This window comes from Micropterus salmoides, unplaced genomic scaffold, assembly GCF_014851395.1.
Source record: "Micropterus salmoides isolate LMB-PRFRI ecotype aquatic unplaced genomic scaffold, ASM1485139v1 Ms_hic_scaffold_8, whole genome shotgun sequence".
NCBI lineage: Eukaryota > Metazoa > Chordata > Actinopteri > Centrarchiformes > Centrarchidae > Micropterus > Micropterus salmoides.
In genome coordinates, this window is record NW_024044570.1 from 32,546,766 (window position 1) to 32,666,955 (window position 120,190).

Sequence of the window (120,190 nt, forward strand, 5' to 3'; positions counted from 1 at the left end):
GCACCTGCACAGATACTGTAAACTTAGCAACATGAGCTCAACCCCAATTAGTGGCGATAATCCTAGCCCTGGTTGCTGTCCTGGCACGCCTCCAGTGGTTGTCTGGTTAATATCAGGCCCCACCCCCAGTGTCACCCCATCCCGCCTCAAGTGGTATTTCAAGCCTGGCCCCAATGTCGATCCCCAACCCCATCCAACATTGGGTCAACCCCATGTACTGGCCACTGACCATAGCTACAGAGGCCACGCTTCTCGTGGTGTTGGCAGCAGACCCCGCCACAACTATCAGCCCCACCCGCCATTATGAAACAAAGATAATTAATTTCTCCCTTTCGGTTTTTAAGTTTTTCTCACAGGACAAGTTATTCACAGAGCAGACATGTATACTGTAGCAGATAAATGCAATTTAAGGTGGACTTGGAAGTGAGTGTGATATGATGAGCTGTCATCCACACAGTTTAGCCTCTACAGAGACAGCTGTCTCCAGGTGGAACCTGTCTTGAGTGGCATTAAAATCTCATCATCTGCCAAACACACTGGTAGGAAAGGTCAATGATGATGTTAGCTTCCCAAGGGTGGTGAGAAACTGACATCACTCGTTCAATCACTCAAACACACACACACACACATTCAGTACATATAATACATAGACCAACATAAGACAATGTAAACATTTGGGGCTAAGTCCAAACCTAGGGGGATCCACGTCATATGCACTGTTTTCAAGCCGTTTGAGATGATCGAATGTGTAAAAGTCTGTACATCATTTGAGAAAAACATGATAGTTGCCCAGGAAACAAAATCATCCTGTAGAGCCCACATCCTATTATGTATTTAATTGTTCTCCAACTGTGTTGATCATTGTGAAATCATAACACAACAAATGTTGGGGATCACCAATTTTCACCACTTAAAAAGAGGCAGAAATTGTCTGACTTTAGTATTTTTACATAACATAAACACCCGAAACAGAATGAATAATCTTGAAACCTTTTTTGGTTACACTATGCTGGAATTCACAGAATGAATGTTTAGCTGTCAAATCTGCTAAATTTGGATCCCTCCCATAATCTGGGCCGCTCAAATAGCACATGCACTGGGAAAAACGCATCGAGGAGGCATACAAGTGGAAGAGTGCAAAGTACCAGGGACTGCTAGACGCAAGCCAGGGCCTGATAAATTCCGGCAGGGTCACTTGGGCAAGAGTGGATGACCGGGAACACTCAATGAACCCAGGAAACATCACTGATGATGCGTCCCAGTGTAGTCATCACACACACAGGTATATGTCACCTTACTTTATACACTTGATGCTCTTTATACACTTTATATTTCTACTTCATGACAATTCAGAGAGAAATTCTATAAATTTTACTCACTACATATTTGATAGCTATTAGTAGTTTTCAGATTTTAAATGTAAAAGTTTATAAAATATGATGCATTGTTACCAAGTAGCATGTAAAGCAGTTAGAATTAGCTCTACTCAATTTTCAACCACGTGTCTCTTACATGTTAATGCACCCATAATAATGATCCTATAAAGTAAAAACACTGAGCTGTAATTCAAAAATATGGAATGCTGTCACCTGTAAAAGTGTGGTATTGCTAATTTTACTTAAAGGAGAGGTTCACATTGTCTTAAAACAATAGTCTGGTGCCCATATGAACACTAATAAAGGTTTTTCTTGCTGTAATTAACTCTCCTGTTTATACTGGCCATTAAAACATCCTTTCCTAATGTGCTTCCAATGTTAAGTGGGAGACAAAATCCACAGTTTCTTGTTTCTGTACAAGTTCTTAAACTTTGACCGAGCTTCGGCAGTCTGTGTTAGTCCAGTCAAGTTGCTATCTTCCAAAGTTCCAGTCACACTTTTACAAGTGCATGGGACATGGGAGACAATCATAAATATATTCCCTCTACATATTTTCTTCGAGAAGGGAAAATCTCATCGGTTAAACATCTCTCTCAGTCATAGAGATACACTATTAAACCTGTGATTTGGAGTCACACACATTCTTGACATAGTTTTATTTTAAATGGATGCAAGCCAAAAAGGTGAGAAACCACAGCAGCAGAGCTCAGTTTTGATCATGAACGTGGTTGCTCACTGTTCTTCTGTCTTACTTTTCTGCTGCCTTATTATTGCTCCCCACAAAGGATTTAGCAACAGGCTATAATTATAGACCACAGGTAAAGTGGCGGGGGGAAGTGGTGAGGCCTGATACTTACAGTTCAGTATGTTCAGTATGTTGTGGTATTATTGGTGTGATGTGGCACCATCTCATGGTAGAAACCTGGTATAACTGCAGAGGCCTGACAAAATATAAAATGTCTCAGATCTCAACAGAAGATATTAAGAAGACGGGATATATGTTGCTTTGCTAATGCATTAGTGTTAATCTTCTATCCTCCACTATTCTTTTCTTGTTCGCATAAAGTTGCTATGCTCCAAGTGAAGCTTTGTGTTTAATATGCGCCAGATCTAGTACAGTGTTGAAAGCTGACAACCAGATGTTTGTCTGTCATGGCAAAAAAGCCCAGGAAACAGGTGGCTCTAAAAAGCCCCAGATGGAGATAAAAGTCGTCAACCAGCAGCAGCGAACCAGGAATTATGCATAATGGCAGTAACAGCTTTTGGACCCAAATCAATCAGAATATCATCTGGATCACCAGGCATAGTAGTGAGGCCGGAGACCACTCTGCCAAAAATGCGCAATATCTGTTTATTTTGTATCTATATTTGAACTTGTTAAGCCCTCACTCTACTCAGTCAGACTAACCATTACTTTGGTGAGGGTATGGCGATATTAAATAATAGCATGTCTTTTACATAGTCTAGAATTAGGAGCAAATAAATTACAAGGCAACTATGTAATATTTGCTTTGTGACTATATAATGTCTATTATATTATGTCTGTCTGTCTGTCTGTCTGTCTGTCTGTCTGTAATCCTGCCAGTGGAAACACCCTTTTGTCTTACAAGATAACCCATACTTGTCTTGTAAAGATTGAGTCTGGTTATTTGTTTGTGAATGAAGTGATTTGAATATTACTGTATTAACTGACTGTCTGCATTTGTCACACAGGATAATGTGGTGCTGATCCTTTTACTGTATACAGCCTAGTAAACAACTTTTATTGAGAAGCTTCTGCTCTATGTGAGAGCTGAGGACGTGTCAGCGGGCCATCTGGAGTGTATTACGATTAAAAAAAAACTGCAGGAGAGGGTATGAACTGTCTTGGTTGTTTCTAGTTCTCACTCTCTTTCTTTTCCCATTCTCTTTTGATTTTCTCTCTCATACCTCAAATGCACAAACTCAAACAGGGAGGGAAAGGGTGGGCAGACAGAAAGATTGGGAGAGAGAGGGGCTGGGAGGGACTGTGGGTGAGGTTCACTTGGATCCAAATCCACTGGAGCAACAACTGAACAGAAACAAGACAGAACATTCTGGAGCTACAACTCTAACCAGACTAAAAAGCTTAATGATCACAGCTGGAGGAAAAAAGAATATTCAGCCATTTAAGGACCATCAACGATTCTTTTTATCACAGCAAGACTATCGTAAACTGTGACTGAAGCCATATGGATTGAAGTTTTTTTCCTTTGGCTCATTTTCAGTGTGGAAGTGGGTTGCCGGACAGCTTCAGAAATAAAGGTGTCATTGTCTCTGACAAGGCAATATAGACACAGAAATAGTGAAGTTGTTACTGTAGCAGTAATTTCAGTGCTGAGTTGTTGACAGACATGTTAGTAATGTCAGACAGAGTGCTTCCTGTCCTTCTCCTATCTCTGTCTCTGACTGTGGGTTCCGTCCAGAGTCAGGGTTCTTCCCAGGATGCCTTCATAATCCAGTACCTGGAGAGGAGACTGGCTCAGATTGAGGTAGGTGCCTGCTGCAGTTGTATTTGACATCAGGTACCTGTATCCCTTAGGAGACATCAGAACACTTCACATTCAATACTTGCAGCCCTTACTATTTACTACTACTTGCAATATTATGTTTACACCTTAAATACACAGAACATACAGTATATTTCAGTATCTTGTACTGCTCTATGTAGATTTTTCATGTGTGTGTGTGTGTGTGTGTGTGTGTGTGTGTGTGTGTGTGTGTGTGTGTGTGTGTGTGTGTTTATATTGTGTTTCCAACATTTAGCTATGTAGCGCATATATATATATAACATGCTAAGGCAGAGAAGAATTCTGAAGTTGGCCAATTCACTAATTTTCTCTGTTATGTTGCGGGACCAGACCAAGTAAGGCTGTAGCAGCGGAGTATATGAATTGAGTACCTGATGCATATACAAGTATGCATATACAAGTAAAGGAAGAGGAAAACAGTGTTACATGTTTGTTTCTGTTCCTGCATTCATAACACTTTTTCTCTGTGTTAATGACATCAGGAGCGTCTGAATCAGTGTGAGCAAAACACAGTGAGCATCACCCAGAAGACCTATGACCTCTCTTCAGAAATAAGGGGTTATCTGTCCACTCTTAGTGTTGTGAGGTAAGCCTGCCTTAAAAACGACTTCATACCAGTTGCCCCACATGGACAATAGTAACAAGAATGAATGAATGAAATAGTATGTGACTAAATTAAGGAAGTACAGTTACTTAAGGTACGTGAGAACTGTTTTGCTCTTTAGATCAGAGGTGAAGAGCCAGGTGGACACTGTGTCTGTGCGAGTAGACCGAGTGGAGAGAGAGTTGGAATATCTTGAAAACAAGATTCCAACACAGTCTGAAATTGAGATGGAGGAGGCGCTGCTGGAACAACAGATAAAGGCTGCAGAACTGGATCAGCTGAAGAAGAAAGCCAAGATCAAAGTAGAGAAAGGTAGCGTGTGTGCATGTGTGTGTGTCTAGTGGTATGCATTAGAAGAGAAGAATGAAAGACAAAAAACAAGACATTGAAAGTGAAAGACATATATCGGTAATCAAAGCCAGACAAAAAAAATGTACAGGATCTTATGCTACAGTTCAATAAAAATCCATCATTCAGGCTTCTCTCCAACATTTATAGACTGCAGCACAGCCCTGAGTCAAATCAAGTCTCTAAAGATTGTGAAGAAGGCAGGAGACACCTATGGTTCCTGGTTCAAGGACCCCTCTGCAGGATCGGCCAAGGTCTGTTCTTTTTGAAGATGTAATTACAGTAATATTAGGCTGTTTACAGTACAGACAGCTGTGTTTCTTTCTGGGCAGCAGCGCTTATCTTCCCTACAGTGTGCAGCTGCTTAATGACATTTTTCTCATAACAATCTAAATTAATTGTTCTTTTTGGGTTATTTACCCAGGATCAGCAAATACTCTCTTTAATAATATATTTGGATGGGAATGGTTGCTGACATTTAGATTTTGCCATGTTCAATGAATAATTTTACTGAAATAGATGAAATACCCACACTTTCGGGCCCATATAGTTCAGTGATGTATTTTTCCTGTTCATGTGGTTATCTAGAGAGTTATAGCAGATTTATTTCCCTATGAAATATATCAGTAGTTAAAGCTTTCTTTCTAGACATTTGTCAGCATGGGAGAAGCACAGTTGCGACTTGCATAAATACCCAAGAATGCAACATCCAAACTGAGTTGCACAATACAATTTTCACACGCTGCTCAACTGGTTCAAACTGTAAATCTTTCAGGTCTACCTGCTCAGTGGAATTCGTAACGACACTGTGCTGGAGTATGATTCTCTGCAAAGCTTCACAGAGAGGACCGCCACTCCACCAGCTAAAGTTGTGCAGCTGCCTTTCCACTGGCAGGGGACAGGTCATGTGGTCTTCAATGGATTCCTTTACTGCCACAAGGCAGACACACCCAACCAGATACTGAAGGTGTGTAACTGAAGTAAAGCAATAAAAGCCTTTCTTGGGTGATTTGTACTGTGTTTGTAAAATAGGGGGTTGAAGAAAACTGTTTATTCAGTAACTTAGAACATTTACTGTTTGCTGATTACAAGAGAGGCTTACTTCAGATAGCTGTAGAGGAGCTTAGTCATTGTGGAGTTAGGTTTTGTCCCATTTCCTTTGCTGCTTTGTGTTAGCTGAGGTCAGTGAGCTAACAATGCCAAAAGAAACACTTTTGTTCCAGTAAAATGAGCTGACTTTTCTCAAAATACTTCAAGTGTTTTGGAGTACATGTAATTGCTACAGAATCTTTCCAAAAAAATCTAATTAAATACAGTATAACAATACCTTATAAAATTAAAGACACAGTATAGACTATAGCTATAGCCATATAGCCTATAACTATATTTGTTTTATCTGGATTGTCTGAAATACTTTAGCTCGTCAGCTATTGGGTGGATTGCCATGAAAATTTGTGCAGACATTTATCGTTACCGGACAATGAATCCTAATGACTTTAGTGATCCTAACTTTTCTTCTAGCGCCACCATGAGGCTCACTTTTGCGGTTGTGGATTGCCATGGCATTCATGTTCCCGTCAGAACGAACTGTAATAACTTTTGTGATCTTTTGTCTTTTTATATGGCACCATAATGAAATCAAAATATTAAACTTTGGTTTATGACAAAATTCGGGGAAACGTAATAGCATTCCCATCAGCCTCAGCTGTACTTTGTGTTTAGTGCCAATGTTAGCATGCTAACACGCTAAACTAAGACGGTGAACATGATAAACCTTACCTGGTAAATATCAGTATGTTATTATTGTTATTGTGAGCAATGTGATAGCATGTTAGCATGCTGACATTAGCATTTAGCTAAAAGAAATACTGTTACTGCATCTTTATTTGCGTTCCTCCATACATAATTTGCTATTTTGTGCGCATAAGTGCATTCACACTGGGAAGTATGGCAAAATTCAGTGTATTATGAGTACTCAGATGGTGTACTGATATCACTGGACACTTCTGGACAATGATCGCCATCTTGGCTACACAGTGGAAGGGGAACCGTTGTAATTTATGCGTGTGTTTTTTTCCACGAAGTACCACTATACTGTTGTCGCATAGAAGCAATCAGTCTACTGGGTTAATTTAGTCTGTACTGATTTGGTGCAGAGAGCGGTTGCATTTCGCCATTAAAAAGAAGACGAAGAAGCTGTCAAATGTAATTTCTGGTAAGTGCACAACAGCTATGTTCAATTTGAGACACTGTCCCACTGAAATTCAGTCACTCTCTAGCATATCTGTAGACTCTTCAGTTGAGTTTGTACACATCCAGGTTTGTGGTTACAACATGCCTGACACTATTGAAAAAAAAATTTAAACTATAATAATAGCCTTTCTGAATTTGTATCTTTCCATATGTCTCCATTACATAAAGGTAGACCTGTTGAATGGTACAGTGGTGGACAGTACACTGCTTCCAGGAGCAGGGCGTCTACCAGTCTACAGCTTGAACCCTAACACCTACCTGGACCTGGCTGTGGATGAACTTGGTCTCTGGGTCATCCATGCTGACGCTGAGTATGGAGGAAACTTGGTCATTACCAAACTGGATAAAGGTAAAGCATACCACCCCTATGCATAGACTTTACTTACCAACAAATCCTCATTCCCAAATGACAAAAGAGGTCGATGGTCAATTGTCCCAAAAAGACATGACCATTCTCCAAAACGACATGTACGAGCGTTGGTACCAGTTCAGCGACCAGAATTTCAGTACGTTACGTAAGTCACCTTTAACACATGGTAAACTACTGGGTTAGGTTTAGGAAAAGATTGTGGTTATATAGATACATAGAATGGTACATTAGCTAAGTCACCTACGAAATGTTATTTAACTTAAATCTTTAAGTAAGTCAACTTTGACTTCTTTCACACAGGACTCAAACCTCGATCTCCTGAATGAAAGTCCTGAGTTTGTTTGACACATCCATCCTTCCCTACCACCTCCTTACACAGACTTTGTCGCTCTCTATGCAACGTCAACTGACTTCTTTGTTTGCTATTGCCATACGGCCACTGGCGGCCACGCCTAACAAAACATTTAAATAGGTGCTGCATAATCAGTCTATATCGCCATTGTTCTGGTGAGGATGGGTTGTTCATATAGTATATAGGTAATGTAACCTGGTCTATAATTAGCTCATTTCATTTTTTGTTTCTATCTCAGGAACTTTGGCAGTAGATTATACCTGGGATACACAATGCAGAAGCCGTGACGCTGAAGGAGCCTTCCTAATATGTGGAACCCTCTACGTGGTCTACAACACACGATATGGAGGACGCTCCACCATACAGTGTCTCTACGACATCCATGACACCATCCACAGGTTGGATTACACACAGATAGACCATCTAGACACTTAAACAAACATGCATTCTCGTAATTAATCATCCCCACAGACATACATGGAAAAACTGAAACAGGTAAACTAAATGTTCAGTCATAGTGTTAAACACGCGTTTTATCCAGATTCACACAAGCATACTTTGCATCCACATCAGTATGGTTTCACAACTGAAGACATGTCTTAATTTGATTAAACATTTTCTCTTTTTTGTACAATCTATTTGCAGTGATGAGAGTCCTGTGATGTTCTTCCCAAAGCGCTACACAAGCCACAGCAGCATCCACTACCACCCCGAAGACAAGCAGCTGTATGCCTGGGACGACGGCTACCAGACAATATACACTGTGGAGACACGCAGAAATGACCAAGTCACTACCGAATGAAGATGATCTACTGCATTCATCCTTTAAAAAGTTGTGGTATCGCTTCAAAATGAATTCCAAATTATGCAATCAACATTAAAAGCATTAATTAAGGAAATTTTCAATTATTGATGAGTAGTTTATAATCTACTGTTGTTCAGTATAGTGATCCTTTGCTGGCAATGGATGCTGCCTTCATCGCTGTTAATCATTATAGACATAACGATCATGTCCAAACAAAGGCATTTTATGCATTATGTAGGCTTTATTTGTTGTATCACCACAATAAAGTGTCATTTAAACATTTAAGTGTCATGTGTATTTATAATTTATAATATTTAAAAAAGGCTTGTGGTGTGCTGGTCCAGATGTACTATACAGCTAAGAACCTTTCAGAAAAGCTGGCTCATCGCATACCAGATAAGCAATCACCACATTGTGAACATTTACTGTCTCATGTGAACGTAACATGATATGTTCTGGTACCCTACTAAAACACTGTCTGGACAACTCACATGTGCATGACCTATATACCAGAGACTGTGTAAAACATGGATGTAGTCTCTGTGTCATCTCCCACAGGTTTCTAAAGAACAATTGTGAAGTTTAATGTGGGTGGCCACCTTGGAACATCAGTGGAGCTGAGGTGGGCCCAATGAAGCCTGGTTTTTGCGGCTCTCTTAATTATGCGTAACTTCCAGCCTTAATATAATTTAAATGGCTGAGTTATATAAAAATTCTCCCCAGCACAGTTGTCATGAATGGGGATATTAGCTATAGAGACCAAATCTGTTTTTTGTACCAGGCTGTAAACATGTTTATTTCTGCTGTAAAGTTAGGCATTTTAACAAAGTGGTCTATACGGAGTGACTCACTTTTGGAGCTAGCTTTCAGTGATGTTGTGTATGTTGATTGGTCGAGGGGCTAATTTGGCTCAGCCAGCAGCTTACAAGAATTTGCCAAATTTTAAAATGTATGTAATGTAATGTAAAAACTATGCTGAACAGGTACTACTACATACAGACAGGTGTTGGTTTTAGCTTGTTTGTAAGAATTCACTATTAACTGAGCTAGGGTGTTGGAGCGTATCAATACTAGGGTATTTAATAATTTAGCTCATGGGCGCATTACACAGGCGCAGGGGTTTCAGTACCCATCTCTAGCTATTTACCCAAAATGTTTTGTTCACGACATAAAACTAAAATACAATAACATTAAAGTTAGTTACCAGTCCCCTCTGTCTACAGTGCTGTTCTCCTCACATTCCCGAAGATATGAAGTACGGCCAAATGTTGTTGAGTTTTCATCGTTTACCTCTCCTCCTTCTTGCCCTGTTAAACCTGCAGTCTGGGAGTCCCCAGACCAGTTTGGTCAAATGATGATGAGAAACTTTCTCTAAATAAAGACTTAGTCGCCTGTCTCATTATTTTGTGATACTAAGACATTATTATGAGAAAGGATTCCATAGATACTGATGTATGTTAGTATAAAGTAGTGTCCTTGAAAGTTCTCAGTGAGTGTGCATATAGTGTGTGTGTGTGTGTGTGTGTGTGTGTGTTAGCAGTGTATGTGAAAGCTTTCATTAAATTGAATTCCTTCTGTAAAGTTACTAAACTTTAATCAGGTTGTCCCATTTAGATCAATATCTCTTTTTAAAGCTAGACCGGAGAAGAAAAAACCTTTCATAGTCAGGCAACCATACAACCAGCATACAATAGAGCCAGACAACCAAGAATCAAGAGACAGAACAGAGGTAATGGCATAATCTGAAAGAGGAATTAAATCATTTTAGCTAATAGCTGTTTATAGTTCATTCCCTTTAAAAAGTACATGCAGACCTACCTGAGTTCTGCTGGGAACTAATGTTAAGTAGTCACTGAATTGTGTCTTATAAAACATAAATGAAAGAACAGATGTGAGATTGTTTGGAAGTTTTAACTTACATCTCTAACAAGGTGGTTTATTTATCATTATGCAACACAAGGTCCTTCTTATACACTGTATTATGATATGGAGAGCAGTAATGATAAATAGCTACGAAATTTGTCATAAGTGATAAATATGGGGGTAGTTATGTTTCAATATTATTTGTGTGAACAGATGAGCGATCTGTGTGTAAATGTGTAATCGGTAAATATAAAACACTTACAAAAATATTTTGCAAATAGAAAACAAATGCCTGTTTGAAAGTTGTAAATGTTAATGAAGATATTCACAAATGTGGTTAATTTATGTGTAAACTATTAAATATATTCACAGATATTTTATTATTTCTATATTTTGCAAATAGAAAACAAATTCCACAAATAATATTGAAACATAACTACCCCCATACTTCGCTTTCTATTCGCTGTCCAGTGACTGTGCAGCTGCAACAGAAATCCCCTCTGCTTTGTTTAAACCTCTGACTCATCCCGCCCATTTTCAGTTGACAGTGACGTAAGAAAGGGGCGGGCCGAGTGTGACCGTTGAGTTTGACAGCAACGACTCACTGACCGGGGCATTGTTGTTGACTGACTGCTGGGATTTTTGAAACGGGCGGAAAAGTGTTTAAATAACTGTTTGTTTGTTTTTTATATAACTATGAGGAAGAGAACAAGTAGTAACGCCAGTAGAAGAAGCTCTACAACTAGACGACGCAGTGATAATTTGCGTTGTGATGAATTCGGCTTTGCTCTCACCAAACGAAAGGACCAAAAACTTCATCACCGATGTCATGATTACAGGTGCGGGGCAGGGTAAAGTTAACGTTAACACCGCTCCTGAAAACTAGTTTGCCGTTAGATTTTAGTGAACGTTATCTTGAATCGAATCGACAGTTAGATGAACTTTGCGCGCTTTTATGCAAAATCTTGTAAACAGGTTAATAGTTAACGTTAGCTGTTAGAAAAATTAAATTTATATTAGACTGCTGTGTCATTTTAAGTGTAATTGCTGTCCTGTGAAGAATGAGCTCAACGTGAGAAATTTAGCTTAGGAATATATGACATATTTGTAGGACCGACTACATTAATGGGGACCAAAAATAAAATAAAAATACATAAAAAAAGATGCTGAATTAGTGCCTTCATGTCAGAATGGACAAACCTTCCAGCAGTATAACTGTAGGTTGTTTATACTGTTAACCAATCCCCACACACCACACCTGAATGATTTCACTTAATTAAAAACATTAGAAAGACCCTCTCTCATAAATACAGGACCACACCAGCATAGACACATTAACTCAGACTGGCTGTGATGACCATCTTACTTTGAATCAGAAGTTGAACACTCAAATGCCAGTGTTTTCTTTTATAGAAAATGCCAGTATCAGCCTGATTCCAGAAACTGATGAATCAGTCGAAGCTCACCATGTTCTGTTGTCTCTGTCAGCTACCCCAAGCTGAGCTCAGTGAGGGTCAAAGAGCTGTGTGAGCTGCTCAGCTACTGGAATGGAGCCAGCTTTATCTGCAAGAGCCAGGTGAGACTCAAAGAAGGTATTGTCAATAATCTACCCTTGTGTTTTTACCATGCAGAAATTGTAATCATGCACCTTGTTTTCCCTCACATCTTGCTGTGTTTTCAGATTGAGCGATTTATCCGGATGGGTATTCCTCCAAGCCTCCGAGGTAGAGTGTGGAAATGTCTTCTCGCCATTGACAGTCTGAGAGAAAACAGTGACTTCAACTACCAGGTAAAATACAATGAGACGCCTATTGGTAAGACCGACTTATGCCATACTTATGAGTACTGTTGCATACTATAGTATTGCAAAAATGAAGCTTTGAGGTTGTGAGTGTAAACAAAAATATCTTTTCATCAGTGCCACCAGATTTTGTTTCCAAATTTTCCCTTCTACATCTTGACCGGGTTGCTGCACCCCCAAACCCCCTCTCTTTCTAGGTTTATATATATAATTTTATTTATTTATTTATTTGCTCAATGTCCCGCCCACATCACTATCTGATTGGTTACACGGCGTGATTAATAGCCTATCAGCACTTTGCTCCGGAGCTGTGTGTTGAAGAGAAGGCAGCCAATATTACTGAAGGTGCAATAAATGTGTTTCTATGACGACAAGCAGTGCAGTGTCTCTGTTACACCATTGTGAACATGCCCGAAGTCACAGCTACAGAGTTTCACTCAGTAACACTCTTTAAAGTCACTGCTTTTAAACCTGTTGCTCTCCCCTTACCCACTCACTGGGTTTAAACACAGCATGCATCTATCTTCTTTTCAGTGCAACTTTGCATCTTGAATATGTTGCTAGTTGTTGTTGAAGTGTTAGAGTTGGTTTGATGTTAGAGCTGACTCAGATTCGAACTCTGAACATACGCGGTTACACGGCGGAGCAGCCTCAGCAGACCACCACCTCAGCAAAAGGCTTTCTCCACTACAGTCACACAGTCAAAATCTTTAAAAAGATCAATCCACAAAAGGCAGCTGGGCCGGACAGGATCAGAGGTAGGGTTCTGAAGGAGAACAACTTAGCCCTGTGTTTAGACAGCTTTTTCAAATGGCCCTGGATTCACACCAGATTCCCAGGGCAAGGAAACTTCACTCATAGTGCCACAACCAAAAATGTCAAAACCATCTGTCTTAAATGATTATCCACCAGTTGCTTAACATCAGTTGTAATGAAGAGTCTTGAGAGGATTGTCTTAAACCATGTCCTTAAGGTAGTGCAACATAAATTGGACCTAGTGGAATATGCATATAGGAAGGAGAGGGGCACAGAGGATGCTCTTTTGTTCATGCTGCATAATATTTATTGTCATCTTGAACGGCCTAATCGATATGTTTGTGTTCTTGTAGATTTTTCATCTGCATTTACTACGATTAGACCCCGTATTATGATGGAGAGACTTCTGCAGTTAGGGGTAAATGGTCACATCATCAGATGGTTAGAGTGTCAGAGTAAATGAGGCAGTGTCTTCTCCTTTTATTACTAACACAGGGACTCCACAAGGGAGCACTATTTCCCCAGTCTTATTTACCCTTTATACAAATAAATGTAGAAGCAACACATCTGAGCATGTTACTGTTAAATTTGTTGACAGTAAAGCAGTCGTTGGTTTGATTAAAGAAGACGAGGAACCCAGCTATGGGGGATGGGTTGAGCAGTTTGTGGGGTGGTGTAGGGCAAGTTTTCTTCTGGTGAACACCAAGAAAACAAAATATATAATTTTTTATTTCAGAAATGTTAACAACACCCACCAACCAATTACTATGGATGGAGAGAGTATTGAAATGGTAGATGATTATACTTAGGAACAATGATTGATTCTAAACTGTCATGGTATTTTAATACAGATGTGGTTTATAAGGGCTGCAGTATCTATACAGTATTTTAAGTGGAAGCTGAGACTGTTTTGTGTGGACAGAGATATATTGGTCCTCTTCTATCGCTCCTTTGTGGAAAGCATATTAACTTTTTGTTCCATTGCCTGGTATTTTACATTGTCAGTGAATAATAAAAATAAACTGCATAAGATAGTTAATATGTCCAGTAAGATTGCTGGAGAACAGCAAACTAGCATGACGACGACCTGCGAGTCCTGATTGGTGAGGAAGGGATAGGCGATTATTAGAGATGTATCACATCCCCTGTTTGGCCAGTATGAGCTGTACCATCAGGCAGATGGTATAGGTGCCATCTCTCCACACCAACCAGGCCCGCAGGTCATTTGTGTCTCTGGGTGTCGGGGGGGTGCACCTTAGTATAATTTGTTAAGCGCTTGGGGGTTTGTGTTGGTAATGCAGTTGTCTGGGTGTTTGTTTGTTGTTGGTCTGATTTTTGCTGTATGACACACTATGAATTTCTGAAAGGACTAATAAATATCTATCTGTCTATCTATTGAAATGAACTGGAGAATGTGATTTAGTGACTAATGAAACGAGAGGAAATTCCCAAAAGTATGATGTTGCACTTGAAGCAAACTACTTGATACAGTATCAACCTTTCAGATACTGCGCTGGTTTTGAATCTCCCACAGTGTTTAAAGGCAGAGCTTTAGACCCTCTTTGGATGGTGCCTTTATATAATGACTTTTATTGAAAACAAATATCAATAAAGGCAGCAATGAGACCACTTGTGTTCTGGCCCACAGTTTTATCATGTGTCTTGGATTGAATCCTTCCTATAAATGCAACACCAAGAGTTGGCAAGGAGATGTCGCCATTTTGGCTCAAAGCTTTCCCCCTCCCATCACTACCCGTAACCATGGTTTTATAGTAGTTGAACTAATCCAGGTTGGCTTTAAATTTATTTACTGTATGACTAAATCTGGTTGATAATCCCGCCCCTTGCTCTGTCATTCATTCACAGCAGAAATGTTATTGATTGATTTCTAACTATGGAATGTGTTGGGCTTTCTCCAACAGAAATGCTTGTCAGAGGTGCGAGGCCCCCTGGTGGACTTGGGCGTCAGTGAGTACGGCATCTTGTCGGCAATTGCCACACTGAGTGACACCCAAAATGATCTGGGTCTGAACCATCAGCAACCCTCCAGCTGCCCCAAGCCCAGATACTCTGTAGACGACATCACGCTCTTCAGACAGATCGCCCTGGACTTACGTGAGTTCAGGGGAATGAGGGCTTATAGGCTTAGTTTGTTTTCTGTTGAGAAGTGATATTTTGACTAGTTTTCAGGACTTTAAAACAGGTTAATCAGTCCTTTTAAAATGTTTTAAAATAGGTAAATGTTGACTTTTACTATTAGATACTTCACTCTTCATCACACAATGCGCCTCTTTTAGTGCACCCCGTCTAGGGTTAGGGTTGAAGATATGAAGTGACCAGAGCACGGCTTAAGAAATGAAGGTAAATGAAAAAGAGACACAGAATCTCTGGGAGCACCAGGTACAAGCAGACTTTAGGTCTCTTGTTGGAGAGGAAATAGAGGCATACTTCATACAGTATTAATTTAATTAATTTGGTCTGTTCCATAGAGCGTTCCTTTCCGACCCACCGCTCTCTGATGGGGGAGAGTCCAGAGGCCATTGAGGGTCAAGCAAAACTCTTCAGAGTCCTCATTGCGTACGCCAAATACAGCCCACAGGTTGGATACAGCCAAGGTAATGGTCTGAATGACTGGAATGTTACTATTTTCATTCATACAACACATATTATCTGAAAACAGTGTAAAGTGCTCCTCTTTCTTTGCTTCCCAGCAAATAACATTGAAGTGATTATTATCAGGTCTCATTCTGGATGCCAACGGGGGAGACGTGTCTTGTCATTAGAGTGTAACACAGTGTTTCAGTCGTCCCACACTTTTTCAGTAGTTTAATGAAGTCCGCAATACATAATGTGACCACTTGATGGAAGCAGAGGACTATAATAGAACGAGTTACTGCATTATACCCTTCTCTCATGAAAGTCTTTTTAACATTATTAACCAGACATTTTCTATGCCATTATGTATTAAGGTGTATTTGGATGTATTTAAAATATTTGAAAAAGGTGAGAATTGGATATGTTAAACTATCATTAGCAGTACAAGCATTTCTTCTTTTTTTTTGTTGGAACTATGGATTCTCAGCAGCTCTTTAGTGTTTATTCCCATTTACCTCTTAAAATATTAGGTTAAGATCAGAAAAGGTTGTTTTCACCATGTACGATCTCTGGTTATTGTCAACCGCAGTAGAGATCGACTGATATGTTTTTTTCCGGGCCGATCCCGATATTATTAGTAACCAATTAGACAGATATTTGGAACCGATATAACTCCAACACAAAACTTGTTAACTATGATTGATAAATAAAGTTTGTCTTTACCGGCTGACATTTATATTGTATTTATTTGATATTAGGATTTTATTAATACATTTATTGATACTATTTATTTGTTCTGTTCTTTATCTATACTAGGCCTGAACGATTAATTGCATTTGCAATATTATCGCAATATGATAAAACGAGATTTTCTAATCGCAAAGGCTGCGATTTCGCTCTGTAATGTAGTGCATCAAACACCCATTCCCTTAGGGGTGGGAGAATTAATCGATTCTTAGATGCATCGCGATGCGGACGTGGAAGATTATGAATCACACACTGTGAGCATGGTGATGCTCGGCAGCTCTCCGTGTATCTTGTGTGTGTGAGGCCAAACGAATGAGAGAGAGAGAGTGGCAGAACACGACGCTGAAAGTTAGCGGAGAAATATATTAGCAGTAACTTTCTGTCTGGTGGTAAACGTGCAGCGTAGGTCACTGTGTGTCAATAAAAGTTAATGAAAGTGTCTAGTTTCCCCAGCGGCTGGAAAAGTGAAGGCTTTCAGCACTAGCTAACATCTCCCCTGTACAAGGGCCTGCTCTCTTTGGGCCTTCAGCATCACAGCCCTCACCCTCTGGAACTCATCCCCACAGAGATCCAAAATTCTCCCTGTCTGGACACTTTAAAAAATCTACTAAAAACCAAGCTCTTTACCAAGGCATTCACTCCTGAATGACTTTTCGTCCTTCTGTCACTGTAACTATGTGTAAAGCGTCCTTGGGTCCTGTGAAAGGCGCTAAAAATATTTATTTATTTATGTAATGTTCGCTAAATTAGTAATGAAGTAATATTAATCATTGGCTGTATGTCAGTACTAAGTAACCTACTAGTCAAGGGTTAAGAACATCTGGTACAAGCTTAGACAAAACTGGTGTACAGCTCTATCCTGTACACATACTGTACATCCTGATTATTATTTTTCAATTTTCAGAGGAGTCTGACAGCTGGTTGTTAAAGAAATGAAGGACCATGGAGCTGAGGTTAATAAAGTAAATTAGGGATGCAAACTAGTCCTTTTAAGCTAATTAGGAGATGTTTCTTTTGGATTTTAATGCGCAAATTAAATGCTTAGTAATTATCCAGGGATCCTGTATAGAAAAAAATGATGCATCAAGATGCATCGATAATCGTTTTTTATAATCGAATCGCAGCCCTCTGAATCGTAATCGAATCGTGAGGTGCCTACAGATTCCCACCCCTACATTCCATACCGTAGGAAATGCAGCATTTAAAAAAATCTTTGTGTGTGTGTGTGTTTCTCACAGGGATGTCCTACATAGCTGCGGTGCTGCTGATGCAGTTGGGAGAGGAGGAGGCGTTTTGGGCTCTGACAGCCTTGTTGGACAAACCCAAATATCTGGCAGAACTGTTTGACCTCAACCTCACCAAGTAAGAATGGGCTCAAACTATATAATAATAAAAATACATATAAAATAACTATAAACTGAATGCACACAGAATAAAAATATACTCCAAATAATCTAAACTAATAATACAACACCAATAACAAATAATACTCTCTTGGTGTCATGTGTGTATGGTCAAATAATACTATGCAGTATATTAATGTTTTAAATTCCCAATATACTGACTTTCTGCAGATGCATCTGAAAATCGGCCAAGGTGGTCCCTGAAACAAAATTCCTATATAATTGCCAAATTCTGTTGCTGTTTTCCTGGGCTTGGTGATCTGTGGCACAGCTACACAAAACTAAACAAGGCTGTTATTCTTGGTCTAATCAGGGTCCAGCATCAGGTGAAGGTGTTTGACCAGTTCCTGAAACACAGGAAGCCACAGCTCTCTCAGCACATGGTGAGTGAGTGCTTTTGGATTACATTTCAGGTCAGATTTTCACTCTCTGGATTTGTACGTAGAAGAAATTCTCTGTCAAATGACACGGTATTCACTTTACTGTGGTACTGCTCGAGAGCGGACACTGAAAACTAGGAGGAAAGTATAGTGCTTCTGTTTGTACTGGACTTTTTTGAGACTCTCAAAGGGAAAATGCTTTTAAAAACATGATGACATGAATGGTCTTGAACATGCGTGTGCGTGCGTGCATGTGTGTGCGTGTATTTGTGTTTCAGGCCAGATATGGCATGGCGATGAGTAGTTCATCTGCGAGGGAGAGGCCACTGTAATGTATCCATCATCAACTGGGCCTCTTCTGTCATTCAGTCAGTCACGAGGGGGGCACAAGCCTACAGCTGTGTAATTTTCTCCCTCTGTCCCTACTGTTACTGAACTATTTTCACTAAGTGCAGGAGTTCAGATACCACCATGTCAGGGCTAAATGTATACAAACATGGGGAGAAGAAATCTGGCAAAAACAAAAAGGAAGAAAGATTGTAAATGTGAAATATTAGTTTAATTTGTCTAAAAGTAACTGGTCACAGATGAGATGGGTTAGCCTATATTGCCATTACATATTGAAAGTGAAAGATTCTTTGAACACTGATCTGAACGAGGTGGAAAATTAAAATTCATTATTTCTGTGCTGTCCTTTATGTCATGGTTTGCGACAAACATGATTAATGAAGTTCATGTTGCAGATTTAGATTTGATCAGAATTGAGGATGGAGCTTTAATTAAAAACCTTTTTTGATAATATTTTTGCATTTTATGAATATATTTCTCAAAGAAAACTCACGCTACCAAAAAATGTATGTATTGCCGTTTGGTGGTAGAAAAAAAATTCTAAAATATTTCTAAAGCATGGAAAAAGAGGAGAGAAATCCTCGTACTTTATTTTGCATGGATTACAGACTATTTATGATCTAAATCAATATTTTAATCAACTATGCAAAAATGTTGATTTTGTTTTGTTTCAGATATGTTTTTTTAATGATGATGTACTTGTGAGGCTGAGTGTTTGTATTTATTTAATTCCCGCTGTGGGACATCTCATGGGACATTATCTGGAGGCTGTTAGTATAGTTAGTTAGCAGGTTAGTCTATTGTGCTGTTAGATGCTGGTGGGTTTACATAGCAAACTCTTTGCTGCTGTTTATTAATGTGTCTGACATGAAAATAAATCTGTTCATACAGTAAAGTGTTAATTCCCTTAATAGGAAAGTGTTTATGTTCTTTATTTAAGAAAAATGAAGAGAATTTTGAGACGTCTATTCTGGTATTTTATGTATTTTACCTCTGGTGTCTTGACTCCGATGTTGAACTGTGTTATTGTAAGACCACCTAATTCTATCATTTACCAAAAAATGTTTTGTTTAAATCTAAGCTCCCTGTCCTGTGTAGCACAGGTGGGTCTCATTCCTCCCTTCACAAGCCTTCACATTCATACCCCACCCCCGCACCCACCACGCGTAAACAGATTGAATGCTTATCAATCATGAACAATATTGGGGGAGCAACATAAAAAAGGAGCCCAATTTAATTTGATTGAAATAAAAGAAATGATTGAGATCAGCAATCTGTTTTTTTTGTTGTTGTTCTCTTTTATATCCCTACATAAATCCTGTTTATTCAGTTTAGTCCAACTCTATATTTTCCCACTGTTGATCCACACCCCCGTTAGAGACCCACTAGTGTAGCCTAAAGCTGTTTAGTGGCTGAAATTTCAATGTTGGGGTTAGCGGGGGTATATTTCTATTTTTAGTAGGTTAGGTTATTTCTTATTTAACCAATTTAATTCTATTTCATTCTCCGCCTTTATTTTAGTTTACTCACTAGCCTACTTCAATGTGCTCTCTTTTCCTCACACACCTACACCTCTGCTGCAAACCAGCGGCTTCCCTTCCTGTCTCTCTCCCTCATGTTTTATGAAGATGCCGAAATGACACAGAACTTGCGATTTCTACCCATGATTCTGTTTTCAGCTGCAGGTGCGCCAAACGCATAGGAGGCTTGTTAATGTCGAAACCAACGTCCTTGTCCATGCTTGTAAAATATCCAGTGTCCGCTCAGGATGAGTATCGCTACTCAATACCTTTATGGTATCGACTGAAACAGCCCAGTATCCAGTAGAATCGAAACATCTCCAGTCAAACCAGTGCTTCAATCGATACCTAGGCCTACTTTTTGTAAACAGATTGCGGCAAAAAATTGCTATTTGTATGGTTTTGCTTGCAGCCAAACACGCAAACAACACACTGAAAGAAAGAGAGGAGCATGTATTTTTTTTTTCAGGGCCTGCCCTGACAATGTTGGAGACCTAGGCGAGATTTTAAATTAGTGCCCCCCTATGCCCAACCCTTAAAAGTCCCCCTCAGGGGTTGGGGGTCATCGCTACCCTATCCTCAAGAATTATGTTTTAAACGTTCAGCAGCCAAACTCACTATTTTAGCATGTATTGATGAACAGCCAAGTCAGAAATTATGGTCATCATAGTAAGGGTGATCAGCATACTTGTCAACCTCAACAGCATAGCCTAAATTAGGAGACCAAACCTATATGTGTTCCTCCCTAAACTGTGAGTCAACCCAGCAACTGTTTTCTTACATTATGGGGTAGATCTCCTGAAATGTAACAGCATTGTTTTAGTTTCAATGGTGGAGGGGGGGTGTCTGCCTTTTCTGCCTCAAGTTATGGTGGAAATGTCTTAATTTATGTAAAGAGACACAAAATTCAGGCAGCAGGTGACAGTTCAAAATATACAACATTAATAGAATATAATGCAGTAAGGCTTTCAGGCATTCTGTCGCGATTGCTTTTAAATATATTTCTCCTGTAGAGCAACTTTTCTAATTTAATAAAATCCCTGCTGAGTCAGCACACATGCAGGCATGATTCAGTCTTCCCTCCTCTTTTGTGTCTTTTGCATGGGATGTGCATGCGGCACCTTTTCACCTCAAATAACTTATAACAAAGTCAATTAAATTAATTAATTAAAGTCATAAATTCTTGGATTCTTCAATACAAAAACCTGCCGTGTTTAAGCAGGTTTTTTGCTCATGTTTAAAATGTTCTGCACATTCAGAATCTCTCCCACATCTGTGTTCTCTGACATGTCCAGAAAAAGACATAATATAACGTCATCATTTGATGAGACTTAATCTATATTACTTTTTGCTCCAATGGAATTATCCCCTTTAGACTATTTTGGCATGTTGGATGTGAAACCGAAACCAACTGAAAAAAACTCAAATCCACACGCGTCAACTTCAGCAGCTCCGCTAAAGTGCAGCTCACAGTCCAGGCTGTGCCTCAGGTTTTAGATGTTTATATTGCAAAACGCTACACAAGGACACGACTAGTCACAACTGTCTGGACTATGCCGGTGTCAGAGGTGATTTGTGCAAAGTCGAAAACGTTCTCTTGTGGCGCCCCCTGACATTTTGCGCCCTAGGCAACCGCCTATGCCACGGCCGGTCCTGTTTTTTTTTTTCTTACGTGACTGCACCATAAACTGTGTTTTTTTAAAAAAAGGCCTGCTCGTGGCGAGTCTATGCATGAATTTAGCAGCCGCTCACCGTCGACTGCGGTCTCAGGCATGTTCGTCACTGTTGCAAGTTTATCACCACACGCTTGGCTTTCCGTTGGTTTCATCTTCTAGTGTCATTTAACACTTCTCTGTACATTTTTATTTGCTATTTACATCACTTGTGTTCCATCAGCAGAGATCAGCTGATTTTACTCACGTAGCCTCCATCTGCTCCGTTGTTTACTAGAGGTGCTCCGATCATTATTTTTTGGGCTGATCACCGATCACTGGGTATATTTTAAGCTTTTTATTTATCTTGTAGCATTAATAAATAAATATACAGTATACTGTATAAGTCCTAAAAGCAATGTATTGAGTATTAAAATTAACAGATTATAAAGTATCATGAAATGACAACTGTTAATTTTATTTCCAGGAAACATGGGCAACAAATTCCGCTCCCTCTGTCTTAGAGACTTAAACCATAAAAGCCTTTGCCTGGTTACTGCGACCATCTTATAGCTTAACAAATACAATCTTTAGAAATTTACTTCAACTAAGAAGGCTGCAGCCAAAATATTTAGGAGGTAAAGGAGCACAGGCCCTAACCCTGAGTCCATGATAAACTCTGAAGTAGACGCTTTTTGTTGTGGAAAGCTCAGGCAGGTTCTGTGGGCTTTAGGGGAGAGAGAGACAAGCAGAGAGAGGGAGAGTGGGCTACAGAGAGGAGTCTTAACTGTCATCAATGAGATTTGAAAATAAGGGAAATTTAAATAAATAACAGTACAATGTTAATTCCATATTATACTATTAGTATATTGTTAATATTACTTTTAGTTACTATATTCATTATAATTTCTTATGGTTTACCACTAGTATTGGCCTAGTATTATTTCAGTGGGTTGTTTTCATTTATTAAATCTTTGTGCAAGAAGTCTGCATCTTTTACATAGGCTTTCTGCCACAGGCCTTACCAGAGGAGAGAGAAGCAAACACTTTAAATACGGCCAGCAGGTTTTTATTTGAATTTATAAAAGTTAAAAAGACGGGAGATTTACGGGGAAACATTGAAACAGGAGGATACCAGGTGAGAACGGAAAAATATGGGAGAATCCTGTGGAAAACGGGAGGGCTGACATGAGAGGAGTAGAGAGAGGAGTAGGGTAATGTTAGGCTACATCCCCACAACTGTTTTTTTTTTAAAACAGTTTTATATTGAATACGATCTTCTCCGTCCACAGCAGCGTTTTACGATCGGTGACCCATTGATCGGAGCACCCGTACTATACTTTCAGCACATCAAAAAAACACCTTATATTTGTTTCCCACAACTTATTTGGCCAGTAAATTATTTCACTCCTCCTCTCTCATTCAAACATTTTAAAAAACTTCCAAACTGTAGTCTTTTCCATTTATAGGCTAATACTAATTAGCCTAATTAGGAGGAGGAGCGATCTCATACAATTTGCCAATATTTTTATTTAACAGTTATTTGAAACAAGAAAAGAAAATACATCACCTTGCATGTCGATGACAACAATAAAAATAATAATTGGCTACCAATCAACTACTATGGCTTCAACAGGTGGCATTTTATGCAAGGTATTGAATGAAGTACTCAATTGGTATCAGTATCACTTTAAGGTTACTGGTTACCTATATATATATATATATATATATATATATATATATATATATATATATATATATATATATATATATATATATATATATATATATATATACCCAACCCTGGTGTCTGCGTCTTATGACATAACAGATCTCTCTCTGTGTTTCTCTGAAAAATGTTAAAGGGGTCGGCCCGCCCAAGTAAATTCTATATGTGGGAAACACTGCATAATATTTTGTACAGGCATTTTTGTCCACCACAGGATGAATTGTAATATCTCTTAACTTTTCATTTAGCACTATCATCATATTTACATTTATTCATTTAGCGACTTACTCATCAGGTCAAATTTGTCCAAAAGCTTGACAAATGACATTCCCATCCTCATCAGCTGTACTTTGTCTCATGCTAATTCCCAAATGCTAGAAGGCTTTCATTCTAAACTAAGGTGACCACAGTAAACCTGCTTATCATCAGTGTGTTAGCATTGTCATTGTGAGCATGTTAGCATGCTTAAGTCAAGATTTAGCTCAAAAGTACCACTGTGCTTAAGCACAGCCTCATAAAGCTAGTGTTTTCTCAGTAACGGTTTTGAAAATAGCCAGCATTCTTCTGAGCATACTTCTTAGCCATGTTAAAGTTGCAACTTGGTTCTCTTCTGTTTAAAATCGAAGTGTGTGTGTGTGTGTGTGTTTGCACACTCTGATGCATTCACTGCTACTGTTTGTGCTGCTTAAGTGTCTTTGAAGATATTGTTATACTTCACGTCGACTCAGCAGGTCTGGGAGGAAAGCTGCCCATTTGGAGCCAACACACACATACACACACCGCAGGGGCTTATTGTAGACACAATAGTTTTACTCCCTTACAGAAAAAAAACTATTAGAGATCAGTGGTCAGCATTTCCTTTGTAATACAGCTGTTCAGCAGAGTTAAGGCAAGTAAGCTGTAAACAGATTTTTGTACTTGTACTAAACATGAAAGATACATAATAATATTATTGTGTAGGAAGTGTCCACAGTAACGAGCAGTGAACATGACACACCAGAATGTGTTACAAATTACAAATGCATTGTTCCTCAGATGCTGGGAAGCTGATGGTTGTGCATTAGTAACACCATTAAAGAAATTCAATTTAGGGAACTCATTAAACCAACATTAACGTTTCAACATTAACTAAGTTGCATACGTCGTGGATGGATGTTTCAGTTAGTGGGTCAGTAAAGGAGAATAGCTGACAGAAATTGGCAGGGAAACAAGTCTTGAATACATTGTTTGGTGATGCCAAATCAACCCTCCCTGTTTTCCCAACCTCCCCGCAGGAGTCAGTGGGAGTCTTATCAGTCCACTTTGTGATGCCATGGTTCCTCACTCTCTTCACTTCCCTGCCCTGCTGGGACTCTGTCCTGGCTGTCTGGGATCTCGTCATTCTGCACGGTATGAGTGTGTGTGTGTGTGTGTACGCATGTTCACTTTCTCACATTCACTCAGTTGGGAGGGAGCAATACAGTAGTTTTAATAAATTGTCTTTAATGTCCAAGACAGTAGTTTTTAGACAATACAACAAGACAATTAGGGTTGGGCCGATAGACAAATTTTCACCACCCTGTGAAAGCAGCTTTTAATGACTACATACATTCTTATTATTGTTTTTAAGTGTGCTTTGCACCTGCCTCAGAATTCTCTTCTCCACATGCCCTGACACACTCACACACACCTACACCTCAAATGTAGGTGTGTGTGAGTGGCTTGCCCCGCCTCTCTCTGTCTCTGTCCCCCCGTCTGCTCCATTTTCTCCGTCAGCAGTATGTTTTATAAAGTTGCCTAAAAGACTGAGAAATCATCTTTTTTCCGTGTATTTCCACCGGCGATCCGTTACCACGGCAGCAGGTGAGCCGCACGTCGGCTTATTAATGACAACTGAAACCAACATCTGCACCCTGTGTGTTCAATGCTGCTTTACCTGGTCCGTGCATAAAATATCCACTGCTACTTGTAACGTAAGTTAATAGTCTACCAATTTTTTTTTTACCAAGTGAAGTTTGTGCGAAAACACATGTATGCACATAAGACGACTTCTACCCCCCAACGCATGTGCGCGCCCACGACACACCCCAACCCTAAAGACAATACCTCTTTTCTGTGACTTTTTGTTTTATTAATATGGGCAAACTTCATCTGTGTCACTTCCTCTGTCAGTGAAAATATTAGTGGGCTATTTGGACTGGTGTAATCTGTTGATATGTCACTCATTAATTGCTTTTCATCTTATCTCTTTTACACCTACTTTATATTAACAAAACATTGATGTATGTAACAGCAGTGATTTTGCATTATCTCCCCAGGCCTGTCAGCTGTGTTCCGCACTGCTCTGACCATCATTGAGCTCCTGGAGCCTCGACTGATGGACCTGAATGATGAGGGAGCAGTGTTACCCCTGATGTTGAGGGTACCTGTTGATGTGTAAGTAAAGTGAAGTTGATCATGGGACAGCATCATTAATGCACACTATCTGGAGTGACATAGTGTTGAGTCTGTGCTGACAGAAAGACATATATCTTCTGAGTGGCTTATAACATTTAGCATTTTCATCCTCACGTGTGCCACTGTTCATAAGCCACATTTTATTTAGCAAAAATTGTGATATTGTCTGAGACATACATCCATGAATATTGTTCCAGACCACCCCCAGGAATGAGCCTTCTGAAGAATGTGCAGCACAGTTCTCAGAGCTGTGAGCTCAGTTTTTAGACTTTGTCCCAAATAAAACCCCAGGCAGCTTATGAATATCAATCAGCTCATCAGGACTGGACATGTTTAGACACCAAGCATTCCAGGAAACGTAGAGTGTCATTGTTTTGCTGTGCTTGTTTTTGTACATGTTTGGATTAAACATCCTTTATGCTAAATTAGTTTCTTCAATGGCAGCCCACGCTGCTTTCAGTTGAACCCCCTGTCTGTCTCTCACTGTGCTGAATATAAACGTCACATGCCGACGGACATGTTTTGTTGACATGGAGCTGTAGTTATGGCAACTCAGCAGGGTCACTGAGTTTGTGTATACTGCCACTGTGTGTGTGTGACAGACTGTCGCACAGTGATTATTATAATCCAGTTTATCATATTTGTTTTAATAGATAAGCTCCCTTCACCTACTTAAATTTCATACTTGTGTGCTTCTCATTGTAGAAAAGGTCCCTCTGTTTTGACCTACGTTTGTTTACCTTGGACAAAGATCTGTGCAGTAGACTCTGGATAAATGGAGGCTACACAGCCAAGTAGTTTCCATAAATGTAGCTGTGTCACAGGCAGTGATAAAGCACTTTATCATGAGGCAGAGGGGGGAGAAGGCTTGCTAGGTACGCACCAATGATTTGCAAAGTGAATTATGAAGGACAAATCTTTAGGATTATTGTGGGAAACAGCTAAACAACCGTTTAACTGACCATTTGATTTGTTTAATGCTTTATTTTACATACATTTTACACGGAGCATTCATAACCACTCAATGGCACAAGTGGGTTCTAAGCTGTGTTTTCTGTGCTACAAGGAAAGAAACAGCACATTTTGATCCATGTGTGAACCCCTTCTTCTGTTTGTATATGCATGCATCAAGGACAGTACTGACAGTCCCATTTTGTTCTAGCTCTGGTGTTCAGTGGGCAGCCTGCCATCACGTCACATTGAGAAGTCCTTGTTGCCTGCTTGGCATCATTATGAAAGCCTGGTCAGAAGTCAACACTAAGTGGTCCGACTGTCTCCCAGGGCAGGATCCCCTTACACTGGGAAGATACTGTTGAAGAAAGAAGGGAAGAGAACAAGTGGGATAAGGAAAGGAGGGAAAGGAAGATGAATGAAGGGTCAGAGAGAAGCAGCTACAGAAAAAATGGCAGTGCACTTCTTGGGGAGGGGGGGTAGAAAGAGAGGGAGAAATGAAGGAGGGGAGCGAGGAGAGATCTTCAACCCCTCTTAATTTTCCTTAAGATCTCTGTGAATGGTGTAATGCAGCCATATAGGCCATTCTGATTAACGGCTGGTTGAGAGGCTCATCCATCTCATTTGTCTTTCTGTCTACACTGAGCTGTCAGTCAGCTGTCACCTCAGTCATAGGTTGCAACAACGACTCCCAGCACACCCTACGTCACCAGTGAAAGAGCAGCTTCACACCCTGTCTGTCTCTTTTCTAACACTTTGGTGGTGTTCCTTTCCCCCAATGTGATTTTAGCCATGCAGTATGGGAATCTATGATAGGGCTGAACAATTTGGGGGAAAAAAATCTAATTGCGATTTTTCTGCCAGATATTGCGATCACAATTCAGTTTGCAATATTTAAAAAAAAAATTTTTAATTTAGCTAAAGTTCAATATTCACTGTCTATTTTTGACGGAAGCTGCGTCAAACAGCACAGAGCAGATGAACCGGGCAGGAAGTCACACAGAACGTCATAGAGAATCCGGTCGATTTTCAAAATAAACAACGTAGGGTAGCTAAACGCTCCACTGCTGAAACACTTCAGTGTGAGTTGACGCCAGGAAAAAAACGCTTCCTGTGTCTGTTCGCCTGCCGCCATTATCCCATGTATTCCTCTAGTTTTGTTTGTTGTTGTAAAATGTACACGTCCAGTGGCGCATGTCACTTGTGATTAGTTAACAAATCTGTCACACAAGAATGACAACGGAATAAATTTGTAACTGCACAAGTGTTTAAAACGGGCTGTGTAACTAATCTACATTTAACCGCCGTCTTCACGATTAGCTAATCGCATTCTTTCAAATCGCAATGTTGATTTGAAAACAATTAATCGTTCAGCCCTAATCTAGGGTCAGCCTGTCTGTTGGTTGGTCGGTTAAGCAGTACACCACTTTGGTCTAGACAGAAATATATCAACAACTATTGGATGGAGTACCCAGAGTATAAACAACGACTTTGGTGATTTCTTGACTTTTCCTCTAGTGCCACCAGTAGGTGGACATTTGTGGTTTTGACAGACATGTGTCGGCAACTATTCCAACTACTAACTACTATAGCCTGTGTGTGACGTCTTGTCACACACAGTGCTGCCTCCCCTCTACCCCACCCCAATTGTTAGCTCTGAAACTCTTGCTTCAGTCTAGGTTGCAAAGCTGGTTCGGGAACATGTACAGCTGAAGCCCTGGTTACTGGCTTGTCAGGACCCACCCTACTCTGCTTCTGATTGGCTAATACTCCTTCCCTAGGTTCTGCGCATACATAGATCAAATTCAAGTGAGATGCTTCACTCCATAGCTAAAACGGAGCGGTCAACACAGGGTGAAAAGAGGTGCTGCAGCAATGTCCAGTATAACAAAAATATGGTGTTTTTTGAAAATGAAACCATGTAAACCTGTTCTGGTACAACCCCTAAATAGAATTATGAACCTGAAAATGAGCAGAATATAACCTCTTTAAAGATGATGATGAAAACATAGACTAAGTATTGTATTGCGGTAAAAAAAACAACTCATTAGTTCCACTAACCCTTCTACTGACTTATTTTCCTATCACTTTCAGTACCTATATTTCATTGTCTGTCTGTCTCCCCCTCTATACCCTCTCCTTCTCACTGCCAATACACACTGTTTGTTGTAATGCCCTCCACCAGTCCTAACGCTTTCGCTTTTGTTTACCCCCTCCTTCGCAAAACTCAATTCCCATAAACCTCCAAGGGCTGTCTCTCCTCCCCTGTGTTCTCATTTTCTCTTTTCTGCACCCCCTCTCCTTCTATATGCCTCTTTTCATTCATTCATTTATCCTCATTGACACACTGACACCCTCGTTCAGCTAGAGGGGTTGACACATCATTTGTTTACTTCACACTGACAAGGCTGGCTTCAGTAAAGTCTCTGCTTTAGTTTTTCCCTTCTCTTTCAACCATTTAAAAATTCCCATAAGCATTCAAACTGAGGGTCACTCAGTGGTTCCCTCTTGCTTGTGTTGCTCATTCTTTTGACATGATATGCATTGTAGATTGTTCTACTTCCCATTTAGCTGTCTTAAATACGTCCATGTCTTTCCCTAAGCAAACTGAAAATTGATTTCAGATGATCATTTGAAATCAGATCTGTTTTAACATCTTGTAATGTAGACCTACCTCTAAGCTGTACAAAGCACACATTTAAGCAGATCAAGTCAAGAAACTTGAACTGTTTAAATATGCACAGAACACTGGCTTTGGTACTATAGAGACTTAAAATGTCTTGTTGACATGGACAAAATTCTGCTATAGTGGTCAAGAGATGTTGTGCAATCAAGTGCACAGATTCAAAAAGAATTCAGGGATAGCAAGATTTACAGACTGCTGCATGCTAAAGAAAAGATCAAGGCTGTTTCTCAATCTGTGTTCTTGTCTGTACTTGTGTTCTTGTGGACTTGTGAAACGTTATAAGTCGCAGCCAAAGTTCTGTTCCAATTCAAAAGTCCGCATCTAGCCAAGTACAGTCCAATACCCGGAGGTGTTCTCGCTCCGTCCGTTTTACCGAGCCTGCATCGGTGGTGACTTGTGTCGATTTCGGATCACCAGATATCCCAGAATGCATTTCACCGCCAAAAAGCGGATATGTCGGACGAGAAAACTCAGAACTGTAACTTATAATACTACTGTTCTTGTGTCACATATAGTAGTTTTAAGAGTGTTTTATGCTAGCTGCTAGTTGTTTAAACTACAAATATGTGGTTGTTTTCTCAAGACAGAGCTGATTTTAAAATTTGCTACAACGTTTTCGGAGATGTGAGGTCCCGCCCGCTAACGGGTCCGCCGTTATCAAGTCCGCTGTTGTTCCAATTGCTGAAAGACGGACTGCGTGCTCCCGTTCCTTGGAGTTTGTACTCCCGAGCCGAACTTGCCAAGTCCAAGCTTTAAAGTACAGAAATCCAAACTTGGCGAACTCGGTATTGAGAAACAGCCCAAGTGTTAAGTATAGGCTGACTTATAACCTATACTTTCTAAGGCATCTTTAACTAACCTGACCAGAAATTAATCTAATTGAAAGTGTTACATTCCTTGTAATTCCTCATCATTCTGAGAAGCAACAAGCGACATTTTTTAGGCAACTTTAACTGACCAGACACGTATGAAATGCGAAAGGCAAACAAAATGAAATCAAACTGTTAGATGGCCAGAATAGCCTTTGATGTATTTTACTTTCCTAAAGTTAAGCTACTTACATGCTGTATATACTTGTACTAGTCATTTCGACCCACAAGCATGTGAATAGGCCTATAGAGCCCATGTTTAAAAATACCAAAATTTCCCTTTAAGAATAAAGATTTTCTCCATTAATCAATTAATAGTTTTGATTTGTAAATATTCGGAAAATAGTGAGAAATGCCATCACAGTTACCCAGAGCCAACCTCATAATTATTAGCAGTAAATTAAAGTTATTCAAAAGAAAAGAAGCAAATCTTCACATTTGTAAAGCTGGAACCACGAAATGGACTGAAGGTAAATTTAGATTCATGATTCCGATTTAAATACAGCATAGTCCAAAAATAAAGAGAGGTGGATGACTAGAGTTGTCCAGCGGTTGCCTGCATGTACTAACAAATGGTTTACTGCAGTGGTTCTCAAATGTTTTCACATCAAGGACACCTTAACTGACAGAAATTAGGCCATGGACCCCAATTTCAATAGATTTTGTCTCAGGATGGCCCATCTGATAGTATTGTGGCTTTTAGATTTCATTACAGAAAGTGTGTCAAACATATGACCAAAATAGTCATACGTTCTGTAACTGTAGTACTTATGGATGGAATTATAGTGAAAAGAAATTGGTCACCATTTTGCTGCGGACCCCTGGGGGTCCCCCGACCCCACTTTGAGAACCACTGGTTTTGTGTATGTTGGATTTTGACCAGTAACATGTCTGCATCTGTGAATTGCTTGCTGCGATCAGGAAATTTGTGCACATCCTTCATTCTCTTCACCTATGATTGTTCTATTTTCATTCTCTCCCAGGCACTCTGTCTGTTGCTGTCTACGGCCATCTATCATTCTATGCTGGGATGGATAGCTCAGCCATGTGATTTATCCCAATTACATATCCCTCTGTCTCTGTCTTCTCTTCCTCATCAGTTTCTCTGATCCTCCATCATTCTCACCTCATGTTAATGTTGCATTATATTCACCTGCATACAGAAAGGATAGCTCCACACATTTTCAAGTCTGGCTTAAAGCAAAAAGCAGGTGACAAAATGAACACTGAACCCGTTTTTTCCTACAGTTAAGATTGGCCATTAAGGCCTTTTCTAAAGCTATTTCAATGTGAATGAAGGGGGACAAACTTGACAGACCTCATTCTGTGCAACAACACATTCGTAAATTCATACATTCAGAAACTTAAACAAGTTTCTTCCTCTTTTTATTCCTATTTTCTTTTCCTCCTCGCTGGCTCAGCATAGAAATTCTGTCCGGGGAAACACAAAGAGGAAAGATCTCCACTTGATTTGTTCAATTCAGACTTGTTGGGGACTGATAATAACAGCAATAGCTGTCAGTGCATATTATAACAAATTAAAACAATATGCTAAACTTTTTTTTTGGTTTTCACTAGGGATGAGGATTGATACCTGGTTCTAAAAGGACCCGGTTCCAAATTTCTCAAAACCCAAAAACTAATCCAAACTAATGTTATTTAGTGATGGCACCGAAACGTGCTATTAAACGGGGCCGGGACGGTTTAGAGGCCAGCAGAAAGAGAGACACTTTGTTGTTGCGGTGGAGACTGTGAAGTTAAGTTAGCTTCAAGTGACTCGAGTTGCCGACAGCCACTCTTGTTCATGTAAGTACGTGCAATAAAACCTTTGTGAGTAAAAAGACAATACTTTACTAATACACCTATGGTGTTGTGTACTTGTAGAAAGAGTTCCTTTAAACTGCTCTGTCCCCAGTCTCTCCTTCTACCAGTTACAGTGGATAGAAAAAGTCTGCACACCCCTGTTAAAATGCCAGGTTCTTATGATGTAAAATAATGAGACAAAGATGAATCATGTCTGAACTTTTTCCACCTTTAATGTGACCTATAATGTGAACAATTCAATAGAAAAACAAACTGAAATCTTCGAGGGGGAAAAATGAAAAATAAAAACCTTACAATAACCTGGTTGCATAAGTGTGCACACCCTCTTATAACTGGGGATGTGGCTGTGTTCAGAATTAACCAATCACACATTCAAACTCAGGTTAACTAGAAGTCATTACACACCTGCCATCATTTAGAGTGACTCTGATTAATCACAAATAAAGTTCAGCTGTTCTAGTAGGATTTTCCTGATATTTTCTTATTTGCATCTCCGAGCAAAAGCCATGGTCCGCAGAAAGCTTTCAAAGCATCAGAGAGATCTCATTGTTGAAAGACATAAGTCAGGAGACGGGTACAAAAGAATTTCCAAAGCATTAGATATACCCTGGAACACAGTGAAGACAGTCATCATCAAGTGGAGAAAATATGGCACAACAGTGACTTTAGCAAGAACTGGATGTCCCTCCAAAATTGATGAATAGATGAAAAGAAAACTGGTCAGGGAGGCTTCCAAGAGGCCTACAGCAACATTAAAGGAACTGCAGGTATTTCTGGCAAGTACTGGCTGTGTGGTACATGTGACAACTATCTCCCGTATTCTTCATCTGAATGGGCTATGGGGTAGGGTGGCAAGACGGAAGCCTTTTCTTACAAAGAAAAACATCCAAGCCCGGCTGAAGTTTGCAAAAACAAACATCAAGTCTCCCAAAAGCATGTGGGAAAATGTGTTATGGACTGATGAAACCAAGGTAGAACTTTTTGGCCATAATTCCAAAAGGTATGTTTGGCGGAAAAACAACACTAGACATCACCCAAGGAACAGCATACCCACAGTGAAGCATGGTGGTGGCAGCATCATGCTTTGGGGCGGTTTTTCTTCAGCTTGAACCGGGCCTTATTCAGGGTGGTTCCAGTTCCAAATACCAGGCAATTTTGGCACAAAACCTTTAGGCGTCGGTTAGAAAGCTGAAGATGAAGAGGAAGTTCACCTTTCAGCACGACATCGACCCAAAGCACACATCCAAATCCACAAAGCATGGCTTCACCAGAAGAAGATCAATGTTTTGGAATGGCCCAGCCAGAGCCCAGACCTGAATCCAATTGAACATCTGTGGGGTGAGGTGAAGAGGGCTGAGCACAGGCGATGTCCTCGCAATCTGACAGATTTGGAGCGCTTTTGCAAAGAAGAGTGGGCAAATATTGCCACGTCAAGATGTGCCATGCTAATAGACTCCTAGAATTATTAGTTATTGTAAGGTTTTTATTTAAATTTTTCCCCCCTCGGAGGATTTCAGTTTTTGTTTTCAATTGAATTGGTCACATTATACGTCACATTAAATTTGGAAAAAGTTCTGACATAACTTATCTTTGTCTCATTATTTTACATCATAAAAACCTGGCATTTTAACAGGGGTATATAGACTTTTTCTATCCACTTAACGTTACCTGCAGGCAGTAAATGGCAGTAGAGAGAGGAGGAGTAAGGAATGATACAGACTGATGTCTGAGTTTGTATTCTTTCTAAACATGAACCTCAGTATTGTGATGTCAGATATTGAGTTTAGTTGCTGCTCTAGAAACATGTATTTAAAATATTAAATTCTAATCCTGTATTTAAAAGGCCTACCTCATGCCCGTTGGTTCTCTTCTTATAACCGTCACCAACGTGGGTGGAGCTAGACTTTCAGCACACGCTGAGAGGGGCAGGCTACACGCGCCTCTGCTCAAATGCTGAAATGAGAGGCTTCCAGTGGAAGTTGACGCCGTAAATAAACCACTGCGCACAAGCAGCCTACGTCTGCATGTTTGTTAAAATGTGCTAATAAGTTTGCCATTTGTTTGAAATACAAATGTTACTTTATGATTTATGTTTATTAAAATGTGTCTCCTTAGCATATAGTGTTTTTGTTTGTAGTTGTCATTCTTGTGGTGGTTTACCATTGAAACCAGGAGCGAAGGGACTGTTTCATTTGATAAGAGCTGCCAAGTAATTGTAAAATATCAATAGTGGTATCGATAAAGACTCGGATTGTTAAGCAGTCTCGATAATGATATCAATAAAAATTAACGATCCACATCCCTAGTTTTTACATTTCATTCAGAAATCATATTATGCCCCCGAATGTTTTTCAAGTGTGTTTTTGTTGGGTTTTTTCTTCAACTTTTTATGTTGTGAAATCTGTAGCCATTTTAATACCCCCCTCCTCCACTCTTCCCACCCTCTCTCTATCCTCCACACCCCACTTCCATCTGCAGGGCCCAGTACACCGTGTTGGTCCCTGCCCTGTGGAAGACTGAGGTCCAAGACTGGGAGCTTAAATGTATGAACAGTCTGGTGTTGGAGGAGTGCCACAATGTACCCGAAGCAGGTACCACAACACAAACAAACACAGACACACACACAAATCAGCTGTTCGTAAGCAAAACCTAATAAATGCAAAGGGACACTGGGGAACACTCAGCACACAGTCGCTCAAACTCATTCAGTCTACATCACTTAACCTTAAGTGACACACATGCTGATCCTGTTACACATATACACACACAGTTTTGTTCTCCGGTCTTAATGTCGAGGTGGTTAGACACTGGGTAAGACATCTCTAGCTTGTTCCTGAGAACAGAAGGTGAAAACAGTCACTGCTTGTTCACCTCCTACCCTTAGTTTCTTCTGTTTACAGCTTGCTGGTACATTTACATGCTTTAATTCTTTAATAAGCACATTTCCATGTTATTTTTATTATTATATTTTTGCCATTTTACAATTGAATGAGCTTTTTGTAGGAAGCAACCCGGAGCGCTTTGTCAAGAGCACATATCCTGTTTGTCCCCAAGCCTGATATATTAGGATGGTCGACACGGGGAACGTGTTTCTGTTAGTTGTAGTTCCTTAATAGTGATTTTAAATGTTTCATCGCTGCTGTCATGGTAACGTATCGTTACACCATGCATTATCGTTCAGCCAATTTATATTTTCTGGTTACTTTAATGGCCACACATGTGTGAGAAAATGGCTTAAACTAACGTTACATACTGTTGTTAAAATGATTACCTCACCCCACACTGATGCAAAAATACATTTGCCAGTAATTATCTTACTGCATATTTCTAAATATGTCAGAATGACAGAAGCTGAAGGTGTCCATTAGCAAGAAGTGGTAAGTGAAGAAATAGTTCTCTAATTCTGTTCACACATCTCAGTCCCCAAGCACTATCAAACATACTGACTTTGCTCTGTCTCATAACAACAAAAAATCAACTTCACTCTGCACTTAAGACGGAGTTCATGTAACTGGCTGCCTGCGTGCGTGCGTGCGTGCGTGCGTGCGTCTGTCTACTAACTTGACAGATCAAAGGAGCTTTTATCTTTTGAAGGTTGTTCAGATATCACCTACACAAGATCTGAAAACCCCTCACCACTGGAGTCTCATCCTCACAAAAGACAGACAGATTGGAATGCAAACCTGAAGTGCACATAGTGCAAGTGTATGTGTGTGTGTGTTCATGGCTGTGAGTGTGCACATAATGCTTGTGTCTGTGCGTGCATCCTGACAGACTCAAGGCTACAAGGATGAGTCACGGGTTGGTGGCTGCAGGGCTGTGTTTGTCAGTGCAGCTGGGAAGGCATAAAGAAGTGGGGCAAGAAAAACAGATGGGGGGTGTGTGAGAGAGAGAGAGAGAGTGAGTTAGTGTGCATGAAAGAATGAGTTGTGTAAGTGAGTATTTGCGAAAAGGGGAGAAGAATCTGAAAGAGCATGAGAGGTTTCCTTTCAGGGCAATTGGAAGCCACAAAAGCATGTTTTACGGTGGGGATAATCCATCCCCCGTGTGTGTGTGTGTGCCTACCTGTGTGTCTGTATGTGTGGCGGTGTGTGAGTCAGGATGAGTCATCCTTATTTGCTGGCCTGTCAGACTGTCTAGCTCTCAAGGCAGCAGAGGAAACGAGCTGATTCATTATCTGCCTCTCCGACACAATCCAGCAGTCCCGTATTTTCTCCCTCACACACACTTTCACTCACTCTCTCTGTCACCAACACCCAGCACCATCATGGTGGTGTTACACATCTTGTGGCATGTGTTCCCCGCTCCATTAACAGTTCAGGACCTTCTACTCCTGAAACCAAACACATGTTGTTAGTGCTGTTGACAATAATAAGTAACGTTTGTTTTTTATAATTTGTGAGGCTTCTCAAACCAGGGACACATAAGAGGTGGAAGCGCCGCGATGTTCTGCCCACTTCCTTTCATCACCCAAGTTAACCAGTTGAGCTGTTAAGAAGCTCCACGGCTGGCTGCAGCAATTCTTTCAGCATCTGTTTTCTGTGCGAGAGAAGCAGACACACACACAGGCAGGAAAGAAGCCCCTCCCCCGCAGGTCATCACACAATGCAGTGCAGAAGAAGAAGCGACCCCTGCTAATCCAGGAACACATAAAAAGCTTAACATTATAAATTCATGAGGTTATTGTAAAGATCAGCTCTACCTGTGATCAGAAAGGACAGAGGAACAGAATCTTCTCCTCCAAAAGTTCTGCTTGTGTGAACCGCCAGGCTACTGCTCACCTGAGAACTGACCTATTAGCTGCTGCGTAACACATCCGCATCTCAGACCAAACTGTTAGTGATCCAGCTGTATTGTGGATAATGAAGATGGCAGGTTTTGAGAGGGAGGAGAATGTGTGGGATCAAAAAGACAATAACTCAATAACTATGTGTCAGTTTTTACCTTTTTTAAAAAAAGTTAGTATGACGAAGTTAAGATTTTTACAGGACAGACCACAACAGGTGTTTTTAAATGATTTTAAATCCAGCAAAGTTGGTTATAAACAAAATACAAGGTAGATTTTTTTTCACATTACAAAAGGTTGTAGAGTGAAATTGAGTTTGTATCTCCCTTCTGCTACATAGCAGACAATATACAGTAAAAGCAATTATAAAAATGGTCAACAGAAATCAACTATATTCAGTGGAGCAGTGCTGAGGATGAATTTGAGTATAAAGTCTGATAGCTTGGGGTTAAAAGTTGCTCTGCAGTCTGGTGGTGTGGCAGCAGAAACTCCCATATCTCTTCCCAGAAGGCAACAGGGTGAACAGGCTGTGGCTGGGTGGGTACTGTCCTTTAGTGTCCTTTGGGCTCTGCAGAGGCACCTCACCTCACCAATGTCACTGATGCTCAGGAGAGTTTTAATCACCCGCTGCAGAGCCGTACACATCCTATGCCAGTTAGTGATCTTTCTAGTCAGGATGCTTTCTGTTGCTTGGCACAGGGATTTGGCCTTCTTAAGCTTCCTTAAGAAATACAGGCTTTTTTGAGCTTTCTTCACCACCATTCAGGTTCTCTGTGATGCTGATTCCCAGGAACCTGAAACTGTTCACCTGCTCTACCTCAGCACCACCGATGTAGACAGGAGCGTGTGTCGTTATCTCCTTCTTCCTGAAATGAACGATCAGAATATTTCAGTATAAGGAGCAAAGCAAAAGCCTCTTGCTTTTAATGGTTTGATCATTTAGTCTGTATGGGCTGATAAAAAGGCTTTGGTTATTGAAATATTAAAAGACTTAGTAGTACAGCTTTGTCACAATATTTTTTGTCATAAATGCTGTACATGTATGTTTTGACATGAAGCTGTCATGGTGGTACAGTTACTAAAAAGATTTCATGGGGTGCATTACTCTGGCAAGAGTTGTGAATGATATTGTTGTAGAGGGTTTCAGCTATAACAGTAGGGTCTCTGGGGCCCGTCCAACAGCAGGCTGAGTCAGCAATAAAGAACAGAGTTGAGGTGACTTCGGTTATGCTGAGTCAGCCTGAGAAGCTCTGAGAACAGATAGTTGTGTCCTTCAGTCCTTCTGCGGGTTACTTTCCTATTGAATACCTCTTGTTTTCCTCTCCCCGCCTCTCCTTTACCTTTCCCCTAATCTTAACACCTTACTTATCCCTCTTTGCCCTTCCCCACCCATACATTAACCACATTTTTTATTTAGCTCTTTTTTGCCCCCTTTTCACTATTTCCTCTTTTTCGGCCCTCCATTGTTTCCCTTTCTTCTCCTTTCTGACTTTCTGTTCCCTCTCCTGCCCTCTCCTTTTTCTGTGACTCCTCGGGTGTTGTAGCAGATGCCAAAGTCCTGTTCTCCTCAGCAGGCTCCCATGATACCTACCTACAGTACTTCCTGCCCGCAAGCTGCTCAAGCCTTAGTGCAGTGACTCAGCATTCATTTATTCATTGCCCCCAAAACAGCCTCCTACAGCCTTCGTCCTTTATGATGGTTTATGATATAATGTTGTGTATATGCTCTGACAGCCCTGGCTCTGTACAGTTTTGTGCAGTGTCATTTATTGATGTATTGGACAGGCAGGATGACCAGGTGGTAATTTAGGTTGTCCATCAACTAGCGGCTACATACTTGTCAAAGTATACAAACTAAATACAAATTACACAGACATATAAATATATATCTATACATACTGTGTATGAATTTGACAGAAATAATTGTCTGCTTTGCTACACTTTATCACAGCTATATAGTGCTTATTTAAAATTAACCCCTTGCTTGACGTACGTATGCACATTTTTCTTACTCTTCATCAGTGCATCAGCTATGCCCATCTGTTCTCCAAATCTTTTATCTCCTTGTTCACACCGTTTTTGACCTCACTGTCCATCTGTATTTGGCTCCAGCAGGTTCACTGCGGTAGTCTATGTATATTAGTGTGTGTGTGTGTGTGTGTGTGTGTGTGTGGCAGGACTGCATCAGAATCCGTTCAATAATTTATGAAAAAAAAGTTAACACTGTTTACCCTCTCTTTGTGTCCTTGGCTTATGATAAATGGATCATGCACAGAATACTTAGTGTCCTGAAAGATGCAAGATGGGGGGGGGGGATAGTGTCCAGGTGGGAAGGTCAGGTTTATCGGGGGTCAAAATAGGTTGGCCAAGGTTCAGAGCTGTAGTGACCACACACATACACACACACACAAACAAACAGATTACAAGAGAGGTGATGAAGGGTGTTTCAAGGGTCAGCATGTGGGGTTTATGACCTACAGAAACAAAGAGGCAGCACTACCTTTAGCACCCTAAGGGTTGGTCACGAACTCACACAAACACTCAGGTCACAGGTGGCTGAGACAAAAATAGAAGATCGAAAATGAGAAGAAGTTTGGAGTTAAGCTGAGGTTATACAGCTTGTGGGTCTTGCCAGGCGTGTCAGAGTTTAAGAGCCTCTTAATATATGACATCAAAGTAAAGTGTATAGTGGAAGACAGAGCAATGTGGTGGGTGAAGTAACATGCTTTTTGAAATAAACAGCATTATCTACAGTTTTTGTTATAACCACAGTAGCTCAGCCTGATATATTACATAATCTTTACATTAAAACAATAATCATGAGTTACTCTACAGTGCTTCATGATTCTGCGGTGTGATTCTGATATTATATTAATTTATTCCATTTATTTTGTATTAATTTCATTGTTCAGCCAGCCTTAAATTATTACAGTAGAAAATAATAAAAATTGATCAGACAGTGGAAGTCAGCTTCGATAATGTTACACTTGTTACACTGATGACATACTGCAAAGCTGTTCATGTCATGTAAGATGGCAGTTTGTTTTTTCCAACAAATGTAGAACCAGAAGCTAACTTTGCAGAGATACAAATATTTTTTGTGATTAAAAAATGTTACCAGTGGTGCCCTGAGTGAAATTAAGATTAAATGGAGGTGGTAGGAAAATATAAATGTTTTGGTCTTGGGGCTGTCACCTTTCTATCCTGGATAAGGCCTCTTAGCCATGGGTTCTTTGTTGTAATCCCCCCCTTCCTCCCTATCCCCATTTTTTTTCTGATGGTTGAAGTGGAATGCCACCTGCTTGATCAGCCCTTGGCTAATTAACACTCCTGCGGGCCAGAGGGATCATAACTTAAGCTTGTTTGTGTACTGTCCACCATCAATGACCTAGATATCGTACCAATTTTGTTTGTTCTAGTAGTAATTGTCAAATCAAATTTTAGAGTTATTGTGTTTCTGTCAGCTTTTTACCTGGCAGTTTTTTAAGGTTTTTGGTGTCAGGTAAAATTCATCATATTTGACAATTGTATAATGCATAAATGAATGGAAATCTGATCAAAGCTAACATTTTATGCATGAGCAGGTAATTTATTTTAGTTTTAATTCATATAGCTAATTTGTAATAAGCATGTTTCATGATCTTTTAATTATTTAGTCTTAATATATATATATTTAAATGCCCATCAGAATTTTTTAGGCTTCGTTCACACCGCAGACCTTAATGCTCAATTCCAATTTATTGCCTAGATCCAATTTTTTGATTGAGTGTCATTTTTTAAATGTAGCCCATATCACACTCCATAGTGAACTGGCCACGGCCTGAAAGTGACCTGCACAGGGCTACACAGTGCGACAAATTCAGGTGGGGGAAAAAAGGGAATTTGTGAGCAAATAATAACAAGGACGAGGAGAAACAGAGCCAAATTGGGAATTTATGGCTTTTTGTTTGCATTCACTGCGGCTTCCACTAGCACAGAATTGTGACGACGGTCACTCTAGAGCAAAGTCAGTTGCATGAATTCCGATCTAACTGTCCAGATCTGAGGTTACAAAAAATCCCACCTATATCTGATTTGGACCACATATGATGTGTGTCCCAGAACCAAACTGGAAAAGATCAGATTCCATGTGAGTAGAGCTGTTCACATATTAAAAATCTGATTTTGATTTTTAGCCTGCGTTCACCCTGCAGGCTAAAGTGACCAAAATTGCAGGTCACTTTCAGGCCATGGCCAACTTATCATAAGACGTGCTTGAAATATGACTGAAGCAATTGACTATCACAGTTAAATTTCTCTTGATCAACTAATCGTTTTAGCTCTAATATACTTCTCATGCTAACATCATTTTTTGTAATACTGAAGAATTTGTTTTGTAATTCAACTTTTTCATGAAGTTTTTGTAATTTGTTAGTTGGTTATAGTAGTAGTAGTTATGTATATGTTGCAATAGCTTTTCTGGGTAAATTAGGAGTTTGCAAGGAGTAAAAACAGGGAATTTGTGACGGTTGAGTTACTTCAGTAAAAGCATGAGAACAACGGTTTGCATGTCCTCATTTCCCCTCATTAAATTAGACCAAGGCAGCTGGTTAGGGATTCTTCTTGTTTGCATATGGTTCTTAATTAGGTAAAATTAGGAGGAGAATTAATTATTTGTGATTCATGTATAAGTGTTTTAGATGATGGGATTAGAAGCCGCAGGTACAGAAGGAGATGAGGTTAGAAAAAAACAAATCTTTTTAAAGGAAAAGAAAGGAAAGCAGTGTTGGCTCAGATCCTACCAAGCCCCTGAATACTTTCCTCCAGGGTTGGACCCTTGAGGCTTTCCTGCCCGCTTGCTTTCCTGTGAGTGAGTGTGTGTGTGTGTGTGTGTGTGTGTGTGTGTGTGTGTGTGTGTGTGCGCGCATGTTCACACACTTCATCTCTTGCACTGTAAGTTTCCCAACACTACCCTCACATCCTATTCCCTATTCTACTCTTATATCCCGTGGAGCCCCTGTGGCTATCTTGGAGTGTGTGTGCCGGATAATTGAATGTGTGTGTTACGTGTGCTTGCGTGTGTGTCAGTAAGCAATTGCGTAACATACACTGATTTGTTTTCATGCATGTGAATAAAGCAACTTTGTTTATATTTTGAAGTAGAACTCAGCTCTCAAACCAGGGGAGGTGCGTTCTTAATAATTAATAGATTTTCTTAATTATGTTTACTTCTGGTTAAATCTGGGCCATCATTTGTTAAAGAGGTTCTAATGATTTGCATACACTTAAATCTGGGTCATCCTTTTCTTGCCAAATAAGGCAAAAAGAGCTTTCTTTGCTGCACTTTTAGTCTAAAATACTAAAGAAATAAAAAGGCAAGCATGGATAAGAAAGAAGGCAGGTTATTGAAGGAGAATTGAGATAAAACCAAAAAAAATAAAAAAAATACTGAATATAAATGAGGGGGACAAAAGTCAGAGTCTGATGATAATTATTTTATTGACCCACTGACATCTAGAGCAGATTGCAGTAAGAACATACTCCACTTTAGCTCTGGCAGACAATGCGCTCTCTCTCTCTCTCTCTCTCTCTCTCTCTCTCTCTCTCTCTCTCTCTCTCTCTCTCAATTCAATTATTGGCATGAATGTAACAACAACATTGCCAAAGCATCATACATACAACATAAGAACAATCAGCCCCATACATTTCATTAAACAAGTAATTAAAGCGCTCTCTCTCTCTCTCTCTCTCTCTCTCTCTCTCTCTCTCTCTCTCTCTCTCTCTCTCTCTGTTTCTTTCACTCACAGGCACACAAACACACTGACCCACAGAGAAATTGGAGGGCTGGGCTGACAGGCCTTCACAGAGGCAAAGACTTAATTCAGCTGTGTTTAGCCATCACCATGAAAGGAGTATTAAGTATTAAAATTATGAAGTTTAAATTAGAGACCCCAGACTCTGTTCAGATTGCCCGTCATTCTAGTTTTGGCAGCTGTTCCCCCCTCTTACTGTCTTTATATCTGTGACTATGCCAGCCTCCCCCCTACCCTGTCTTGTGTTATGTGTTACTTACTGCTCAGGGCCCAACTTCACGTACCCTAGCCTCTAGAGTCCTTGTTGGACCTTTGCCCTCTGGGAATGAACTCTGACCTTGCAGTAGGCCTTAAGGCGCATTAAGAGGCAGGCTCTGTATGAGAGGGTGTGGTAGGGGTCAAAACTCACAGGTCAGTGGGGATCAGGGGCAAACAGAACCACTCCCTCCCATTATGCCTTTCTCTTCTGTGTCTTCTCTCTTTCTCCCACATCTCTCTCTCCATCCCTATCCCCATCCTGTTTTCTCTCCTTTACTTCTCCTTTATTCATTTCCTAGGCACTCCAGGCGGCTCTTTACACCTGCCACCCCTTTCGTTATGTGTTGTTTTGGCAGTTTTCTCTCTAATTTCCAAATGTTCCATGCATTTATTTAAGAAACAAGTCAGGATGATTTAAGTTTATTTAAGCATTTATGATCCGTAAGTTTACGGTCCTGGTCCACAAGCGCGGATGAATACGACATGTTCCATAATTCTCATGGCGGTAAATACTCCTTAAGCAGCTAGCACTGTTAACAGTGCCAAACAAACTTGTTTTGTTTGGCTTGTTGTTTTACTTATGAAGTCAGTCAATAATCGGCCTTGTTTCCATGATGACACGAGCCATCTGATTTCAAGCTGCGCAGTCTGAATGGTTTTCCACACCACAGCAGCACACAGCACAAGGAGTTGGTTATGTTGCTGAGGTTTTGGAGGTGTGCAGCTCTGTATCTATCAGCTCACTGTGGCTGCTCTTTTTTGTTCCATTGCTCCCTGCAATATTTAAAACCGATGCTTTTTTGTTTATTGCTGTCAGTGCTAACCTCAGTGCCAAATACATTGCACTTCCTCATACTATTCACAATTACCACCCTGTGTTTTGCCACTTGAATGCTTTTAGCAACAGTAGGGCATGTTTGCATTCGCAAATTAACAGTAAAGTGAGGATGATTTTAATTGCATAAAATTAAAAACTGTAAGGTTGGATTAAAATGCTGCATTATTTCTTTTGAATCCCCTGAACGTTCAAAGTCAATTTGAATCCAACACAGAAATGGCAGACTCCGCCAATCACAATGAAAACAATTATATAGAGGTAGTTACATTAAATGGCAATTGTTTAAAAAATGCTGGCCATAAAGAGTATCTGTAATGGAGTCTGATTATAAAGAATTCTTAGGAATGATAACTTAAGTTGTTCAGACAACATATAAAAGACTTTTATTGCAGTTTTGCGTTTGATTGTATGGCTGATGATATTACGACTTGTTTCTTTCCACCAGTATCCTAAAGTTGGTTATTTTATCATAAAGTTAGTTGTGTTCATGATCAAACGGCTGGAAGTATCCTGATATGTTGCGGACATAAATACCTAACTTGGACCCACCTCTGAACCTCTATCCTTCCCCCTCCTGCTCTTCTTTCCCCCTTCCTCATCTACTGCTTGCCTTCGTCTTTTCTTAGCTTTCTATCCCCTCTCTTCGTCTTTCACATTCCCTCCCTGCTTCTTCTATTCTCCTAACCATGCCCCGTCGTGGCCTCCACACTCTTAAACCACTGATTTACCAACACACTAAAGGACCTTTCTCTGAGCTTTGTGTGCGTGTCTGCCTGTGTGTGTGAGCGACTGAGTCTGTGCATTTGTATTCCTGCTAAGGGCTCAGGGTTTTTCTCTGCTTGTCATCAGACACATGTTGACTGCTGTGTGTATTCCCAACCACCAATTAATACACAATCCTCAGGGAGCTTTTCCTGTCTGTCAGTTTCATGTACACATGCAAAGCGGCAAACACACAAAAATAAACAGCAGGAATAATTTAGCTGCTGTCTGATTAATGAGGACATACAGTCTGCGAGATGCGATGTTGATCCCCTTGGGTATTAAAGTATTACAACAAACCCAGACTGTAGTGACAAATATGAGCGTGGGTGTTGGTGTTTGACCGTAATTCTGTTTATGTGCTTTGCTCTGAAGGACTGCCTGAGGACGTGGATATCTGCAAGCCGTTTGAACAAAACACTTTAGAATTATTTTTTTTTACATAATATTAAGGGATGATTGAGTGCTTTTGTGGTCTGATGCTCATGAAGCTAGATTAGATATTGTAAACACCTGTTGCATTCAAGTGACTTAGAGCTAAACTCATGACGGGAACTGAACAGGTTGAGGCCCTGCTGTGACTTGATGACTTATGGACTTTTTAGTTCTATTTTTTCAGTGCATATGTTTACATGGAATGATAAGATATATTTATTATAAGCGGTTATTTCACCACACTAGAGCACACAGAAGTTTCTGTTTCCATGAATTTGCCTAATAGAGAGGGAATGGATATACTTACTGTAAATCTCCATATTGTGCCTGCAGTTGTTGCCTAATCCATGCTAATCCACTCTGGTTTATTTCAGTCCCACAGACACCGTCCTCCTGCTTTAAATACAATAGAACACCAAATGTGTTTTAATCCGCAGCTGAAAAATGTCCACAAAATTTTCACTATTTATTTCACTTTAGGTTTGCTAAAAACTGCAGTGTTAAAAGATTTATGTCTTCAGTTAGAACCAATGAGCACGGCGCTGTTGGGTTATTGAAGCCAGAAAGTGTTGGCCCTGTTGGTCAGTCTTTTCATGGGATCACTTGACTTGAAGAAAAAAGTTGAACACCAGCCATATCATTTTAATAATACTAATAGATACCAGCTTTGGTTGTACAGTAATATCATTATCTGGCCTAATGAGATTGGATTAGAAAACTGCTGGTAGACTGTTTAATATTAACATTGTTCACTCTGCAGCTAATGTCATTTTTGACTGTGTCTTGCATGCAACCGTGTGGCTCCATCCCTGGCTGTGTTGTATTGTTGTATGTTGTGTTTCTTTAACCTCTTTATCTCCTTTCTGTTGGTCTCTCATGTTTCTCTGGCCAAATGCAATTTTTTTCTTACACATACACGTGTGAACCTGTGAACACACAATATAATTAATTTCACGTGTCATTGTGCCATTGAAAGTGGTAACAAGGCTTAGAGAGAGATCATGTTTGAGAGAAGTGTTAAAAGAGCGACGAGGCAGAAAAGTTTTTTAGGTTGGGTGTTTTCCTTTGTAAGTGGACCACAGCCTCTCTGTGGAAATCCCCGTTCTCTCGCTCCTAATCCCTGCCATCATATTTTATCTTTCTCCTCTTTTGTCTTCATGCTCCCTACTGTTTTTTTCTCTTGTTGACCCTTTCTGTGTTTCTTTTCCGTCATTATCAGCACGGGTGAAACAAATCAATCGAAGTTCATTGTAAAGTCACCACTGTGTAGTCTAATACAGCCTTATTGAATACACATATGACCTAATGTATCCAATAAAGCAAAATTAAAAACTTTAATTATCAGAGAGGCATAGTAAGTCATTCTTTCAGGCCAGTCAAATACTACAGGCCGGTTCATTCTCCATTGTTCTGCCCTTAAATCAACCTCTATGGGTTTGGAGGAATCGTCGGACGGCAGATGAGGGCTTTGAACTATAAACAACTTTGATGTTAGCGATGAGCTAGACTGATAAAATAACTGCATGTCCACACCACCAGCCTACGTCTGTTAGTACCTGGATAAACCTTGTTAAGCCCACCTGAATAAGAAACAAATACCTATGTTCAGTGACTCAGCATCTAGTTCCACTTATCTACCTACGGTACACTTGCAATTGCATTGTACTGTATCATACATAGAAAAATGTGGATTTTGGATTTGAAGTGAACGAAAAAAATACAAGAATAGAATCACATACAGCACAATCACTTAAGTATTTGGATGGTGATAGGTTTTTCATTGTTTCGGCTCTACTTCACACTGGATTTGAAATGAAACCGTGACTATGAGGTTAACGTACTGACTGATCTCAATCCAAAACATTAAAAGGCCAGTTGTGTGACAGCATACATTGATCTAATACATAGGTGTTTGGGGGCACATATTTGTGCACTAACATGCTTGTACAGTGGGGAGATTTGATTCACTGCTGATTTTGCAGGTTTTCCTACTTACAAAGCATGTAGAGGTCTGTAATTATTATCATAGGTACACTTCAACTGTGAGAGATGGAATCTAAAACAAAAATCCAGAAAATCATATTGTATGATTTTATTTTTTTTTATTAATTTGCTTTTTATTGCATGACATAAGTATTTGATCACCTACCAACCAGTAAGAATTCCAGCTCTGACAGACCTTCTTTAAGAAGCCCTCCTGTTCTCCACTCATTACCTGTATTAACTGCACCTGTTTGAACTCGTTACCTGTATAAAAGACACCTGTCCACACACTCAATCAAACAGACCCCACCTCTCCACAATGGCCAAGACCAGAGAGCTGTGTAAGGACATCAGGGATAAAATTGTAGACCTGCACAAGGCTGGGATGGGCTACAGGACAATAGGCAAGCAGCTTGGTGAGAAGGCAACAACTGTTGGCGCAATTATTAGAAAATGGAAGAAGTTCAAGATGATGGTCAATCTCCCTCAGTCTGGGGCTCCATGCAAGATCTCACCTTGTGTGGCGTCAGTGATCATAAGGAAGGTGAGGGATCAGCCCAGAACTACACGGCAGGACCTGGTAAACCTGGTCCTGAAGAGAGCTGGGACCACAATCTCAAAGAAAACCATTATTAACACACTACTACTGACGCCGTCATGGATTAAAATCCTGCAGCACACGCAAGGTCCCCCTGCTGAAGCCAGCGCATGTCCAGGCCCATCTGAAGTTTGCCAATGACCATCTGGATGATCCAGAGGAGGAATGGGAGAAGGTCATGTGGTCTGATGAGACAAAAATAGAGCTTTATGGTCTAAACTCCATTCGCCGTGTTTGGAGGAAGAAGAAGGATGAGTACAACCCCAAGAACACCATCCCAACCGTGAAGCATGGAGGTGGAAACATCATTCTCTGGGGATGCTTTTCTGCTAAGGGGTCAGGACGACTGCACCGTATTGAGGGGAGGATGGATGGGGCTTTTCTGGATTTTTGTTTTAGATTCCTTCTCTCACAGTTGAAGTGTACCTATGATAATAATTACAGACCTCTACATGCTTTGTAAGTAGGAAAACCTGCAAAATCAGCAGTGTATCAAATACTTGTTCTCTCCACTGTATTTGAGTGAGAGTGTCTGTGTGCTGAAGTGTGTGGGCAATATCATTACTTCACAGAGAGCAGTCCCACTAATCTGTTTTCCCTTTTGTCAAGTTATCAGCTACACAAGACATCTGGGTATTATTGCACTATTTTTCTCCTCTCCTCTTTTCTTACTTTACATTTTCCTTCCTTCCTGTTCTTCTCATCTTTCTCTCTCACCTTCTACCTTTCTCTATAATCCTTTCTTCCCCCCTATGTTTCTTCAATCTGCTCTTTATCTCTTGGCTGACTGTACACAGTAGTAAAGGTGAAACAGTGCTTTGTGTTGAGTGACCCAACAGTGTGCAGAGGAAGGACATGGGATGACTGGAGGTCGATAAGAGTCACATCCAGTAGGCTAAACTTGACTGGCTCTCATTGCCGTCCATTGTTCTGTGATAGGGACCAGCCAAGAGATTATTGCATCTACGTTAACGGTGACATGTTTTAACTCTGGTGGCAACAGCATCTTGTATCTTCTATCTACTTTTCAAGTCTTTTCATTCATTGCTGTGTGTCTCTACTATTAGATAATATAAATATTGTTTATTTCTGTTAAACATTTTATGATTGCTTTTATATTACTGTAAATTGTCTGCTAAGGAGCAGACGGGAGTTACAAACTTAATTTCACTTTACAACCTGTTGTAATGTGACAAATAAACCTACCGTCTAATAATCAATAGCTAGCCAATTGTTGACACAAAGAATATATTTTACCATAATAAAAACATTTTTAAACTCCTGGTGTGTCCAAATAAAAATCCAAATAAATTTGGTATTTGAGCAATAATCCATTGCATTCGCTACAGCTAGCATAATTGATTAAGGTGTCTAAGCTCAGTGTGATAGACTCTTCTCTGGTTTTCGTTACAGCGAAGAACACATTTAGAAAATGCTTAATACAGACATCAGTCCAAACTGTGGTTTGCCCTTAGGTTATTATGTTACAGTAGGTTGTCCAATCCTTCTGGCAAAAATCTTTTCTTATTACTTCAATAAGACATTATGTCTTCCAGCTTTTCTCTTGCATTCAGCTCAGATTAAATGTCTATTCTATATAAACTGTCCAACTGTTCCTTTGGGAGAGCAGAGAGGCCATCATTTTCAGGTGTCACATTTGAGTTAGAAACACATCTGGTGCAAATGCAACCCATGTCTCATTGTCTCTTTTCCTGTTGGCTGAATGTTCAGGTAACTTTCCATATGTCTTCATCTCTTCCCCTTCTGTATTCCTCCCCACAAGACATCTTCTGTGTCTATTAGTTTTGCTGTCTACTTTTCCCCCTCCATAAATGATCAGCACTTCAAAGCTGCTATTGAGCAGTGTCAGTGAGCTCCGAGGCCACAGGATCTGCTGAGCCCAGCCTTACATTAGAGCTTATTCACTCCCAGCTACAGGTGTGCTGCCTCACCAACTCCCAGAGGACGTCAGGCGCTATAAACGCACCAAAACACAACCTTCAAAAGGCTGCGTGTCATCAGCATTAATTCCTGGACACTGAGGAATCAGCAGAGCACTCTGTCATCTGAAACTGACTTTGAGAGAGAGAGAGAGAGAGAGTAAGCAGTAAAACACACATTGTCATTCATACCTTTTCATTATATCCCTGAGTCATAGAGAAACCCCGGAGCTGAGCTCACCGGCACACAACTGTTTATGTGTGAGTTGAGATTTTGACCATATGTTTTAATTTAATAGCTGTACGTTACCACATCACAGTTTTTGTGTTATGTAATATGTTTTCATATACTTGTGTTTGTGTGTGAATGTACTAGGTACACATGCCAGGTGTGTCTTACAGCAGACCTTGAGGCCAACAGTTACAGCTTTAATTACAACCTACACTGTCTGACGCAACCTTGACCCTGACCCTCTCTACACTTAGCTGTTCTGTACTGTGCGTGCTGTACAAGTACTATATGAGTGAGTGAACTCTTTAGAGGGCCCATGATAGACCATGTGCTTGTGGTGACCTGTTTGCAGTTGATCACATTGTGTTATGCTATAGTCGGTTCAGATATAAATTTAATGTAACGGTTTTGCAGAGGATTTGAGGAAATAGTCATCCTGCACCAATGTGTTTCACTTCAGTTTTACAGTGGAAGTTCAGTTACTTTAACAAGCCCCCTTCACAGATTAAAAAAATGCAAACTTACCCCAAAGTGCAACTAAAGCTTCTCAAGTAAAAAGCCACTGCTAAGAGAAATGTATCAAAACATTTAGCACCTTAAAACTTATGAATATGTATTTTAAGGAGTATCAGCCAGAAATTGCAAAATTAAAGAATTGGTTTAATCATATTAGGGCTGGACGATATGGCCAACAATTTTATCACGATAAAAAGTTTCATATCGTTCGATATCGATAATTATCACAATAAGTATCAAAGCGTCATTTCTTTCAAGTTTATAGGCTGATTTTTTCTCCTGATTGAAAGTTGAAGAAACCTGATGGTTAATTGTGGTTTAAACTCTTCTTTATGGTCAACACTTGATGCGAAACAGTGGATCACTTCACAAATCTGAGGTGGAACATTCAAAACAATTATAATAAAATCCATGTCAACAAATATGCATGAGTAAAATGAAGTAAAAGCTTTTTTTCAGTCCTTTTTCCGCAACAAAAAAAATTTCCTAATAAATATATACAGTGCCTTGCGAAAGTATTCGGCCCCCTTGAACTTTTCGACCTTTTGCCACATTTCAGGCTTCAAACATAAAGATATAAAACTGTAATTTTTGTGAAGAATCAACAACAAGTGGGACACAATTATGAAGTGGAACGAAATTTATTGGATATTTCAAACCTTTTTAACAAATAAAAAACTGAAAAATTGGGCGTGCAAAATTATTCAGCCCCTTTACTTTCAGTGCAGCAAACTCTCTCCAGAAGTTCAGTGAGGATCTCTGAATGATCCAATGTTGACCTAAATGACTAATGATGATAAATAGAATCCACCTGTGTGAAATCAAGTCTCCATATAAATGCACCTGCTCTGTGATAGTCTCAGAGGTCCGTTTAAAGTGCAGAGAGCATCATGAAGAACAAGGAACACACCAGGCAGGTCCGAGATACTGTTGTGGAGAAGTTTAAAGCCGGATTGGGATACAAAAAGATTTCCCAAGCTTTAAACATCACAAGTAGCACTGTGCAAGCGATAATATTGAAATGGAAATCTACAAAGACCCGGCCGTCCCTCTAAACTTTCAGCTCATACAAGGAGAAGACTGATCAGAGATGCAGCCAAGAGGCCCATGATCACTCTGGATGAACTGCAGAGATCTACAGCTGAGGTGGGAGACTCTGTCCATAGGACAACTATCAGTCGTATACTGCACAAATCTGGCCTTTATGGAAGAGTGGCAAGAAGAAAGCCATTTCTTAAAGATATCCATAAAAAGTCTCGTTTAAAGTTTGCCACAAGCCACCTGGGAGACACACCAAACATGTGGAAGAAGGTGCTCTGGTCAGATGAAACAAAAATCGAACTTTCTGGCAACAGTGCAAAACGTTATGTTTGGCGTAAAGGCAACACAGCTCATCACCCTGAACACACCATCCCCACTGTCAAACATGGTGGTGGCAGCATCATGGTTTGGGCCTGCTTTTCTTCAGCAGGGACAGGGAAGATGGTTAAAATTGATGGGAAGAAGGATGGAGCCAAATACAGGACCATTCTGGAAGAAAACCTGATGGAGTCTGCAAAAGACCTGAGACTGGGACGGAGATTTGTCTTCCAACAAGACAATGATCCAAAACATAAAGCAAAATCTACACTGGAATGGTTCACAAATAAACATATCCAGGTGTTAGAATGGCCAAGTCAAAGTCCAGACCTGAATCCAATCGAGAATCTGTGGAAAGAACTGAAAACTGCTGTTCACAAACACTCTCCATCCAACCTCACTGAGCTCGAGCTGTTTTGCAAGAAAAATACAGGCAAAAATGACTTACAGCTGTAATCGCAGCAAAAGGTGGCGCTACAAAGTATTAACTTAAGGGGGCTGAATAATTTTTATTTGTTAAAAAAGTTTGACATATCCAATAAATTTCGTTTCACTTCATGATTGTGTCCCACTTGTTGTTGATTCTTCACAAAAAATTACAGTTTTATATCTTTATGTTTGAAGCCTGCAATGTGGCAAAAGGTCAAAGTTCAAGGGGGCCGAATACTTTCGCAAGGCACTGTAAGTCCTAATTTGCGTATGATTCAAGTAAATAAAATCAAACATTTATTGAATATTTATTGAACACTTGTTATATTGTTATTGAAAAAAATATATATTGAGATAATTATTGTTATTGTCCAATGTGGTCCTCTGTGAGCTCAGCATGGGGCTGAAAATTGATTTTCTAAATGTTTTTTCATCTCCCCATGTAATTTTTGTACCGGTACTGTTATGGTAATGTTATGCTGTGTCATCTAATGCTCTGCTGTTTTCTATTTAATTGAATGGCCAATTTAACAGTATGCGTGAGAAAATGGTGATGGGCAAAGTGGCACGTTATTTAGCGACCAAGTTTGTCACCACCATAATACAAGGTGACAGGCCACCGTCACTGACCAATATCCTCTCACATCTGATGGGCTGACCTTTTGAAATTCACTTCTGTATTCTGCTGTTACATCACTACAGTAGTGTTTTTATAAGCAGATGATCTGCTTAACAAGGTAACTTAAACAGAAGCTATAGGGAGGGAAATAAAGAAAAGACCGGGTGAGTAGGTGAAGACGGACTGTTAATGAACTCAAATATGCAAAAAATAGAAATAATAATTAATATTCAACGTACTGTACATGAGTAGAAGTATAAAATAAAGTATTAACCCTATGACATACACATACTTGATCTTTCTATACTCGATACTGTCCACTCCAACTGACGGTTGATTGCTCTATGTAAATGTCGGGGTGGGGTGTGTGGGGCTGAGAGGAAATGTCTGCTGACATTGCCATTCCTAGAGCCCAGACAGTAGTTTGGCTAAAAGTTATGAAAGTCCATGTGATGTTGTATTGTCAGTGGCTTTGCCAACATGTCTTCAGCCCTGTCATTACTGTGTGAGAATGGGGGGTGTGTGTGTTTTGGCATCTATCATTATAGCATTTGTCTAAACCTTTATTTTGGCATCAGCTGTCTAAAGAGAGTGGCTAAGGCTCTTCTTCAGTACACTTATTTGATTGTCTGACAGCTGTCAGAGGTAAGCCTGTGATATGTTGCTGCAGTGATAATTCCAGAGACACTTTAGGACTAAATCTTTCATACTGGTTATTTTTCACTGTTTGCTCTATAATATCAATTTTAAAGCCTGTAATTAAAAAAAAAAGAGAGATGTGTTTTTGCTCTTCCACATACAGTAAAGCAGTGGTGCTTTTCTGATCAGTGGGTCACTTCAGTGTGATAGAACAACCTATGCTACAACAAGGTACTGTTTCTTTTGATAGCAGTTAAAGGCCAGGCTGGTTATGTTACAAAGGTAGCAATTAAGGCTGAACAGGATCCAAGATTAATTCATCTGGAGCAGTTGCTCTGATCCCCAAGCCAATTTCTGCTGAATTATAATGAGTTTAAACAACTTGTATTGTTAAAACTAGGGCTTGACTTTTCAAAGCAAATAGAGACACTTTTATAAGCCAGTAAACTGTGATATAAAGCATGAAAAATGAGAGTGAAAGCAGCAGATTTATTTTTCAGCCATGCCAAAAATTCACTAACTCTAGGCCTTCGTATTAAAACCAAAAGTAAGTAATATAGGAATAGTAATATACTGACAGATACACTGTCAGATTTTGAAATCAGGTTACATCACATGCATTTTATGTTCCCAAATCTAGCTACACACAAAAAGCACAATAACCACTGTATGTTTTAAGTGTTTTAACACTCCAAACCCCTTCCCCTAATTCTGTGGGGAGGGAGTTTGGGGGTAAATTACACTAAATATTTCATATCAAGCTAAAGCTGCCAGACATGCTTCATAAAAACATCCCTCGATTCAAGGCTTTCAACACAAAGAAATATATTCAAACGTTTTGGCCTATCACTAGTTGCAATGAACACTGCCAGCATAAGACTTAAATCTCTGTTAGTCTGTGTCTGCAAAGTGACCTCCCCTGGAGCTCTTCAGTGTGGGTTTTTATGTTTGCGGAGTTGTTCTGTGTACTATGCATTGTTTCCCCAAAAGCTCTTTTTTTTTTTTAGACTGTGAGAATGAAACGGACTGCTGGGTGGCAGCTTCAGGAGGAGTAACAGAACCTGCCGAGTTCCAGCAATAAATCACACACACAGTCATTCAGACCTTCTCATTAGAACTCTGAGTCACACAGAAACTGTGCCGGTGAGCTCACCAGTGTTAATGCATCGGTAGTGTGTTTGTGTGTGCACATGTTTGACTATTTTGGCTCTATAATCTGAAAGTAATTGTCTGTCTGGAGTTTTAGTCTGTCACCCAAGAGAAAAGTTGAGTTTCTAAAAGAGGTTTAAATTTGGACATGTGCAGAGTCAAGAGGGGTGAACATATTGTCAGACTTACTACACATAATTTGTCAGAATACTTGACTAATTTCCCCTGATAATTAATTTAAAAATGCCATACGTTCTTATCCAGTTAGTCTTTGGGTGGCTAACAGGAAACATGCTGTGACACGTCAGTGTTTTGAAGTTGGCATTTGGCTTTGGAAGGGAACCTATCCTTAACCGGTGTCTGACAGTGATTGAGATAGATTGGAGGAAGGGAAGGCGCGAGAGACCTGAGGCAGAGGGAGAGAGCCATGGGTTATAGGAGGGGGGGAGGGTGTGTCTGGGAAATGGAGTTGTTTTAACATCAAAGATAACCCTACTCGGGACTCTGCAAAGACCTTGCATTAGGTCAGGAGAAACTACACTTTATCATTGGCTCTTCCTGTTTGGCAGACACATTTTCCTTTAAGCTTGTGTTAAAACACTGATACACACTGTTACAAATTTAAAGTCAACATCACCCCTGGCCTCTCACATGACACAAACCCACACAGACTTGCATCTCAGCTTAACTCTGGCCCACTGAGTAGAAATAAGAGACTTAGTAGTTAAATCTGACTTGACTTGACACATACAGCAAATACTTACTTACTTTCACAAAAGAAGAAAATTTTCAACTGTAATTCAAAAGGTAGTTGACAAGTGTATAGTATTTACCAGTGACAACAAATCTCAGTTTTTATTAACATACTGCAGGACAGCTGATTTTGTAAAGGAGGCTGATGAGAGTGGAGTTGCCTGTCGGAAAACCATAACAAAGATTGAAAGAATGCTATAAGGCTCCACAGAGCCAAAAGAGACCCTAGAACTGGGTGGCATTTCTCAGTAAGAGTGACTCCTTTCACATTAAATAGCCATTTATATGACTATTCACTTATATAGTACTAGTACAGTGGGTGATGTGCGTCTCCTCGTTTCCTGTTACTGCGTTATGCAGTTATTATGTTTTTTTTTAATCCATGCATTCTTCTTCCTTGTCTTGACCTGTACCTATATTACCCACAATAAACTTGACCTCTCACTGTTCGGTTAAAGTTGAGCTAAGCTAATGTCGCCTTATATATTACTTGTGTGTGGGTCTCTCTCAGAACAGTGTGAAAAGCAGAGGGCCACACTGCCAGCCCAAGTCAGTGGTGGGAAAGAAAAAGAAAATATATCAACACCTCCAGAAGAGGACAAGAAGACTGAGCAAGGTGTGTATCCGATGCCTCTACATGTGTATGTGTACATTTTTAACGTGTGTCTTATTCTATTTTTTTGTGTGTGCTAATACACCCCATTTATCTTGCCTGGTGAATGGTTCCAGCTAATACAGGAAGAAAGATGTCAGTGGTACTAAATCACTCTCAATTCAGCAGATTCAGCCCTATGTTGAGAGGGAGAGGTGTATGCAAAAGGTTTACAAGTACCAACCTGTATAATAGTGCATTAAGTCACAATTCTGTTACAAGATAATCCTTAATAATATTTTAACTAAACTGCTTGTCATTGGATTAGTTAAAGACTTAAGACCTTAAACAATAAGTTAACTGGAGACGAGTGCAGCTCTATTGTGTGACAAGTGCACACTTCCAGTTTTGCCACTACAGTAAATCACCTCTCAACAAATTTTTTTTAATTTTTTGTCAGAACAAGACGGTTGCTCCCTTGCCGTTCTATTGTTGAATTAAGTTATAAAATAAATCTCACATAAAGAAAGTATATCCAATAGTGCTGTATTTTTCAACCATAATTTCTTTTTCATTTGTACAGAACATTTGGATTTAGCCATAGTGCAATGGTTGTTCACATGTTTTAGACTTTGTTCATAAATTTGATTCTATTTAGCAGATATTCTGTGGCTGAGTTTGGTGTATTTTAAAGGTCCATATAAGGGCAGAATTGCAAATTACCTTAAGCTATATATGTTGTAGTATATGGCATTGGTTCTTTCTATATGCTTGTCCCTATACAAACAGACCATTAATAACCACTGACCATTTAAAAAAAGCAAACTGATTTGCTGAAAATTTTGAAACACATGAAGCAAAGTATTCTGATGAGCTTGTTATTTTAACAAAATGGTATACAGTAAGCTCTCTTACTTGTCCCCAGGGAACCATAGTATGGGGGTTATTTTTCCTTATTCAAGGGCATAGTCTTTAAATTTGAGAGCATGATTTATTGATTTCACATTCAAATTTTGTAACACTTCACTTATTTCACTAAAACCTGCCCTCACACTCAAACAGCCCCTGCTTGTGCTTAGATTTGCTGCTCAAACCGTGTGCTTACACTCAGATATCTTGTTGCTTGCACAGATTTCCTGCCTCTAGCTTCAGCCCTTCTTCTCGCGCTCATGCTGCTTCTGTGCATGCATAAAACGTTTGCGCTCACATTTTTCATCTGTTCTCATTTCATTTGTTGAGAGACAAAACAGCATTCGAGTCACTAGGAGCTCCACAAATCATGACTGTAAAATACCATACTGCAGGACCAGCTTTGGACAGACGACCTTCTCTGTGAAGAGCTCTGGAACTCATTACCATCTGACATCAAGACTGTACCTGACTTTAAAATGTTTACTTCCAGGCTTAAAAACTGGTTAAAGACAAACCAAAAGTGTACTGATTTTTAATTATTGTAAATAGGTAAGAGTTGCATATGCATGTTTATATATCATGTTTATATTATTTTTTTAATTGAAGTAGTGAAGTATGTAAATTCTATTGTGTATAAAAGCCCAACCAGGAGTTGAAAATTAGCATTAGCTACAAACTTTATATGCAGCACTTAAGTGACAAGCTTTGTTTTGACACTATGGTTGTTTGCATTGTCCCTGTCAAATAAATAACTTTAAAAAATCTTGTCAAAATCCCCAATCCAAAAGAATGCCAGGTGTAGTGTGGACCAATGAAATGATCCCTGTATCTTTGTGGGTGCATTCGCTTTACTTCTTAGAGCGTCCTGCATGGGCTGTTACTCTTTAATCGGGTTTCTGGTCCACTGCCACCTCCACAGCTTTATTACATACTTCCCTTGCTTTCCAGTTATTGCATACTGTATACCAGTACCTGTACTTTTTACTATAATAGACTGTATATACTGTATAATAGTGGCCGTGTAGCCTCCCATCAGGGTGCTAGAGGAGAAAACGTCACCTTTGTGACTCACTCACAGGCAAAGTCAAGGAAGTTTGTTATATTAATGGTGATATTACTTCCTTCAGATTTAATTGATAAAGTCATATTTGCACACAAGGATACATCCCTGATAATACTGTTTAACTGTTTAACTTTATGGGAGCACTGTTGTTGGGCAACTTACAACAAAATGGACAACATGTTTCTTTTTTTCTGTATTTTCTTGTTTGGAGATGGGAAAAGGACCACTAGTAAAAGTAAGCAGCCAGGACATTAAGACCGTAGAAATAAAAGAATATTAAACTTAAAATAAAAAACTTACTGGAGGTCCTTGACTTCGGCGGTAAGTGAGTCACAAACGTGACGTTGTTTTCTCCTCTAGCACCCTGATGGGAAGCCAGTGTGCTACAAGGATACTATATAACATGTATATAGCTTTTATGGAAGTATAATAATAATATAATAATAAAGCCATGGAGGGCTGGAGTGGATGAACCTGTTTAAAGAGCAACCGCCCATATTTGACACTATAAGAAGTAAAGCAAACGCATCTGCGACAAGGCAGGGATCATTTCAGTGTTCAACACTACACCTGGCATTCTGTTGGATGATTTTGGCAGGGTTATTGCACAAATAAGCAGAGAGCAGAGCAGAAATCTGAGAGCAAGAGCTAGTGCACAAAAGCAGCCTGAAAAGCGAGGTGAAGGGCTGGTGCTAGAGGCAGGAAATCTGAGCAAACAACGCATCTAGGTTCAAGCACACGGTTTGTGCCAAAACTGAGCAAATCTAAGCACAAGCAGGGGCTGTTTGAGTGCAAGGGCAGGGTTTTCAAGTGAAAGCAATACGAAATCTGAATGTGAAATCAACAAATCATGCTCTCAAACTGAAAGACAATGTTCTTGAATAAAGACAGGAAAATAATCCCGAAAAGCAAATGAATAAAAAGAGTTTAAATGCATCACTTATTTGAATAGTATACTGATTCCCAGAAATTTTTGTGTTAAATAACATGAGATACATCTTTAGTATCCCTGCCTGCAAATGTAAGCATGAGTGGGCTTGCACACAAACAAGGACAGTACATTGTGTATGAGGGTATTTGTGTTCACAGCTTGCCTAAGCAGGCAGATTCTGCCCCATGTGTAAATATGGTGAGCCACTGATAACATTCATTTGTGTATAACAAAGACACATTCACACACATAAATGCACAAAGGCAATTCAGTAGGCAGTTGCCTGTAATAGAATGATAACTTGTTTGTAACTCCAACATTCACTGCTTACAGTATCATGACAGGGTTGTCCCTGGGATTTTGTAAGTGAGTGGTGCTCATTGAGGTCTGCAAAATGGGAGTGTGATTATAATAAGATGGAGTTTTGCATTTTCATACCACCTTAACATTTCCTACTTTATAGGGCTTTGGAATACCAGAATAAAGTCTGTTTTCTTTCTAATTGAGAACCAAAATTTATTTTGTACCCGCAGACCCAGCTACCAGGGCCAAAAGTGTACTGACCCGGGTGATGCGTCTGGCCCAGCGGTACCTGTTGGATCCAATGGGTAGACAGAGGGTTGAAGAGAAGGATTCTCAAACAGAAGCCAAGCCCAGGCAACGTAGTCCTGCACCAGGACGAGTGTTCAAGAGTCTGACTTCGGCTTCACTAACACAAGCTCAGGTAAAGATTTGATGGTACGCTGGTAATCATTGCATGCATCCGTTCTGATAAGATTACATTACACTTGTTCATTTAGCTGCTGCTTTTATCCAAAGCGACTTACAATTGCCTCTGGAGCAACTAGGGGTTAAGTGTCTTGCTCAGGGACACAATGGTGGATGTTTCAAAGTGGGGTATTGAACCCGGGCCTCTCACACCAAAGGTATAAGAGAGCATCTTATTTCACATTAAAACTTTGGATTTTAAAACTGGATACCAAAATTCGTTCTCTAAAGTAACTGATTCTATTTCTCTATTTGTCTATTTTGGAAAATTATGACTTCATGTTTATATTTACATCTGACTTGTTTGGTAACAGAAATGCATATTTAATTGCCGTCAGTTGATGCAATATTGGAAAATTATCAATGAAACAGTGTTAATGCAATCATATACTTACATCTCTCTCCATAATATTATATAGTTCACTATTTTGCAAAACATAAATAGCACCATTATACATGGATATCATTACAGACTTTAAATAACATAATTTCAACTTTAAAAGCTAGACCATTGGCCTTTGCCTGTAGATTTGTTATGTCATCTATACAGTATCTCACAAAAGTGAGTCCACACCTCCCAATTTTTTAAATATTTGATTATATCTTTTCATGTGACAATACTGAATAAATGACACTTTGCTACAGTTTAAAGGAGTGAGTGTACAGCTTGTATGACAGTGTAAATTTGCTGTCCCCTCCGAATAACACACACAGCCATTAATGTCTAAACCGCTGGCTACAAAAGTGAGTACATGTCCAAATTGGGCTCAATTAGCCATTTTCCCTCCCCGGTGTGTTAAATTTAGTGTTATTGCTCTCACACCCTCATACTGGTCACTGGAAGTTCAACATGGCACCTCATCGCAAAAATCTCTCTGAGGATCTAAGAAAAAAAGAATGGTTGCTCTACATAAAGATGGCCTAGGCTATAAGAAGATTGCCAAGACCCTGAAACTGAGCTTCAGCATGGTGGCCAAGACCATACAGCAGTTCAACAGGACAGGTTCCACACGGAACAGGTCTCGCCGTGGTTGACCTAAAAAGTTGAGTGGTATGTGCTCAGCATCATATCCAGAGGTTGTCTTTGGGAAATAGACCTATGAGTGCCGCCAGCATTGCTCCAGAGGTTCAGCCTGTCATTGCTCAGACTACACGCACACTGCATCAAATTGGTCTGCGTGGTCATTTCAGAATGAAGCCTCTTCTAAATATGATACACAAGAAAGACCGCTAACAGTGTGCTGAAGACAAGCTAAGTACTAAGTACATGGATTACTGGAACCATGTCCTGTGGTCTGATGAGACCAAGATAAACTTATTTGGTTCAGATGGGGTCAAGTGTGTGTGGTGGCCACCAGGTGAAGAGTACAAAGACAAGTGTGTCTTGCCTACAGTCCAGCATGGTGGTGGGAGTGTCATGGTCTGGGGCTGCATGAGTGCTGCCTGCACTGGGAGCTACAGCTCATTGAGGGAACCATGAATGCTAAATTGTACTGTGACACACTGAAGGAGAGCAGGATCCCCTCCCTTCGGAGACTGGGCTGCAGGGCAGTATTCCAACATAACAACCCCAAACACACCTCCAAGACGACCAATGCCTTGCTAAAGAAGCTGAGGGTAAAGCTGATGGACTGGCCAAGCATGTCTCCATATCTCCATAACCCTATTGAGCATCTGGGGGCCATCATCAACCGGAAGGTGGAGGAGTTCAAGGTCTCTAACAACCACCAGCTCCGTGATGTCGTCATGGAGGAGTGGAAGAGGACACCAGTGGTGACCTGTGAAGCTCTGGTGAACTCCATGCCCAAGAGGTTCAAGGCAGTACTGGAAAATAATGTTGGCCATACAAAATATTGATACTTTGGCCCCAATTTGGACATTTTCACTTTGGGGTCTGCTCACTTTCGTTGCCAGCGGTTTAGACATTAATGGCTGTGTGATGTGTTATTTTGAGGGGACATCAAATGTACACTTTTATAAAAGCTGTACACTCACTACTTTACATTGTAGCAAAGTGTCATTTCTTCAGTGTTGTCACATGAAAAGATACCATCAAATATTTACAAAAATGTGAGGGGCATACTCACTTTTGTGAGATACTGTACATATCTTGGCACTCAAGCAACCATTTGACAGTTTGGAAAATACACTTATTCGCTTTCTTGCCGAGAGTCAGATGAAAAGAAACCACTCTCTTATCTGTACGTTGAGTAGAGGCTACAGCGAATAGTCGGTTAGCTTAGCATAAAGACTGCTGGCAGACTATTTCTTGGATGTGCATAGCAATTATCTGAGGTTTTGTCATCACTCTGAGGTTGACACACAACAAGCAGAAATTCTGGGATGTCATTGCTGTGGGCCAAGAAATATCTGGCGCATAACACCCCATAAAACCACTAATTGTCGTTTCTACACTATGAGTTTTGTACGATTAAACAATTATATTATATTATATTCCACTTAACCCAACCCTTGTGCCCATACAATGTGCTTATAAGAACAAGAACAGCTTGTGCACAGGAGCCAACACTTTGTGCTGGTTGATTTGATTGTGCCAGTACAATAAGGCTTTGAGGTTGATTCATAGTTAAACATTGAATGTCAACCTTTACCTCAACTGCAATTCTTGCAGGTTGTAGAGAACATTGATCTCTACAGCCTGCAATCTGGATACTCTCTCCCCTAACTGTATGAGGTTTTCTTAAGCCATTAAAGAAATCAGGGTCCACTGAGAGCCAGCAGTCTGAAAGCCTTAAACAAAGGACCAAGTGTCTGACAACCAGAGTTTCAACAGCTTAATATAGATGCCAAATCCTTCTACTAAAACCAGACTGGGCAGCAAAGCTCACTAAGTTGGCAGTTTTGACACAACAAGGCTTATCTCTATTGTTGTTGTGCTGGGTTTTCATAATATTTGGTAACAAGATTTTTCTGAACATTTAATTTCAAGTGTTTTTGTTGTTGTTGCCAGCACAGTAGCAGCCACTTCAGTTTGACAGGGTTTAAAGGAGACATGTTAGAGTAAAACCACAGTGTTACATTCAGAGATTCCCCTTAAAAAATGTCCTGTTACTGTGCACAATTGTCCCCCATAAAATCAAGAGCCCTATCAAAGCTAAAAGCTGGCTTGTCATTTAAATTTACATTTTTATGTATTTATGTAATTAACTATTGGTTGTTACCTATTGAAAAACTGGTGTCTATATACTTCTCCAGAGAGGATTTTGGTAAATAAGGAAACTCAACTCTACCCTCTACTTGTACACATTATGTTCCAGTCCCATACGTTGCAGCTAAATAGCAGTCGAGTACTCACTGAAAGCTAACCCTGGCAGATAGTAAATAATAATTGGCTGTCCTTTTAAGAAGATCACATCAATGTCTTAATCATGTGCATCACAACTGAGTAGCATCTCCGTCCTGTGAAATTTAGTTATCTATTGTAGCGTAAGCTCAACAAAGGGAAGACTGATCAATGTTGATAAGAAAAATTCAAATTTGTAGAAGTTGACTTAAAGTAAAATGCTGTCTCATAAGCACGTCAGTGGCACAGTTAAACCCTGATGAAACAAAGCGGCATACTTGATCACCCTATATTGATTTAGACTTTTTAGAATATTTGGGGGGGGGAACTAAATTATGTATATAAAAATAAAGTGTCTAATATTGATTCTAATATAATGTTTTATATTATTCTGTAGAACTCAACTGGTGTGCAGTTTTCACGTTATTGTTTATTGTCCCTCTTGGATGACCAGTGACCCCTAGAAAAGTACCACTGGGCCCATGTGACCTGCATCCTGGACAATCCTGGCTCCCACACTTTATCCTGTAGTCCCAGTAAGATTTAATGGAAAACACGACTCTCTTCAGGTTTGCTAGTGTTCAATTTAAATAGCTGTCTATTCTGATTCCTTTAAAAGGTGATGGATGAATTAATCATTGGGTTGGTACAGTTCACTGTGTCTGCATGGTCTAGTAGAATACAGTAAGACAATAATCTACATAAATATGTTCACATAAAGTAAAATATAAATGTCATTACTATGATATGACTAAATACCTCATCAAAAATATGCCCACAAAAGACTGAAGTGCTTGCTTTGTATGGAACGGCTGGGTTCGGACCCATAAAACAGCACTTTGGTACAAGTTAGATTTATTTATCATTTTACAATACAGGGTTGTATTATTCACTAAAAACAACCGATCACAGCTCTGTACACACGTTTCATGTGACCTTTGTGTTACACACATGCAAACTGTAGCCCCTGTTTGGGCGGCACGGTGTTCCAGTGGATAGCACTGTGGCCTCACAGCAAGATGGTTGCTGGTTCAAACCAGTTGTCCCGCCTTTCTGTGTGGAGTTTGCATGTTCTCTGCGTGGGTGTCCTCCAGGTGCTCTGGTTTCCCCCCAATCAAAAACATATTACTTGTTAGGTTTTCCAGGCAGTGCCATTAACCAGATACTGATAAAGATCTGGAGGAGGTCCCCGGGCGCTGCATAGCAGCTGCCCACTGCTCCCTTGAGGGATGGGTTAAATGCAGAGAATGAATTTCACAACATGTATGTGTATTTGACAATAAAGTATCTTCTTCTTCTAGCTCTAATTGCCCATTGGGCATCACTTGTGTTGTCATTGCTTTGGAAATCAGTTTTATTTACATACTGTAACTATGAGCAAGAGAAACTCAAGAAAGAACTGATGATAGAGAGACAGGCAGTTAGACAGTGGAAGCCAGTACAAAGTACTGTAGTGAAAGTGTAAACGACATGAGAGAGAGGAAAAGGCAATATTCTGGCTCCTTCACCTTCCCTTTGTTTCTTCTTTCAGATCAGATCTAGGAGGCGGAGCCAGCAGAGAGGCAAGGCACAGCAGCCAGTAGTGCAAGGGAGCAGTAGTGATGTCACTGTGGCCCCCGTCAGTGTGACTCTCAGTGCTGATTACGTGAAAACTGGCAGGTGAGGACAAAGGTTAAACATGGGAAACAAAACCTGACGTGCCTGCTGCAGGTCAGCTCCTTCCTCAAGTGTTTGTTTTTGCTGGTGACTGTATTAGGATACTGCCGCACACATGAATGGCCATCTGTGTAAATTCTAGCATCTTCCTGCTAAAAGTCTGTTTTCCACCTGATCTTTGTATTTTGCATACAGTGCATACAGCACAATATAAGTAAGCCTAGCCAAGCTCATAATGTCATTCATTAACGCTTTGTGATAACATCACACATATCTAAGTTTATAATCTGATTCTCTACATTTCAATCTCCCCTTATTTTTAGACCTATTTTCATGGCAGTGCAACAACCAGCCCAAGCAGCTCTTGAGAGTTGAGAGTTTGGTTTTTTCCTAACCTTGAAATTCACTTTGTGTGTCTGTGTGGTAATTAGGTGGCTACACACAGTGCACAGGTAACAGGTGTGGCACAAACAGGTGGGAGGTTCATTCAACTGAGGCAGCACAAAGCAAGTTGTTATATTATAGTATATAGTATTATTGTGGAAAATAGGTCTTAGACTTTGCACAAAGAATAGACGTCTCAGAACCAAAAAGAAAATACTTGGAGCAACAACTGACTAATGCTCAAAACGTAAATATAAATAAACACTCTTCAGCAAGTAGATATGTTTAAATCTGTTAAAGCAGGAATGTAAATAAGTCTGCATTTATCTTTAGAGTGATTCTTCCAGTGTCTGTTGTTCACGGCGGCTTTATCCTGTATGAAAAGCTTCTCCATCAATTAATTTAATCCCTGCAGCAGCTGAAGGCAGCAGGTCAGATGTGGTGATAAATCTGCAGTCTCTGATTTGAAAACTGACGCGTCAGAGCGCAGTGCCATTACGCACGGCCGTCAGCTGTGTTTGCCTTCATTAAGTCAACGACACAACCCTAACCCTACTGCACAATAACCACACACACCAGACGCGTTGGTTGTTCTGCTTTTTTATGAGGGAGACATCAGGTTACCAAAGCATATTAATCGTGTTTTATTCTTAAATGCATTACAAAGCAAATACTGTTTCAACATGACACGCAGTATAATAATGAATAACAGGCTTCATTTCTATCGTCAACATGAATGGTGTTGTGTGTGCAGGTCGTGCCACTCTGCGCCATCCAGACAACAATCTGATTTCCAGAAGAAGCATATTTCCATTTATGGATTTATTGTCATGTCACTATGGTTGTCTTAGCTCTTTGAGAGCGATGAGACCAGCGATGTGACTGCCTGAGAGCATATTTATTATTCACCCCACCCTCTGATCTATAATTCTCCTCAGACAGCCCTTTTGCACTTTGCACTGCTGCACATACATGAGCCAAAATAGCAGGTGCACACAGTCTGCAGCCAAGACCTACCGCTTTGCAATTGTTGTTGCATCTGCACGATTTAAAGAGGGCTCTTAGTGCATGCTCAAGTAAAACACACAAAACCGTTTGAGATCTTTGATTCCCAGAATCATTTGATCCCTTAATATTTCCCCTGCAGCAGTAGTCATTGGGCTGCAAGTCAGCCTTTGTATGTGCGTGATTCAGTAACAAATTGGAACCTGAGATTGTTATTTTGTCCTCAGGGTTTTGTCAATCAGCAGGCTTGTAATCATCAGTCCCTATGTACAAGCTTGAGACGTTTTTGTAACTAGATGTACACAAACTTTTATTCCTCTTCCTTTTTCGGGCTAATTGAATAAACTTTTCTTTCATCTCGTAAGGAATTTCCTCCTAGTGTATTAGAGGTTTTCTCATACATACTCGAAAGCTTGTGCAGCTTGCACATGCACTGTCCAAAAGTACCTGTTTTAGCTTTGTTAATTTCCATGTAAATGTGCCCAGCATAAGAAGAATCTGTGGGAAAGACAAACTATGTTCCTCACATACTGTTTGTCACTCTTTGTTTGCCCACCAGACTCGCCTCAAATGCACCTATAAGTGCATGTCTGTTTAAGTACAGATGGTTACATACTGTGTGTGACATCTACATGTTTTGTGGAACTCAATCCACTTATTTGCCAATTGAAATTTCTACTTTTCCACCATGTCTTTATTGTGTTTTAGTAATACAACCAGCTGGTCCTTCAGCAGCACTTAGAATTTCACAATGGCCTTCTAATCCTCTCATTGTAATGCTGTTTTTTCCTCTGACAGGCACACTGCTCAAAACAAAAGGCTGTCACTTTTGTGTTAGAAGTGTGGGGCACCCCCCTTTCCTTCATGCTTATGCATGCACGTGTATGTGCTCATGTTTCAAGCATACTTGTCATTCCTCACAGATTTAATCTTTGTGTTTAGTGGTTTAGGTTGTTTTAACCTGGCTGTGGGTCACAGGGGTCGCCAGGGGTCACCAAAAGGATTATTGTAATTGGCTGGCAAGTTAGTGGTAGAGCGTTGAACTGGACAATGCTCTCTGCCAGGTGTTGAAAACACACATCATCTTAACAAGAATGAGACCAAACATGACATCTAGCCAAGTTGAGGAAGGGCTCCACCTGGAAAAACTGAAAAACAGAGAGAGTTTAACTTGATCCCCCTGCTCAGGAGTCGTCAATACCGTTTTTAGATAATGTTTTATATTTCAGACATGAAATACATAACATTTCTGTCTTTGTCTAAAACTGCTGGCTTTTCGTCATCAGTTTTCTCCCTGCAGAATTTTACATAATTTATGTGCATTTAGTGTGCAGTCATGGAAAATGAACAAACATATTTCTGTTTAAATGTTTATCTAAAACCTTCAAAGCATGAACAAGGTTTGAATCACTCATACATACAAACATAAATAAGCTAACAGCAGGTATACAGGATATTTCCCGTGGTCATACAAGTCATTTGGCTGCGTTACTTATCTTAGAATCCTGCCTGAGCATTTAAACATTTAAACTTTGGTCTTGTCTTACATTACTAATTTAAATGTGGCTTTTCTGGTAGACAGGATTACACTGCCCGACTAGGCGGAACTCATATTTATTCAAGTCAACTAATTTAGACTTGAACACCATTTTGTTGTCATTGTTTTATCAACTTAGATGATATTTTGCTTGTAAATAAAGTACTTTCTTCTCTATATCGACATTGCCCACCATTGAAAGACAGAAAGTTTGAGCAGGACTTGGCTGCCACTCCAAACATCAAAGAAAAAAAATCATCCGGCAATGATGCAGATCATATCAGACTTTGCTAAGTGGGTTCTGCTTCAGAGGGGTCAAAGTTCAGGGGGTTGGCGCTCTTACTTAGCCTTAAGGGTCACACTGCTTGAATACCACGGCCACTTGACATTATTCCATGACCATGTGACATATCTGTTGCTGTACTGTATTGTCTAAGCAGTTTGGCTATCTCTTTGTCTTTGTCTCTGAGGAATGATTGTCAGACATGTTGAATTTGTTAAGAAACTGGTAGACAAAACATGAAGTTAGCTACAGAAGGGGAAAATTCAAACAATAGTAGGAATGTTCTGCGTTCTTTGCGGCATTTGCCTCTCTCAGAATTCCCCCTGCTCTCCTGCCTGCCTCAGCAGGTTTATATGCATCCTATACACTTTGATAGTTTGACAGTTGATTGCGTGTGTCTTCAGGTCAGAACCCAAATCTGTCTTGGGATGTTCTTTATGCCATATGTCTTTGAAGTCCCAGGATCAGCGTCATTACAGTATAAAGAACTGCATTAATCTTTCATGCTCTATCCCCAGATATTGGGTTACAGACTTAGCCCTTATTTTATACATTACATACATGTTTACCATGTGATAGCATATAAAATTGTATGTATGTAACCTTTGAGTCCCACTTCTTCACCTTCCTAAACATCTCTGGGCCTCAGTCACACTGATCTGTTCCCAGTCCAACAACTAGTCAACTATTCCATAATGCATTACTAACATAGATGCCTTTTACAGTTGTGCCCCTTTGAAATGTGTTGCGTAATCATGGACAGACAGAGAAAAAAGGTTATTTCTTATCCAGTGTGCGTGCATTGATATTTAGTTGTCTGCTTTAGCATGTTTGACATTTCTCAGCCAATGCTTGATATTTTGATTTCAACTTTAAATGGTTCTTCTTGGCTGCCATGTATGTAAAAAAAATAAATAAATAAAAATAAGCTCCAGATATTTAAGTTGTGGGACAGACTTTCAGTACATATTTTAAAACACAAAAGAAAGTTTAGTGGCTGAATTTAATCTAAAGTATTCTTGCAGAATTAGCAATACTCTCCCCCTCCCTCTTCTGTTACTTCTGTTATATTATTACAGTTACTAATGCGTGTTAATGCTGCGTTACTCGTTACTGAACGCACCATCCTTGACGTGAATCCACGACTGTGCGGCAGCTCAGTGGCACAGGACTTTGTTGTTCATGTCCGCTGAGAGCCAAAACTAAAGGAAGAGTGGAGAACGAGGGCGAGAGGCGTTCTTTCCACAGCTGTAAGCAGCCACTGCCATTATTGTGTCACAGTCTAAGATGCAAAGAACATTGTCGTCTAGTGTGAACTCTGTGCGAGCAGCAAAAAGCTTTCAACCGTGAACATTTCTACATCTGATTTATTGAAGCATCTGCTGAAGCAGCACAGCAACGTGAAACTTACAGAAAGAAAGCACTGATGCTTTGGACTCGTCGGGAGAGAGTGGCGTTAACGTAACGTTTTGTAACTACTGAAGCCTGCTCTTATAAACAGGCTACATGTGCAGAAAAACAGTAGTTCAAAAGTCGGGAAGTACTTGCTTTATTTTTTATTTCAGCCGGTGGTGTTAAGAAACGTTAGGCCGCGGCTATATGCTTTATAAAAAAACACACTCCTTGCTGCTGTTATGAATATGATATTAGTTAAAAAGTCGGCTGCTTTGTTTGTGAGTGAAGGGTGGTAGTGAAAGCAGTGTTTCCCATAATTAGACTATAATTTGGATAATTATCAACGCTGACTGCCACACGTTGATTTTCTAATATTTTTTTGTCCTCGGGCTATTTAAAATCGTATTTCATTGAGGAGCATATATTCGTGCAGCATCTCTTCGTTTGCTCCCTCTTTCTCTCTCTCCTGAACACCGCTGCACAAACCTGTCCAAAGTTAGAATAACGCCCCTGCCACTGTCATGAAACACTGTAAAGTAACTAGTAACGTAACAAGTACCATAACTAGTTACTTTTACCACCCAGTAATAAGTAAAGTAATAATATTACTTTTTTAAGGCGTAATAAGCAACTAGTACTATATTACAATTTCTGAGTAACTTGCCCAACACTAGTATGGTCTAGCTGTTGATTATATGAATATAAATTGATTTATTAATGTAGTAAAAAAAAGTGTCAATTTACACATTAATCAATGAACAGCCATTACAAATGTCATGTAGACCTACTATTACCCTGTGATTTTGTTTCTAGATCAGGGCAGACCTTCAAGAGGACAGGTACAGGACCTGTTGGCAAGGTTGCCCATCGTCGTAGCAGCCACAGCCTTATCCAGCCTATCAGAGTCAAGTCCGTCCGTCTTCTACAGAGTAACAAGAACCCACATAGCCAGACTCCTCCCTCCACTTCAATCCTCCCCTCATCCCTACGTTCTACTACCCTTCATCCATCATCGTCCATCCAATCTTCAAGTCCTCCATTATCCAGCGCTCCTCAAAGCGCAGATCAAAAGCAGCAAGACTCAGGACGGCTCTCATCAAGTAAGAACCTCAGATGGATTGTATCTGTCAAACATACAGAAATAATAAGAGCTCTTCCACAGAGGGTGATAATTACATCTAGCTCTGTAGTACTTTTACTGCTCTTCATGAAATGGACAAAATCCCTCATCACGCTCTCAGAAGTTCAGAACAATGCCGGTCTGAATAAACAGCAGGTGATTAATTTCCCCCTGTGTAAAAACTCTTTCATTTGACATCACAGATTTGGAGAATAGGAGGTACGATGAAGGTGGTGACAGTGGTGGGTGTTTAGTACTACACCCACACAGCCCAAGGGAATCAAACACTGACTTGGTATTATCATTTAATTCCACCCCCAAAACCACCGAACCACAAATACTTGTGCTGCATACTAATGTGTGCATTCATTACTTTGATTAAGTGAAGGCCCACCTAACACTGTTATTAGAAACTCAAGTATTACTTATAATAATCAATCTAAACACTAAAGTCCCCTAAGTATTGAGTGTAAAAGCACGTCAGACAGATGTATCTCAGCCCATATCACAGTGACTAATTTGACCCCATCTGTGTTTGCTTTTACCTTTTATACTGGCTGACAGCATAGCCAGATTTGGAACTGATGTTGTAGTCGTCTTGATGAATGGAGGGATCTGAGCTGAACAGTATTCTTGTTGTCTAAAAACTAGACTAGACCTATGTTATTTTGTTTCCAACAGTGTTCAAACCTAGACAAATCGATACATTTAATCAAGGTAACGGTGCGTTTCAGTCACCTGTCAAAGGTGTCATATCCCCTTTGCTCATTGCCCTTTGTCAGCATTGTAGTTATCTCCCAGAAGCTGTCATAAATTGTTAATCCAGTCTAAAGCCACATTTTTACAATGCACTTCTTAGACCGGACGGAGGATTTTAGTCATCAGACGTCTGGATCTTAAGTTATCTGAGAAACAAGTTAGGGGGAGCTATGGCCCGCTGAACAGTGTTGCAGAGACACTGATTTTCTTTTTAGCAAGAGACTGCTTTATTCAGTGTTTTTACCTTAAATCCTAAACGGGAGAAGTTGACTGCAATGAAGGCAATGATGGTGAAGACAACAACTCCCATGATCCCGTGCGACTTCACAACGTCATCGAAGCACATATTTTGTAATTGTTTTGAGTTGAAAGACCCCTACCTGTAGAAAATTACATACTGCGCATTTAATAATATAAAATAAGTTTGTTGGGAGTTTAAAGTGGTGTAAATGGTTGCGCTTAAAATAAAGGTATTTTATTGTTAGTCAAACGAAATAGCTATTTCAACACAAATAGCTATTTCAACACACACACTTTGACCAAACAGTCAGCACAGTCTACAAAATTTAGCTTTTTTGGAAGGAGTTGCTAAATTGTAACAGTAGGTAGTAAGATGGGAGAACCTTACTGGTAATAACAAGATCAAACTTCCCAAATAAGCCCTTTTTATTGACAGATGACGGATGTAGAAGAAAGCTGTGGTCAAGCTCAAAGTAGCTTTTTTTTTTTTACCTTTCAACTTTTGTTGATCAACAAAGTTCCACATACGCTGATTAGGATCTATTGTGTCATTCAGTAAGAATAGTTGGTTGTTTGCTTTTTATTTTCATGTTCTCCCACAAGACAATGCTAGAACGTATCAAATTAATCTTCCAGGCTTGCTACAGTTAACTTAAATGTTTCATATGTGGACAGTCTTTAATCATCCATGTCCAAAAATCAGTTCTTATGTTAAGTATATTGTGTTTCCCAGTAAAAAGTAAAAAAAATTTTTATATCATAAGATAGCACATTGAACAAATCCACTATAACTTGAACATTGAGGTGTAAAGTACCACATCTCCACTGGGCACATAAATATCTATAGGGAACAACAGAAACTCAGCAACAAAGTGGTAGGCCACATCAAATCACAGAGCAGTGTCAGCGCATGCTGTGGCGCACAGTGCACCAATGTCGCCAACTTTCTGCAGACTCAATAGCTACAGACCTCCAAACGTTGTGTGGCCTTTGGATTAGCTCAAGAACAGTGGGTTTCCATGGCTGAGCAGCTGCATCCAAGCCTCACATCACCAAGTGCAATGCAAAGTGTTGGATGGTGTAAAGCACACCGCTACTGGACACTAGAGCATTGGAGACGTGTTCTCTGGAGTAACGAATCACGCTTCTCTGTCTGGCAATCCAATGGACGAGTCTGGGTTTGGCGGTTTCCAGAACGGTACTTGCCTGACTGCATTGTATTTCTTGTGTTGGGTTTGGCCCCTTAGTTCCAGTGAAAGGAACTGCTTCAGCATACCAAGACATTTAGGACAATTTTATGCCCCCCAACTTTGTGGAAACGGTTTGGGGAAGGTCCCTTCCTGTTCCAACATGACAGCGCACCAGTGCACAAAGCAAGGTCCATAAAGACATGTATGAGCGAGTTTGGTTTGGAGAACTAGACTGGCCTAGAGTCTTGACCTCAACCCAATATAACGCCTTTTGGATGAATTAGAGCGGAGACTGCGAGCCAGGCCTTCTCGTCCAACATCTGTGCCTGATCTCACAACTGAGCTTCTAGACGAATGGTCAAAGATTCCCATGAACACACTCCTAAACCTTGTGGACAGCCTTCCCAGAATAGTTGAAGGTGTTATAGCTGCAAAGGGTGGGCCAACTCCATATTAAACCCTACAGATTAAGAATGGGATGTCATTACCCTTCATGTGCAGGTAAAGGCAGGCAACCTAAAACTCTGACAATATAGTGTATGTAACTTTGGTTTAGTGATGTCATTACTCCACTGTTATGGTAGCTCCACTTTAACCCTGACAAGCTGCAGAGCTGTAGTCTCTATTCATTAGTCACTGTAACTTACACTGTATATTTAGAGCTAAACTGAGTCTTATTGTTGAGGCTTTTCTCTCTGCTCATCTGCCATTTACCAGTCTTACACTTTTGAAAGACGTCATTCTGCGTGCACGCCGTTAGTAGATCAGCTAACGTGTTAATTTGTTGGTGATATCAAATTTGCACACGTTTTTACTCACGCAAACCTTTAGTAAATCTGGCCCGCAGTGTCTTCCAGTACGAATCCCATATCTCAGATTACAGTCAACGTTAGTGTATATTTGTGCACGCCCCAAAATAATATAATTGCACAATTGATTTGATTGATTGAATTGCACTTATTAACACATAGAAAGATGTCTAAGTTCCCAAAACTCAGTTTATTATTATATTCTTAAGGTTGTCTTTTTTACCAATAATTCCTGCCAACCGGCTGATTAATATACAGTAGAGGCTTTACTATTTATGTGAACCTGCGTTGTTCAACTAATGTGATCCAACATGAAACTGTTAATAGGGATGTAAAAGCTGTTATAATAGTGCATCTGTGACCGCAGTGAGAATGGGTGTCGTGACTTTAGTTTTTGTTCAAGTTATAGATGATATCAATAAAACCATGACAATAGGTGAAATGACCAAACATACAGTTTATAGGCGGTACACAGTTATACCAATTTACAGTACTGTGTATATCTACCATGTCTTTGCTACTGCTCCTGGTTGATGCAAGGTGGCTGTATTTGGAGACTCAAACACATTAGAGACTTTTCTAGGTGTTTATGTTTGTTCTGTATTTAGCACAGAGCATTTTGACTTTTGAAACTGGCTACTACTGATTAATATAGCTGCCAAATTGTGATTTAGTTACTTTAAAAGTCTTACTTGTTTCAGGTGGCCCCTTAACATTTGTTGACAAAGACAATGTTCAGAGATAACTGAACCTGTCAACCTTTTGCCATTGTGTATTATTAGGAAACACAATGTGGGGAGAGTGCACAGGACAAAAACATTTATTACATTCCAACAACACTAGACTGGGAAATAATTTACCATTGATATTTGTTGTCTTGTCATAATATTTTACCCTGATGAATGTTTGATATGTCATATTTTAACCACAACCCCCCCCCCCCCCCCCTCACACACACACACACACACACACACACACACACACACACACATGCAGAGAGCCACAGCCAGGTTCCCGGGTGATTAGCAGACTCATTGGTTTGTGTCATACCTTGGTGCAAACACCAATGGTAAATGGATCATACTGATGTGTTTACGGTCTTCCTAATGGGTTTATGGGATGAGTATGTGTGAGTGGCTGAGAGACAGAAAGAGTTAACCCATCCTGTTGTGTTTTCCACAGCATTTTACAGCAGAGCAGGGTGGGGACACCACGGCACTGAAATAGACCTGTAGTTTCCTGTTTAGTAGGTTACACACCTTCTGTACAATATGTCCCTCCCAAGACTCTCATGGGAGGTTGGCATTTTATAGTCGACTATTGAAAGCTTAATTTGAAAACCTACATAGAAGCTTTGAATGTATAAAAAACGCATTCAGTACATCCCTAGATTAGACATTAATAGTGTAGTCTGTTACTGACTGAGTGGTGTGCAGCTGTGTGTGGGAAACAAGGAAATACAACCAACATGCACAGGAAGATGAGCTAAGCTGTTCCGTCCTCACCACCTCTTTGATGGACTGTATCTGCCTGCCGGAGGCAGGCGAGCCTTTAAATTGCTTTTCCGCTTTCTGTTGGCTTCTCACATAAAGGAGATCAGACCAGGGGACAGGATTCTTTTTTTGAAAGAGGTGGTGACTGAGAGAGAGAAATCTGTTGTACAGTAAATGTTGGATATGTACAAGAAAAGGATGGAAATCTTTATGTCATAGATCCACTTCTCTGTTAGCGGCTAGTTGTAGTCCTGCATTCTTATCAAAGACAATTTCTTAATGTATAAAATCTGGATGCTAGTATTTACGTCTGTAACAGTTCAGAAACAGAGACTGAAGCCGCAAAACAAAAGTCCCCAGTCTCGAGTCACGACACACCTGCTCCCTGGACTGTTGAGCTCTCATTAAGACAGTGTACCTGTGGAGGCAGCGGCCGATGGGGGGGTGGGGGCAGTTTAGAGGTTTATAGCATATTTGTATTAAAAATAGATTATTCTAGTTAATTTTCCATCTTGTTTTAGTATTATATATTCACTACTTAAATCTGCACCCCTTTGCTTCACTTCACACACACACAAACACACCTACACTTCTGGTCTCTCACTGCAAACTCACCGGCTTGCCTCTTTCTGTCTCTCCCTCCCTGTATGACTCTTTACTCTGCTCATTTTCTCCATTGGCAGTACGTTTATTATAACGGCAGTATGTCATTATTGAGCGATCAAGCCTGCAAGTTAGACTACTTTTATTAACCCACCCAAAAATATAATAATAATAATAATGCCCCCCCTCAAAAAAACAAGGGAAAAAAGCGAGGTATGAACCAAACAGTGGAACTGGTGAATCAGTACACACCCACTATTATTTATACCACACTTAATACCACATATTGGAGAGGGCAATAGGCAGTATTGGGCAGTAACATGTTACTGTTTATTACTTTCCCAGAAACTGGTGCAGTACTATTTCCAAAACAGTAATAATATAACAGTTATTATCTGAGTAACGCTGCGTTACTGTGTTACAAGAACACATGCGATCTTTGATGTGAATGCGTGGCAGTTCTGCTTGTTCATCTTTCCCTTTGTGGCTCATATTTAAGAAAAATATATATTGGAATAATTTGTAGACTTCATTCATTTACCTTCAATATAAAAGTGTATGTCAGCTCACCTGTGTTTTGTACCTTAGCATTAGCTGTATCTGGTGCGTCATTATAACTGGGAGACCACAAAACAGTGAACACGGTGAACCTTCAGACTGACGCTGTGTTGAAGTAAATGCTTCGTCATATTAGAGCTGCTTGCTCCCTTGCACAAAATGTCCTTACTGCAGGAGTTGCATTTTGCTGTGTTGTTATCTTTAGAAGTATTTTCTCGCGCGCTTTGTTGACACACTGCGTAACAAACAATGTGACGTTAGGTCTGTCTTCTGAAACTTGCTACACCTTGTTCTACTCATGGACATGCACATATGGCATGTTAACAGCATTGTGACAGACAGGTTAGCAGGCAGGAAAGATTAATCCAAGTGAGAATCACACCACTAATTATGACTGACACAGTGCCAGGTAACTAGCTCAACCAGTATTCTGCTATAGACACACGCAAACACTCTTTTACACTTGAACACACATTTGCACTACATAAAAATTCCATGCAGTATTTCATACATTTTCTATCTTTGCAAGTTGTCTTTTAATTGTAAGTTACGTGTATTTGTAATTGAACTTTGAACCTTTCACGAGACACGCTGACGAGCAGAAACGCACATACATACAGTATCGTCGCTCTTTGGCATCTTTTCACAGACACAGGGTGTGTAAGGTTCCTTAAGCAAATCCAACCGTGACTAAACTTCCTTTTAAAAGTATGGTAGAAGATTTATTTTTAATCTCTTTCTAATTACATTACAATACTCATGAGCCATAATAGCTTGTAATTGGGATATTCTTGGGAATTACGTGGGAATTATCCAGTGTGTCTTTTAAACCTTGTATATTTGTGTGTATCTGTCAACCAGGGAAACGCTAGTAAATATTTGTTTGGCCCCCCCATGTGTGAGGACAGCAATAGTCTTTGTGTCTTTGTGTGCATGATAAAGTCACTGACACAATTACAGCAATAGTTTTTCCCAGGGCTAAGAAATATGTCCAGTGTGTTACCCTTTGGAATGCATGTGTGAGAGAGAGGTGAGGAGGTAGAAGGAGACAAAAACATGATTCGTATCTGTGCATACTACATGAGCGTGTGTGTGTGTGTGTGTGTGTGTGTGTGTGTGTGTTGGCTGAAGCTTGTCATCTGATCCTCTGGTGTTGTAGGCTGTATGTTCAGCGGTGTGGGAGCCACTCTCCCGTCCTGTACTCACCTTTCATCTCCTCTCCCTGGGGAAATGCTTGCGTACATGTGCACACGTATACACATCCATAATAAGTCCATCTTAACATTACATTACATAACACAATTTTAAATATTTGACCATGTGTTTGTGTAACCTGGTTGTTCATATGTGTACTGATGTGCCTTTGAGTTGTGCAGGCCTCATGTGTCGACACGTGATACTAAATAAATGCAGTTTATTGCCATATGCATGTGCATTTTAAAATTAATCAGGCAAACCCAAGCTCATGCATGAATGTGCTACATACACAAACACACACACACACACACCACCTCTGTCTTTTGTTGAGGGAATTGTTAAGATGCAGGTGTAGTTGTGTTATGTAACCAGGTAGTGAGGATACAGGACGGATGAATGATCAAACACACACACACACACAGCTCATGCTATTTAATGAAACAAAGGGACAGGGAAAGCGTTAGCGCAGCACTTAGACCAGCCGAGTGACACCTTAACCCCCCTGACTACCACAAACAAATCACCCATGGCTTCAGTCACTGTTTAATGTATAGTAGTTTAACAAAGAAAATCATAAAAAACAATTATAAACTAACATTATGTCTTTTTATTGTACACTGCTCAAAAAAATAAAGGGAACACTTAAACAACACAATGTAACTCCAAGTCAATCACACTCCTGTGAAACTGTCCACTCAGGAAGCAACACTGACTGACAGTCAGTTTCACATGCTGTTGTGCAAATGGAATAGACAACAGGTGGAAATTATAGGCAATCAGCAAGACACCCCCAATAAAGGAGTGGTTCTGCAGGTGGTGACCACAGACCCCTTCTCAGTTCCTATGCTTCCTGGCTGATGTTTTGGTCACTTTTGAATGCTGGCGGTGCTTTCACTCTAGTGGTAGCATGAGACGGAGTCTACAACCCACACAAGTGGCTCAGCTAGTGCAGCTCATCCAGGATGGCACATCAATGCGAGCTGTGGCCAGAAGGTTTGCTGTGTCTGTCAGCGTAGTGTCCAGAGCATGGAGGCGCTACCAGGAGACAGGCCAGTACATCAGGAGACGTGGAGGAGGCCGTAGGAGGGCAACAACCCAGCAGCAGGACCGCTACCTCCGCCTTTGTGCAAGGAGGAGCAGGAGGAGCACTGCCAGAGCCCTGCAAAATGACCTCCAGCAGGCCACAAATGTGCATGTGTCTGCTCAAACGGTCAGAAACAGACTCCATGAGGGTGGTATGAGGGCCCGACGTCCAGTGATTGGCCCTGGGTTCCTCCTAATGCAAGACAATGCTAGACCTCATGTGGCTGGAGTGTGTCAGCAGTTCCTGCAAGAGGAAGGCATTGATGCTATGGACTGGCCCGCCCGTTCCCCAGACCTGAATCCAATTGAGCTCATCTGGGACATCATGTCTCGCTCCATCCACCAACGCCATGTTGCACCACAGACTGTCCAGGAGTTGGTGGATGCCTCATCAGAAGCATGTCCATGCATTAGAGGGAGGTCATACAGACACGTGGAGGCCACACACACTACTGAGCCTCATTTTGACTTGTTTTAAGGACATTACATCAAAGTTGGATCGGCCTGTAGTGTGGTTTTCCACTTTGATTTTGAGTGTGACTCCAAATCCAGACCTCCATGGGTTGATAAATTTGATTTCCATTGATCATTTTTGTGTGATTTTGTTGTCAGCACATTCAACTATGTAAAGAGAAAGGAGTATTTAATGAGATTAAATTCATTCATTCAGATCTAGGATGTGTTATTTTAGTGTTCCCTTTATTTTTTTGAGCAGTGTATAATCTCTGGTCCCCCTTAAACTGCATATGCCTCTCTGCCAAGCAGACAGAGTGACTGAGACAGCGATGTGACCTGGGCTCTGTTTCAGAAAGCAGGCTTAACAAAGCTTAGACCTGAGCTCTGAGTTGACTGAGCCTGAGGTGGGAAACTCTACAGAACAGCTGATCAGAATAAGTTCAATCAACTCAGAGTATGCTGAACCTGATGGAAGCGCGTACGTGGGGATGAAAAAAAGCCATCATCACTGGAGCTCTGATACTACAATTCACTATGGCAACGAGTCAAGAAAGGCAGAGCCTCCATTTTAATCGGGTGGAGCTAGAAATAAGAATGCGTGACAATGTGGACCTAAAACGCAGGAGTGGAGAAAGGATCAATATGTTAACATTAGTACTTTTTATACAGCGTCGCTCATTCATCATTTACCAGACTGGAATTAATGATAAAGTGCTGGAATTCTCCTATAGGCCATTACATTCAATTTTAAATAGGAAGGCTGTATTTAATAAGCTGTAACTTGACGGGAAATACAGAGATATTTAGAATATAGAAATAGAAATATCAGAATATTTCTGAGATACTGATTTTGGGGTTTTTTTAGTTGTCAGTTATAATCATCAAAATTAAAAGGAATGAACACTTGAAATATGTGGAGTTAATGGAATTACAGAAATAAATCAACTTTTTGATGATATTCTAATTATATGACCAGCACCTGTATGTATAGGCCTAGATCAAATGTAAGACACCATTTACTCATGAACCTATGGTTGTAAAGTCACTGTCACACCCAGTAGGTTAGCCTATTTGCCTAATGTTTTATTTATTTTTTTTGCAGTGGAAAATGTGTCTATAGGTTCAAACTGACAAAAAGTTTAAACCTCCTTCCGAGGAGGTTAGGTTCACAGCATCAGTTGCCGGAGTTACTGATCTAGGGTTTATCTGATCTTGCTCCCTGAAACAGAAAACACAGAGTTTCCCTCATCTCAGGCTTAACATACTCAGAATTTTCACTAATCGCGCTTTCTGAAACGGGGCCCTGGTTGTTATTACGTTTTTATATTATGAGCGGCATTCAGATCTTGATTTAGAATTTGAATGTCAGTGTAATGAACGAAGCTTTGAAGCGGGGGTTTTTGTGTGTGTGACAATAGTACAAACTGAAAATAGACTTTGGGCTCATGAACCCATTATTTAATGCATAGATGTTGAGAGAGCTGCCCTGATCTCAGCTGCACTCCCCTTTTAAATGATGGAGGCTGAAGATCTGGGATGTTAATTTGTTCTGAATTCTTTATAGTATGCGTTTATATTTTCATGTCTGTTTTGCTGAAGACAGGGTAAACTTGTTTGCACCTCACTGGCAATTTAATTATATTAACACACTGTGATGTTTTGCACACAATGTTCTTAAAACCTGTTGCGTAATGTGACAGGCACAAAAAAAACTGGTCTGGTTTTAACTTGGTTGTTATTCCTGTAACAACAAACAAGTAAGCGATAATCACGTTGTGCTCAGCTGCTATGAGATATCACTGGTTTAATTGATAATGACAGTAAATATCATCACTGCCCTATTTTGGCATTGATGGTTTTATTTTTACTTCAGCAAATAAGCATGTGTGTTCTCCACTTTGTGTTTAGCCCTGTTCTCTTGACACACTACACCGCTCTAATCTTAATCATTCATGACATCACTCCAGATTTCCCAGCGATGCCAGGCTGTTGTTTGGGGGTGTGTGTGTGTGTGTGTGTGTGTAAGTAAGTGTGTAAGGTGACTGTAACTGCAGCATGCTTTACCCATGTGAATGATAACATCCTTCAGGTCACACACGAGTGAAAGAGGCAAGACTCGCACTGATATCCCACACCATGGTGTTTGTTTGATCAAAGACTCAGCCCCAGGCCTCACAGAAACACAGGCTTAGGGTTGACACTGTCTTAAAGAAGTAGAGAGTCTGAGTGGTTTTAAAGAGAAATAAAATAGCAGAGGTGAATTGACTGTTTGAACTATGGCTGAACTTAATTTCCCCTTTTGTTTCCGTGCATACGTCAACTACAGTTTGGAGTCTAAATGACAGTTTTTGTTTCCAAGTCATTGTTGTACTCATTATATACCTTCCTGGACTTTTTAAGCCCCTTCACTACAGTTTAAACCTGAATATTTCTACTTGAATTCAAACCTGACCACCGTGGGTAAAGCCTTATTATATTAAGCCTATCACATAATTATATTCTAACTTGTACATGACTTCCAAGGGTTAAGTTTTACACTGAGAGGGGGTCAGTCTCAAGGCAGAGGTACAGCATTAGTGATTGGCAGCTTTGGCCCACGCCTTGCTGTTTATCTAGAGAGGTGAACAAAAGCTAACAGGTATAAATGTAAAAGTGAGTGAACCATGAGTAGACCACACCTCGCTGTTTTTCTAAGAGCTGAATGGAAAGGGTTCCCCCCATGCCTGCAGTAAAGGGAAGTAATAAATTGAATAGATTGAAAATAAATTGCTCTGCGAGGTACACTCATTGTTTTTCTTCCAGTGGAACAAAGGGGACTGTCATTCCTGATAGAAAAATTGCGAATAAATAGGTGTTGAGATTTCACCTAGACACTTATCATAAATGTTTGCTTACCTACAGAAAGGGTTGGTTTGCCATTCATTGCTTTAAAGGCCAAAGTTAATGACTGTCAGGGAAAATGCCTTCAAGGTTAAAGTATAAAAGTGAATAGAGCGAGGATAAATGGACAATGCAGATTCTAAATCCTCTGATGCAAAGGGAATGAGGATATTTTGTGCGCAGATATTCATTCAAAATTCCAGGATTTTTTGTCACATGCTCATATTTCTGTGAATTGCAGGGCTGGCATACTCTGGAGAATTTGCTGAAAGGTCAGCATGCAGTAATAATAGTCTGATAGCAACTTGGATTGTACGTCTCAGCCTGCAGGACGCCTTGTATTCCTGCACATCTATGACAGCAAATCCTGAGACATAAGCAGCAGCCGCACAGCCACCAAAAGCAACAATATTGATGATATTGGTGGCAAGCATTGGAATAAAGTAACGTTACATGTATTCATCCTGATCTGTTCTGTATGCGACTTCCTCAGTTTGGTACGCCCTGTGACCCAAATAATTACTGTCAAAACAGCCTATCGCACACTTGGAAAAGAAATTCAAGAGGGCATATTTTCTCCGGAACGTTTTGACAGACCAGAGCTGAAGGATCCTCCCATGACTTTTAGATTTGGTGTGTGGGAGCATTAGTTATGGTTTCTCTTTGAGTAAAAGTGTAAATTTGGGCAACAATTAGTGTAACTGTATGCCGATACTGTTCAACTGGAGTCTGGTATATCTGTGGAAACACTTGAAACATGTCACTTTCGATGGTATCACCTGAATATGTCGATTGGCAGAATAAAACAAAAACAGACTGGAAGGATGAGTCCTCTTCCCACTTTGCAAATTTGGATATGTGATCATACTGGTCGTAGATCTAGGTTTGCTCACATCCTAAAACAAGATGTAGAACATAGTAAACATTTTACCTGCTGATGATGTTAGCGTTATCACAAAGCACCACTGTGCAGCTTCACAGTGCTGCTAGCATGGCTTTATGGCTGTTTCTTATTTGATTGTTTTGTGTTTGTATCAACAGCCAGGCTATTTGAAAGAAATAAAGGGACAATAAGTTGGCACTAATAGCAATCTGACAAAGGAAAGAGCCTCAAACACAGAATTTCAAACACAATCAATGAAACATCCAGTGAGAAAGAGATGTGATTGTATATGTGACAAGCAAAACTGAACTGGTTTGAGAAATTCTAAATGATTGTACACAGATGTATACAGATATTCCCCTCAAACGTCTGGAGTTCATGCAGTTCAGGAGGAAGTGGGAAGAGACAGACGTGAATGTGCTTATAATGCCCCCATCTCCTTGAGTTTATGTAAGAATCTGACATAAAGCTGCCCTGTGGCAGCAGTGGGAAAGGTACAAGTGAACTTGCCTGTTTCTTATTACAAACATGATTAATAAGATTTTATCTACAGGCCTAGGGTTGTAACGTCGGAAATGTAGTAAATGTTCATTTGAAATACAATCACAGAGATCCTGTTAAGGGAACAGTGGAAGCAGTTACAGATATCCACTCACTCTGTTCCTACCCTGATCTACATTCACTTGCTTTAAATGAACTGTCATGCTTAAAGTCTTTAGTAACTTCCAGCACTTCCTCGAGCCCGTATCTAAGATTTTATCTGATATCTGCTGTGTCTTACTGGGAACACCTGCTGGGAACAGGATGAGGGAGATGGGGTTGTAAAGGTTGGTGGTGAATGACTAGTCTATTGTCTCTATATGTGAAAGGCAGAGCTTGTCACTGAGTTGTCAGATGAACATATCCAGGTTAAACAAAAAGAACACAGGCCAGGTAGCAAAGCTGTGAACTTACAGCCTCAGTGTGTTCTCTTTCTAAATTAAAGTACCATCAAAGGAGAGCCAGATATGTTAACCCCACCCCCCCCCACTGCATTTCACGTAATGAGTTAGCAGCAGTCCCGCCTTTTTCCCTCTGACAGAGGATGTTTGAGTTCAGCTCTCACCTTGGGTCATTTTCTCTTCAGTCATTTGTTGTGACACATGTTTGACAGTAGCTGAGGTAAAGTTAGCTTCCAATTTCATCTACCGTAAAACTTCAGTTAATAGCCGAGTCCCAAATAGCCGCCTACCTCCTTTACTGGCCTGGTGTGGGAACACATTTTGACAAATAAACGTCTGACTTAATTAAACACGTGGTCTGGTTTTTATAGAAGTTCTTTGGATGTATAAAACCTCTTAAACCCCACGGGGTCTCCCGCTTTAGCTGCTTCTAAGCTGTTTGTTTGTTAATACAAATATTAATGTTGAAACGTATGATCAATATGGACATGCTGAACATCATTAATTCGTTTAGATTCTCCACAATACCAATAGTTCATTTAACAGAAACAACAAGACCCAAAGTGTGATTCTTCTAGATTTACCAGTGTAACCTGCATGGCTACAAGAGAGGAAAAGTGCTGACTCATGTTAACTTTGAAGCGCTCGTTAAATCTTGATTATTTAATATATCCCTTTAGTCGGTCCACCCATCAAAAGAATCAAAACAGCTTTTCAGAAAAATGAATCCAAGTTGTGAAACCTGTCACGTGAAGTCCATCGCTCTCTGTCTGCTAACTTTTCACATCCTGCAGCGTGTTGTTGTTGTTTTCGTGAGGTTGCTGCCTTCAAAATGAAAGCCATGAGCAGTCTGTCGGAGCTAGATCAAATGAAGTGTATTTGATCATTTTTACATAAGTATTATTCTGTTTGAAATAAATAATCTGTTTCATAGTAGTTTCAGTTTTGTGCAAAAAGAATTAAAGGCCTGTCCCAGATGGACGCCTGTCCCAAATACAGGCAGGGTCAATTCAGTGATTTTTAGCAAATAAAAGCCCGGGCTATTATTCAAAGTTTTACGGTATATTAAAGTCACGGTATATATTCATATACAGTATGACTGCAAAAGGTAATTTCATAAGTAAAGCACAGTCTTGAGCGTTGCTATTTGTAGTTAAGTATTAGGATAGAAAATTACAGAGTCTTGTCATTAAAGGTTTAGATGTTTATACAGTACTTCTCTGGGGGAAACAATTCAAACACTCCAATGAATTATAAAATGATAATAAAAACAATATATGGTGATAAAATTATGTTTAATTTCATCATTGTAAACTAAGACTTTGGGCTTTATTAACTTGATACAGGGATTTTTCACCATCTCTGTAAATTTTATTAGACCAAACAATTACTCCACTGATAAAGTAAAAGATTCAGCTGATTAATCAATGATGAAAATAATAGTTAGCTGTGGTCTAATCAATTTGGCTTGTTTACACTAAACAATTTTAAGCTCAATTTGCAAGTTGCCGAGCTTTTCCGAACACCACCTCGACTTCAAGACTCCTGTTAAAAGACAGCAAGTCGTGTAGTCTGAACAGCACAGTAAACATGCCGATGTTGACAGTCGTGTCGTCTGCACTAAGCATTATGGATAGTGCCATACCGCAGTTACACACTGTTCCTCAGAAGTGAATTGGCCCCTGGTGTCAGGTGTCACTTGTGCATCTCTGTGCAAGAATTTTGTTAGGCACAAAAGAGCTGAGTAACTGAGCCCAGTCTGTATGACTTGCTGAATCACTGCAAAGGAAATAGTTTTACTGGTGCAGCACATTATGTCTCTTCAGCTTTCTTCTTCTCCTTACAATGTAATTTTAATTATGCATGCGGAATTTCTGCTGCAGAGAGGTAATAATCACTCTCCTTGTTCACATGTGTACTGCCCACACCTGTCTGTATATCTACACGTGTATTCATATATGTAATGCGTATGCTGTACATACATCTTTTGTGTGTGTAACCATTCGCTCTTATATGCCCTGATTGAGTGTGTGTGTGTGTGTGTGTGTGTGTGTGCACTCTCACACAGCCTCTAAGAAACAGAAGCAACCTGAGATCACTTCAGCTGACTGATGTTACCTGGCTAACACTGTCCCATTACTGTACCAGGCACACAGTAGAGAAGAACCCCGTTCACCTGACTATGTTACTCAGCCATCTTGTCTAAATGATTTCCACCCCACTGTAGCTTGGCCTCAACTTGACACCCAGTTTAAATGTTTTAGCAGTTCCATTGTCCATCCTTATGACCGGGGAGCAAACTCCTGTGCGCTCTACATCAGTGACAAATATGGGGCCAGATGGAATCATACATCAATCTGTCAGGCCTCGACACGTCAGGAGAGCTCATTGTGCTCGCTTTTAAGCCAACATCCTCTGATACAAATGCATTTTATCTGCATTGTTTTCTTACGGTCTGCAGGATGGGGGATGTTTTTAACAGATGGATTGTAGATATTAATTATGACTCTCACCTCAGCAGATCTAAAGTTGAACCATATCTCTGGTTTATGATCATTAGTGGGCAGGATCCTAAGGCTGACATTTTGAATGAATGCATGAATGCTTTTTGTAAACAAGAAGGTCGCACCTCTCTGTATCTTTTGCATACTGTAAATGCAGATGTGCAATCGAAATAGTAAATCCTGAACTTCCTTCTTGTGTGTTTGATGTGGCTTTCTGGCTAAGGCATCAATGGGCAAAGTAGGAAGGACTCGCATGCCTCCACCAGCCAGTTTTGGTCAAGGTTTTATGTTGTCTGAGCGTTTTATTTTAGCTTAAGTTTACAATGAATTTAATCTTATTTAACTTTAAGTTTAAACTTTATTCATGTGTGATTCCCTTTGTTCTCCCTGACTCTGAGTCAGTATGGGACAACATGAGAGCTCATCTGGGATCTGAACCCCAGGACCTCTGGTACCCAAAGCAAGAATCATACCTCACTCAAAACCACTCAAACGTTGTTAGGATTCATCCTCTGGGGATCATGAATGTCTGTACAAATTTTTGTGCCAATGCATCTGGTAGATTTTGAGATATTTCACAGTACAAGAGAAAACTTTGACCTGCTGGTGGTGCTACTAGAAAAGTCGGGGGATCTCCAAAGTCACCAGAGTCCGTCCTCTGGTCACCATAGATATCTGTACAAAATTACATCACAATCCATGCAATAGTAGGATTTATCCTATCGATGAATCTCATTTCAACCTGTACCAAGATATTTCACTCTGTACCAAAGTGTTGGACAGATTGACCAACCAGCAGGCAGACCGACACAGCATCCCTAGAGCCATGCCACTTGCATGGCTAAGAACAATTTAGTTTTACAGGGAGTTATGTGCTGTAACTACTTCTACTACTACTACTCACAGTAAGGTGCAGTTACCTATTGTTTTACTGTGTACAGAGCCAGACTAGCTGTTTCCCCCCGCTTCCATTCTTTATGCTAAGCTAAGCGTCTCTCAGCTCCATATTTGTCATAGGCATGAGAGTAGTATCGATCTTCTCATGCGTGCACACTAGTATGGTTTTTCAGTTAAGCACCTTTTTCGTAACATGAGTGATGGATGTGATCGCAGGAGTGAAGGGGCTGTATAGAGACTGAAGGTAGATGTTGCCAGGAGGGATGTTTCTATCTCCCTCCCCCTTAACTGGAGAAAACTGCACCTGCATCACGCTAAGTGTACACACACTAAACAGATCATCACGCATGCAGGTTGTGCTCCAGTGATTATGTGAGAGCATTTCTGTGTGGTGGCTACAAAGGTGTCTTTTGCTTTCTCTTGTTTAGTCGTGCTTGTGTGTGGGTGGCAGGGGGTGTGTTATTCTCCAACTGGTCTGTGTTGGTTTTCACTTTGAGAATACGTGCAGCTTCATTTCTCCCTAGACTTTCTTTGGGTGATTGGGTGAAAATGTGATTATTCAAGTTCATTTAAAGGCTGTGGACTGAATAGTGTGGGGCCCACCTCGCTGGTTCCTCCATAGGCTTCTGCTGCTTGGTGGCAATGACTGACTTGGCAATCCGCTTGTATGGCGTGGGGCTGGTGTCAAGGAGCACCATTAGCATAGTGTCAATTCTTCCATTGAATTATCTACATAGACTTGCATTGTAGGAAGGCCAGACTGAAGGCTGGCTACAGTGAATGGCTGTTTACTATCAAGTTGGGTCTGTCTCCAACCACATGCAGCTAAAGCCACCGTAGCTAACCTGCTCAGGGTAATCGCTGCACACTCGCACTGACTCAAACACACAATGAAACACACACACTCAAAAAGGAACATACTTCCACAGACACACTCGTATCTCTCTTTCAGGCACATGTGCTCCCTCACGTCACAGTCAGACATTTTAATCCAAGAAACAGAAGTGGTGTTTATGTCATGTGGAGTTGACGCACGCTGAGCTATAAGTGGTTGATGGAGCAGAGTAAAGCTGCTCTGACAATAAAGATGAGTTCACTGTGAGTCCAAAAAAAAGCTGTCATATGTAATGTTATGGACAATTTTTGCTTCATGGTGAAATGACCTGATTCAGGGGTCCACAAGCGCACACATAAACTTGCTTCACTACGAGTAGATGTTTTAGATAATTATCAAGCGTTTGACTCACATCCAGGAATAACAATTGTGGCCGATTCTGCCTTAAGCTGAAAGCGTTTCCAGTGTTTTGGGCGGCCCGATTACTTACAAAGTCAATGCAAAGATGCAAATTTGCTCCGGGCGGTGCGGAGGATGCGTTTGTTGCGTCACTCTAGTTAAACATTTTCAACTTGAGCGAGAAATTCGCTTTACACTATGTTGCGAAAGCAGCAGTGAGTTTGTCGTCACGGACAGCTTCAGAGTGTTGTTTGGAGAGGACCAGGCAGAGCGGGGGAGTGGCATGCCGCTGGCCGACGGAGAGCTGCTGAAGTACAGGGAAGTGTAGGAGAAGGAGCATTGCTGTAGCTTTTGGACAAATAAACACCCTTAGTCTGTCTGGATTATGCTCTGACAACTACGCCATTTGCTCACAGGAGGAACTTGGAGTAAACTGCTTTTATTAAATTAGCTTTTTACTTTAGTTTTTGGGATTACAACGTTGATTTATCTTCACTCGAGCTTCTCAGCAACGAGCTTCTGTACACATCCGATACCACTGTCGTTATTCGCGTCGGTTGGCAACCAGAGCTCTGTTGGACTAAAACTGTACATTCAACGGAGAAAAGAAAGCGAGAAAGTTGAACTAGCTGATGAGCATAGCCCTAGGGCTGGACGATATGGCTAAAATTGTATCACAATAAAAAGTTTCATATCTTTTGATATCGATAATTATCACAATAAGTATCAAATCGTTATTTCTTTCCAGTTTAAAGGCTGATTTTTGTTCCTGAGTGAAAGTTGAAGAAACCTGGGCCCGTTTTTATCAAGCTTCTCAGAATTACTCATAAGAACACTGCTAAGAATTGACTTAAGAGTAAAAAACTTCCTGGCTCAAAGCTGTGCTTAAAAGTTAGTTATCAAGCATCGTAGTCCTAATTTGAGTGAAGTGTAGGACTAAATCTTAAGCGTCAGTCTTAGTGCTGATTCATGACACTGTGCTGTGCTGCAAACAGGATTTTGGATGACGATGTTGCCAAGGACCAATCACTGAAGAGATTTCCTTCTTTAAGAATATTCTACACTATTCTACTATATAGGCCTACACATTAATAAATGAAAGATAAAAAAAGTTTATCTTTAAATGTGCTCCTGTATTGCTGGCTTTATGAACTGTGTTTATTTCTTTCAAATTTAGGGGGTGTTGTTGGGAAGTCGATGAAAAGTGTGACAGTGTGTGGAGCTGTAAGAGCTAAGATTGTTTCCATAATAATTCTGCTTTTTGATGGTTGTGATAGCCAAAATCATCAGCATTTCCACGTTTGCCCTGTGGCAAATAAATGAAGCGTCATCACAACCTTCAGTGTAGCTGAAAACGCATTACTGCGTAAAGTCAGTGGTGAGATGACGTCCCTCACCAACTCGCTGACAAAGTTTATGCCTCGGCTGTCCGACCCCGTCTTATTATCTTAAGTTTAAAAGTAGGAGTAAATTTCATGAATTCTCAGCACTTAAGACTAAAATGGCACTTTGAGAAGCTTGATAAAAACCAGCCCTGATGGTTAATTGTGGTTTAAACTCTTCTTTATGGTCAACACTTGTAGATCACTTCACAAATCTGAGGTGAAACATTCAAAAACATTATGATAAAATCTTTGTCAAAACATATGCCCAAATAAGCTCCATTCAGAAAACAAACATTTAAAAAGTTGTTGTCATGTAGTCTTGCCTACAGACCTGACAAAGCATGAATTAACATGTCTAACAAATCAGCATCATATTGTTATTTCAGCATCAGTTTGATCCATTTACTGCAATTAAATCACAGCAACATGTTTACTTTGGTTCATATACCTTTAGTATTCGCAGGTTGTGTTTATGTGCTTATCGCGTTGTGTGAACAGTCAGCAGTTGTCTAGTGATAAAAACTAACGCGAGGAAAGCGTTACGAGTAGTGTGTGTGTGTGTGTGTGTTTTCACATTGCTGTTTTCCTACAGATTAAAAATTGACTGGATAACTTGGGTGTGTTCCCAAATGTTTGTGGTTTATTGGTACAAACATTTTGCAGAATGTGAATGTTGGTCCAGTGTCCAAGGAACTATGTTATAAAAACAAATACAAAAAAAAACATAACCAATAACTTCATGAGCACAGGGACTTCTCCAGTGGTTTAAAATAGGAAATTACAAATAAATATGTTATTATCTAGTGACTTTCAACCAAAAATGCTTCTGAAACAAATTGCCTACCCAGCTTTAAATATGCAATAAAGTGAAGTCAATCAAATCACACAAACATCTACAGCTGAGTGTAGCAGTCAAAGTATAGAACATACAGCATCAGTTGCTTTACTATTATTTGTTTCTTTATTATTGTACTGCTTTGTCTAGAGCCATGGCATCAAGAACCAACTGCAAAATATTTTAATCCAGGGATTCATTAAGAGCCATTCTTTGATTCTGCTTATAGAGTCCTGAAAGTGAAGCATGGACCTTCTGCGTTCCCATCCACATTGCCACATTGTGTTTTTGATTTGCACAGTCATACTCAAAATGCTCTGCTATCTGCTTATGTTAATATGTCCAACTCAAGTAAACGCCAGTAAAAAAAGCAAACAATCACCGATGGCATTACATAATAAACAACTTTTCTTTATTTGAACGTTTAACCAAAAGGAAACACAACCTCCTCATTTTTCTGATGAAAATAAAGTTGTTGTTCCCTTCTTTTTACTCAAATAATGTGAAGGGTTTGTAAAATTGCTGTTTCTAAGAAGAATCAAAATAGATTAAATCAATCTATATCCAATTATATTTTCCTGTATTTCTTCTCTGAAGTCATTTATTTGCCCTCCTCCCTGTCTTTCTCTTTCAGGGAGTTGTCTTCCAGACATCAGACCAGCATCCCATTCAGGAATCCCAGAGAGTCCAAGCTGATCTGACTCTAAAGAAGGGAGAGGAACACGATGGAACAAGTGAAGTGATAAAATGCACTAAATGTTTACATTAAAGAGGAAACCACAGTAGTTATGTAAATCAGTCTAGGACCCAGATGAGTTAATGAGTTAAATAAAGACCCGATCAAGTTGCTGCAAATGTCATGTTGCATGCAGATCATCTGAAGTTGCTGCTTGTTATTTAGTACTGTAAAACCAGATTTCTACATGACTACTAAGCCAAGTGAACAGAGAGTTCCAGTAAAGAGTAAAGAGAGAGTAAATCTTGATACTGCTTATGTTTTCAATATATTGCATTGGTGTGTGCACACGTGCATGTAGCCAAGACCTTTTTTGACCGTCTTTTGTACGGCGCTGGTGCTGTTTGTTTTTCCAGTTGACCCATAAATGCTTAACCATGACTCTGTTTTTATTGTCTTACATATTTGGCACTAATAAAGTATTGATATTCTTTTTAATGGTGACTTGTTTATTTAAGAGGATGCCTGTCCTGAGCTGCAGGGTGAGTGTGGTGATAGCCGTGTGTGTGTGTGTGTGTGTGTGTGTGTGTGTGTGTGTGTGTGAGTGATTTGGTATAATGAGTCAGTTTTTCATTGGGCTTCCAAAACCGCAGTCGTAGCATGTAATTATCTTGAGTCGAGGTTGGAACTTCTTATATCAAATCATTCCCAGCTGGATAGTGTTGGCAGTTCTCAGAGTCTCTTTTGTTGTGTTTAATACATTTTAATTGAGTGAAAAAGATTCATGCTGTTGAATTTCAAATGTCACCAATGATCTCTGTTTCTGTCCTCTCCTGGAAGCAGGGACAGAAGTAGTCGGATGATGTTGTAGCACTACAAAACATTACAGAGGAGTTCTGGGTGGATAGTTGGCTGCACCGTCTGAATTGGTGATACTCGTTCACGCCTCCAATGTGACAAGCAGTCAATGTCGGTTTCTTATAACAAGGACAACATTCCTTAACTGACATCAAAGGAGGAATTTTTCTGAGCACTTGAAGAGCTTCTTGTCTATAATGTCGTGTTCATGTTAAGTGAACACTTTCTGTGACTGATTTAAAAAACTGTCCTTACTCATACAGGATATCTACTTACAGTTACTGTGGTTTTGGAAGCCGAATGGAAATTTGAACATCTGCAGTCCGTAACAACAGGGTGAACTCCATCAGCTGATGAAGATCATGGGATTTGATCAAAAGCTCAAGAACAGCCACTAAATGGAGCTTGTGGTCAGATTGTTTTCTCAACTGCTGCTTCCAAGTAATAAACTTTGAACCTCATTTAACAATATTTAGTTGGTTAAATGTTACCTATATTTAAAGGAATAGTTCAACATTTTGGAAACACAATCACTTTCTTGTCAAGAGTTAGATGGGAAGATCAATACCACTCCCATGTCTGTATGCTAAATATTAATCTAGTTTAGCTTAGCATAAACACTGGAAACAGGGAAATAACTAGTCTGGCTGGTAACAAAAACTGCCTACCAGCAACCCTTATAGCTCAGCAATTATTCCCAAACAGCCGTTAACAAGCTATGCACAATGTAGCAGACTGACTTGTTGTGTGGAGTGACAGCTCAGACCACCTTAATTTCCTGCAGTCTGGCTCCTTTTTCCTCATTTTGCTGAATGTTTAATGAAGGAGATTCATAAAGTGTTGAGATAAACTGACTTTGAATGCAGCCTCTAAAATTCACTTTGTGCTCTGTCTGAACACCTTCACAGCAGAGATGTGTTTTGTTATTAAAGTGTGAGGACTTTTCCGTCACATGCTTGTGTGTTAGTTTTCATCATCTTAATGTGTTAGTGTTGCCACTAGTTTTGAAAAGATAAAAAGTATTGCCATTGCTGGTGAAGAAACTATAACACCGTATTCACACTGTTCCCTCTGGTCCTTTATTAGCTGAAAATCCAAGTGTGTCCCTGTTTTTGACAGGAGACAGAGGAGCTTGATTTAGTGCCGGTATGAATCTGTCTTGCCAAGAAAAGAAAACACAGTTAACTGGATATGCAGTGGATGGATGAAGGGTGTGGGTTGAAACGTTCACACCCTCATACATTTCTCAGTGACATTAAAAGTTGGAAGAAAAAGCAGGTGAACACTAAAGGATTATGGGAACATTTTGGTCTCTTTCTCCCTCTTCCTACAACTTTCTTCCTCCTGTAACTAACAATCAAATCCACCTGCTGTCTCTTTTTCAGAGTGAAGTATTCTGGTAGTGACCTATTAAAAGCTGTGGAATGTACAGAGTGGACCCTCTGACCTTGTAATGGTTTGACCCGGTAGTTCAGGATCAGAGACAAACTGCACAAATGCGGGGGTGGACAGAAGGGTCACATACCTCTGTTCACTTTGCCTGCACAGTTTCAGTGCATCAGATTAAGAAACTAGCATGAGAAACATTAAGCTTTAACCTACTTCTTAGAGATTTAAACTTGTTACACTGTCTGGAAAAGTGTATGTTTTGTAACTGGCTTTACAGGAAACTAAATCTATTTTGAGGTGAGTGTGACTGAAAACAAAACACCACATTTAAGTCAAATATTAACTTTCAGATGTTTTACTCACATTTTCCACATTAAAAATATTGGTATTCTGCGTTGGGGATTTGTACACTATAAAAGCTAACCAGACACGTGAAGCGGACCTTCCCATTTGTAGCGTTTTACGAAGACAGATTAACATGGGTATACATGATGTGTCTTTTCGAGGAGGATTTGTCGTCATGAGAAATGTTTTGCCCTTGTGATGTTTCACATGAAGAAACCAGTAAATTGCTGTTTGGGACATCCTGGGAGCTGAAGGAGATGAGGCATGCAGCATATCATTACCTCTGACGCAGAGGTTAAGTTTTTGTTACCGTTCACGTTTATTTGTTTGCATGCTCATCTTTAGGTCTCAAAAAGTCGTTAACAGACTTCAGTGAATAAACGTGGAAAGTTAGGTCAAGGATGTTTTTGGTATGGATATCAACACCTCGTGCCCAAAAGCACCTGGCACAGTTATCACAGTTATTTCACACACAAAAACTCCAGAACTGTGAGACTTAGACAGAAAATAGTTTTTACCCTGCACTTCTACATCTCTAAACATTTTCTGATATTAAATTAAAACATTTAGAGGGTTTGTTGGTGTTGTATGGAAGCAAAATAAGTGCATAAGGAATTGAGTCTTATAAGCAAAAAGAACACCTAATTGTTAAATAAAATCACTGCTAAATACTTTATGTTGAAATTTAAATAATTTACATCAAAGAAATATTTTATTCTATCTATTATCTAAATGTATGAATTTCCCCAGTAGGTGTTTCAAGTTGTGGCAGTAGTCAAAGAACCTAAAAAAACAAAATCTTTATTTTAAGTTTCTCAAAATCAGTTACTTAAATTGAATTTTTGTCATTTAGACCTCTGTCCTAACAGGTTATGATCTAAGGAAGAAAAGTTGAGATGAGCGACTGGAATTTTCCTTCTAAACTTGTGAACCCCCCCACCCCACCCACAGACACGCACACACACACAATTTTGGGGTGGAAATTTCAACACTCAAAATTACCTAGGAATTTCAAAATTCACAGATACATTATTAGTAAATCAGGAGGCCCCAGAACACTGAGGAAATAAACAAATCAATCTTTATATATTTACATTTATCGGCGAATAGAACTGAAACAGTTCAATTTACAGCCACTACATGCAAGCAGGCTAAGAAACCCAACTAAGTTAAGGTGTTTTGTCTGTCAATCGACCTCCGCTCCGTTTCAGTACTACGGACAGCGCTGCGCCAACACATGCACCCCCTAATTCAGCCAGACTTATTTCACAGCACAAACGCCCACTTAGCTGTGGGGCTTACAGTAAAGTATATATATTTATTATCTTGTTTTTTTTATTTAACCTTTATTTAACCAGGAGAGTCATTGAGATTAAAATCTCTTTTGCAAGAGAGACCTGGGCAAGACGCAGCATAAAAGAACATAATATCATATAATATCAATATCATATCATCATCAATCATGTATAGTATTTTTTATAGTGACATAGAACCCAGAACCCAATTTTGGAGGACAAATTAAGCCCAGGCTAGAAGACTTTCAAAATAAAATAGTAGTTAAGTTTTACATTTAGGTATTTAGTTGCTAATTAATTTGTACAGGCTTTTTGTACTTCCATAGGTGTGTTTTCGAGTTTGCACTGTAAATAACATCCTAATATGAACATTCAGCCCTTCTGCACACATTATTATCACTAATATGAACTACCACTGTAAATCTGCATGTATACCGAGTATGCCATATGAAATGTGGAAGTTGCAGTCTAAAAGAAAGAAAGACAGCTCGTACAAACATGTAAATTGGCAAAACTGAATAACCGTTTCAGAATGAGAGAGAAGGAAAATGTATGTGACAGGAATTCACTGAGTTTGAAATCCATAGCTGGATAAGAACCGGAGGTTAATGATTTCCTCCTGTTTCCTAACATCCTCCCTGTTGAGCTAATCTACAATCACATTCTTTCATTCTAGGGGAAAGTGGAGGAGAGTCCCTCTGAACCTGATATCCCTGCACCACAGTAGATGAACACTATGGTGAACTAACCTGAGAGTGTCTGAGTTTCGATCCTGGCAAGGACTGCAGCTATATACCTACTGATAAGAGCAAAAAGAATCACTTCAAATGTGTATACGTTCAATTGCTGGCATGACGGGACACCGAGAAAAGGTTACAAAAGTATATGATGGGTTATGAGAGTGAAAAGAGAAATTTACCGTAATTAGATAAAAGCAGAACTGAAGAAATTATTCTTATGTGATTTTAAATGACAACTGATAATTCAATGCATGTAAACATCAAAACTGGGTCAGAATACCCCAGTTAAGTTCTGATTGTGAGAAACACTGTGAAGGTCCCTGATTTACAGCTATATTAAACAGGCCATGTTGGCCAAAAAGTACATTGATATGTAGGTGCTGCACTCCATTCTGGATTGGATTACACCAGCTAATATGTGTGTAATGTCCTTCCTACGTTTTTAGTAATTTCTAGGGACACCAGAAACACAACTCCAAATGAATGGTAATGTAGCTCTGGTAAATAGGTGGAAGTGACAAATACGGCTTGCTGTGAACAGTAAATGTTAGTTGGGTATTGCGGATAATGAATGATAGTAAAATATCAATCGACATTCAATCAACAAATCAGTTATTTATCACTCTGTTTTTCAATTCCAGTGTTTCCCCCACCACTGTTCTGATGAAAGGAATGACAAAAATATATATAATTAGGCTTTATTTCCCCCCGAAAAAACAGACACATGAGATCAAGCTGTTTTTCCACACACAGGGAATTTGCTTCTCGCTTGTCACCTCAAAAGTCCTGTTCTTTTTGAACTTTCATCACTCAACGCTGTTCTTCTCTCTGCTGGTGTTTTGGCGCAGACAGAACAGCCACCAGGGGCGATTCAGGGTTCAGTATCTTGGCCAAGGAGACTTCAACGTGCAGCCTGGAGGATTGAACTGCCGACCTTCTGATTAACGGGCAACCTGCTCTACCTCCTGAGCCACAGCTGCCCAGAAGTCATTGGCAGATGCATGATACAAGATCGTTGTAAATTTCGTAGCTGTGTGGGCGGAGTCAGATAAAGACAAAAAAGTATTTAAAATATTAAGTATTTAGTTAAAGTAAAAAGTATTTACATTAAAGCATATGAAGGCTGTAAAGTAAGAACCTATTTGATAGGGGACATTTCACAATACATCTACTGCAACAATGCATTGATTGTGAATTGTCCCCTAATAAATATTAGTATAATAGCCTGTTTTAACATCCTACTGTTGCAGTACCCTACATTTATTATAAACAGTACTATAAATAATTAGTATTTGAAATTAAACATTTTATATTTTCATGATACATAAAATTCAATTATATTGATTAAATTTGTAATGTTTTCTTATTGAATTGTTGAAATTTTATTCATCTCCACATGATTACACACTCTTTCTGATGACAAAAGGTGCTTAGGATCAAAAACACAGAATCTGGCATAAATTAAAGTAATTTAAGTAAATTTAGCGATCAAAATGTTGAAGAATAAGGTGACGAACCCAAACAGGCAAAAATTAGTGCTTCGTGTCGATGTAGTTTTTGGGGGTGAACCAGAATTCCTAAGGGAAACACCATCGACTGTAAGTACATGGGGGAAAAAAGCTAGAAAACGACTCATCTTGCATAGGAGTCAATGGAGCGCAACCATGAAAGTGTCGGACCTCAGTTAGAGTGAGTCCTATACTGCGCTGTGATTGGCCCCCTTGTTGTAAGCGGGCCAATCACAGACACTGAAAAGTGTGGTTAAACCACACCCGTATTCAGGTGTGGTTTAGCGAAGGGTCAATTGTGGTAAACATTAAACCTGCTAAACAGCAGCATGTTAGCATTGTCACTGTGAGTCTTTTAGCATACTGATGTTAGCATTTAGCTCAAAGCACAGCTGTAGCTAAGTAGGCTAGGGGATGTTTCCATCCTGTTGTAGTCCATAGCATCCTAGTTAGCTGCTTTCTATGATCATATGCTGCTCTTCGTCTTGCACTCTCCTAAACTATATGCTCTTGCATAAACTCCTGTTGGACTTGTTGAATTCTAACTGTTGCTTCCTGTCTTTATGCTAAGCTAGGATAACATGTCATGCGTCCAGCTCTTGACTTAACACACAAACAACAAACTCACTCTCAGAAAGACAATAAATTCCAAAATACTGAACTATTCTTTTGAGTTTTGATTTGTCACCTCCTGATTGCACAGCAAAATCTCAATTAGTTAAACAGCAGGGATGTCCTTTTACTGCAGTACCACATTGTAATTCAGGTTGGTCAAATCTGCCTATTTATTGCATAAAGAATCTGCCCAGTGCAGCTTTAAATACACACACACACCCATATGACATAAGTCAACACAATTGTCTTTGAAGTGAGTTGTTCCAGTGTGTTAGTTTGAAAATGCCCTGTCAGAATTAGTCTCTCATTACCCAGAAAGCAGAGATGGATGGAGCAAGATCAAAACAAGAGAGTGAGCCCAGACTGCAGTGAGAGAGTGTGAGAGCAGATGATAAACAAGAGGAATGAGACTGTGATTTATAGAGGAAGAGGGAGGGAGTCTGTCCTTGACGTTTATGAACTTGATGAGCCGGTTCTGTTCTTTCTGCATTGTTTTGGTCTTTCATTTCAATCATCTCTCCGTCTCTGTTCCTGTCTGCCAGTCAATTAAATGCCGGCAGGGAGGGCGGAGAGATGATCAATATTTTATGAAAAGCAGCTCAGCCAGACTGACAGAAGGGCGGTGGTGACGTCAGAGACAGAAAAGACACATAGACACAAACAAAAAGTTTCAGAGCTAAACAAAGAACATCTGTTCCCCAGCTGATTCTATCAATCTGTGTAAATAAGATCTGTAGTTAGCCTATACTAGATTTATTAGACTTTAGCAGCTGGTTCTTTGATGTCATTTATAATCTGAAGAGTTGTATCAAAGCTGTCAAGTCAGTAGTTATGACTTGACTGCTGTTATTGTACTTGAGTAAGATTAATACTGCCTTTAAGTGGTTTAAAAATCTCTATATAAGCTTTTAATTAGTGTTATGTTTAAACATTTGATTTGTGGAATTTTACATTATACAACCACAGAGGAATGAAATTGACACACTTAGAATACGATACGGCCTAATCTTTGGTTGAAAATGACTCAGTATTATGTGGCCTGTGGTCAAATGATCTTATAATTTTTTGCCATGCCAGTGCTCTGTGGTCTGTCTGGTCTGTGGCTGATCAGTCCACCACTTTGGTCCAGAGTGAAATATCACAACAACCACAAATGGATTGCCACAAAATGTTGTTAAGAAATTTATGTTCCCCAGAGGACGAATCACAAGACGTTGGTTGTCCTCCTGCTCTTGAAGTAATGCCACCAGCAGGTCATATTTCCACTTGAAATACCGTGAAATATCTCAACAGCTACCTGATATGTGGCACATCATTTTCTACAGACTGTCAGGCTCCCCAGATGATAAATCTTAAGTGACTTTTCCTCCAACAGCCACAAGAGGTTTATATTTGTGGTTTTGTGCAAAATGTCTCAACAACTATTAGTTGGATTGCCATGAAGTTGTAAGACATTCATGTCCCTCTTAGGATGCACTTTTCATTGAGCGTCATCATCAGGTCAAAAGCAATGCCTTTCCCATTAGCCTCTGCTCTGTGCTTTGTGTTTAGTGTTATTAACTATTGTTAGCATGCTAACATGCTAAACTAAGATGGTGAGCATAGTAAACATCATATCTCCTGAACACTAGTATGTTAGCATTGCCACTGTGAGTAAGTTTTTATTAACATTTGGCTCATAGCACCACTGTGTCTAAGAATGGCCTCACAGAGCTACTAGCATGGCTGTAGACTGTTAGTCTTGTTTAAAAAAGTTTAGTAATTTTATAAAACAGTTTTAGCGAACATTACTTAAACAGGAGTACTGTGAATAGTGCATTTCTTGGGGGGGGGTTTCAGTCACAGGTGAATAGGAGTTATCAGAGCACAACAATTAATAGTGACACAAAAATAAAAGTGTAATTTGGATGATAAAAAATGTCACCTGAGGACTCACTCAGAACGGTCGGTCATTTGTGTTGAGGAGGGATGGTCAGAGGTAGAATGGGACACATTTGGATGAAGTGTTTGTGCATCATCTGTTGGAAAAACAAGCGATGAAAGACAAATAAGCATAGTGGAAAACTGGCATCAAACATCAGAATAGTTAATCTGGCGTTGTCCTGACATCACCACTCTCACAGAGGAAGTGCACTCATCTATTTTAGTCATTCGTTTTCCAGATGGGCAAGGCAGGGTCAAACAAGTTGGAACTGTATGCATCACCATCAGGCTAATAGAAAGGAACAGATTTGTGATGCTAAAATTAAATCCTGTAGAATTAATTAAATAAATCTCCTACAGGCTTGAGTTACCTCTCCATCTTTTAAAGCTTAATTTTCTCACCTACAGGCATTTATCCATGCAGAGTTTAAATTTTTTAGGCTGATGTTTCAAGATTTTTGAATTATATTGGCCGAAAGTAGTTCCAGTTTAAACTGCTCACAGCAAAGTCTGTGGGTTATCAAGAGTAATTATCTGCATGATTTGACACCACTGATTAAAGGGGCAATATGTAGTTTTCAGCAGCCACAGCGGTTTTCAGATTGCAGCCAGGTGTGTGCTTGTACGCATGCTCGAACACATGAGCGAGCAAACTCAGACGTACAGAGACAGATTCACACAAAGTGCTGGAAATTCAGGTTAACTCCCACTGCAACGTTACAGTTATATTTTTTGAGGTTGAAGTAATCCATGCTCGTTACATGATAACGGTAACACTGACTGCATTTGGCTGAGTTAGCTTGCCTGCTTTTTGGTAACTAACATTATTATTTGTTTATCTTACGGCTCAGCAATGTCAGCACAGCTAAATGCATTGGATGATAACGAAACAGTTATTATAAATGAGATTGTTGCCACATTTTATCTTCGCACTTTAACCATTAGACCGCATCAAGTAACATTATTGCAGTGAATAGGTTTTCTACTGTGTCGTTGTCCAGCGCCATTATGTTGCATTATTGTACATTATGTGGGTCACGTTAGTTACAGCGGCTTAGATGGTGAAGAAGCTGTGTACCTTAGTATTGGTAAAACTAAAATTTAAATTGAACATTACAAAGCAAACAGCTGCAGATCTGTTCTGTAGCTGGCTGCCCCTGCCTTGCATCGCTGTAGGCTAGTACAAACAAATCGCTCCACATGTGCTGTGTACCGTTACAACATTTTTTGGAGGCTTAAATAAACACTTTGACATAATCTTGGTGGTACACAAGATAGGGACATGGATCGCGTTAGCTGGTGAAGTTATGTGGAAAGCCATACAACTGTAGTATTTTGTATCGAAGAACGTTAGCAACTGCTCAGCGTTAGCTGGCAAGCCCCATTTGTAAGTGAGGTTACAGCCTGTTGACAAAAATGCAGTCAAAAGTGATTTTTATTGATAAGTAATTTCATTGAAAAACTACATATAGCCCCTTTAAATTAGAAAATATATTTGTTGTAAATTTAGGTGAACCAGCCCCTTATTGTGAGAATTATTTTACTCAAATTATGACCCACTAAACATTAAAGGAGACATATGTTACATATGTTTACTATGTTACAATGTTGGATGTTCATGTTAAACATGGTCAAAGCTTCAGATAATGAGGTTATAGTATTTCAAAGAAATCCCTGTGAGCAAAAACCTAAGACTTCCTCCTGTTCTGAACACACTGCTTTTTCTACCAACGGGACCTACGGATCCAGACGGACCCGGTATACCATATATGGTCATGAGCCAGTTTTTACTTGAGGTTTACTTGAGGACATGACAGTAATGTCTCCAACTAAAATATGTACATATATTTTAGGATGTGGTGCATCCCTGAATGATCAATTCAGATCTAAAATAAACTGATTTCCAAATATGTCTTTCCAAAAATAAAGGTTTCAGTCAATTTGCCCCATATGAGGGGTAAGTTGAGCCACATGGGGGTCGGGAACATCATGTCATTTCATCGCGCAATCTCAAATGCAAGTTCCAAACATTTAATTACACTTAGATAGTTAAACATTGCAGCTATATCTCCTAGTTGTTTCATATGAATGTATTGCTTTAAAGTCATCTTGGTGATGGTCATGTCCCGTGCCACCTGATGTATGTACTTCCAATTTTTGTACCTCTCCCACTACTCTGTCCAAATTGGCATGAGGAGTTGAAGCCTGTCAGTGTTCCATTTATAGAAGCATGACATGATCATTTCTGATTACAGGAGTCACAGAACTACAATATAGGACTGGAAATGCAGTATAATAGGTCTCCTTTAAGATATTCAAATGCTACTAAAACCAGTGCATTTTAAATATAGAATGATTTTCAGCTGGATTACACTCATCTATAAGCTTTCAATCATACGTTTTAATATCCACTAGAATACAATGTATCTTGTTTGATATATCATCTGGTATGATTTCTGCTTTGAAATTCAATCAAACTGTCATTTGTCCAGAGCCCCATGTGACTGTACAATCAGTGGGGTTTCAGTTTATTTCCAGCCGTGTTTATCAGTTGCTGTATGTGAGATTGTTCCTGCGCTGATGAGAGTTGTGATGGCAGGTATGGGGACTGCGTACCACCCAGTGCAGTAATGTAAACTCTGGTTTAAACATCAACCAGGAGTCAACACACACTGCCTGACGCTGCCTTGACCTCACGTTCATCGCTCCTGTCAAAGGCAAACAGACCTGCCTGTGTCAGGGTTTTTTAAACAGTGAAGGATATGACATTTACAAGATCTGTGAAATCTGTGTGTAAGAGAAACTGTGCAAAACAGTGAAAACCCAGAATTAAAAAGAAAGAAAAGAAAGAAAAGAGCTGACAGGTTTCAGCATTTCTGTGTGTCTGTGTTCCCATGCTGGTGGGATCAGAACTGAGCACCAGCAACATATTAGGGCCAGGTAACGATGCCTATCACAAAACACATACACACACACACACACACACACACACAGCCTTGTATCACTATCTTTGTTGAGACCGGTCATTGACATAACCATCACAACTACATGCCTAACCTTAAAGGGATAGTACGCGATTGTAATCCAATACGATTTTTGTTAAATTCAGGAAATAGTTCCTCAAAGTTGCTAGCCTCCTCACCCCACCCCCCACTTCTTTTATTATTTAGAATGGACAGGTTGTTGTGGCAGGTTTCCAACCACATTAGTGACACGAGCTTTGATTGGTCCACACATGCCTGTTCACAGTGTAAAGAACTATTGAAATGAGCTGAGTTACAAAACAATTTCAGTATAAATCAACTAACAAGCTTGCAAGCAATGCTTGTACCTGCTTTGTACTTTTCTGCTACGCTATCCATCATCTGGCTAGAGAAGTGAAGTGCTGTCATGTGAGTTCATTACCTTTGATAGTATTCAATTGAGAAGGACAGGAAATAGGTTGACCATATTTTGGTTTTCAAAAAAGAGGTCAGTAATAAAAGTTTAATGTTAGTATAATACTAAAGTTACACTTTATTTGACTTATGTCTACCTAGAGATTGTTTACTAAACCATTTTCTTTTTTGTTAGGATTTAATTAGGGCCATTATTAGTGTATTCATTAGAATTTCAAATAGTAGGCCTATATAGCTTACCACTAGTGTAATATTAATTCCAGTTACAGCAGTTTCATTATGGTATCCTCCCTACTCCGTCTCAGCTGGTCGAGAGGGCAGACAAGAATACTGGCAGTTTGTGAGCAGTGCCAGTACACAAGAAACAGTCCCAGTACGCCAAAGAGTAATATGTAAAAGTGCCGGTACTGGTCAAAGCAATGCAAAAAGGCTCACAATAATTGCGACTGTAGAGCAAAATCCCGGACATTTTGGGTGATTGAGAAATCCCGGCCAGATGTATTTTTAAGCTCCCAGAAAGAGGACATATCCGGGAAAAAGAGGACATGTGGTCACCCTACAGAAAATAACTTTCCCAATCCTCTTTTGAGATGACAGCTTACTTGTGTTTAGTCTGAGAGCATGTGCGAACCTGAAGAAGTCAAATACAAAGGTGCACCACATTTAAGGGAGTAGTTAAACATTTTGGGAAATAAACGTATTCTCTTTCTTAATGAGACTGATGAGACACTCATGTTTGTACACTAAATATGACGCTACAGGTAGCAGTCACTTAGCTTAACTTAATTACTGAGCTTTAGAGGTGAGATTTTGTTACCCTTGGACAGAGCCAGGCTAGCTGTTTCCATTTATGCCAAGCTAACCAGTTATTGTACTTCAGATTTAGCATACAGACATGAGAACAAAAGCACAAATAAGATTTTGTTTAAATGTTTAACTATTCTATATCTGGTTTAGATGCGTTTTTTTCAGTCACATGGTTGTTTACACAAAACAGACTTCCAGTGTTCTTACATGGCAGTGTCTCTGGAGAAATGACACGCATCACCACGAGTGACTTTACAGATGACGCTAAAAGGAGCAACAGCAAGGACGCACATCTGGAGAGGAATGATGAGTGTGAGAGAGAGAGAAACCAGGCAATAGGGCGGGCAGCATGCAGGATGTCCACTCTGACTCCAGCTTCATCTTCGTCACCAACAGATGAATAGATGGAAACAGATGTTACCTTTCGCTTTCCTGTCTGCCACTTCCCATTACCTCTGCAACATGTGTGTTTGTGTGTGAGTGCCTGTAAGCATTTTAACTTTCCTTTTCTGCTCTCGTCAGCTGGAAATATTGCCGGGTGTGTGAGAGGGTGAGAAAAGACCCCTGTTTCCATTTTCTGCTCTCTTGTTAATTAGCTCAGCCGAATAAATGTGTGTGACAACTTTGAGATGGCTTCCTACTGACCTTTTACTCTCAGACCAGGTCATCCATGTGCCATGCTTTTAAACCTGACATCACTCACGGTTGTATCACTTTGCTGATCACTTTTAAGTAACCTCAATACAACCGGGAGCAGATTACACCAGCTTCACTCAAAGTCACGGTGAAACAGAGGTTTGAGTGTCTTTAACCTCAGTAATGCCATGCACAGAATGGGGCATGATTGTTGTAACAGTGGAAAGAATGACTTTTTTGTTTTGTTTGAATAGAGTGTTTCAACAAGGCAATTACATTTGGCAAAAAAGAGAAACTTGAATACAGAAGGTGTATGGTTTGATTTTTCCTGTTTGAAGGAAAATTTTATTTCATTTTGTGAGTTTATTTTGTTTATTTATTAGACTAAAAAAGCGCAGCTGTTGACTGAATGACTGCTGCTACTAAAATTTCACATGGTCAGTAAAATCAATGCGCAACTGATGTTAATGATTTTCACCTGCACACTGTGCAGCATGGTTGTCACAGTTGGTCCTGTGACAGTTGGAGGTTGCTTCCTTTGTTTTCTTTTCCTGTGGTGTTCTGTGGGCGTGTGTGGGTGTGTCTTTCCCTTGGCAGGGAGCTGGTCACCCGGCAAAGCTTCACACCTGTTGCCAATCCTCATCTACACCTGGTCTTAAGATGTGGGGCTCCCTGAGACTCGTTGCCAGATTATTCCTAGCCAGAACTTGGTTGAGTACTTCAGGCCAGCTTGTTTCCTGAGCGTTTAGTCTTTTTCCAGTGTGTCTCTGCCTGAACCCAGATTAATGTTTTTTGTTTATCTCCTTTTTCTAGTTGCCGAGTCCGGTGTCATTTGCCCGGCTTGGAGGATCTCTAGGAGAGCAGATTGCCCCTGCTCACATCTCACCCACTACCATTTTGTACTAGTCCTTTGTGAATAAACTCTTTACTTTGACGGGCTTTGAGTGTTCTGTATCTGCACCCCGGTCCTCAGTCTTACTAAAACCTAACAATGGTAGCGCTTACCTAGCGTCCTATGTTCATTCTTCAAAGGACAGCTACATGATAGGCGGCAGCGAGTGGAGCAGAGAAAAATATGAGCACTACGCTTCAGTCTGGCAGTAAATGTAGAGTGCAGGACACAGTGTGTCCGTTAATTGAAGTCCGACTGTCGTTTTCCTACTACTGGGAAAGTCACTTAGCGCTAGCTAACATCTCCTCTTCAGACTGCGGTCTGGAAGCTGAGCAGGACGTTGTTTGGCTGCTAGTTCAAGTTTGTTTGTTGTCATTCATCCACATATCGCGTACACAAATAAATAAAATGCAGTTTCTCAAGGACCATGGTGCTCAATAAAAGATTACAATAATCAACTTACAAGACAAGACACAAACATGTAACTACACTAGACCAGACAAAAAAAAGGAACGGTAGTTACGTACTGTAACTCCAGATTCTATGAGTATAGGCGCAGCCCTCTAAGGCTATCGGACCGACCCATGTGTAATATTCGGGGAACTGGATGGGGGGCCCCCAGCTGTACAGAAGCCCGAGAGAGTAATCACCCGTGACCGAAAGGAGCTGATGATGCTCTTAGGCATGAATGCAGGATTGGGGCACAGCCGTCACTCTGAAGCCTGAGACACAACGGAGCAACAGAGAGGGCAACCAAATCGCTGACCGTCTCGGCCAATGTCAGAGCCACAAGTTCAACAGTGTTCAACAACTTCCACAAAAGGAGCAACAAGATTTCACACACAGCTTTTTTTGACGCATAGCTTACCAGTGGTCCGCTCTGACAGACGAGGGTCGGCCAGCAGCAATGAAACCGGTTGCTAGATGTCATTAGGCGCAGCTAATGTGGCCCAACCCACGTTGGGGTCTCCCTGGTCGGCTGATCCAGGGACAGAACCTCTTGTCGGCTAGACGTCAGCTTACCGTTAGTTCAACCTTAGCCTGACGGTAACATCCTTGTAGTCTAACGATCGCTTGCCTCGCCGCAGCAACGTAGCAACGTCACGGCTAGAAGACATCACTCTTCTTTTCCGACAGGAAATCTACTGCTCTTTAGACAGCTCAGTGCTGAAGAAAAATGGGAACTGAAGGCCAGGTCTCACCGTTGTGTATATATACAAGCTGGATTGTTACAAATACTTTGCTTTTAAAAATACCAAGTAGTCAAACAGTGAGAAAAATACATCTTTATCCTATTCGTTTTACAATAGCACTCATAATTGTAATAAGGAGCCATAGAAATTCCCACCCTTGAGGTGATGCACGGTGATGCATGATGATGCATCGAGATATCGAATCGAATCGTTGACCTGATAATCGTAATCGAATCAAATCATGAGACCAGTGAAGATGCACACCCCTACTCAGTAGCAGTACATATCTCAGCAACAGAATGCACAGACAGAGCTGCCAACTCTCACGCATTGAGCGTGAGACTCACGCAATTGACACTTTTCTCACACCCTCACGCCATACATCAATTTTCTCACGCACTAGAAAAACTAATGTAGCCTGTATTAGCATCGACTCGGCGCAATTACACTAGACCCAGCTAATGCGACACCGGCGGACGCTGTGACAATCCTGTCAAGCGAACCCAATCTTGCACAGTGAGTGGCAGACAGTTTGTGATCGGGTAACGGAGCTGGTAGAATTTTGCAATAGTATAAAAATGTAGAATCTAAAGCACAGCCTTGCACTGTTGGTAAAGTGAGCTGCACAAAGCTGCTGAAGTTAACACGGGTGGATTTGTGGTGAAGTGTTTTCAGTTAGTTTTGTTTTGCACAGGTCTCATCATACAGTCCCAAACGGGATCTGCGTCTGTCTGGGATTCTATCATATCAGCAGAGCAAGTAATGAACAGCAGATTATACGGCGGGGAGATTTTGAAAAATATTGTGAATTGTGATTAAATTATGACGTTAGTCTCATAAAAATCTTTCTGGAGATGTCACAATTATGTGGGCTGGATGCAAAAAGTTTTGAACATTCAGTCCAGGAGTTTCTAACTGAATTAAATGAATTAATTTATCCTTGAGGGGTGAAGGTGCCATATTTAAAGAGGAACTTCCCCAAACAAAGACACAAAGAGGAGGGAAGACTAAATCATGAAAGAAAAAGAAATACAGAATACTTGAAAGCCATACACCTACTGAATTATATTCTGGTACATTTTAGGTTTTAAATTGTCACCTGTTGCCTGAGTTTTGTGTTTCCATTGACATAGGAGGACCCCCAGACTCCCTCTCTAAGTACGTAGCTCCTTCAATGCTAAAGAAAAACCTACACTCTAGCTTATCATGAACAAGCCTCTAGAATTAAAAGAAATACAGTCTCTACTTTTGACACATAGACTCTGGGGGGAAGACTCCCCAATACATGGTTTGGTCAGCATTAAGGCTATCATGTCTGAAGGTTGGCAAGTATCCTGATCACACTGATCTGACCATCATTACTGACTTGGCTTTTCATCTACACATACATGTGGCTGTGGCATGCAGGATTAAAGACTGATGACCTCGACCCCTGCGGTGGGATATGACACAGAAGGCCTAAAATGAACCAACCTCCAATATCTCACTCCAAACTAAATTGAAAAGTTGGCAGCCCTGAAGGGAGAAGAGAAGAAGAAGAAGAGAGAAGCCAAAATGTAATAGATAAACGTTGGTGTTAGACAATAGGGTGATGACTTTGAAGAAAAGGCGTCTGTGTGTTGTAAAGTAAAGGCTCAACTCTCAGTTAACGTTAGCTGCCGTTATGTTAACATTAAACTTGCATACGGGCGATGCTAGATTTGGCTTCGTGTTGTAAAGGAGTCACTGTTCAGTTAGATACTAGTCAGGTACTATTCGGTATTTGGCTGCACCTGAACCAGAGGGGCGCAAAGGGTTGAAAGCAGTCTATGTTTGAAAGGCAGAGAGCAGAGGGGGGAGCAGCTGCAGCGTCCTGTCTGCCCACTGAGGAGAGCCATGCACCTCCAAGTAACGTTACTATTCTATTGTGGGGTTCATCAGTGGGGATGATTGATTCAAAGTACATATTTAGAGTGATCAATAATTATTACACTTAGTAGAAGTAGCATTCATTGAGATTCAGCAACAATCTGAGGTGATAACCGTGTTTGATCAGTGTGCACAGCGACATGTCTGAAAAGGACCTTAAGAGGTGGATGCATTATTCAGCAGGACAGATATTGTAGGCTACCTGCAGAGATTTACATCCACCTTTTTGTCAGCATATATGAGCGTTATCTGCCGTGAGGTGCATGCAATTCTCTGCAGGCATGCAGAACTCATGGAGACAGACATGGAGCTGGGTTGTAACTAGGGCGATGCTCCTGAGTTTAATAGGTGTGTGAGCCGCTTCTAAATTTGTTTGGGGGATAAGAATTTGCAGTTTAAGCTGTGTGTAGCAGACGTGAAGGTATCAGAACCTCAACAAGAACCGATCACTGGAAGAAATAAACATTACTAACAAATATCAAAGTGCCTTTCTCTCTGAACAGTCATAATTAAGACAATAATCTCACACAGCGCTGTCGACATCAGTCACATTACTCAAATAGCTAGCGTTACCATCATCTGTAACTTAATCTAATAGGAATCACACTAGCTTACTAACTTTGACTAGTCTCGTAACTTTAGTTATGCTTCAAATTGTTCGTTTGAGAATACTGATTCATGGTAACTGCTAATGTTAAATCCCAAATTTCTGCAAGTCTTCACAAAATCTAGAGTTGCAAATGACCACATTTACAAATTAAAAATACATTGACCTTGTGTAGTATAACCCAATTAAAAGATAAATAGTTATCTAGAGTGTTATATAGTTTCAGGTTAACTTACCTCGAGTGTAAGCTAGTAACGATATGGCCACAAGCTACTATCCAAACATGCTGGCCCGGAGGTTTAGCCGACAAACCAACTGAGTAGCATATAGCATTAGCTCTTTAGCCTGAGCTAACTCCTTCTCGCCGAGTTAGGCAGGCATGGTGTCAGCAACCCGTCACCTCAGATCCACCCACAACCCGCCTCTTTATCCAATTATGGTAATCTGGGAGTCACATGCGATGACACGCTGCCAAGATTGCGCCGACCAGCTCCGTCAAATTTTGAGTTTCAAAGCGGTCTTCAGAACGCTATGGGTGATGTAATGGACACTACGTCCATTTTTATATACAGTCTATGCTCTTGTCCAGTCTCTTGCTCGGTCACTCTCTCTTTTTCTCTTCCTCGCTTGCTCCGATATCTTCTTCGGTCTCTTCTTAGCCTCTGCCATGATATCCATACTAAGAATACCATGCTAGCTTTTTTCGAAGAACTTACATTGTAAATTATATTTTTCTTGCTTAAGAGTTCTGTTGAAATATTGTGGTGCTGTTAAGCATTACGCTGTTCTCGTAATAGAAATCCTGCCCAGGATGTCAGTGTTACATAGTGCCATAGAAACCTCCAGAGGCAGTAATAGGGACGTCATTCTCCCTATTGTGAGTATATCATCATATTGATTGATTGGAAGTTAAAATACTACATAATATATATATTTATATATTTTTTTTTAATTGTCTTTTGCTTGGCACTTCTATGTTACTTTATGCACCTGCAACCCTTGTGGTACTTGTGTTAGGTGGAACGTGGAGTGTTGAGGCACTTATTCTTGGATTGTACCTCATTTGTATGTCACTTTTGACAAAAGCATCTGCCAAAAATCAATACATGTAAAAAGCTTTTCTGAGAGAATGGTAACAGTAATGTAAAATAATCTAGTAGCTACTGTATATTGTGATAAAAAATACACTGCTCAAAAAAAATAAAGGGAATACTTAAACAACACAATGTAAGTCAATCACACTCCTGTTAAACTGTCCACTTAGGAAGCAACACTGATTGACAATCAGTTTCACATGCTGTTGTGCAAATGGAATAGACAACAGGTGGAAATAGGCACTTAGCAAGACACCCCCAATAAAGGAGTGGTTCTGCAGGTGGTGACCACAGACCACCTCTCAGTTCCTATGCTTCCTGGCTGATGTTTTGGTCACTTTTGAATGCTGGCGGTGCTTTCACTCTAGTGGTAGCATGAGACGGAGTCTACAACCCACACAAGTGGCTCAGCTAGTGCAGTTCATCCAGGATGGCACATCAATGCGAGCTGTGGCAAGAAGGTTTGCTGTGTCTGTCAGCGTAGTGTCCAGAGCATGGAGGCGCTACCAGGAGACAGGCCAGTACATCAGGAGACGTGGAGGAGGCCGTAGGAGGGCAACAACCCAGCAGCAGGACCGCTACCTCCGCCTTTGTGCAAGGAGGAGCAGGAGGAGCACTGCCAGAGCCCTGCAAAATGACCTCCAGCAGGCCACAAATGTGCATGTGTCTGCTCAAACGGTCAGAAACAGACTCCATGAGGGTGGTACGAGGGCCCGACGTCCACAGGTGGGGGTTGTGCTTACAGCCCAACACCATGCAGGACGTTTGGCATTTGCCAGAGAACACCAAGATTGGCAAATTTGCCACTGGCGCCCTGTGCTCTTCACAGATGAAAGCAGGTTCACACTGAGCACATGTGACAGACGTGACAGAGTCTGGAGACGCGTGGAGAACGTTCTGCTGCCTGCAACATCCTCCATTGTGGCATTTCGTTGGGGGGCCGCACAGCCCTCCATGTGTCCCCAGACCTGAATCCAACTGAGCACATCTGGGACATCATGTCTCGCTCCATCCACCAACGCCACGTTGCACCACAGACTGTCCAGGAGTTGGCGGATGCTTTAGTCCAGGTCTGGGAGGAGATCCCTCAGGAGACCATCCGCCACCTCATCAGGAGCATGTCCAGGCGTTGTAGGGAGGTCATACAGGCACGTGGAGGCCACACACACTACTGAGCCTCATTTTGACTTGTTTTAAGGACATTACATCAAAGTTGGATCGGCCTGTAGTGTGGTTTTCCACTTTGATTTTGAGTGTGACTCCAAATCCAGACCTCCATGGGTTGATAAATTTGATTTCCATTGATAGTTTTGTGTGATTTTGTTGTCAGCACATTCAACTATGTAAAGAAAGGAGTATTTGATGAGATTATTTCATTCATTCAGATCTAGGACGCCAAAATCACAAATGGTCCTTTTACATTTCTGTTTATTTACAGGTTAAACAAACAGCATACAGTGTATAGTTAGTTTCCCCAAAATAACATTGTTTTTCTTTTCAAGTTTTGAATGTCACTTGTAGTGTGGATAGGACATGAGATTGATATTGATCTTCTCATCTCACTGTCAAAAATCTCTTTTCAGTGATAGTTTGTCGAAGAAGTGGGAATCCTACATTGAGTTGTTGCTAGTTGCAGAAATAAGGTCAACCCTAAAAGACTGCAGCATTATTGAAAACATTTCTTTGCCAAATTTATTTTTGTATGTCATTACGTCACATCAAGGTATTTCCAGAGCAACTGCAACCGAGTTGGAGAACAGAAAATGTTTTGGAGCCTGCACTTCACAATATAAGCCAAACTAAATAATCAAGTCTTGTGATGTATTTTGGTCTCCAGACATGGCAGGCAGCAGGGAACACTGTCACACCAGGCGAACATATCAAATAATTCTGACATGGTAGACTTTGTGTTGGCATGAGGCGTCCCAGACACTGAAGAACTATTGAGTGTCAATCCAGTGCAATTCTTTTGTTTTTGACTCACAACATAAGTTGAAACCAGCATTATGGAGCTGAAATGATTTACTTTAATCCTTTTCCATGAAGGGTGGCTTACTTTCTTATAACTGGAAAAGCTTGTTCCAGATATTTATCACTCTTTCCACCTACAATTAATCAAATGCAGTGCTGCCAATTGTTTTAATTGGCCGAAGGTTATTAGAGTTGCCGCTAGCATTCATTTGCCCCTAGCATTTGAGAAATAAAGTTGCCAGTTGGCAGCATGAACAAATGCAGCAGGTACTAACCTGTTCTCTGGGATTGTTAAAACACATTATGTGAAATGTAGGAAGCCACTAACAACCAATAACCTAAATATAACTGCTGGATGCACTCAACATTATAGACAATGACATACTAAAATAAATCTTTAATATTGCTGTTACTTATATTGGGTCAAGTACTTCATTTTAATATATCTTAGTTCAGGGTGTGTTCCAGCCTTTTATCAAAAACAAAAATCTGATTCCTTCTGTTCTCTCTAACTTCATGCCAATTTCTCAGCTTTTCTGACTTTTGGAGAGAGTTAACATTTTTAGATAATTATGAGGTATTTATGAAAAGTTTTAGTCTGGTTTAAAACCACAACATAGTATTGAAACATCTCTTTTAAGAGTTTTGAATGATCTCTGGTGCTTTTAGACCTGACTGTTGCTTATGACACTGGACCATAGAATCCTTTCATCGCCACTTGAAAAGTGTGCAGGCATCAAGGGTACTGCCCTCAAATGGTTTCAGGTAATACCTGACAGATAGGTGTTTCTCAGTTTACCTAGGCAAATATTCTTCAACTGCGGCCCCTCTTACCTGTGGGGTCCCTCAAGGCTTCATTTTGGGCCCTATCCTCTTTTCATGGTATATGCTGCCCTTGGGCTCAATTTTTAAGAAACACAATATTCCTTTTCATTGTTTTGCTGATGATATACACATCTCTCTGCCTATAAAAACTCAGACATCTCAGTCTTTCCATCATTTTGTTTGGACGACCTGACCTATTAGATAACCCTGATGGTACTCTTGGCCCTTTAACTTCTTACCTGGACTCACTTCTGAATGTGTCTCAGTGAGTGCAGTACATGTACGACTTTCCTTCTCAGTTTGAACAGACACATCTCAGCGCTGATGATGACAGCAGTTCCACTTAACTGAGAGTTGTAGTGCTGATGGCTAAAGAATGGCGTCTGTACTACGTGATCACATGGTGTAACTAGTTACAATAGAATGTATTCTTGGTATGTCCAACATATAAATAGTTGTTTTTTATACTTTGTATGGTTGCTTTGCCAGTGTAACAGTGAATACAATGGACTAAATGTTTAACTGAGCCATGTGCATTGTCATATATTATAATTAATATTTATCATAATATGTAGCAACAGAGGAAAGGGTATATGAAATGTTGGTTGTATCTTGCCATCTATGATGCTAACTTTTCATTTCTTTAGTGTTCTTGATGTGCATTCTCTCAAAGATGAGTTACTTACCTAAATGGATTAGTTTTTGTAGGTTGGTGCATTTTATTTTGTATGATGAGTAAAAACTATCATAGAGAGCCAACGTCATGAGCCTCTCTGTTCGAGCCTTTTATTGTGGTCAGCCTAAGGCACACCTGTGCAATACCCATGCTGTCTGATCAGCATCTTGATATTCCACACCTGTGAGGTCGATGGATTATCTCAGAAAAGGAGACACTTACACAGATTTTGACAGATTTGTGAACAATATTTGAGCGAAATAGGCCTTTTGTGTACATAGAGAAAGTCTTAGATCTTTGAATTCACCTCATGATGAATGGGGCAACAACAAAAGTGTTTGTAATTGTGTTCAGTGTATCTTTAATGCTCTTTTTTATCTGCTGGTGTCTCTCTATGTAAATGTATTATTATTATTTAGTCCATCATTGCTAGCCTCATCAGATTCTTACTTAATGCAGGCTGACATAGCAGAACAGCAGCTCTGGCCCTACAAGCTGTTTCTGCTTCATTATTTATGACCTGAGTCGCTCACTCAGTTGTCAGTTTACATTTTATAGATGATGTGGATTTAGACACATTCTGCCTTGGAGTAAAAACCAGTCTAAATAAATAATATAACTGACATGCTCTATAAATCATGAGCTAAGTGACTTGTTACTCAGGGGTCAGTGCTCTACATAAGCTATGATAAAAGGTTAATGATAGAGGGGGGTCTAATGTGGCACCGCTGAAGCATGTGATGCAGTCCTGCAGAAATCTTTTGTATGGATGTTGATTTTTATTTTAGCAGTGTCAGCCTTAGGGATAGGCAATGGACACAGGAGAAATTTGAATCCTCGGAAAGTGTATACTGAATCTAAAAATATGTGCATCATGTGTCATAGTGTGTTTACTGATTTGACAGCGTTACGACTCTGAGAAGGAGAACGACTTTTAACACTAATCGCGGCAGTCAGGCAGTAAGGACTAAAGTAGGCCTAGTTGCCTCCATGAGCTGGATGTCACAGCCACTGCTTCAGCTCCAACTGCAGACCGTGCTGATAAGTGGGCCAATAATAATAAAAAACTAATTAAATAACTAAATTCCCTTTGTTGTCACATTTTTCAAACAAATGTTATTTCTTTATACTTTAACTTTGCGATATATAATGGACACAAATAGGACTTTATTTTGATTTAATTAGTTCAGTTTAACATTGTCATTCCTGGACTTCCATAGATGGATCAAATGATCTAGTGAGGAAAGATGAAGATCGCCTGTGTACACTTCATAGACATCTCCCTAATCCAGTATGTACCTGATGAGAGAAGCCCTTTAAGAACAGAGAAGGAGGGTGAAGTGTGGGTTTCATTCTCATCACAGTGGCTGATGGGTAAAAGGTGCTGAAACGTCAACCATGCAATAGAAAATAAAGAGAATATATCCTCTTCTTTCTGATATTGTCATAATAATGATAAAAACATTTATTTAGGGCTTCATTTTCACAGCGGATGAACTGCTGCTGAGGTGTTTTAAATATCCAACGACAGAAATTAAGCTACATCTGTCACCAGCTGTGTGACCGACGTGTGTCCCTGACCCTGGGGCACGCACACGCACACCCATAGCTTAAAAGGGCAAGTGAGAGCACGACTGTATCTTTCTCATTTCAGCTGTTTACTTTAAATCTCAAATTTGATGACGATCAACTGTCTAAAGTGTGAGTGTGAGCATCAGTCGTCCCTCTCCCTTCGTCTCCCATCAGATCTGTCATGATATGAACAGAGAGTTCACTAGGTAACGTAGACGAGTATAGACGGAGCACTAAAAGGCTAAGCTGCCACAGCGTCCCTCTTTTGAGTTTTGATTTCATCCTGATGATGAAATGCTTGTATTGTTTTTAAAATAACGCCAATGACTCCAGCTGTGTGTGTGCTTTGGAGGACACACAAACCTCTGGAGCGATCACCCTTGATCACAATCCACCACACACACACACACACACACACACACACACACACACGCAGTCCTGTGTGTCTCCAAGCTCTCATCAGGGATTTACTCAACACACATCTACACGTGCACACACACATTCACACACTATCCTCTTTTATCCAAGCTGGACAGCTGTTTGTGTATTCATTTCCTCAGCCTGAAGCACTCAGTGAAACTCATTTATTTAGTTTTAGCTGCGTGTTTGTAAGCCTTTGTTGTGTTGTCAATCTTTTTTCCAGTTTCATTATGAGGTTTTCAGTTCATTCTACATAACAATGTTGCATCATTCTTACGCTTCCTTGCCTCTGTAATCAACCAGACACACAAAAGCACACATGCATAAATACTGGTGTGTTTGTACACACACACACACACACTGTGGAACTGAGGGAGATGACGGTTGAACAAACAAATGTTCAAAAAGAGCTCTGAAATCTACATAACTTGATTTACAATCTGCATATCAGCAGCCAGAGTGAATTTGCTGTTGTAGAAGCCATACAGCAAAAAGTGCATTTGTACTCATGCTTAAATGATTATTTGAACAGTGTTGATATGAGTAATCTTTCAGGTCATTTATTAAGCAAAAAATAAATGAAATAGAAGGATTGGCTACTTTTCTGTTTCGTATCATTTTAAATAGAAGAATATGGTTTGCATTAGGTGTCAGTGGTTTGAGGGTGAACCCAAACACAGGACACAGACAGGAAGGTGAAGTAAAAGATGGTCCACGCTGCGTTCCATTTACCTCGGAGGACGGAGCTCAGGACCTGCGTTGGACGCGTTTCATTTGCCACTCGACACGACATGTCAAGGCGACACAGAAAACAAGCTCTGAGTACAAATGGAGTGTACTTTATTCAAACAAACTTGCAGGGATGTGATGGAATGGAAGGGTTGGATGGCTGGCGATGGCCTAGAGTTGAAGAGCGAGGGTGGATGGCGTGAGCAGGCTTGAATTGCACGAGAGTTTCAGACGAGGCAGGCGGCAGATGATGAGTGATCCTAAAGCACAAAGGAAAGTGTGATTAGCAACAGGCCATACTCAGCGCCGCTCCATCACAAAAGATTAGAGAACACTGTAAACTGGCGACGAGTGGGAGTTGAGCCGGGATAGATGTTGAGGTGATGAGCTGATAACAAACAGGAGCTGAGAGACCACACCTACACAAAAACGTACACTTAAGGCGCTTCACACTGCCTGATTTTCCGGGAGTATTGCCAATATGCCGGCTCGCTGGGCTGTATGAAAGGTACGGGGGTCAGGTTTGATTTGCCTTTGAGCCGAGAATGTTGGTGGTAACAGAGCCAGAACGATGTCTGTGTGAATAGCCACAGCCGGCATGCCGTAACAGGTGTGGCGTTTTTGGCATATGTCTGCCTACAGATTGTTACAAGTCACTGTCTTTTTTTCACAGTTTAACCCGGAAAGCCAGATTGCTATTTGAAAGCACACACGTTGGCGGGATTGTGCTGCAATCTTTTCTTCAGTATGAAGGAGCAAACGAAGCATATTGACACATTCTGCATTTGCTGCAGGATCTCTGTATGAAAGCGGCTGTCGACAGAGACAGGTGGGAGCACTGGGAGCGCGAGAAAACACAAGACAACTCCGGGAGACACAGCCGTGGCCATGAAATTAGGATTGGAACGATTGACAATTCACTCCCCAATCGCCGATTGATAAAAATAATCGCAATCGACAATTAAGCGATTTTTTTTGCCACACAACTACCATTTTACACCAGCTTGGACAAGCTGTTACATCTGTGGCTGACACTGGTCATTAGAAGCGCATTGAAATTATTTGTATCTCAAACATAAAAGCACACACGCATTATTTGTGAAGGGCACACAAAACACATCAGTGCTTGCTCATTAGTGAACTCACACGTATATATCTATATATATATAGAGAGAGAGAGAGTAAATGCATGTAGCTAGCCACTGGCTAAGTCATGTTACCACTCAACTGATGTTCAAACACCATGTTTACCTAGCAGCATGTGTTTCCGCTCTGGTTATATAAATGGCAGTGTTTATGGTAGAAAGATGTGAGCATCTGCTGCTAACTGGCCCTCATACCACCTCACACTGTTTCTGCCAAACACAACACCGAGGGGTCCAACACACACACACACACACACAAATATATTCTAACAGGGTTGCGTAACTAACCTTATTGCTCTCTCTTCCTGTCTCTTTATCTCTGTTTGTCTGTATTTATCTCAGTCTCTCTCTCTCTATCTCACACACACAGTGTTTGTTGGAAGAATCCCCTGCAGCCTAAATGTCAAGTTACATAAATTCCAGTGTTTTGGCTCAAATGAATGGTCTCACACTGTCACACTGCCTACGCCAAGCATGGCACCAGGAGGTCAAACACTCACACAAACAGCCCATGTAACTAATGGCCATGTAACAATAGTTTGTTTTGTTTGAGATACTTTCACAGAGAAAAAAGGTTTGCAGACATACTGAGCACACCTCTGTTTTCAGCAGAGATGTGGTTGATGCTGTAATAGTGGTTTCTATGGATGCTTCAAGTTCTCCCTCTGTGAAGACTGGTCATTGTTGGTGTGCATTGTAACTGACATAAATCTAAGACGACAACATCATCTGTTCAATGTAAAGGAAGCTCTTTACATTTGACTTGACAAGCCTGTAGGGTGTAAGTGTTTCATTCTCTGTAGATTTTCGGTGGAGTAGTACTTTTTTCCCTATGCCTTTTAGGGTTCACTGTACAAATGTTTGACCTTTGCAGCAGTCACGTGTTCATGTTAGTAGGTAAGGCTAGCTGTTTTTTAATGCTAGGCTAACCCAATCTTGACTCTAGCTCCTTACTTAAAACACCAGCATAAGAGTGGTATCAATCTTCTCATCTAACAGATGAAAAAAATATGTGCATTTCCCAAAATATTCAATTAACGGTCATTTTGAAAGTACATGTCTCTCAAAGGTTGTGGAGCTGATAAGAAGAAAAGAGGGATGAGGCAAGCAGAGAGAAAGAAAGTGGAGAGAATAATGGGGAGCCTACTGGTATCAAATGAACGTGACAGTGTAACTGAAGACACAGGAGAAAGTGGGTGTCAACTGCCTACTTGGATCGCTCAAACATTTACATCAATCCAAAATGGATGAACTCACTCGCCAGTGCACCAGATGCAGCCTCCGATGAATTCAGCAACCGGTGAACAAGAACCTGGAGTGATTTAAAAAGCAGTCAGTGTCGGAATGATATGGATGGCATCAGATGACAGCAGACGTATTGAGTGACACATTTACATGAGATGGAGATCTGCAGGCTGACAGTCGACTGAGCTGTGAAAACGTCTTACCTGCGCGTAATTGTAAAAGTTTGAATCAGTCACACTTTGGTATTCGTTGTGTTCCCTCTGCAGCCACACAAAACATGTCAGCCTGTCGTATTCAATATATAAATATGTAGAGGATAGTGAAACATTTGTTTTTTCCCTCGGGTTCACCAATACTGAAGTCTTACTGCATCCTTCAGAAATATACTCATACTCATATTTGTATATTTCTACAAACACACACTTACATTTTCCAGGAATTCCCTCACTTATTCTCATAACGCTCCGACCATGTTTGGTTAACGCTGATATGTCTTTATTTCTCTTACTCTTTAAATGACGATGCAGCTACTCTCAGTGGTCACACATCGTCTGAAAGTGTGATTGCTTTCATGTATTATTCTTTAGCTGAAAGTTCATCTGCTTTCAGTGAGTACATTTAAAACCGACTCCTCAACACACAAAGCAAGATGGCGGCAGGTTGACTATGTAACAGCTGTCCGGGGACTACAGATGAAAAATAGTCTTTTGGCTAACTCTGGTGCATTTACGTTAATGTTTTATTAATGTGCACTGTCCCTGCTAAATTAAACTCCAGCTCTTCCAGAGTACCATAACTTGCTCATCAATCTTCCCACACTATTTTCGTCAACTGCTTTCAGTTCTTACACTTCAGCTAGAACTTCAACTGCCATCTTCTTTGAGTTTATACACTTTTTATACACATTACTTTCAGGACTTCAACTTCAACAGACACTTCCAACTTAATGTGTCACTAACATGATGATGATGACTTCAACTCCTTTCAGTGCTTGTTCTTCAACTGAATGACTGAAATTCAGCATTTCCATTTAATCTTAACTCACAAGTTATTGTTTTTCGACTGCCAATTGAACTTTAACATCAACTCCTGTCAGTATTTTGGCTATTTCAAATGTTTGAACTGCACATTTTTAGCAGCGAGCCCACATGCATTTAGATTTTTTTTAGTTCTTACTGCATCTTTCAAGAGAATAGTTATCCTCCTGTTTGTATATTTCTACTTCCACGCACACACTTTTTAGGAATTCCCCCACTGATGCTCATAATGCTCAGAGCCTGTTGGATAAACACTCGCTGCATCTGAGCCTTTTCTCTGTAGTCATAAGAGCATTTCCCCTGTGGATGTGGATATAAGGCTTATTCTGTAGACACAGGCTCTGGAGATAATGCTATACAGGCCAAATGAAGCTCAGAACACCAGGGTGTGGCATAATCATCAGAGAGATCCACTGCCGAACAAGGAAAGCTGGCACAAAATTATAACCTTTGTTAGGAGACATGTCTGGAATTCTCATGGTCA

The 120,190-nt window shown here is 40.2% G+C and overlaps 2 protein-coding genes across 3 annotated transcripts; both read left to right on the forward strand.

Moving 5' to 3' along the window:
- Nucleotides 1-3,404: 3,404 nt before the first annotated feature.
- LOC119894188 (olfactomedin-like protein 3A) lies at nt 3,405-8,937 on the forward strand. Its single transcript, XM_038706778.1, has 8 exons — nt 3,405-3,886; nt 4,408-4,511; nt 4,651-4,841; nt 5,028-5,131; nt 5,653-5,844; nt 7,299-7,479; nt 8,091-8,250; nt 8,498-8,937. Exons 1-8 carry the CDS (start codon nt 3,749-3,751, stop codon nt 8,652-8,654), a joined length of 1,227 nt encoding a protein of 408 aa, XP_038562706.1. The 5' UTR covers nt 3,405-3,748; the 3' UTR covers nt 8,655-8,937.
- Nucleotides 8,938-11,121: 2,184 nt separating this feature from the next.
- LOC119894199 (carabin-like) lies at nt 11,122-91,376 on the forward strand. 2 transcript variants are annotated; one of them, XM_038706794.1, is made up of 15 exons: nt 11,122-11,359; nt 12,009-12,096; nt 12,202-12,309; nt 15,000-15,192; nt 15,567-15,692; nt 17,658-17,781; nt 18,136-18,205; nt 24,726-24,840; nt 25,749-25,866; nt 34,696-34,808; nt 55,817-55,921; nt 59,337-59,527; nt 64,407-64,534; nt 69,949-70,235; nt 90,837-91,376. In XM_038706794.1, exons 1-15 carry the CDS (start codon nt 11,217-11,219, stop codon nt 90,896-90,898), a joined length of 1,971 nt encoding a protein of 656 aa, XP_038562722.1. In that variant the 5' UTR covers nt 11,122-11,216; the 3' UTR covers nt 90,899-91,376. The 2 variants fall into 2 exon arrangements, with proteins under 2 accessions (XP_038562722.1, XP_038562723.1); XM_038706795.1 differs by lacking the exon at nt 69,949-70,235.
- Nucleotides 91,377-120,190: the final 28,814 nt, after the last annotated feature.

What these genes read in the sequence shown, in the direction of transcription:
- LOC119894188 (XM_038706778.1), top strand. Translation starts at nt 3,749, where the DNA reads ATGTTAGTAATGTCAGACAGAGTGCTTCCTGTCCTTCTCCTATCTCTG. An exon ending in TCCACTCTTAGTGTTGTGAG is followed by an intron (nt 4,512 to 4,650) that starts GTAAGCCTGCCT and finishes TTTGCTCTTTAG; the next exon opens with ATCAGAGGTGAAGAGCCAGG. An exon ending in ATCCATGACACCATCCACAG is followed by an intron (nt 8,251 to 8,497) that starts GTTGGATTACAC and finishes ATCTATTTGCAG; the next exon opens with TGATGAGAGTCCTGTGATGT.
- LOC119894199 (XM_038706794.1), top strand. Translation starts at nt 11,217, where the DNA reads ATGAGGAAGAGAACAAGTAGTAACGCCAGTAGAAGAAGCTCTACAACT. An exon ending in CCACAATGTACCCGAAGCAG is followed by an intron (nt 34,809 to 55,816) that starts GTACCACAACAC and finishes GGTCTCTCTCAG; the next exon opens with AACAGTGTGAAAAGCAGAGG. An exon ending in GATTACGTGAAAACTGGCAG is followed by an intron (nt 64,535 to 69,948) that starts GTGAGGACAAAG and finishes TTTTGTTTCTAG; the next exon opens with ATCAGGGCAGACCTTCAAGA.